Below are 123,370 nucleotides of genomic sequence, written 5' to 3' on the forward strand. Positions count from 1 at the left end.
AACTATCCCTTTAAATCCACGGTTTTCAAACTAGGAAGCGCGCCTCCCCAGGGGTGCACCAGAGCATGTCAGGGGAGGCGTGGAGATTGATGATAATTTTACCAAGTAAAATAAAAAGATACATAAATACAGTAAACATTTATTGTGAAGACAAATGAAAATTATTGGCATAATGGAACATAGTGTTGCTTAATAAACCGTAGCTCTATGGCATTATAATATTGTTAGTGTCGAGAGCACAACATGCATATCATGCAAAAGCGCATCCATGTACCGGTTGTGCCAGCGCGAATCTCTCCACTCACACGCGGGCAACTCTCACTCAAAACTGGACGCGTGCTCTCAAATAAACTACGCCGCTCTATGACATTCGCAAACCTATTATAAAGCCACACAGCTCTGCCTCTGTTCATTCATATTCTGCTTTTGCAGATGTGTTATATCAAGGGAGAAACGATACCGGAGTTTGAGTAATCAGCTCATTTGGCTGGTAACTTTTTATTATTTAGAAAATGCAGCATAATAAGGTTACATTTGTATTGTAAGAATGATATGTTGATGCTCGCTAATGATGTAAGTGACGTGAGCAAATAAAACAGTGAATTAAACATCTGTTGCAACTGACATCTTCTGTCACCTCAGTGGAAAACAGCTGCACAAGTTAATCTAGGGCGCAGAAAATCCAAAAATATGCAGAACAAAATCATGCGTGTCCGTTATTATGAGTTCAACATAATATCGGGTCGATGTGTCTTCATGTGTTTGTGACAAGTGCAGTTTCACACAGAGATGGAGATTGGCTCATGTGCTGCAAGTTTATCACAGATATAGGCTAAAAACAGTTAGGCTAAGTAATCCCATTGTCATGAGGGCAAACACATATTTTTAATAAACATTAATGCATTTCATATTATTAATAGAAACATTTATAGCCGTTAATCAAGCATCAGTGTTTAACGTATTGGCCGAATGAGTCTGTCAGACTGAATTAAAGGTTATTGATCATCATTGTTGAATTGCTCCAACACCTGAAATATGATGCATTTTGTCTGTCCAAGACTTTGAAAACCCCTGCTTTAATCAGAATCAGAATGAGCTTTATTGCCAAGTATGCTTACACATACAAGGAATTTGTCTTGGTGACAGGAGCTTCCAGTACACAACAATACAAAAACAGCAACAAGACTTTTAAAAAATAATTAAAATTGAATAAAAAAATAGATAAATATTGAAAAGAAAAAAGTATAAATAGAATATATATATATATATATATATATATATATATATATATACATACATACACACACATAGATACACTACATATATACATACATACACATACAAGAATTTAATTGTTCAAAATCAAAATCGACTGTTAGAAGTGAAGTGCGTGCCGATACAATCACTATTAATACTAATGCTGGGTGATATGTAAAGTATTTTAGTGATAAAAAAAAATATCGCGATATCCGATTACATCGTCAACTCCCCTGCCGAGGGTCGGTGAATTGTTTAGCATTATTGATTTTGCTTTAAAAATTTTATTCATTTATTGAAACACAAAAAACAAGCTCTTACGGCTTTGTTCACACTTAGCATCAAAACTGAACTTTTCCGGAAATATTACAACTTCTAATTCTGGAAAATTGCTAGAGCTGATTTCCCAGTATTTCCCAGCGTGTCCTGTTCACACATACTACCGTCCTCTGAATGGAATAATTAAGTTATTTTTCCTGGAAAAGGCTGTATGTGTGAAAGTGACAATAGTTACATATTCATTTAAACACCCAAAATTTCTCTCTGTGGACCTCTTTTAATCCTCTTTTAATCCTCTTTCTTACTCTTTCTCTCTTACACCCCCTTCTCTCACTCTGTCTCTCTTTCTCAGGCTCCAAGGCGTATTTTGGAGGAGGAGGTGACCGTCCGTCTTTCCTCCTGCAGTGACACTATAATCCTGCAGACTCCCCCAGTGCCCCCCCGCATCTCCCTCGACCCTCCGTATGAGAGAATCTTCCTGCTGGACCCCCAGTATCAGGATCCCGCTGCGCTCAGGAACAAACTGCCCGAGCTGTCTCAAAGCGCAGAGGACTCTGGTACACTTATACACACACATTACCTGAGCTGGTATATCACAAACACACACACATTCAGATGAACTGAGGTAACACTAGCTTTTTTCCAAACCCTTGTGAGCTCCCTCACTGTCTACTGTCTACATGGGTAACTACCTACTAAAGCTGCATCTTAGCAGTCATGGAGCCTCATTAGCAACTGATTTGAACACACACGCCCCAGTGAGTCACCTTCGGCTTGCTCACTGGGGTTCTAAATACAATTATTATTTACTTATTTATTTTTATCCACAATTTACAATCATATTTAATCAAACTACACAATAGATATAAGAACAATTTCATTTTCTGTTAATGCATGATTTTCTGTAAAGCTGCTTTGAAATGATTTGTGTTGTGAAAAGCACTATACAAATAAAAATGACTTGACACATACAGCACTACGTATGCAAAGCGCACAAGACACTCGACTAACGCATGCAAGGTGAATCTTACAAAACCTTTCAAGAACATATCCAGATCATATTTCACTCCAAGATCAAAAAAGAAATAAGACATTTTTTAAGCCTAGTTTAAGGACCATTTTAAGATTTATTTGCATTGTGACATTATTTTCATGACAATGAAGCACATTTTCCCCCTAAATCCTCATTATCGTAAAACAAAAAAGCGCATTACTGTAATACGGACAAAATAATTATATAAATTATGTAAATTGTAAAGTATTTATACATCATTATAGTATTTGTTGAACTGGGGCTATGAATCGATACAAAATTTTAACTAATATATTGCACAGTTTTCTGTAATTAATTGTGATTAATTATGGCACATGGCACATTAAAATATATTCATAAATATATTTACTTTATACTTTGTCTGAAAGAACTTGCAAGAAATTTGTTAGTCATAATTTATTTTAATTATTTAAATATGTACATGTTAAAATGTTCCATTTCTTTGCGGATTGAGTACATTTTTTAAAGGTATATATCTTTGATACAAGTATACATGCCATAAAAACAGCGGACATGCTGTAATTAAAAGTTGGGCAGAATCTTCTGGGGTTTTCCAGGGGTCTTCTGGACTTTATTACTAATAGGATCAAATGGGCAGATTCAATTCATATCAAGCTTTATTGGCAAGATAAATTTGAGTGTACATTGCCAATGAATTGTTAGACACTTTTCTTAAGAATGCTGAAGTTTAAAATCTCTAAACTATTATTTCCTCTTAATTGAAATGCAAGTCTGCTTTCGTATTTATTATGCCCGGGGCACGTGTCTTACATAATGAGTAAGCGTGCACTGCTCCACACAATCAGTTTCTGTGCTAGGATTTGCAGTTGAGTCGAGCGAGCACCTCCTGAAAATGTATACATGCCAATTTTAGCCACAGGAAGGGCTAAAACTTTACATCAGTGAAGTTTTAGGAAGTGAAAAAAATGGATACCGACTTAAATTGCGTAAAAAAACAAACAAAAAACATTTATGCGTTAAACAGTCAGCTATTAATCGTAAAATTTAATGTGTTAAATTTCCCAGGCCTATTATAAATGACATTACTCTGAGAGTAATGAAAATCTAATGAGAGTCATCGAGAATAATGAGAATTACTAAAAATGAAAACATCCAGACACAATACAGTATATTCTAACTTAAGCTGTGTTCCAAATGACGCATTATACACTACACACTTACAAAATACTCTATGCTTTCAGCTATGTTGTGGATGAATTTTTCATGTGTAGTATCAACCCAAATGGAAAATGCCATGTTTTTTACTACACGGAAGCAGTAGCTGTTTAACAGCTGACGGAAGTGACGTTTCAAATGCATGCGATATGTTGCTGCTAGCTTTAGCACGTTAGCCAACCTCAGTTCAACACTTACCTAAAAAAAACATCATACATACTCACACAGCGTGGGGTGATGGTAAAGCATTCAACAAGAGTAAGTCTCTTAGCTGGCACTTGAGTAATGTTCATTTTTAATAATTATATTTTATATATATTTTCTGTATTTCCAAAACCACACACACTTCTGCTTAACATTAATAAATGCTACTTATTTGGAATATTCATGGTGTGAGACTTAAATGTTCTAACTGGACACCCTGTAGCCATTCAACCATTCTGAACTAAAGTTGGAAAAATAGGCAGTTTCTTCAACTTGCATTTGTAAGGTGATGTCTTCACTCAAGTTTCGCTAGTTGCAACACTCTCCGTTATTTACAATTGTTTTGTCAGGCCAGCAACTCGGCCAGGTAACTCCGCCCCTACCGCTAAGTACGGCAAGCTGCCGTTTAGACGGTTGAAAAAGTGCATCATCTGGGTATTTGTCGTACACTACTTTTTGTTGCATTTTCAGTGTTAACATACTACTCGCACTACTTACACTACAAAATGAGGTAGAATAGTGTAGAAGTATGCTGTTTGTATGTGTGAAGTATACTTGCAATGCTGCTGTAGTTTTTGACGAAAACAAGGTATTAGCATAATTTTGCTGCCTACTGTTTAGAACAACTGTGATGTTGAAAATATTGCCAAGGTGGGCAGCTCAGTAGGTTTTGAACAGAGCTACTATGTCGCCCTTTGGAACCAGTACATTGCAATACTGAATATCTCCTTCCTTCATGACTATTCTGAAACTGACCTCTTTCTTTCTTTTCTCTTTTTCCCTCACTTCTCTCTTTCACCCTTTTAATATGAACTTTGTTGGCTCTCCTTACTTGTTTCCTCAACAGTTTGCATGCTGCCTGCCAATACACGTTTTCCTCTCTTCCTCCTTCAGTTTTGCGTTCTTTTCCCGTTGCTCACGGTAGTGCTGTCTATGAACTCCATCTGACTTTCTTACCAGACTGAAGGACTTTACAAGGGTAAGAGTAAAGTAAAGAGTAAAGCTAAATTTTCATTTGACTTTTGTTGATGTCCTGCACGGTTTCTCACACTCTCTTGTCTCTGGGGCGAATTCACTAAACAGTTGCACCACTTTTGGTGTGGGGTATTTCAGCGTACTGCGTCTTATTCATTAACCATCCCCAATCCAGTGTGATTAGGCTTTATCTGTGCTTGTACAGATGCAACATGAGGAATTGCACCATGCAAATTGCATCCAGCACAATTTCCTAGGCCATGTTTGCACAGTTACCTGGGGCTTTATCTTAAGTAATCTTAAGTTCGTTAGTTTTAAGAAGTTCGAAAAAAGGTATCTAGCAGTAAACAGATGGTTTAAGAAAAAATATAAGAACCTCCTTTAGTATTTTCTGGAATCTAAAATATTTCTTAACTTTTTTTAAGTCAGAGAGTAAGGGCTCTATTTTTGTGGCCGCACTAGGTGCAGTGCTGTGCGCAACAACCGTGCGCTACTTCTTATCCAATTTTCGTGAGAGCGCTAATTCTAAGCACATTTTTTGTGCCAGCGCAAAGGACAAGTGGCCGTGGGTGGAAGTGTTTGCGTTATCTGTGAGTGTATTGTATGTTAATGAAGTGGCACAAAGCGCAGTTTGCTATTTTCCTGAGAAATAGGTCATTGGGCTAGAAGCGCGTCTAATTTCGTCGAAAGTCTAAATTCAGTTCCTGCATTTGCAGTTTGGAAATTCCACCAGAAGTTGGTAATAAATTCATGTCCAAACTCTGAAAACAGTGGAACATCAAATTATGTCCCTGACAATCACTGTTAATACCAGCCAGATTTGTGTCAGTAGATCAATATGATTAATTATACTTACATTCTCTAGAATGTAGTGGTGCCTTCATCCAATAAGTCCTACAAGGAGCGTTTCACTATCATAGAAATATGCCTGACATTCAACAAGGATGCAGTTAATGCGCAAAAGAATGCAAGTCAATATTTCTATAATTCTGATTCATTGCATGCAGCCCATTTACACAACCAACTTCTTATGAATGTTATAAATGCTTGGCAGGGAATGGACTATATAATAGGACACAGACGGTGCAATAACCGGAGAAGAAACTCAGAATTAAATTGCACTCGACCCAGCCCATTAGCGCTTTGCATGCACAATTTCACCAAACCCACTTTGCGCCTATACCTAGCCTATACTTGCACGAAAATATCAAAACTTCATGCCCATGCCCACTGATTTTGGGCGTATGATGTATCGCATAGCGCTGCGCTTCAGACATAGCATTCTTACAATAGGGCCCTAAGAAGAAAATCGCAGTTAACACTTTCAGACCTTAATTATGTTCCAGGGACACACAAAAAAAAATATGACCATACTTTATTTCTACTTTAAATGCAGCCATAAATTATAATCAATAATAAAAAAAAAAAAATTATTGTACATATAATAAAGTTATTTCCAGTGTCGATTTACAATGGGCATTGGTTTTGAATTATGCTTCTTTTTTTCTTTTTCTTTTTTTTTTTTTTTGCCTTGTCACGTGTTGTCATTCTTTATTTTAAAGGAATATGACAGCAGCATCTAATCTAATAATGTTTTGTGATTTTGACACCAAATGGCAAAAACCTTTAAAAAAAAACACAAAACCTTGAAACTGTAAGACGTGCAGTGCAAATAAACAACGCTATCAGTGTGTGCAATTTATTCTTAGTGAATTCCCCTCTGTGTGTTTTGGTTCAAGTAGAATTACTTAAGTTGACCTGTTCGGTTATTCTCCATCTTCTCCTTTTTTCTCTCTCTGTAGCCTGTAGCGGAGGTTACGCTGAGCCAGATGTGACTCTGTGCACCCCACACCAGTGTTTTCAGAGCAGTGTGCCTCACTATGCTGAAACTGATATCATAAGCCTGCAGGGAGTCACTGGCAGCAATATGTACGCCGTTCCTGCTCTCACTGTCGATTCCCTCACGAGGAAGGACATTTCTGTGGCCGAGTTCCCTCGACAGAGACTGCTGTTCAGAGAGAAATTGGGAGAAGGCCAGTTTGGGGAGGTGAGTCTAGATTGGTGGTTCTCAAGTGGTTAAAATTTTACATTGGACATCAACTGGCGACCCATCAGACCCTCCAACATATAATTTCCCTCCACACACAGCACTGTGTTGGCTTTAAAGGAACAGTAACATCAGTCACTACAACAGATGGAACAAGCACTTGGCTAATTGTTGTATTAGTATTAGCAATGTTATCAATCTGATGAATTGGCTCAAAAATACAGTAGAGTTTGATTGGATGCATGGCCGTTGACGTCAACAACAAAAGATATTGGAAGTGTTTTCTCCTTCCTTTGAAACGAATCTTCTGGGTTCAATACAAGTTAAGCTCAGTCGACAGGATTTTTAGCATAATTTTATTTGCAACAAAAAATTATTTTACTAGTACCTTGTTTATTAAAAAAAGAAAAGAAAATGAAACAATTGCGTGTTTGGTAAGGCACTTATAATGGAAGTGAATGGGGCCAGTCCATAAACATTAAAATACTACACACTATTTCAAAAGTATAGCCAGAAGACGTCAACATTATATGTGTTAACATGATTTTAGTGTGATAAAATCGTTACCGTGACTCAATTTGGCCAGTTCGGTGAAAGAGATTCAGCATCAACTGTTGAACACGACCGCAATGCTGACGAAGGTCGTTGCTGACTTGGAGGAGCTTGCTGTAATACGTCGATTGATCACTGCCATGGAGATAAAATTCACTGAGATGGTTACAAGAGTGTCAGATGTTGAGAAACAGATAGATTATCTGGAGCAATTGGAGAGGGAATTAGCTGCTAATCCGCTAGCGACCAAGACAGACTTGGAGTGCATCTGGAAAGTTAAAAGACCTTGAGAATCATAACCGATGAAACAACATCCGAATTGCTGGAATTCCTGAGGACGAAGAAGGCCGAGATATGGTGAAATTCCTAGACGGGCTCTTCCCAAGTCTGCTCGGCATAACAGGCCATAAGCTGGAAATCGAGCGAGCTCACAGGGTTCCGGTTCGGAGATCCACAGAGGGAGACAGGCCCCGATCAATTCTGGCCAAATTTCTGAGATCATCTGATAAAGATCTCTTCTTACTGGAGGCGAGGAGTAAAGGAAGGCTTTCTTGGAAGAACCACAAAATTTTTTTGTTCCCAGACTTTGTGAATTCAACAAGAGAGAAACATGATCGATTCAAGGAATGCAAGAAACTTTTACATCAACGGAAGGTCGCTTTTGCACAGATGTTCCTGGCCAAATTGAGAATAGATACTAAGGATGGCTGCAAAATATTTACATGCCCAGAGCAAGCGATGTCCTTCACAAAGTCAGTGGAATGAGTAAGTCATTGTGTGATACTCTCTATGCAGCAAAGTGGGCCTGACTCACTGAACATTCACTTGATTGTCCGAGGAAACTGGGTGCCTTCTTTGTTTCTTTTTGTGCTGGTTCCGCTTAGTGGCTGGAGTTTGTTTTGTGAAGTAACACTCCTTCGGGACAGTTTGTGGATGAATCTGCACGTTCTTTGTGCTTATGCCTTCTGTTGGTTGGAGTTTGTTCAGTGGAATATTTCTTGCAAAACATTGGAGTGATTAAGGCATTTGTTGCACTTATGTAACAGCCGAGTGGGCCTGACTCACTGAACATTCACTTGACTGTCCGAGGAAACTGGGCGCCTTTTTTGCTTCTTTTTGTGCTGGTTCCACCTAGCAACATTGACGCTTCACAGAATGTGTAAAAATCTTGGTCTTACAGATATTTGGAGACTTTTGAAGCCATCTGGTGGGGACATATATTTTTTTCATCAGTCCATAAGATTTTTTCTAAAATAGATTTTTTTTTAAATCTATATCTAAGTCCCTCATTTCATCTGTTGTTGATTGCTCAGTTGGAAACATCTTAGTCTCAGATCACGCCCTGGTGAGTTTAGAGGTGTTGCCACATACGGAGAAAAAGAAATCATATAGTTGGCGCTTTAATGTATCCCTTTTGCAAAATCCTGAATTCCAACAAATGTTAAAGGCTGAAATCAGTGTTTTTATGGAAACCAATTGGTCCTCAGTATCCTCTGTGGGTGTGGCTTGGGAGGCAGTTCTTAGGGGACAGATCATACAGTATGCCTCATTCACCAAATAATACAAAGCACGAGATCTCGTGGAGTTGGAAGGGAATATTTTGTTATATAATATAAGTTGCCGAGGCAGAGCGCCGAATGTCGTCTAATGGCCTCAGAGAAGTGACCCGATTGAAATACAGATATAATACTATTTTGTCATGGAAGGTGGAGTTTTGGCTATTCAGTGCAAGACAGTCGTACTTTGAGTTGGGATAGTCAATTGGTCTAAATCCGAAGCTTTGGCTCTGACAGCATACTGCCCAGTAATGGCTTTTCAGCCGGGCGCCTTCCAGTGGCCTATACAGGGTGTTAAGGATTTGGCCATTTTATTCCCAGCAAATTTGTGTGATTTAGTTAGAGTTCATTTTGACCCCTTAATAAAAAGGTTTTCGAGCAAGGTGGGCATGTGGACTTCATTACATTTATCTATGATTTGGAAGGTTAATGTTATTAAAATTAATTGTATTCCAAAATTCAACTACCTGCTACAGTCTCTCCCTGTAGATGTCCCCCTCTCTTATTTCAAGCAATTTGTTAGCACAGTGAAGTCCTTCATTTGGAATGGTAAGCGTCCCAGATTACATTTCAATAAGTTACATAGGCCAACTGACAAAGGTGGGCTAGGCCTACCCAAGATTTAGTTTTATTATTATGCATTTGGTCTCAGACATTTGGCTCATTGGTCGCTTCCACCTGAGAGAGCCCCTCCCTTGTTTTGTATTGAAAAGGAAGCTCTTACCCCTATTTTGCCATTTACAAAGCCTTTGTATTAAACTAACTGGAGAAGTTAAGTCACACCCTGTTATCTCGCATTTGCACGCAGTATGGACAAAAGTGTCCAGAGTGTTTAATTCAGACATTTATTTAAATGTTGCCTCGAGCAACATTTTGGGATGAACCCAAAATTATGTATTAGTAAGTCCCCTTTCTGCTGGTCAGAGTGGATTGTGTGGGAGGTTAATATGCTCTGTGACCAATATGAGAGTGGAGTGTTGAGATCTTTTAAAAATATGGTTCAACATTTTAGGATTCCTAGATCTCTGTTCTGTAGGTATTTACAGCTGAACCACCTGCTCTGTACTATTTTTGGGGGTAGCATACACCCCCCTAAAGCGGCAGATACTCTGGAAGTGGTGATTACTGCCTTTGGAAAAGGTCATGAGGCATCAGTGTATTACTCCCTGTTAATTCAGAGTCGGGGGGACGGAGCTTCAACTTCTCTCAATAGATTATGGGAGAAAGATCTAAACTTGGTATTGTAGGAGGGAGTGTGGGCTAGGATTCTAAAAAACGTCAAGTCTACATCTAGAGATGCAAGGGTGTGTCTGATGCAATCGATTCTGTTGGACCCCCTCTAGATTGTATAGACTTGATCTCAAAGACACACCCACCTGCTGGCGATGCCAATCGGAAGATGGGGACACAACCCATGTTTTTGGTGGTGTGTTAAGATCCAAGAATTTTGGTTGAGGGTTCAGAATTTTATGTGTGATGTATTGGGTACTCAAATTTCATTTTGCCCCAGACTCTGTTTTCTAGGCAATGGGATGGTTATTAATATAGGGAATGGGTTCATAAAGAATTGGTCCTGTCTAGTGTCATGATCGGAAGACAGGTCATCCTTACGGGATGGAAGTCAGCTGGAGCGCCCTCGTTTCGGGAGTGGTGCACGGAGTTGGGCAGGGTAGCGGCATTTCAGGGGATGATATATAGAAGGCTGGGCAACATGGGATTATTTAATAAAAAATGGGGCAGTTATTTTGATTTTTTGGAGGAGACAGTGGAGGGAGATAGACAATGTTAAATATGTGTGTGCATTCTTATTGTTTTTTTTTGTTTTGTTTTGTTTCTAAATACTTTTTGTTGATTTATTGTTTATTTATGTGTCATTATTAATTTATTATCAGACCACTGAGGTGCGTGTTTGTGTCGGGGGCGGGGGGGGGGGGGGGTCATATAACATATATTTGCTGTCGTGTTTATTTAATCTGTGACTGGAATCAATAAAAGTTGTTAATAATAATAATCAATGGATATTTTATTTTATTTTTTATTTTTTTTGTTGTTGTGGTGATCAACATTATGCCACAAATGCTGTCAATAACTTGTATGGAACCCAGAACATTCCTTTAAAAGTTGAAAAGCCTGTTGAAAAGCTATCCTGACTATGCACTGTATGGTTATGGTTAGTTCCATTTTTATTATTTTCATTTAGTTTTGTTTTTCCCTGCTGTCTGCAATTCTATCAAAACAGACCTGTGACCCATTTTTGGGTCATGACTCACCATTTGACAAACACTGATAGATGATATGCAGTGGGAGAGAAAATTCTGTGCCACCCACTCACAACCACAGCAGGAGTTGTTGTTTTGTTTGGCTCATTTTTGGATACACTTGGTTTGTCTTTCATTCTAAGTTATTTAGGTTCTGTTTGTACACTGTTTACACTTTGTGTTATACAAATAGTACTGAAATGCCTGATGTTTGATTACTGAAATTAATTACAGTGTTTCCCAGAAATCCATTATTAGTGACTGCACATGACCATTATCAGAATCAGAATCAGCTTTATTGCCAAGTATGCTTACACATACAAGGAATTTGTCTTGGTGACTGGAGCTTCCAGTGTACAACAAAACAAAAACAATACAAAAACAGCAGCAAGACATAGATAACAATAAAAAATAATAAATAGTTATACACATACGTACATACACATACGTAGTGCAATCTAATACAAATCTGTTATCTGTTATATACAGTGCAAATACAAATCTGTTATGTACAGTGCAAATTGTTTTTTTTTTTTTTTTTTCTCTCAGAGGAATGAAATGGCAGAAGAGGTTGGATGTGTTGGATAAATATTAAAAAAGACTAAACTGTGTATTGCACATAATTATTGCTCAATGGGGCAATTTAACTGTTGATGAGATGGATAGCCTGAGGGAAAAAACTGTTCCTGTGCCTGACAGTTCTGGTGCTCAGAGCTCTGAAGCGTCGGCCAGAAGGCAACAGTTCAAAAAGATAGTGGGCAGGGTGAGTGGGGTCCAGAGTGATTTTTCCTGCCTTTTTCCTCACTCTGGAAGTGTATAGTTCTTGAAGGGGGGGCAGGGGGCAACCAATAATCCTCTCAGCAGTCCGAACTGTTCTTTGTAGTCTTTTGATGTCTGATTTTGTAGCTGAACCAAACCAGACAGTTATTGAAGTGCAGAGGACTGACTCAATGACCGCTGAGTAGAACTGTATCAGTAGCGCCTGTGGCAGGTTGAACTTCCTCAGCTGGCAAAGGAAGTACAACCTCTGCTGGGACTTTTTCCCAATGGATTCAATGTGGGTCTCCCACTTCAGGTCCTGTGAGATGGTAGTGCCCAGGAACCTGAATGAATCCACTGCTGCCACAGTGCTGTTTAGAATGGTGAGGGGGGTCAGTGTTGGGGTGTTCCTCCTTAAGTCCACAATCATCTCCACCATTTTGAGCATGTTCAGCTCAAGGTTGTTTTGACTGCACCAGACAGCCAGCTGTTCAACCTCCCTTCTGTATGCAGACTCATCGTCATCTTGGATGAGGCAGATGACAGTGGTGTCATCTGCAAACTTCAATAGCTTGACAGAGGGGTCCATGGTGATGCAATCATTGGTGTAGAGGGAGAAGAGTAGTGGGGAGAGCACACATCCCTGGGGGGCACCAGTGCTGATTGTACAGGTGCTAGAAGTGAGTTTCCCCTGTCTCACAAGCTGCTGCCTGTCCATCAGAAAGCTGGTAATCCACTGACAGATAGACGTGGGAACAGAGAGTTGGTGTAATTTATTCTGGAGTATAGCTGGGATGATGGTATTGAAAGCTGAACTGAAGTCCACAAAAAAGATCCTTGCATATGTCCCTGGTCTGTCCAGATGTTGCAGGATATGATGCAGTCCCATGTTGACTGCATCATCCACAGACCTGTTTGCCCGATAAGCAAATTGAAAGGGATCTAGAAAGTGTCCAGTGATGTTCTTCAGGTGGGCCAACACCAGTCTCTCAAATGATTTCATGACCACAGACGTCAGGGCGACAGGTCTGTAGTCATTAAGTCCTATGATTTTTGGTTTCTTTGGGACAGGAATAATGATTGAACGTTTGAAGCAGCATGGGACTTCACACTGCTCTAGTGATCTATTGAAGATCTGTGTGAAGATGGGGGCCAGCTGGTTAGCACAGGATCGAAGACACGCTGGTGAGACGCCATCTGGGCCTGAAGCTTTCCTCGTCTTTTGTTTCCGAAAGACGCGGCTCACATCATCTTCACAGATCTTAAGTGCAGGTTGAGTAGCAGGAGGGGGGAGGAGGGGGGTTGCAGGAGGTGTTGGTGTTTGTGTGAAGTGAAGGTCAGAGTGGGTGTGGGGTGTGAGATTGAGCCTTTCAAATCTGCAGTAGAACACATTCAGGTCGTCAGCCAGTTGTTGGTCCACCACAGGGTTGGGGGTAGGAGTCCTGTAATTTGTGAGTTGTTTCATGCCACTCCACACTGATGCAGGGTCGTTAGCTGAAAACCTGTTTTTCAGCTTCTCAGAGTATCTTCTTTTAGCCACTCTGATTCCCTTATTCAGTGTGTTCCTGGCCTGATTGTACAAGACTGTATCCCCACTCCTATAAGCATCCTCTTTGGCCTGACGAAGCTGCCTGAGCTCTGCTGTAAACCACGGTTTGTCATTGTTGAACTTTAAATAAGTCCTAGTAGGAATGCACATATCCTCACTGAAACTGATGTATGATGTAACAGTATCTGTGAACTCATCCAGGTCTGTGGCTGCATCCTCAAAAACACTCCAATCTGTGCAATTGAAGCAGGCTTGTAGTTCCTGCTCTGCTTCATTGGTCCATCTCTTTACAGTCCTTACTACTGGCTTGGTTGATTTTAATTTCTGCCTGTAGGTTGGAAGAAGATGAACCAGACAGTGATCAGAGAGTCCCAAAGCTGCTCTAGGGACAGAGCGATATGCATCCTTTATTGTTGCGTAGCAGTGATCCAGTATATTTCTGTCTCTGGTGGGGCATGTGATGTGCTGTTTGTATTTGGGCAGTTCACGTGTGAGATTTGCTTTGTTAAAATCCCCAAGAATAATAATAACTGAGTCCAGATGTTGTTGTTCCGTGTCTGTGATTTGATCAGCCAGCTGTTGCAGTGCTGCATTCAAACACGCGCTTGGTGCAATATACACACTCACCAGAATAAAAAAGGAAAACTCCCGCGGTGAGTAGAAAGGCTTACAGTTAATAAAGAGCGCTTCCAAATGAGGACATCACATCCCCTTTAACATTGCTACATCTGTACACCAACTTTCATTGATGTAAAAGCATGTTCCACCGCCTCTCGTTTTCCCCGTTAACTCTGCGATCCGCTCTGAACAGCCGGAAGCCCAGCAGATGTAACGCGCTGTCCGGAATGGCTTCACTCAGCCAGGTTTCTGTGAAGCACAAGGCAGCAGAGGTTGAAAAGTCCTTGTTTGTGCAGGTGAGGAGATGTAGTTTGTCCGTTTTGTTAGGAAGAGAGCGGAGATTCGCAAGATGAATGCTCGGCAGCATTGTTCGAAAGCCCCGCCGACGGAGTTTGACCAGTGCACCGGCTCATCTTCCTCACCTGTGTCTCCTGAACAACAAAGCCATGCCTCCAACTAAAATGTCTAGCAAAACGTCTGACTATTCAAAAACCGGGAAAAGATTGTCTAGTACAAGCTGTTGAATGTTCAGCAGTTCGTCTCTGGTAAAACTGACTAGAAAAAGATTACTAAACACAGGACAAACAAACAAAAACAACAAAACAATAGGAGTGCTCCACACCGAGGCTGCCATCCGCGGTGCCATCATGATGATCAGTCATGCTTCGCTTTATTAAGAAAAACACTGGAAATCTGAATAAAGAGACCAGGATTTCGTGCAATAGTGTTACTAATACTAGGGATGCACCGATCCGATCCTGGATCGGTATGGGCTCAGATACTGACGTTTTTATACGGATCGGGTATCATTCCGACAAGCCCGATCCAAATCCAATACTGTGTGTTAGTCAGGGTCATTCCTGTCAAGCACCAAATATTGCATAAAAGAACCATTAAAGTATTTCTTTACATAAAAGACTTTTGCATTTTATTCAGAGGCACTTGAAGACACACGATTGCTGTGTGAATTGCAAAATTCTGTGTTTAATAAGTAAATAAATTAATATTTATTTATTTATACAAAAATAAACAAAACCAAACAAAAACTACCCCATGGGGGAAAACACAATCCAGGCTTTGAGCCCTCTGAAGCTGGGCTGGGGCGGACGAGCTGGGTACAGGACCGACTAGAACCGACTAGGAACAGGGACACGAACAACACCGACATGGACACGAAACAAGACGAACCGGCACTGGAGGAGACTAAAATAAGGAAGAAAATCAAACAGGTTAATGAGCAGGGCAGGTGTAACAAATTAACTAATAATGGGCAAACAAGGAGGTGGGGTATGACACGTGGCAATGCAGAAACAAAACAAAGCCACGTGCTCTCACAAGACAGAGACACCCGAATGGCACGAGCGCATATTGCCAAGACAACAGGCAACATACGCTCTTGCCAATCGACAGATAAGACAAGAGAATGCACATCAACGCTAACAAAGCAATGCAATGCATTCTCACACTAGACAAAGCCTGAGCGTACATCACTAGGCAAACACCATGCGATGCCCGCAGCAGGTGATAAAACGAGACAGGACAACTGGGCGAGAGTTTGGCCACACACAAACCCAACACCTCAGACCGACGTGACAGAACCTCAGCACAACGTGAATACAGCTCGCGACCCAGGCGCACAGCGCAACGCGAAGCGATTGACGTTAGTGCATGCCGCCAAGATGACATAAGCGCAATGCACTCACGCCAATAACAGACAGAACATGGAGTATATGTGTCCGGATCAGGGAAGGACAGGGAAGTCAGTATCCAGACACCATGCTCCGAACACGAAACATGAGACCAACCAAGGAGCGCACGGCAGGGAAATCACAACCGAAGCCGTGCACTCACACAAAGACAGAAAACAAAACACAAGACAGACATAGAACGATGATGTCATGGTCCTGCCACACAAAAACCCAAACTGACAGAGTGGCAGGACCGTGACACACCTTTGATGAAGGGAGTAATGAAAGACATACGTCACTTCCACTTTATCTTCGCATGAAACGTTACCATGACGATGCAGCGCAGCTGTTCTAACAACAGGAATCTCTTATTTATTGCTGTTAATTTGTTGCAAATAAATATACTTTTTGTAATAGTTTTTTTTTTTTCAAACATTTCCTTTTGTGTATTATTTAAAATTGCTTACTGTTGCTGTTTTAATAATAATAATAATAGTAATTGTACATAAATATATATAAAATACATTATTTAAAAAGTAATTTGGTGCACGAGAGGTCTTAATAATAAATGAATAATAATAAACCTCAAGGTTTAAACTAGCCTACAGTAAAAAATGGGCCCTGTTTTTGGAGTATCCCTCTGCTTATGGCTGTGTACTATCTTATGTATGAGGACGAATGTAAACTGCGGAGGAGGAGAAGTATCTGTTATTAAAGGGCAATAGTGCTTGCCCGAGCTTTTGAACATGTAATACGTTCTGACAAACAACCTTGCTTTAAAATATATTCCGAGGACACGCCACCCAGGGTCACCTGTTCATAAACGGTAAAATTACTTCCTCAAAGTGACCATTGCATGTACCTTTTGCTAATGGCCTTGTGGAAGGGCTTGAGTTGCTCACTTTCGTTTGGAACACCCCTTCGTGTGGTGTCCTCTTCCCTCAGTACCCTTCAAGGGCGCACAAACGCGTTTTGAATTCACCCACTGAACCGTACACTCAAACAGGACTTCCTGGAGTGTTCCGACCGTCAAAATAAAAGCCAGAGGGTTTTAAAGTTAAAGGTGCATGACTGAAATATATTACTATTGTATTATAAGATTCTAAATGTCAATAATAATAATAACAATAATAATGATAATTTAATATTATTATCATTATTATTTGTTTACAAATTACACAAATATTTAAGTTGAATGGGTTCAAAAAAATTACTGTGTGAATAAAAAGTGGAATGATATCTTACAACCAAAGTGAACAAAAAAAGTCCAGATACAAAGAAAACTGTCTTCTACTGAAGACTTTCACTGGAATTACTGTTAATTTTGCTGCTAGATTATATTACGTTTTTCATAATAGGCTATACATTTAAATTGAAATAATGTTTAGTTAAAAGTTTGTGTTTCTTTGCATATAAAACAATACCCCCAATTAGTATCACACAGTGAAGTATAGATTTTCTAAACTGATTTAAAAAAAAACAACAACACTGGTATTGGATCGGGATCGGTATCGGCCGATACTGAGATTCCAGGTATTGGAATTGAATCGGAAGAGAAAAAGTGGTATCGGCGCATCCCTAACTAATACTGCTTTTAGTTTAGTTGACCTTACAGAAAATTACTGTGGTGGGACCATTGTACAGTACTTAAAACAGAAAGTGATACCATTGCGCTTTGATATGGTAGTGAATGAGTTCTGTATTCATCTACCATATATTTCAAGCCACTACAAAAATACACCATGGTATATATATATATATATATATATATATATATATATATATATATATATATATATATATATATATCCCAAAAATGTGTTTTTGGTACTTTTTTGTTTTTGTTTTTTTGTTAGTGGAACCTAGGTGTTTTCATACCTGTTTGTACACAGATGTGCTATACATATATTTACCTCTCATCCCATGTATTTGCCGTGTTTAGGTACACCTGTGTGAGGCAGAGGGTTTGGCTGAGTTTCTGGGGGAAGGTGCCCCGTTACCTGAGCAAGATGGCAGGTCTGTGCTGGTAGCAGTTAAACAGCTCAGAGCGGATGCCACCAGCAATGCCAGGTTTGAAAGAAAAAAAAAACAGTTTTGAATGGAAATGGAAACATGAACTAAATCACAACCTCGCTGTAAACGTATGCCTTACTGGTAGCTGCGTTGTGTTACAGGGGTGTGTCTTAAAATTAAGTTTACATTTATTAGATGCATTCTTAAGGTCAAGTGCCCAGTTAACTTTTCTTAATCAGTAAATTAATAAAGGCATATTTTCAATTTGCAAATACAATTTTCCAAATGCGTTGATATAAACGCAATTGTCAATGTTAATCAAAATGTACCTTATTTACTCGTAATACACACATAATGTGAACTACTCACCTGTGCACATGGTTGCGCTGGTGCATTCTAATATTGAACACCCACTTTTCACAATCCAATCAATTTGCAATATTTAAAATCAAGTCCGCCCTACAATTTTTCTCATTGAATATCCTAAAAATATTTAGATATTTAATATTGAAAATTTCAGTTAGAAATACACATTTAAGAAGAAACATGGGATGGAAATGCTGTTTCATGTTTACTTTAAAAAGTTATTAATTTATTATTTTGCTTTTATTTATTATAATATTGAAGTAGATACAGTTTTAAATGTCTTTACTTTTCTCCATATAGTTGTGTATAAAACTAAGGTTTCAGAAAATTTAGATATTGAATATTGAATTTTACTATTATTGAAATTGACAAGAGGGAAAACAATTATTTGAATTTTTTTTTATTTTGTTGTTATAATTAGCTATGTTTTGTAAACCTGAATTAAATTACAATTTAAAAAATAAATGGACAATTAAAAATTAAAGACATTTTATTTGCAATTAATAAACCGGTAATTGAATCCTGAAGTGGCACTTCTGGTTTTCCATAAAGTCATGTATAAAAGTGATGATTCAGAAAACACAGTCATCACATGTCATGTTTTAATTTAAAAGTTAGATATTGAATATTTAATGTTTCACTCGGAATTACACTTTACTGAAGAAAAATGGGTTGGAAATGCCATTTCATGTTGAATTAAAATGTTTTATTCAAAATAATGTATTTTACTCTTGTATTTCACTACATTTTTAAACAAAGTAGATCATTTTTACATTTGTAAATCCATTTATTTGTCATCATTTGGCATGTTTGTAACTCTCAGACAGAATTAATTCGTATTCTGATTAATTTTTTTCTTGTTCATTCTCATCCATCAATATTTAGTAATGGATGATGACACTGACCTTTAACCTTTCTGACTTTTGCCTCTTGTTAGGAATGACTTCCTGAAGGAGATTAAGATCATGTCTCGTCTGAATAACCCGAACATCATTCAGCTGCTGTGTGTGTGTGTGAGCGCAGATCCTCTCTGCATGGTGACTGAGTACATGGAGAACGGAGACCTCAACATGTTCCTGTCCCAGAGAGAAATAGAGAGCACGCTCACATATGCCAACAACATTCCATCTGTCAGGTGTGCCTGTCATTATGAATAACATTACTGACTTTAGTCTGCACACAGGGTCAAGATCGTTATTTTACATGTCAGTCAAGTTTAACATCCTTAACCTTTGGATTCTTAACCTTAACCTTCCAGTTTCAGCTCTCCAGATATGAAATGAGATTTATAGCATTTAAATCAAGCCACGTTTTGAAGACCTCAAAGGCTTTAAGTCATATCAAATCTGTTGTTTTTGAAAAACTGTTTTCTTGGAGATGTCTAGCTGAATGTTCATGCAGCTCTTTTCCATAATATGAAAATAAATGGTTGGTGGGGCTTTCAAGCTCCAAAAAGTACAAAAAAAGCACCATAATATATTGCGCAGTTTGCACTCAGCAGAAGAATCATATTGGCCATTTGTCATCTTGAGTCTTTAGTTGAAGTCAAGTCACAAATAATTGTCAAATAAGAGTCTGAATGATGTAATATTTCAATATGTGGATTCAAAAACCAAATCATGAGTTTTTAATTTTAATCTTGGCTTAATCTAGAGCGATTTTGCTGTTTTATCCCCGTGATCCCAGTCTCTGATTGTCCCCATCTCGTTTCTGTCTCTTTTGCAGCATTGCTGATCTGTTGCACATGTCGGTGCAGATCTCTTCTGGGATGAAGTATTTGGCTTCTCTGAACTTTGTCCATCGTGATCTGGCCACTCGTAACTGTCTCCTGGATCGACATCTCACCATAAAGATCTCTGATTTCGGCATGAGCAGAAACTTGTACAGTAGTGATTACTATCGTATACAGGGCCGCGCTGTACTGCCTATACGCTGGATGGCCTGGGAGAGCATCCTACTGGTGAGAAAACGTGAGGCTGTTTATGTGTGCATGCACAAGAGTGCACATATGAATGAAAAAAAAAATCATAGTCTTTCTTTAATGTGACGGGCACAGACTGAGGATACAAGAGTCTGAAATGAATAAAATTCCACATGCAATTTATTGTTCAGTCAAAATCTCAATAATAACCTGAGAAAAATAAGATTTGGTGCATTACTCGGGACTTTTAACTATAGAAAAAGCCCCAAGCACACTAGGGACACTTAACGTGAGGGGTATTCAATTACATTTCCAAGATGTCCGGTCTCGAAATTTCCATCCCACCAAAGGTCCAGACAATAATAACGTATTATTTCATAGCTATTCTGACTAATGACAATGTGTAATAAATCCATATTTTTTGGAATAGTTATTATAAATTTCCAAGTTGGCAGCAATAGTACTATAATAATAGAACTGGGCAAGATTGAGGACATTGTAACCCAAAGACAACCAAAGTAGTGGACTATGGGGCCGGGGGATCTTCTACCGTTTATATATATACATAGGAAAGATACTGTATGGGGGTTCAGGGGTAACCTCTGAAAGTAATGTAGGTAATGTAAAAGTCTTAATGAACCATTTTTATATTTTCCTTAAAATGCAAATCTATATAGTGCAGTTTAAAACTACTGTTTGCTATAGTTAAGTATAAATGGGCTGACTATCAAATAATGGAAATGTTTTTCATCATAAGCAGAGAACGTAATTAAAAAAGTTTTAGTTGTCTTTCTTGCCATCCATGCCAGAGATGATGATATCTCAGATTCATTTTCACAAAATGTAAACAAAAATCTCTGTTTATTATCAATACGCTCGAAACATGTTGATTAAAAAAGCTACTTTTAGATGGAAAAACCACTGCTCTGGAACCACGATAAATTGTCCTGTCACAAACCTTGCTTAGCTGAACTGTCTGAGTCATATCAGACACATGAAGATTGTTTCTGCAGTGTATTTTAGAAAAAGATGCTGGTATCCTTCTATATTGCTACTCACTGTATTTCTCCTCTTCGGTCTACTGTCGGTAAAATAACTGCATCTTGCAGCTCTACTATGCAGCACCTAATGTCGTGGGCCAGTGGAGAGAGGCAACGCATGTGGAGCGAAAAAGGGCATTAATGAAGCATGTTCGTGATAGAGAAAAACATTTAAGGATATAGCACTGAAAGATCAGTGCTATCTATGCCCCAGAGCGCTTGCAGTGTACAGCTCCGCTGTTTTGTCGCGGAAAAGTGTCTACCTAAAGTGTAGAAACGGTGAGATGGGGCAACCGTTGTCATGATGTCTCACGGTCCGGATGGAAGAAATCCGGGGTCTGGATCTGGACCACTAATTGTTAACCGCTGCTTTAGTAAGCTAAGCTTTTTAAAGCCTAAAAATTCAACAGATGAAGGGTTTTGTATAGGGATGTCCTGATACCATTTTTTGAGAACAAGTACAAGCACTAATACTTCCTTTTTGGTATGCGCCAATCCCTTTTTCAACAGTTTATTAAAATGTTATTATCGAAATCGTGTCTAAGTAAATGAATTCATAATAACTTTAATCAAATGAAACTTGAACTATCAATTTACAACATAATATTGTACTATTATCAAATGAAGTTTTTTTTATACAGAACTTTAAAATCCAAAATACAACACTGGAGTTATTTTTGTCAAATACAGTGCTGCATAACGGAGCGTTACAGATGTGAGATATTGCTTAAATGTAATACAATTACTATTGATACATTATTATTAATAGTAGTAGTATTAGTGAATATTACATAACTATACAGTAGTGATATATTTCTGTTGTACTTTTTTCCTTTTAAATGGAGCTTTTATTTTGGAGTGAAGCGCTTTCCTTTTCTGTGTGTTCTTGACAGTAGCTTCTCACTTACGGAAAAGCAGGTCAATGTGATTATTAAACCGCAAAAGGCTGCTGTTTAATTAAATAAATACGTAGTCTGAATGTGCCTCGCACTACAAACTGAATTAGCGCTCTGCTTGCTGTCATCTGCCACAAACAGAACGCGCGATGCTCATGATGGTGTTTTCTGTGTATAAGTAGCTCTAAAAGGTATGGCACAACACAAGCTCCACTCCTTCACAAGCGCTCACATTGGAAGCACGCAGCACATGCAGTATATGTATATATATGTCATTTTCTGCAAATAAATGCTCTAAATGACAATATTTTTATTTGGAATTTGGGAGAAATGTTGTCAGTACTTTATAGAATAAAACAAAAATGTTCATTTTACTCTAAACACATACTTATAAATAGTAAATCCAGAGAAGCTGATAATTTTGCAGTGGTCTCTTAATTTTATCCAGAGCTGTATATATACTAGGAAAAATGTTAATTATTATTCACAAGATATGAAGTGAGAGGCACAAGGTAAGCGCTGACATTGCACTTTACCATAAAGTCGCAGTTTTCTTTGGATGCCCTCACTTCAGTTTAGAACACTTGATTATCTAATCTAAATATAATATGCATTAAAATGGGGATAAAAATATGGCTGAAAATTGTCAATGTTGACAGATTTAGATCCCCACGAGGTGTCAGTGATTGTTTTATTTTATTAGAGGCCGCTGTTATATTGTAGAATCAAGTCGTTCTTACTGTAGAATCCTCCAGTGCCAGCCACAGAGGAACACGGAGGAATAAAAAAGAAATCTACATAATCTGCATAATTGCCTATAACCGATAGTTCCAAAAAGCAACTATCAGCACCAGTTAATCTTTAAAACCGATATATCAGTCTACCTCTTTTCTAAAGCTCCGTTCACACTGCCAGCGAGTTTGTTGGTGGGTGTCACTGGTCTCTGTACTCTCTGTTGCTAGTTGCCGTTGCTAGTGGGAATCGCTCCAACGTTATTGGTTGGATATACTGCAGGTAAAACCAAGATATTATCATCATTACGTTCACACTGACAAAGCAAAAAAGCAACATCATTCATTTTCAATGTGAGTTGACGATTTGAGGCAACATGGGCGACAGCGACCGACTTTGTTACCTCCAGCGATTTAATCGCTTTCAGTGTGAACGTCCATTTAGGAGGATATTTTTTAAATGCTGTTTTGTGCTGCTATGCATATTTCAGTTGTACTGGTTTCAATTAACTACTGGATTGAGACATTTGTCTGCTATGCCTTTCTTTCTATTAATGCATTGTGTGTTAACATGTGAATGCTTTTAGGGGAAGTTCACAACAGCGAGTGATGTGTGGGCATTTGGAGTAACTCTCTGGGAGATCTTCACTTTATGTAAAGAGCAACCCTACAGCTTGCTGTCTGATGAACAGGTCATTGAGAACACCGGAGAGTTCTTCAGAAACCAGGGGAGACAGGTACATACACACACCAAAGTTCAAATGTTTTCGAATTTACTCAACATCATGCCATTACAAAGTAAGGTTGAGTTAATCTGGATAAAAACTGGACTGTATATTGCATTGAATAAAAGTGAAAACAAATGAAGCCACTTGGACAAATAGCAAAAACTAGTCAAACTATTTGATGTCAAGGGCGTAGATTTGGCTTGAATATTGTTGGGGGGTTGCAACGTGAAGCATTTCCCATGTTTCCATTAATCATGGTAGAAATATTGGAGAGGGTTGTACTTGCTTGTTTTGACCTTTGGGGGGATTACCTCCCGCATCCCCCCAGAATCTACGCCCCTCTTTGTTGTATTTACTGGAACAATCTGTACAATGACACTAAAGATCTTGATTTAAAGTCAGTTGAATTAAAGAAGTTAATTTAAAAAAGTCCCATGATTTCTCCTGGCAATCAATGATAAATTGGACAGAATTTCAGGGTTCCCACAGATCCTTAAAATATCTTAAATTCAGTTTTCCTAATTTTAAGGTCATAAAAAGTCTTAAATATCTTAAATGATACAACAAAAGTCTTAATTATCATTTAAAGAGGTCTTAAATTTAGGGGCGGAAAGATGGGAATTGTGATATTACCTAATACGATTATCTAACTTCAAAAGTATACGATTCACTTAAATAAATGCATGCGCTGCGTCTTTCAGAGTGAAAACGTGGCACTGTATTTTCTCCACGCACGTGGGCCGTGTGAGTGTTTCCAGCTGTTGCTGAGCAGTTTGCAATCATTAGGTCATATCGTCAATTTATGACAAGTGATCACTAATGATCCCCTGTTGATGATGAAATATGACAATGTTTACTTTTAATTGTTTATATTGTTATACGTTGTAGATTATTGTAGGAGTGCACATTTTATTTCCCTTATCTGTTTGAGTAAGCAGCTGGATGCAGTGAAACGCAAACATTTCAAAATAAGAGTCCCCGGTGTATTTCAGCTTTTAAACTTAAATGTTCCACACTATGAATCAAATTTTTTTTACTGATAAGCAATGTTAAGGCCATGCTGAGTATGTGCCCCTGCCTGTTTAAGTAAGAGTCTGTGATACATGAATTATTTATTGATACATGATCTATAAGATTGTGTGGGTTTGTTTTGGTATGGGGATACGGTATTAATTGTATTTGTTCAGGTCTTGAAAAAGTCTTAAATTTGATTTTAAAAACTCTGCAGCAACCCTGAATTTTCATTTGCAAGTCTTATTAACTACTTTTACTTCATCATGATCATATTCTCACTCTTTTCTAGATTTTTCTCTCTGCACCACCGCTCTGCCCATCCTCTCTGTTTGAGCTGATGATGCATTGCTGGAGTCGTGACATCACTGATCGGCCCTCTTTTCACAGTTTGTATCAGGCCCTGCGAACTTTTGTACCCCATTCATGACTGACACCTGCTCTACTTAACCTGGAGGAGAATTGTTACCATGATGATACGTCTGGAAGTATTCTGACGGCTCTTCCTGTAGACATTCAGTGAAGTGGAGCCAGAACATTATAGCCACAATGTAGCGTCATCAGAGCGTTAGGAATCCAATGGAGGAGAGATCTAAAGATGATGAGATTTTACCAAAGGCATTTATTCATGAATGAATCTCCATTGGGACTCAAAGACATCTTTCCAATCTATAGACACTTTTTTTCATTTGTCCTTTATGTCTTTATTAAAAATGTATTTTTGTCATTTCGTTGTTATATTCTTTGTCAAGAAGAACAGTGACTCCTGAGCCTACTGTATATTCTAGGCGTAAAGAACCAACTGGAGGAATGTTGTATTTGTCAGAACTGTGTTTGTGTATCGTTAAGCACTGCTGTCTTTGTTATTTTCTGTTTTATTTCGTTCACAGCAAAAAAACAACAAAAAAAATCATATTCTAAATTAGTATTTGTCTTGCTTTGCTGAATATCTAAACATCCTTAAAACAAGATACATTTACTTAAGAAGCAAAATGGCATAAGTTAGAATTCTAACAAAAATTGGGAAGGCTGACACTTAAAATAAGAAAAAACTACTTGCCAATGGGGTATGAAAAATAAACCTGTTTTCCCTTTGAAATGAGTATTTCTCTTAAAACATAATATCATTTTAAATCTGTCTAGTTTTAAGGATGTTTCGAAATTTTTACTAGAAAACAAGACCAAATTACTGATTTAGAAGGTGATTTTTTGCGGTATTTGTCCTATTTTCGTTCCTTATTTACCCCCACACTGGAGATATGTCTTGATTATTCTGAATATGTGGATAGTATGATATTAAGTGTTTTGCTTTCTGAATATGAATGTTATTTTACAGGTTCTTTGGAGATAGCCGGGCTGGAGACTTGCTCTGCCTGGACCTAGCAGAACTACTGTTATAGTTAGATTAAAAACCCTTTCAGAGGCGAGAGGAGAGGGTTATAGAGCCAACAATGGACTGGCGTGCAATTGAATGCACTGTTTCCTTCCCCCAACTTATAACAGGCCACTTTAAAGTCAACATGAAATCAAAATCCAACCCTCTTTACTTTCTTGATACATTTTCTTGGTCTTAATATGCACGATTTATCATTCCAAAGAAAAGGTTTGTCTGAATTTTTCATCGAAACAAAAAGAACTTGCTCTGCTTCTAAAATAACTTTTCTTTTCGGCTGTCTTATTGGTTAATGTTAATGAATCACCAAGTAGATATTTTGGCATTGTTTTAAGCTATTGTTGTAGGCAATACATCTTTTTCTGTGTTTTTTTTTTTTTTTTTTAATCTTGCCAGTAGTTAATGCAGTAATTTAATGTTGTAAATTAATGTGATAAATATTAACATAACATTGCAAATAACAATGGATTTTGAAAAAGAAGCATAACGATTGGGATTAGTCAAAGGTGTTTATTTTTTTTTAAATATGTCGCATTTTGGAAATAAAATGGGTTGCGAATGCATTTCATGCTGACTTCATTATTCAGCAAAAATGGCAATACTTTGACCCAACAGCCAGACAAACTCAACTCAATTGCATAGGAAACTCTACAACCCCTCAATGTTGGCATACAGTTCTACGATTACATTGTTGGTGAATCTCGATGAATTAAGTCTGTCTGAGGATGAAATACTGGCCCAATTAAATTGAAAAAGAGATTCATTTTATCTTGATCTCTGTACAAGGCACATTATGGGGGAGAGAGGGGGATTTATTCAAGGTTACATTTATTTAAAGCACATCTTTTTAATCCACTTTAATGTTTTATAAAACTGTTTAATGTCTTGTAATATTTTTAGCAAACATTTCTGAAAGTATACGAGACTTGCACCAAAAAAAAAAAGAAAAAAGAAAAAAAAACTTAAAATGATGTAGTGGACTATGATTTAACCAAGACCTAATATTTCCCTCTTTTTCCATCAGCTTCTATTAGTTTCTACAGCATTCCTTTTCCATACTTTGTGTTTACTGTATTTCAGAAATTGTCTTAAAATGTACAGAAGTTTTATTGTTTGGCTGCTGAGAGGTTTCGGCTATGCAGGATGTTTGAAAGTCCTCCAGTAGCGCTGGGATTTAGATTGAACGTTGGTGAATGGAAAACCACAAAAAAAAAAACTTATTCTCCCAGAAGCCTTTGCTGAAGTGAGCCTGAGACAGTTTCTGTTGTCACTTATCACAGTTTGCTTTTCAGAACATATACAGTACTATAGAGACCAAGACGTGTGTGTGTGTGTGTGTGTGAATAATACTTTGAGTGTGATTGTATGTGCGTCTTTTTTTACGTGAAATGAACTTTTATCAAATAGCACGCAATAATGGTCTTTCGTTCAATCAACTCTTCATGTGTCCTTCATGTACATTGCATAAACAGAGTAGATACTTTATGTATAGTAATATATTGGGGACCAAGGAAGACTTGTTTTCTTTTATCTTTTTTCTTATTTTCCATATTAAATATCAAATTTGCTGTAACACGAGTCCTTCAGTGTGTGTGTGTGTGTGTGTGTGTGTGTGTATGTTTTAGTTTTAACTTCTGTTTGTCAGCAACTTGATGTGTGATTGAAGATTGTGAGCTTCAATAATAGGAAATTATGTAGATGGGTGCTTCACACTCTTTTCTCTGTATGCACAGTAACATTATTCCTTTCCATTATCCTTACTTGCTCTTTCCATATTAGCAGCAAAAGCTGACATTAAATGTACAAAGCTAACTTTGGTGGCAGACTACAGAGTAGGTTACAACAGTCCAAACTAATAGATGATGTTTTAATGTGTGCATGTAGGGCTTAACGCCATCCGAAATGTGGGATGTCCAGAAAACCTTGAAAAAAATACGTAGGATACACAAATAGTATTTTTTTCACTATTTTATACTTTGCATCAGTTTTACACTTTAAATCAACATTCTTTAATATATTTAAAGGGATTGTTCACACAAAAATGAAATTTCTCTCATCATTTACTCACCCTCATGCCATCCCCAATATGTATGACTTTCTTTCTTCTACAGAACACAAATTATGATTTTTAGAAGAATATTTTAGCTCTGTAGGTCCATACAATACATGGTTGAATGGGTGCCAAAATGTTGACGCTCCAAAAAGCACATAAAGGCATCATAAAAGTAATCCCAATCCATACAACTCCGGTGTTTTAATCCATATCTGCAGAAGTGATATGATAGGAGTGGGTGAGAAACAGATAATATTTAAGTTCTTTTTTTACTTGAAATTCTTCTCCCTGCCCAGTAGGGGGCGATATACATGAAGAACGTGAGTCACTAAAAACACAAGAAGAAGATTGTGAAAGTGATCTGTTTCTCACCCACACCTATTATATCGCTTCTAAAGATATTGATTAAACCACTGGAGTCTTATGGGTTACTTTTATGCTGACTTATGTGATTTTGTGTGCTTCAAAATTTTGGCACCCATTCACTTGCATTGTATAAAACAAAAGAGCTGAGAAATTCTTCTAAAAATCTTCATTTGAGTTCAGTAGATGAGAGAAAGTCATACACATCTGGGATGGCAGAAGGGTGAGTAAATGATGAGAGAATTTTCATTTTTAGGTGAACTGTTTGGGTGAACGTTAAGTGTAGGCCTGATCCTACACTTGTCGGACTGCAAAAACACCCACTAACAAAAAAGTATCATAGTAGACTTTTGGAGTAAAGGCTTGGTATATGAATATAGTTCAATCATGACAACTGTCTGAAAGATTTAATATGGTAATGTGGGTGTAACATATTGATAGGACATTGGTCTTGGCAGACTAGATTTGCTACGCTGCTGCTGCTGCAGAAGTGCAAGTATGAAGTCTTGCTACTGCTAGAAAATACACAGACATACTGAGTTAAGCATGTGAACGTGCTGCTGTACAATTAGAAAAACACAAGACATGCTGGATCGAGCATGTATGACATACTGCTGCACAATTTATCAAATGCAATCCCCATGTAGCAGATCTAGACAAGTGAAGCTGGGGAGGAGGAGGGTTTCAGAGAAAACTTGCAGTGTGCTGCAATGAAATTGACTTGCAAACTAAGCAAAATTAAGTGTTAGGCAAAGGAGAGTACTACTAAGTTGATTGGCTACCCGACACCATGTGAGCAGTTTGGCTTGATATATCGCATGTGAGTGAGCTGATTGGCTAACAGACCACACATTCAAAGAACCTGTTAGCTTGCTCCATTCAGAGTTGCATGCCTGAACTATATTTTGGACATGGCCACAACGGTAATACTATTGTAATCATGGAAGTGCTCTGGTTGTAAATATCATAGTACATGAATATGGTAATCATTCAGTACCATGGTATATGTCAAAATATCATTCTATTTCCATTTGATGCCACAACTGTATCACTAACAGCCTGTCTACACTGGACGCGAGCAGTGCGTCGCGTCAAAAACAATAGAACCCCATTATAATCAATGATGCTGTTTACACTGGAAGCGTCTGTTGCGGCGCATCCCTTTTCAGACAATAAACGGGTGTCGCGTTCCATTTTGCGCTGCATGCACTAGCATGCCTACACAAATTAAACGGTTTAGAATGTTCATGTCGACGCATCCAGTGTAGACAGCCTCAAGCCGTAGCGGCGCATCGCGTCAGTGCACACGCACGATGTAGACAGGGTGTAAGAAGCTTTGTTGAAGACACAGGTGGCTTAGCCTAATTTAAGATTTGTGTAATGTTTAGCTAAATTAAATTAATATAACTAAATGTTGCACTTAGTACATTTTAAGTATGGTTTACACTGACACCTAGTGGCTTGGAAGCTGCATCATTCAAACCCAGTACATTTCAGTTACCAATGCCATTGTAGAAATTCACTATGCACAGTAAACCAGGATTAATTTAACCCATGAATGAAAGTGTCCAGTCACATGGCAGTTAATGAGATTAAGCGGGTAGTTTTCAACTGGTCATGTGATGCACTCTGAACTCTTTACCTCACATGAGTGGTCATGATTTTAAACATATGTTTAAAAATGACAGTTAATTTCTTTAGAAGTAAAACTTTTTAAATTAGAAAAAAATTGAATAATTACTGACTGCAGCTTTAAAATATGCATTTTTATGTATTTATTTATTTTTGTTAAATATTACTCAATTTAATTGGCATAAAATTAAAATGCGCAAATTTTAATATAATATAATAATCATTTAATTATGCACAGTTTCCCTTAACATGTGTGAGAGAGGTGGGGAAAGGTTATAATCTTTATAATACACTTATTTATGATTATATTGAAAAGCTCGCGAACATCTGCTGTTACCAGAGAGATTCCAGCAGCGTCACGTGATCAGTCGGGAAAGGAAGAATGAAGAGAGAAAAACTGTCTGCTGGCGTCCGTCAACACACTTAAAGGCAGGTTAAACATCGACATATGATCGAAACGACGCTGTACATCTCTCAAACCTTTGTGTTTACGAGTTACTCTGGCGTTGTAACGCGGCTTTAATAGTTTTACGCTAGTTAAAGCGCTGAATTTGATGGCTGTAATGGTAAGCAAACTGCTCGAGCTCCGAGGATAACAAAGACTACTATAAATCGCATTTACTTGATTTATGTAATTATTGTGCTTGTAGTTCAAGTTTTCCTTAGTTTACGAAAACAAACGAGTTTGGCAATGTTAGATCAGCTTTTTAAAAGCTCATTAGTCGTTGTTAAGCCATGCATGTGTGCTACAGATTTGATCTGGCTCATATTTCTACAGCATTCTCATGTTTGCTGGACATTCAGTTAAATATTTTACTTTCACTTTTTTATTTTTGAACCCATACTGATTAAAAGTAGTTGCTGGATCACTGAAACTTTAGTTGTGAGCTGTTGAGTCGCTAACAATGTGTGTACCGTGATACAGTGGTGGTATCATATAGGAATACCATAGTTCTTTGATATGTATCGTGATATTCATGCATCATGGTATTTACATGGTTGTTCCAGCGTACTTCAAAAGATACCAGGGTATTGCTATCATGATGGTGTTCAGAAACCATAGTAATAGCATGCCACTTTGTGTTGGGCTTTGTGAGTTGGATAGATAACAAAAAAGATCAAAAGAGATATATATGCAGGGTTGGGAGGGTTACTTTTGAAATGTATTCCACTACAGATTACAGAATACATGCTGAAAAATGTAATTTGTAACATATTCCGTTAGATTACTCAAGATCAGTAACGTATTCTAAATACTTTGGATTACTTCTTCAGCACTGGTAGATTTTTTCACTTGTTTTGACTATAAAAACTCTGCCAGTACAGTAAGACAAAATACACATGTTAAAAATACATTCTCTGAAAAACCGAAATATTTTATGCAGTGTTGTTTCTAAAACAAGATTAATCAAATTGATCTTGTTTTAAGGATTTTTAGATATTTTTACAGGAAAACAATACAAAAATTATTATCAAGAATACAGTTTTTGCCCTGATATCAAAGGTCTTATAGAAAAATAGAAATGATGATCTAACGTGAATTTTCTTGATAAAAAAATATGATTGTGCCTAGTAACATGTGCATGTAAAATGGCTAGAAATAGCATTTTATCTTAGTGTAAAGCTGACAATTTACACAAGGTTTATTTCTATTTCTTCTGCTCCAAACTTACTTCAAACGTACTTCTCTGTCTGCTCGCATGAATGTAACACATCATAAGAAAGTGTTTCACCGCTGTTCAAACGCTCTTTGGATCACATCATTTATATGTATAAATGTTTTCCATCTGAAAGGACTAAATATTAAATGAAACAAATGACAATAAAATGCAAAGTAATCTCTTCAGTAATCAAAATACTTTTTGAATGTAACTGTATTCTAATTACCAATGATTTAAACTGTAACTGTAGTGGAATACAGTTACTTATATTTTGTATTATAAATACGTAATCCCGTTACATGTATTCCGTTACTCCCGACCCTGTATATAAAGCTACCATATTCACTCTTTTCAAGCAAAAAACAGGCATGTTAGGAACAATAGATCAAATGTTCAGTTAGTATTTAGACACTTTCTGGTTGTCAGACATGAATGGCACATTAGTGGTGCATAATGTGACCAGTTGGTTAAAAGTCATTGTTTTGAGAAAAGGTCTGGAATAATTTGTAATGACATCACTTAGTTTGATACTGTGTTATCTAACGCAAAAACATTTTTAAGTCTGGCTTAAAGGGATAGTTCACCCTAAAAAGGAAAAGTCTCTTATCACCTTCATGCCATCCCAGATGTGTATGACTTTCTTTCTTCTGCTGAACACAGGGGCGGACTGGGAAGAAAATTCAGCCTGGGATTTTACATAGAAACTGGCACAAAAGCTGTAGGGTTGCTGTCCTTTTCTGCATATCGTGGCGCCATTTTGTGGCCGGCCCACTGGGAAAAGTCCCGGTTCTCCCAATGGCGAGTCCGCCACTGGCTGAACACAAATATTTTTAGAATTAATTCAAGCACAGCCAAGCATTTTTCTGATGCCTACATTTTTTTTCTCCACTTGCATGTACTGTAGTCTCCCCCTTCATGTTTTGGTTGCGATGAGCTGGTGTGCCTGTTTAATTCAGTCTGTGGTCATATCCTATAGCTCATATTAAAGCTAAAAAACTTGAAAACAAGAGCAAAGCCCTGGCTCAGGAAAGACACTCGTGTTCTTAGATAGGAGTGGCAGAAGGGAGAGAAGATAAACTCCAAGTATAATATGAAATCTTGAGGGACAGCATACTTAACTACCAGCACACTGTTAAAGCTGCCAGAGCAAATTATTTCTCTGATTTAATCTCCAAAAGTGCTGATAGTCCAAAAAATCCTATTCGGTACTATGAACACAGTACTTAATCCTGTTGTCACCTCATTTCCTGATCCAACCCCTGCTGCCTGTGAATTCTTTTTTGGAGGTTTTTCATCAACAAAACTGATGTCATAAGATCTGGCATCTCTCCCTCTCCACTAGACTTTACTGAGGTAACTTCAATTTCATTTACTCAAATTTCACACTGTGCAACTCTCTCAACTGGTAGATACCATGTGACACATGAAGCCTGCTTCCTGTTCTATTGATGTTGTTCCTCCACATCTTCTTGTGGAAGCACTAGACACTATTGGTCCCAGCATATTGTCTATAGCCACGGTTTTCAAACTGGGAGGCGCGCATCCCCAGGGGGGTGCCAGAGCATGTCAGGGAGGCATAGAGACTGATGATAAATTCACCAAGTGAAATCAAAACATACATAAATACTGTAAAAATGAAGTGTGAAGATAAATGAAAATGATTAGCTTAATAGACCATAGCTCTATGGCACTATAACATTGTTAATGTCGTGAACGCATGCATATCATGCAAGAGTGCATCAATTTACCGGTTTCCTTGGCTCTCGCTCAAAACTGGATGCTAGCTCTCAGATATGAAATCGCTGCTCTATGAAATCTCCCTGCTCTCGCTCAGTGTGTGTGCGACAGTGCGCGCTCAAAACGTTTCATATGCATTCGCAAATCTGTTTTAGGATGTGTTCACACTTGTAGTTCGGTTCTCTTGGTCAGGTCCAAAAAAGAAAATGATAGATTTAGTCCTGGTTCGCTAAGCGTTCACACTGGCATTTTAACACCGAAGCTTAAGATACAAGGATAAGGTCACAACCTGATTGGACAGCTTTTATGACGTATATTGTACGACGGAACTTGCCGAACAACCAAAACAATGCTGGCTGCTGGGCTAAATGTGCTCGTTGGACCCAATTTCCCTTAACCTATCACCTGAACATTTTGAACACTTGAGCATTTTTGTGCGTTTTTTCCAGTATATTGGAAATATGCTCATTGGACCAAATGTTAATAAGGAACTTTACCTCCTCATTGCTCCATGTTTGCCCTCTACTCATTTTGTTTTGCGTACACCACTCTTACCGCTCTTTCTACATTATCGAATCACGTGATTTTTAGGGTCGCATCTTGTGACATCACATCCTGTTGTTGGTCCGTTTAGACGTTTTTGGTTCATGCTGCATTCATATATCAGACAAACCGCACCAGAGTTCATTTGGAAGCGGACCGAGGCCCATTATTCAGGGGGTCTCGGTCCGCTTGATTGGTGCACACCAAGTTTCGGATGGCAGTGTTCACACTTGTTCAAATGAACCGCACTAACAGAGCAACCGCACCAGAGTTCGTTTGGAAGCGGACCGAGGCCCATTATTCAGGGGGTCTCGGTCCACTTCTTTGGTGGACACCAAGTTTCGGATGGCAGTGTTCACACTTGTTCAAATGAACCGCACTAACAGAGCAATCACACCAGAGTTCGTTTTAATTGAACCAAACCTGCCAAGTGTGAACACACCCTTAAAGCCACACAGCTCTAAGTTTGTTCATTCATATAAATATTCTGCCTCTGCAGATGTGTTATATCAAGGGAGAAAAGATACCGGAGTTTGAGTAATCAACTCAACATTTGTGCCAGTATTTATTTTTTTTATTTTGTTTTGTGAGAAATGCAGCATAGGCCTAATACATGGTTAAATTCGTATTGTAAGAACGATAGGCTATTCTGATGCTCGCTGATGATGTAAGTGGACGATGTAAGTGTATAGGATGCAGAAACAAAATCACGATGTGTCCATTATAACGAGTTCATCTGGATATCGGGTCGATGTGTCTTCATGTGTTTGAGACAAGTGCAGTTTCATATTTGGACGCAGATTGGCTCATGTGATGCAAGTTTTTCACAGATAAACTTCATAGGCTAAAACAGTTAAGTACTTCCATTGTCATGAGGACAAACTGTATTTTTTATGAAAATAATGCAAAATATGGTTTCATATTATTAAAAAAAATATATATATTTTTTTAGCCGTTTATCATGCATCTGTGTATAACGCATTGCCAAATGAGTCTGTCAGATTGAATTAAAGGTTATTGATCATGATTGGTGAATTGCTCCAACACCTGAAATAAAATACATTTTGATATTACACTAGAGGACAATACCTGAAATAACCTCAAATAAGTGGCCAGAATGTACCTGCTGTTTTATATTTATATATATATTTTTTTACATTTAGCATAGGCTATGTTATTTATTATTTACTTTGCTATTGTAAAGGCCTATATGACATTTTCTCAGAGGGGGATTTACTGTCCAAGACTTTGAAAACCCCTGGGTAGGGTTGCTCCAGCTGTGCAGAACGTCTCACTTAAGTTGAGATGTAAAGTTCACACTAAGGGCTTAGTAACTACTAGTTAGTTTGTAACTAATTCAGTGCTTAATTTGGTTGCACAACCTGTTCTTAAGGCAGGACTTAACTAGTAGGTCGTAAGCTCTCCATAAAGTAATGTTTAATTGCATAATATGACGTTTACCTGTATTTATGCAATAAGCACCCATCAAATTTGTACTCAGACGTGTTAAAAAGCTGTGAATTTCAGTTTGATCTTATGGTTGATGTTCAAACCTTGTTTGCTCACGTAACTGTTAGCTGTAATAAATTATATCCCCATTAAAATATGATATGTAATAAAACAAGATTTCATTAATGATATAGGCTATTTAGCTTATGTAAATAACAATATTCAGTAACTATCTAAATTGAATTAGGGATAATAAATAAATACTAATACAACAGGCTGGAAAAATAGACATTTATTCATTTTAATACCTATCTTTAAAATACAGTGACCTGAAAAAGGGCCATTTCTTTTTTTGCTGAGTTTATATGCTTCTTTTAGGTGCTATTCTTCACAGACACAACATCTCACATCAGGGACTAAAAACGAAATGTTTTTCATTTCGGTTCGTTCAGAGCAAAAACTGTATTTTTCGTTCCGGTTCAGAAGTTCTGTAGCCTTCTTTCTAAAAGGTTACTAATGTTCTTTTTAAAATGATAGTACTTTGCGCTAATTGGTGGGTGAAATATCAATTGCAGTGTTGCCAGATCTTGCAAGAGAAACAAGCAACATGGTCTGGAAAAACAAGCCCAAAATAAGCATTTTTTTTTCAAGTGTGGTGAATTGATCGCATAGAAATCATAAGCAGTTAATTAACAGTTAAGTATAATTTTACTGTATTTACAGATCTACTTCTCAGTCAAAACCTGGCAGCATCAAATCTGTATTAATGCATCATATCTAACATTAATTCAGTGTAGACTTGGAAACAACTGAGAAATGTACTTTTTACCTCTAATAATGTTTTCCTTGTATCTGAATTAGCCGTGCATGTATATTGTATGTAGTTTTTATACATAGTTGTTAAAAAGGTCTTCATTCAGAGAATGCGACATCCATAACGGGCAATTAGGCAAAGAAATGTGTGATGCAGCAGTTTCCTTCAGGATCAAAGCAAATTTGTCATTTTTTTTTTTTAGCAACATGAAGTGGTGTAGTTCCAAAAATATTCTTTGATAAACGCTTTGGCCTTTGGTTTCATGAAAAAATTATCGGAACATAATTAACAGGTTATAACTGGTTACCAGCATTTTAAAATAAAGTTTTCACTCCAGAACAATTGAAAATCACTTTGTTACGGTTTTCAGTTATATTTTGCTAAAACTTCTGTTTGTTTTCATTTCTGTTCCATGAACCGTTTTTAGTCCCTGTCTCATATCATTGCTATGCAGATGACACTCAGCTCTATCTTCCGATAGAATCAAATGATGTCTCTGCCTTACAATCTTTGTTTGATTGTCTTGAGGACATTAAAAGCTGGATGGAAGCCAACTTTTTTACAGTTAAACAAATCTAAGACAGAAGTCCTAGTTTTTGGCCCTTCTAATTCCATTACAATGGTAACCAGAAATTTGAGACCTTTATCTTCAAATGGGTGTTTCTCAATCCTCTCTGTCACGCCTTCAGCTGGTTCAAAATGCTGCTGCTAGGCTTCTGACTGGGACCAGAAAAAGAGATAGTATCTCTCCAGTGCTGGCTTCTCTCCACTGGCTTCCTATCCAATACAGGATCCAGTTCAAAGTTTTAATGTTTGTTTACATGGGCTTGCATGGTCTGGCACCTGAGTACATTTCTGGGTTAATTTCTCTGCATCAGTTCTCTAGACCAGTGGTTTCCAACCCTGTTCCTGGAGGCCCCCCAACACTACACATTTTGGATATCTTCCTAATCAAACACACCTGATTCAACTCATCAGCTCGTTAGTGGAGACTCCAAGACCTGAATTGGGTGTGTCAGAAAAGGGAGATATACAAAATGTGTAGCGTTGGGGAACCTCCAGGAACGGGGTTGCATGGGAACCATTGCTCTAGACCTTTACGGACATTAAATAGTTTACGGTTAACTGTTCCCAGATCAAGATTAAAATTGAAGGGTGACCAAGCCTTTTCAGTTGCAGCACCAAGGCTTTGGAATAAGTTACCTTTACATATTAAGTCTGCTCCAAATCTTGATGATTTTAAATCACTTCTTAAAACGCACTTGTTTGTTTTAGCATTTGATACGTTGCAATTGTAACATTATTAGTCTTACTGTTTTGTGTATTGTTTTATCTCCTTTTGTGAATGTTTTGTTCTGGTATTATTGTAATGCAAACCTTACTTTTTAACTAGTTTAATTGTACAGCACTTTGGCCAATAGTTGTTGTTTATAAATGTGCTATATAAATAAATGTGACTGACTGACAGAAGAATATTTATGCTCTGTTGGTCCATTCAGTGCAAGTGAATGGTGATCAGACCTTGAAATCTCCAATAATCACATAAAGGCTGCATAAAAGTAATCCATATGACTCCAGTGATTAAATCCATGTCTTCAGAAGTGATCTGATAGGCTTGGGTGAGAAACAGATCAATATTTAAGTCCTTTCTTACAATAAATCTCCACCTTTGTCCAGCCAGTCGGTACCAGTAGGTGGCGAAATGCACAAAGAATGTGAATCATCAAAAAACAAAAGAAGCATGAGGAAGTGAAAGTGGACTTTTATTGTAACCCATACCTATCATATCGCTTCTGAAGACACGAATTTAACCACTGGATTTGTATGGATTATTTTATGCTGCCTTGATTTGCTTTTTGGAGCTTCAAAATTCTGGCCACCATTCTCTTGCATTGTATGGACCTTCAGAGCTGAGATATTCTTAAAAATCTTTGTTTGTATTCAGCAGAAGAAAGAAAGTCATACACATCTGGGATGGCATGAGGGTTAGTAAATGATGAGAGAATTTTCATTTTTGGGTTGACTATCCCTTTAATTGTCCAAGTACTTTTTAGGGCCACTGTACATGGGGATTAGTATAATATAATTGGGATTATGATGCCAGTATACAATATTCTGCTTTACCTATGCCAGTCAGTGCCCATGAAGCATGGCATCACTGAAGAAGTCTCGATGGAAAACCAAAGACTCTTTGTCACGTGGTTTTGGCTCTACATCTGATTCATGGACAGTTTAGTCATAAGCCACAGAACTTTATGATACTTTTTAAGAAAGAGGAATTTGCTTCATTTAAATCAGGTCTAATGTGTAAAGTGGGATGTACCAGTGTGAATTACACCTCAGTCATTGACTGTATGTGGTGGCTGTTGTGTTGATTTTCAGTGGAAGAATGGAATGGAGATACTTCACTTGTGCTGGTGTTTTGATTGAAGGCAGGAAGCTTTCCTCTTGTGAAGGGTTGACAGATCAGTTTTGAACGGTGAGCACAAACATATAAAGCTTCCCACAGCATCTAAATATCTTATGATTGATTCAAGGGCTGAGCAGTATAGCTAACACATCTCAATATTTATGTATTTGCTCTGAAAGGCCTTTAAATGGTGACTTTTTTTTAATAAGACAGACCAAAAAGTCATTGTTGGGTAGTAGATCCTAACTGTTCAATTCAAGAAGTAGAGTAAAAATCAAGTCTGGTTAAATCAATAATCAAGGTTTTCCTCAATTTTTTACTAACTGTACTCTGTGTAATGTTTCATTTTACACTGTTTTGCTGATGTTTGAATCCATTGAAATAGACATTTTGAACTGACTAAAATTACCAACTCTAACACCATTTGCTAAAGTTTGAATCAAATCATTTAAATGGCCAGTTTTAACTGATTCAAATGACCAACTCTAATGCCATTTTGCTGAAGTTTGAATCAGTTCATCGAAATGGCCAGTTTGAGTTATTCAGATAACTAACTCTAACACCATTTTGGTTTGAATCAGTTCAGTGAATTGAGCAGTTTGAACTGATTCAGATGACCAACTCTAACACTGTTTTGATGAAGTTTGAATCAGTTCAGTGAATTGGACACTTCGATCTGATTCAGATGACCGACACTAGCACCATTTTGCTAAAGTTTAAACCAGTCATTGAAATGACCAATTTGAACTGATTCATAATGACCAATTCAGCACCATTTTGCTTAAGTTTGAATCAAATCATTGAAATGCCCAGTTTGAACTGATTCAGTTGACCAACTCTAATGCTGTTTTGCTTAAGTTTGAATCAACTCATTTAAATTGCCAGTTTGAACTGATTCAAATGGCCAATTCTAATGCAATTTCTAGCTGATGTTTACTTTAGTTCATTGAAATGACCAGTTTGAACTGATTCAAATTACCAACTCTAACACCATTTCTGCAGAAGTTTAAATCAGAACTGCTTTTAAACTACCTGAACACTGCCTTAACGTTCTTATGAGACTAATTTCGAGAATAATCGCAAAATTATTCTAATAACACAATCTTTAGGAAACCTAATGGGCAAATAAAAAGAGAATTAAAATCATCATAGTAGTCACAATGTTGCCTAATTTTATATTGCCAGCAAAATCATCAAAAAATGCTAAATATTCAATTTATCACTCACCCCTATTGAATACCGTAAAAGTGTGTGTACTGTAAACTCATTTTCTATCGATTTCTATTTCAGAGACAGGTCTCCTCGCCATCATGAAGTTGAACGAGAGAAGTGTGGCACATTACGCCACGTGCAACTCTCCTCCAGACAAGACGGGCTTCCTCTTTAAGAAAGGGGAACGGAACACATCATACCACCGTCGCTGGTTCATTCTTAAGGGCAACATGCTCTTCTATTTCGAGGAGAAGGAAAGTCGAGAGCCGATCGGGGTAATCGTCCTCGAGGGGTGTACGGTGGAGCTCTGCGAGTCTGAATCTGAAGAGTTCGCCTTTGCCATTAAATTTGACTGCTTCAAAGCAAGAGTGTATAAGATGGCTGCAGAGAGCCAGGCTGCTATGGAGTCATGGGTCAAAGCACTATCACGGGCGAGTTTCGACTACATGCGGCTGGTCGTGAAGGAGTTGGAGAGGCAACTGGAGGAGGTACAAGGAGCAAGATCTTCACAGGGGAAAAACAAGGCAAAGAAACACCCGCCACAAGTGCAGGGAAGAAGAGCAACAGGTTTCCGAACTGCCACCCCATCAAGTCAGAACGTTGCCATAACGGGGCCTTCACAGCTTCATGGACAAACAGAAGAGGAGTTGTCCACTTTAGGGAGTTCTTGTAGGGAAAATGAGGCATCTTGGAGCAAGCCCGCCAGTGTGGCTAACGGTGTCAGCGAGGGTTGCGTCTGGGTTGGGGACTGCAGTGGGAGGGGCGATGGAGTCAGACCACCTCCAGTTCCTCCTCGGAGGAAGGCCAGCGGCGGGTCACAGGAGAGCCCCGTTTCACCCGGCACAGGGTGTTTCTCCAAACTACACGACTGGTATGGGAAAGAGGTGGCTGAACTTCGAATAGAGTGGCTTCAGAGTCAGTAAAGCCGCCAAGCCTTGAATGTGCCAGAGGGGAAGGTGGATGGGAGCATCTGCTAGAGACTCGACCCAAAATATTCATCCCCACACATAATGTTGGGTTACAGTGTTTGGTGCAATCTCAGTTGAGAGCTTTCTCTGACTTTCAAATTAGATTGGTACTCTTTTGTTAGTAGGAGAGCAGAGATAGTAGGCCAAATAAATCTATAAACTGAGAGAGATTGATGCATCAGAATGTTAAACACTTGTTGGACAGCTTGTTTTTAGACAATTGAAACAAGACCAAGACATTTCTTTAAAGGAGTAGTTCACACAAAAATGAAAATTATGTCATTTACTCATCCTCATGTCATTCCAAACCCAAATGACTTTCTCTCTTTTGTGGAACACAAGGAGATATTTTGCAGAATGTTTTTCCCTCCATACAATAAAAGTGAATGAAAAGCACCATAATATTAGATAGGGGTGTAATGGTACATAGAAGTCACGGTTGGGTACGTACCTTGGTTTTGGGGTCACGGTTCGATACGAGTTCGGTACAACAGGAAAAAGCAACAAATCCCAAATGCTAGGTTTCTTTTCATTTATTTTGAACAGACAGTAGTGCAAATTACAGTTTGTTCCACTTAACGGCATTTAGTCCCCCCTGAGGTAGTTGGTACAGTACAGCCTCCTTTAGTGTATTAAGCACTAAGCAGTAAACAGAATGCACTCTTGCATAGGCCATATTTTTTTGTAGGGTTGATAAAAAAACAAAAGGTATTTGGTCACAATCAGCTACAAAACTGAAAAGCATCTCTTGTGTTATAAAAGTACAAAATAAATAGAATAATGAAAAATAAAACTTGTGCATTAGGAGAAGCCATTCTTGTTTTGGGTTGGTGCATGGATGGTCTCTTCTACTTTTTTTTTTTTTTTTTTTTTTTTCCCTGTTGTGGCCTTTAGCAAACAGTGTTGCATTACTGCGCGCGCCCCCTTCTGGATTGGAGTGGATCGCCTGTGACTGACTCGGATGTATTCTTCGTGTTCCACAAAAGAAGGAAAGTCACATGGGTTCGAAACAACATGAAGGTGAGTAAATGATGACAGAATTATTCTTTTAAGCCTTGCACTTAACTTCATCTTGAGACTTTCCTAGAACCTCATGTTGAAGTGTCATTATTTTACTTGCCATTTCTGTTTCATTTTATTTGATGTTTTAAATGAAGGTCTTCCATTACAATATTGGAAATTTCCTTTTTGGTCTTGGTAAAAAGAAAAGCGGTACAACATCCATGTTTTCGTTATCAAAAATACCATGAATGTTATGTTAAAGGTACATTACGGATTCAATACAAGTTAAGCTCAATGGACAATATTTGTGGCATTAATATCGATTACCACAAAAAGTAATTTCTACTTATTCCTTTTCTTTAAAAAAAGCAGAAATCTGTGTTCCAGTGAGGCATTTACATTGGAAGTGCATGGGGCCAATCCGTAAATGTTAAAATACTCACTGTGTCAAAAGTATAGCCACAAAACAAATAATATGCATGTTAACATGATTTTAGTGTTATAAAATCGCCAACTAACCTTTTCAACTTCATTGCCTGGAACAGTAGTCTGCTGCAAGAACGACAATTTAAACAACTTTACATCTCAAATAATACACAAGTTTTAACAGAAGAATTAATCTAAGTGCTTTTATAAAATAATAAGCTTAATATTTATGCCTTTAAACCCTCTCAAATTTGGCCCCATTCACTTCCATTGCAAGTGTCTCACTGGAACCTAGATTTTTATTTTAAAGGCAAAATTCATTTTTGTGGTAATAAGCATCATGCATCAAATGCTGAGCTTCACTTTATTGAACCCGGAATATTCCTTTAAGATGCCAGAGCTGGTCTGTGGCAAATGTAATAATTTTAACATTATTAAAAAACAATATTTTGAATAACAGCACAAAATGTTAAACCTATTACAAGAATAATACAATTATGTTATGCAAATGTCTTTTGTCAAAAGTTAGTGCTCTGTGAGGAGATTTTAAATGAAACCTGCCAATTCATAAATGCCATGATTATTTTCAGGGATGCAAACTACTCGCCTTTTCTAAGATAATTTGCCTGTATTTTAGGTAAAATTTTCTACATTTTACTTTTAAAAACAACTTGAGAGGGGTACTTTAGGATTAAACAACAAACAAATAAACTGTAATATACCGGTGAAACAACTGCTATGACTTTATCTCTTTTTCTTTTTTTTTTGTTTATCTCTCATGAGTTTGTAATATTGTCTTAGACAATGGACCAAACTAGCCAGTTCATAATTTATCTTTGGGGGATCATGCCAAGACATATGGAAGCTGTGATTGAAAATCAGGGTTATTCCAGCAAATATTGATTTCTGAACTCTTCCTAAGTTAAAACATTAGTATCGTGTTGTTTAAAAACGAACATGAACTTGTTTTCTTTGCATTATTCACGGTCTGAAATCTTTTTTGTTATTTTGACCAGTTGTCATTTTCTGCAAATATATGCTCTAAATGACAATAATTTTATTTGGAATTTGGGAGAAATGTTGTCAGTACTTTATAGAAAAAACTAAACATTTTCATTTTACTCGAACACATACCTATAAATAGTAAATCCAGAGAAACTGATCTCTTAATTGTTTCCAGAGCTATATATATATATATATATATATATATATATATATATATATATATATATATATATATAATTTTTGTGTATATATTTTTGAGCACCTGCAATATACAGTAATTAATTTTTAGGCTAAGCTTTGCTGTGCTTAAACTTATATTATTGTTCTTGCCAATAAGTCAGTGCTTTGCCTTGCTTTAAACTGACCAAGTTTAGCCATCATCCTGTGACCAACTTTTAATACATTATAGAAAATACACAGACAGCTTTCAGAATAACGGCTTTTTGTAAATATGCTTTTATGCCCTTTTTAATGGTCAGGATTCATTTATACAGAGAGATGAACTGGTATGTTTTAAAGTTGGACATTGTGTGCAATCCTACAATCATATTTTGGGAGATTATAGACACTAAGTAGCATCCTATACAGGCCTACTGTTAAATACCACAATAAAAACAGAATCCTACTGCAATTAAGATAAAATAATTTTGGTTTTAATATTAACAGTTTTTGTATTAAAGTATTAATTGTTACATTACAGAACAGCTGCAATAAATGTTACTATACTGTGTACTTAATCTCATTACTGCTTGTATTCTATCAGCCTGCTCTGAATATTCGGTCAATACAGGCATTGAAATGAAATATGCTAAAACATTTGACTGTATTTGAAGGAAACAAGAATGTAACTACCACAATGTTTTCTGACCAGTCAAATAAAAAAGAACATCATAATAAAATGTGTTGTTTTTTTTTTTTTTTTTTAATCAAAGTGTGAACTTTCCCTATTCTGCCACAAGATGTCTCAAAAGGATTGTGTTGTGAAGTAGTTTTTTCTTTTTCTTTTTTTTCTTATCATAAAGACAGATTTATTACAAAGTTAATTCAAAGAAACCATGTCATTTTAAAATTACTCTATACTTAATGTACACAGTTTCATTTATGGTTAAAAATTTCACTGCATGGCGTTGCATTAACTTTTTTGTTTGGTTTCATAAGTAGTTTTCAGTGCTGGCACATGGATAATTAAAAAAATGTCCACATCGTTTTAAAAGATTGTGATATGATACGCATAGAAATGAGAAAAGTTGAAAAGATGACTATTTAAAATACAAAAGTGGAGGAGATTATTTTCTACACTGAGCGTACATTAAGATTCTTAATGTTTACTATCATAAATTGACTATTTCATATGATCTCACAGCTGCTTTAAATGGACATCACATTTGACTGAAGAAACTCCACTTAAAGGGATAGTTCACCCAAAAATGACAATTCTCTCATCATTTACTCACCTTCATGCCACCCTAGATGTATGACTTTCTTTCATCTGCTGAACACAAATTAAGATTTTTAGAAGAATATCTCAGCTCTGTTGGTCCATACAATGCAAGTGAATGGTGGCCAGAACTTTTAATCTCTGAAAAGCAAATAAAGGCAGCATAAAAGTAATCCATACGACACCAGTGGTTTAATCCATATCTTCAGAGATGTAATGATAGGTGTGGGTGAGAAACAAATCAATATTTAAGTCCTTTTTTACTATAAATTCTCCTCCTTGCCCAGGAGTTGGCAATATGCACAAGTCTTTGTTTGTGTTCTGCAGAAGCAGAAAGTCAAAGGCTGAGTTCGGAATGGCATCATACTTCCTCCACAAGTCTGGTTCATCCTTGGGAGCAATTTCCAAATGCCTGAAGGTAACCCGTTCATTTGTACAAACAATAGTACGCAAGTATAAACACCATGGGACCACGCAGCCATCATACCGCTCAGGAAGGAGACGCATTCTGTCTCCTAGAGATGAACGTATTTTGGTGTAAAAAGTGCAAATCATTCCCAGAACAACAGCAAAGGACCTTGTAAAGATGCTGGAGGAAACAGGTAAACAAGTATCTATATCCACAGTAAAACAAGTCCTATAGTGACATAACCTGAAAGGCTGCTCAGCGAGGAAGAAGCCACTGCTCCAAAACTGCCATAAAAATGCTAGACTACAGTTTGCAAGTGCACATGGGGACAAAGATCTTACTTTTTGGAGAAATGTCCTCTGGTCTATTGAAACAAAAATTAAACTGTTTGGCCATAATGACCATTGTTATATTTGGAGGAAAAAGGGTGAGGATTTCAAGGCGAAGATCACCATCCCAACCGTGAAGCATTGGGGGTAGCAGCATCATGTTGTGGGGGTGCTTTGCTGCAGGAGGGACTGGTGCACTTCACAAAATAGATGGCATCATGAGGAAGGAAAATTATGTGGATATATTGAAGCAACATCTCAAGACATCAGCCAGGAAGTTAAAGCTCGGTCACAAATGGGTCTTCCAAATGGCCATTGACACCAAGCATACCTCTGAAGTTGTGGCAAAATGGCTTAAGGACAAAGTCAAGGTACTGGAGAGGCCATCACAAAGCCCTGACCTCAATCCGGGCAGAACTGAAAGAGCATGTGCGAGCAAGGAGGCCTACAAACCAGACTCAGTTACACCAGTTTTGTCTGGAGGAATGGGCCAAAATTCCAGCAACTTATTGGGAGAAGCTTGTGGAAGGCTACTCAAAACATTTGACCCAAGTTAAACAATTTAAAGGCAATGCTACCAAATACTAACAAAGTGTATGTAAACTTCTGACCCACTGGGAATGTGATGAAAGAAATAAAAACTGAAATAAATCAATCTCTCTACTATTATTCTGACATTTCACATTCTTAAAATAAATTAGTGATCCTAACTGACCTAAAATAGGGAATGTTTTCTACGATTAAATGTAAGGAATTGTGAAAAACTGAGTTTAAATGTTTTTGGCTAAGGTGTATGTAAACGTCCGACTTCAACTGTATCAATATAAGCAAAACACATATGAAATATATGTTCATATATGGTTTTCACTGATATAAAAGTCACATACTTGTACACACACACACACACACATATATGCTACAAAAATTTTCTTTTTTAATATATTATTATATTATATATAATTATTAAATTAGTATATTTTAATTTATGTTTCATAAATGTATTTGTATATTTCCCAAATAGTAGTGGAAATTAACACATATACTCCAACGTATATGAACTCAAGTCATTTTTATTTGTATAGCGTATATATAATATGAATCATATCATGGATTTGAAATTAAGAAATTATACAAAATCACCTGTTGTTTCCAAAATCTTGATGTTGAAAAAAAAAAAAAAAAGTTCATGTACATGTTATTTGTCAAGTTCCCTTTATTGCAGTCGTACGATCAGTTTCTCTGAAGATAAATTAGTCCACGCATAAATAATCATTACGACCTGGTTGTAATGGTGAATAAGTAAAAATGAACGTTCTTCCAAATTCAGTCACAAAAGACTACACTGATGACGCCAAGGGACTTTTATTTTTCCGGAAGCCCGGTGTGTCTCGCCACATCAAGGGTTTTTGTCGCTTGTTGTCGCTGTGTCCATGGAAAGTTTTTTTTTTTTTTTTTTTTTTTTTTTTTTTTTCGCGCTCGCGGCTCCTTCCTGAAAGTTTACGCAGGGCTGTAGTTGCACGCATCCATCATGACAGAGAAAGTAACGGACATTTGGGCTGGTAGGCAAGTCAACTTATATATTTATCTAAACTCTCTCTTGCTGCATGTAAATATGTTTAATAGGGTTCAGCACAGAATGAACTGTACGCGAAATATAATCCCTATTCTTTTGGGCCAGAAGTGTCTTGGTGTGTGTGCAGATAACGGAGAACGTGGGTGCTTGAGTCGTCTTGAGAAGAGGGGTCTCCAAATTTTGACACCGCAAAAACTTATAATGAAAATTTTGTTCACGCATTCTCACTTTCATTTAACTCATGTCTTGAATAGTGAAGTCATGCGCTGCTATTTTCTCTCCAAAAATCTGCTATGAAGTTATAATCAATGAACTTGACACTTGCACGCGAGACGCAGAATAAAGTTTAAAGGGATCGCGCAGTTTCAGGTCAGCGCGTGCCTGGCTCGGTCCGACAAATACGTGAATTACGTACGTTTTCTCAGAATTTGCGTCATTTTCGAACGTGCAATTAGCGAGAGAACTAAAGGATAATAATATCAACAGTAATAGAAAAAGCTCTTTTAAAAATTAAACCGCACGTGCTCATGCATTCATGCACGCGTTTCTTAATGGGATCGAATTTAGGGTCATGATTATGTAAAATGTTTTGTTGCATAACAAAAAGTATCATTAATTTTTTTATGAAATGATAATAATTGTTGTTATTATTATAATGTAAAAATAGTTTTAATCTTACTCATTTTAATAAATGGATCGCGTCTTGTGAGCATAGGTATGCAAATGAGCTCACGCCAGATGTGCTTGCATCATCCGGGCATCTGGATCTAGCGACCGGAAACGCTCTTTTAATTTCAGTTTATTATTTTAATTGTCAGTGGCAGATGTTAAAGGCTGCAATACAGGTCATAATCTATTCGTCAGCTATCCTTAGTTAATGTTGTTTTACTGGAATATAATGTGTGTAATACAATTTTGATTTAGTTTTTTGCAAAAAGACACTTAAAGGAATATTCTGGGTTCAGTTCAAGTTAAACTCAATCGACAACATTTGTGGCATAATGTTGATTTCCACAAATTTTTTACCCTTAAAAAAAAAAAAAAAAAGAAGAAGAAATCGAGGTTATAGTGATGCACTTACAATGGAAGTGAATGGGGCCGATTTTTGGAGGGTTTAAAGGCATAAATGTGAAGCTTATCATTTAATAAAAGCACTTACATTAATTCTTCTGTTAAAACATGTAGTATTTGAGCTTTAAAGATGTTTAAATAATAGTTTGTATTTTTTGGCCGATTTAGGGATGTTGGCCGATGTATGGTTTACATTGTTGCATCGTCATGGCAACAAAATTGTAAAATTGGCTATAACTGTACACAGAAAATTTTATCACACTAAAGTCATGTTGACATGCATATTGTTTACGTCTTGTGGCTACACTTTTAAAACAGTGAGTATTTTGAATATTTACAGATTGGCCCAATTCACTTCTACTGTAAGTGCCTCACTGTAACCCAGATTTATTTATTTATTTATTTTTTTTTTAAAGAAAATGAGTCAAAATGTATGCCACAAATGCAGCTGATTGAGCTTAACTTGTATTGAACCCGGAATATTCCTTTAATAGTCATGAATGTTGTTCATGCATTGGTGAACTGCAATGAAAGAGAGTTTCACTAATTATTAGTGGTCGACCGGTGTGGTTTTTTTAATGGCAGATGCCGATATGGCCTAATTCTGATGTGTAATACAATTTAATGATAGCAAATAAGGTGTACTCTAAATTGCATGAATTACTGAATTTAAATGAACACTTACTATATACAAAACTCACAAAACACTCCTGAAAAATTAGAAAACACAAAAACACTTACTATCCATTGTCAAAGCTGCAGATTTTCTGTAGACTTTGGAACTGACACTATAGTGGATTGACCACTTCTGTTAATCAGCCAATCGAGCGCAGTTACTTGCAGATGCCGATAATCTGAAAATGGCCAAATATTTCCCGATTCATCGGCCTGACCAATATATTCAGTGTACCACTAGTAACAATAGTGTCTAGATAATACCATTTGTTTGACCAAGTAATGGTTTGCTGTAAAGGACTGTATTTAGGGTCCAAAATTAGCTTTTAGTCTGTAAAGGCACGGTCACACATACCTTTGCATGGCGAAATTCCATGGGCAAAATACAGTCATCTCAATGGGAATCTGCACAATCGTGATGGACTTCCTGTGGCGAAGAATTTCCTTGCGCTGATATCGCCTCGAGTCCAAGTTTGGTGAACTTTGACAGAGATATATATATATATATATATATATATATATATATATATATATATATATATATATATATATGTAAAAAAATAAAATAAATAATACATACTGTGTGTATATATATATATATAGTTCGTATTTTTTCCCCGTCACATATTTGTGTCAATCAGCAGATACTTAAATAAACAAACCATGCAGCAGTTTCCTTATCTGTTCTATAATTTATTTTACTCACATTTGGCACTTGGCAAGAATTCATTTTGGACCCTGGGTGTAATATTTTTAATATGCATAAGTATGGTTTTAGTTTTTTGTGTGTATACCATACGGATCCGTATATCACACGCATATCTCACAGCATCTCCTCAAATCTTTTGAAACAAGGTAGAGTACTGAGAAATGTTGCCACCAACTTTTGCACTTTCAGCTTTAGTTACTGTGTAAGAACTGTTCTGAGAACAGGGGATTCCATTGCATCGTACATTTGTCTCAAGACAAAATAATACCCCCGTTCCCACACTCACTGGCCCCTGAACTTCCATCCCCATGGGGGGAACACTGTCATGATGTGACTGTCCTCAGAGTAAAGTGCGGTGTGTGAATATGCGTGTGTGTACATGCACTTCCTTTTGGTCAAGCTCCACAGGCCTCGCAGCTATATAAAATGGTGCAAAGCTCCAGTTTATACCTAGTGTGTTTTCTGCCCTGCATCAGAGCTCCTGTTGTGTTTTTATGTGTGCTAGTGTCAGGGGGAGACAGAAGGGGTATTGAATGGGCTTGTGCCAACAGGACAGGAAAATTACAAGGTAGCATTGTATCATACTTTCGGTTGGGTCAAGAAGGCTGCTATTGTGCGTTTGGAGACACAGAAAGTTTGTCTAGCAGATGCACAGACACCACTGAGTGCCATCGACGTGTTGTAATGTGTTTTTGCTCATTTAAAAAGCACACTTGTAGGAATGTTTTCTGCAATGAATGCTTAATAGGTTTAGAATTGGATTAGGGGATAAACGGAAAATCGTAATAACATTATTCGTTGGTTTCGTTTACTCTGTGGGAGTAGCCTAAAAGTTTTGTACACCCAACTTGTACGATCTTGCCATCTTGTACTAATTATTACGACTTGGTGATTCAGGAAGTAGTCTTTGATTCTGTAATTTCTGCTATTCTCTCTCTGTAAGTGTGCATTATATTGTGTGTGTTTGTGTGAGAATGCATGCCGATAAAGTGGTGGGTATATAAACAATGTCTGGACATTATGGCCAGCTAGTTCACAGGAAGCGTGACGTAAACGCACACATACGCAATGGAGGCAAGGGGCGAACAATCCCAAGAGCCCCTTCGTTTTCATATCCTGCTGCTCATCCTGTTTGAAAACCATTGCTCCCAATTTCAATGCTCTGATTTGAATGTAACGACATGGGCAACGTCTTTTGCTTTTGCGATTTTTGTCCGACAACAATGTCCTGTCCTTAAAGTAGTTTGGAGCCAATTGACAATGTTTTACACATTAATGAATGAATTGTGTTTTTCTGAAGTTTGATCCGAATGGTCACATGAGATGAAGACTGTACTCATAATAGTTTTGTATAAAAAGTGTTTTATTCTACATGGTGCGGGTCACCCCCTTCAGTGTGTTTCGCCATGTTGAAATCACATGACCCGCGGTGTTTCACTAAATGTCGAGGAAGAGAATCCTTGTGCTAACTGGCTGCCGCCTGTGTAGATAGATACGCTTGGCTATGCTTAGAACAGTGTTGTTTGGTGACGCGAAGAGCGCAAATAATCAGAATGAGCTTTATTGCCAAGTATGCTTACACACACAAGGAATTTGCCATGGTGACAGAACACAATGGAACATACTTATTTATCGTGCTTTAGCAGTGGAGACAATTGGGGATCCAGTAGCTGTGCTGCCGAAGAAGCAAAAAAAAGTCTGAAGCATCTTGCTTCAAGCAAGAATACAGAAAGACCGGCAAAGCAAAAAAAACTAGAGTAAACGTCAGTAACGGTAAGGCATCTACATCTTCATTCGTTTAGTGCAAAGTAGCTTGGTACAGCGATTGTTGTGGATTTTGTGTAAACCTAGGTTGACTTTGGTTGCTTGGAAATAAAATGAGTTCAAATACAGTATTCATGGACATGCTAAATTTGATCATCAAAAACAATTCTAATCTTTCCTTTACTATAACATTCTGTATCGCTAGATAATTGAGGTTTATTTTACGCTAAGCAGTTCTTTAATAAAGGTAATTACTGTCTTTAGAAATAACGTGAAACGTAGACAGTCTCCAAAGATTATTGATATGAGGGACAATAATAATCTGTCCTCAACAGTAGAAGCATGTTCACTTGATTTATGACGTTTGTTTTTAGGCAAAGCAATTATATTATAGGAGTAATAAATAACTATAGAAATTACCTGAAACTCTGACATTTTCCAGATGCAAATGATATTCCAAAGAGACGATCATTCTGATTCATGTCGAAAGATGGCAGTATAGCGTCTTACACCACTGTAACATCGGAACTTAAAGTACACGAAGAAGAGCAATGCTAACGCTAGCTAGAGAACTACTGAATGCCCCTTTAAAGGAATGTTCCTGGTTCAATACAATATAAACTCAGTCGACAGCATTTGTGGCATTGTTGATCACCAAAAAAAATATTTCGTCTCTCCCCTCATCTATTTAAAAAATAATTTAAAGGAGCAATATGTAACATTAACATCAAGCGTTTAAAATGGGTACTGCAGTCCAAATTCAAAATATTGGAGATAGTTGTCTCACCCGCCCCCTCCTCCCCAGACTCGAAGCTCATGCGGGTTGCCAGGTTGAGGACACGCAACAGGAACGAGCAAACTGACAGTGGCAAGCGACGAGCCTTACACTGTAAGTTGATCAGCTAATGTATACGTTTGCAATGTTTTTATTGTTTGCAAATTATAAACCAGCTCATGTGGATTTTTTTATAAATCTGTCAATGTTAGCTAGATGTAATGCTGGCTTCCATGTCTGCAGAGCACTGTGTTTGCCCGCTAACTTGTTTCAAATCTGGCAACCCGGGGTGTCGAATTACTATTGGAAAATGGACAGTGGGCGGGATCACACAGGCCAAAACACAAACAGAAATTCCGACCCAGAACGGACATTTCAAAGTAGAATATACTGGCTGTAGTTTTGTTTTCGGAGAAGCCAGTATTTCAACTTAGCATGTTTCTTAAATCTCTGATAACGTATTATGATAATTTTATGTTTTAGTACAGTAAATATATTATATATTGCACCTTTAAAATAGTAAAATTCAGGAAAAATTGATTGGGTCAGTTCTTACACATTAAAATACTGACTGTTTCAGATTGTTTCAAGATGTAAACATACATGTAAACTTGATTTTAGTGTGATAAAAATCGCTTGCTAACCTTATCTTTGTACAGTTATATCCAGTATTGTAACTTAATTGTCATGACATTGAAATCCTTTAATCCCGGTTATTGGATAGAACATTACACAGACAAGGTTAGTTAGAGATTTTATCACACTAAAATCAAGTTAACATGTATAATGTTTACCTCTTGTAGCTATATTTTGAAACTATGTGTATTTTAGTTTTAGCATTTAGCATTTTAGCGTTGTATGTGCCTTACTGTAATTGCAACTTTTGCCTTATAAAAAAAATCAAAAAATATGTAGGCCTGCTTAAGAACGTAAAACAAAGAAAACTAAAGAAAGAATAAAGGTATAGTTCCCCCCGAATTCGATCATTTCTATTATAATGTACTCACCCTCATGTCGCTCCAAACTAGAGTTGGAAACATATCAACTTACATAAAAGACCTTATGAAAACTTGAAATACATTGCTGAAATAATGTCATTTAATGAGTATAATAAAGTATTAGATCTTTAGTAGCCAGGGACTAAAAGCGGTTCAAGGAACGAAACCGAAAACGAACAACATTTTTAGCAGAATGTAACCGAAAACCGGAACAAAGTGATTTTCAATTGTTCCAGAGTGAAAACGTTATTTTTAAAGGCTGTTATAACCGGTTATAACCTGTTAATTTTGTTCTGATAATTTTTTCATTAAACTAAAGGCCAAAGGGTTTATCATAGTACATTTTTGGAACTACACCACTTCATGTTGCCCATAAAAATGATACATGTGCTTTGATCCTGAAGGAAACTGCTGCATCACACATTTCTTTGCCTAACTGCCCGTTGTGGATGTTGCATTTTGTAGAACTATGTATAAATACTACATATACATGCACGGTTAATCCAGATACAAGGAAAACATTATTAAAAATTACATTTCTCAGTTGTTTCCAAGTCTTCACTGAATTATTGTTACATATGATGCATTAATACAGATTTGATACTGCTGGGTTTTGACTTGGAAGTAGATCTGTAATTAAAATGATACTTAACTGTTAATGAACTGCTTGTTATGATTTCTATGCCGATAAATCCACCACACCACAAAAAAAAAAAAAAAAAATGTAATGCTTATTTTCGTTTATTTTGGTGAGGCAAGTGGCTTATTTTGGGCTTGTTTTTCCAGACCATGTTGCTTGTTTCTCTTGTGAGATCTGGCAACACTGTAATTGGTATTTCACCCACCCATTAGCGCAGAGTGCTGTCATTTTTAAAAGAACGTTATTAACCGTTCATTTATTTTGTTCTAACGGTAACCTTTTGGAAAGAAGGCTGCAGAACTTCAGAACCGGAATGAAAAAATACAGTTTTTGCTCAGAACGAACCGAAATGAATTATTTTTTTGGTTTTTAATCCATGTTAGTAACTGTGTTGTGGATTATTTATCATAGGGATGTTTTTAGAGACTTCTTGATTTTGAGCGCCTTCCGTTTTCCGGGACTAGGTGTGTCAACTACACGTCCATTTCTCCCGGACTGAAGTTACGATTCCTAAATTCCTTCACAAACGAACACACAGGAGAGTTTATTCATGATATCATGTCAACAAACAACATTAAAAGATAGGGCTCACACCCATTTATGTGCTCTATATAGAACTCAAGCTCCGTTGTGAATTCATTCGCTGCCTTCATTGATTCATTGATTTCAGTTATAATATTATAATAATGTTGGTGATATAGCTGATTAAGAATATATAAAGGCTATATACTGTATATATAACACACGTTTGAAAATAGTTTATTAAAAAGCTCTTCCGTTTACCGTGGCTCACACATGGCCAATCCTCACAATACTCTCTCTACAAGTTCAGCCGTTCAAGCTCCATTGTGCATTCGCTTCATTGCAGATGTAAGTATAATATATTTATTCTATTGGTGGCTTGTTTATCTCGTATACATTATATACTGTATAGGCCATATAATGCATTTGAAAATATGTCAGTCTAATAGCGCCTCAGCGGGGATCGGCTCTTTTATCTCTCGACACGCATTTTAGATGAAAAAAAATCCTCACAATACTAAGATTGGATCATTTGATTAAACAAGGATTTATTCAACTAGATATTTTTTTCTTCTAAAACAATATCAGAGCATTGGTAATCTTGCAGTTTTGTTTATTTCTCATCATATTTTGGTTAACAGTGTTTGAATTAAAAATGTTAAAATTACCCTCATAATCCCGTCTTTGTAAACAGAATCAAATAACAACTCTTTTTGTGTGTAATTGTATTGACAAGGTTAACACCGCATTCTGGACAGTGCGGCTGGAAACATCATAACTCGCAAAAAAATTAAAAGCACCTAAAATTTTACGCTTTCAGCAAAGGTAGGACTGAACTATTTAATTATTGTCCAGCTGTTTAGTGATATTTAGTCATGTTCAATAGGAGTTTAACAATATTAACAGAATCTGACATCTGGAATATTTTTAGCCCTTGACGTACTGTACATGTTACTGGTGTATAAGATCGGCTGTATAGAACAATAACAGACAGAAATGTAAAACCAATGCAAAAAATATTTTGTATTTATTTTATTTATTTGGGGGATTGTGATATTTTACAAAGAGCTTAATTTTTTATAATGACACTTTTGAAAGATTGATGCACAATAAATGCGTAGTTTGTGCACACTCCCTCCCCCGCCCTTAACCACCGCGGTGGTAAAAAATTGCCACGTAGCAGCCCTACTCCAAACTGTATTTACCGTCTTCATAGAAGACAAAATCAATGTTAGGCAGAATGTCAGGAACTAGGGATGGGCATTTTGGAGTCGTTTTGTAGTCGAGTACTCTAACCCACAAAAAACGAGTAATCGATTACTCGTAAATTAAAATGTAAGTTAGAAATAACAAGGATGACACGTACTTGAAATTACCCAAACAGTTTCAAATAAAGATAACTTCAACAAACTATTCTTTTCTTTTGGGGAGAAAATGAAATGAACAATATGCATTAATAAAAATGAATGAATAAATAAATAAATAATAAGAAATGAATATTGATGGCTAAAAGGATAATGCGTGTATATAAACTCTGAGTCTACATAAAGGCTATCAGAGTTTTATAATTTCACAACATGTTATTTAGAAAAACGAGTGATGAAAGTTGGCTTTTTATAAAATGCGCTCTGTCAGTGTTCAGAGATTTAATGCACATGCATACTGGTCTGATCAACTTCTGAGTTTCTCGTGCCGCTTTGCATTTCTTTCCACCATAAAAGCATGATTACAACAAGCCCCAAATACCAGTAGAGTAGGATTTAATAAGAATGAAAATATTACTAGTATTGCCACACTCTGCTTTGCTTGAAAGCACAGCTGCAACACCTCTAAATTGTAACTGCGAGATTTGGTGAGAGATTCAGAGGGAAATTACAGTGTCATTTAGAGCTGATCACAGCAGGCAAATGCACAAAGGAAAATCAATTTGCAATATTCGAGTAGTGTTTTTAAAAGTCGACTAGCTGGTGCAGAACTCGATTAGTCGATTACTCGTGCACATCCCTGTTAGGTATGGATTGCCTTAGTCATTATTCACTTTCATTTGACTGAAAATGAAACTCAACATTCTTTCGAAATGTCTCCTCTTGCGTTATGAGGAAGAAAATTATACAGGTTTGTAAAAACATGAGGGTGAGTAAATGATGGCAGAATTAACATTTTTGGGTGAACTATCCCTTTAACACACACACACACACACACACACACACACACACACACACACACACACACACACAATTAAAATGATACCCTTGACAGTTAGGCTTTGCCAATCAAATACCCGAGAAACAAAAGCCTTCAAGAAACCAGCTACCAGACCAGTCACTGCTAAAACCCAAGTCAAAGTTCATACCTGTGTGTGAACAGTGTATATGTGTGTGTCTGCATGCGTGATTGATGAACAGTTATGTGTGTGTGTGTGTGTGAGAGAGAGTTTGTATGTAACTGGCCACTAAGGCTGGGCAGGATTTCCTGTCTCTGTGAATAATAAGGCCACTAGCTGCCTGCTTCCCACACTCTCTCTGTTTGCATCTCGTGAAGATCTCATGCTTGTGCGAAGTTTTCATTATGTGTTGTTTGCACGCTTGTGACTCACAAGGAGGAAGCAGGCGCGAGGTTTGCGTTTTTCTCTGATTCAGCAAAATTACGTGTATGAAATCAGTTTCTGAGACTCGGTATCATCAGAGCACCGCTTTTATTATCACGACCCCACAGTACAGGAAACTCGCCCTGTGCGTTGAGCTTCCAAAGACCCCAGCCGGGGAATTAGAGGTCATAAATGTAATGGACTTAAAGTTGAGTTGGAATACAAAGCACGGAAATTACACCAGTGCACCCGAGTCGAAAAAGTGTTTGGTTTTGAATGATGCTTAGGAGCTAAGTTTGTGTGAATTTGAGTCTGCCCGTCTTGATAGAGTAGTTGGTTTGTAGAGATTGGTTGCTTCAGTCCGTGTCCATGATATCTGTTTAACTGACATTTCACAGCTCAAATCCCTGTATTTAGAGTAACATTTTAATGTTGGGGATTTTAAGTATCTTTTATACATTTTTGGTCTTTGCTAAGGCAAGTATCAATATGACTTAGGAATCCACTAATATGTAACCTGGATAGGTATTGCTCAGATACAGACATTTTTAAACAGATGAGTCAGATAAAACCAAACCAAATCTGATACTTTGCTAGTTATGGTCATTATTGTCAAACTCCAAAAATGACTTGAACCACAGTCCATATGACTTGTGCATTACGTTCCAAGTCTTCTGAAGATTTACGAGGGTTTTTGGATGCATTTAATAAATAAATATACAGTCTTCATGCGCTGTGTGCTTCAGAGTGAACGAGCGAGCGGCGCTGCTGAAAACAATCTGTTAATTAATGCACAGGCTTACCTGGGCTAAAGCCCAGGGTCCCAGACTTCAGGGGGGCCCCGTTCATGGACAGTGGGGAAACGTTCAAGCCCCAGGGCTCCACAGTACCTTAATTCTGCCCTGGTTAAGAAGCATGTGTGTTTTGTTTTGTTTCTTACACAAAAAGAGTACTCACAATCAGTTCCACACAGTGAGGTTTAGATCATTTAAAATTAAACTGAATTTAAACCGATCAAGGAAAAAACAACAGTGGTACCGGATCGGGGTGTGCTGATACCCTTCAGGTATGGAATTCGGTATCAAGAGTGAAAAGAGGTATCGGCAGGGCTTAACATTAAGTTTTTTTTGAGGTTCAGTTGTTCATATTTTTACTTGCCCTGCCAACATTCTCACTGTGCCCAAAAAAAATTAACCATTTAATTAATGGTATATTTTATTTTTAGCAATATATTTTAATAAGTGCCAGAAAATTATATTTAGATTTTTCTTTAAATGTTTTCTTCACAAAATAAATTAATTAATAAATAAAATAAAAAAATCAGTTAAAACAATGCAGTAAAAAAAAAATAAAAAATACAGATTTTACCTATATAAAGGTTTTTAGTTTGCAATAATGGAAATTATACAGCTATAATAAAACTTTAGGACAGCTACTGGATATTAATAAGCACACTTTTGCTTGAAAACTTTTGCTACATAACTGATATTTGGACTACTGAAAATTAATTAGTCAACAACAGGACCATTTAAGATGACCTAGTGAAGACAAATGGTGATTAAGTATAGGAAAAATGGTGAAAAGCTTATGGACCATATAGAAGAAATGATGACAAATTACAGTATATCTACTACACTGTAAAAAACAGCTTCAGGACAGTACGTTTTCTCAACTCATGGGCAAATTAGTTGTATCAACTTAACAATTTAAGATTGTCTGTGCTTTCAGTTAACTAAATAAATTAAGTCAAACACACAGAGATTTTAACAGGTTCACCCAAGTTCAACAAGCTTACATTTTTAAGTTTGGAGCAAGAAATTATTTGTTAAGCGGCTTTTCAGGTGCACTAAATTTAATGTGTAATTTTAAAGAGTTTTCCTGACAAAATGGAAGTTGGATTTGTTTTATAGTGTATATGCACTTTATTTTAATCTAAAAAGTTCATGAGCATGCTTTTTCTACAGTTTTAGTATGTGTTTTGATGCTCATGATTGGGTTTTGAATGTGTACATGTGTGATTGAGAGAGTTTGCAAAGATATGCAACCCTGATATATAAACACGAGCACCCTGTATGGGGCACCACCACTGTTAATAATACCGTAGATGACTTACTAATGAGGACGAGTGTGTCAATGTTTGTTTGACTAGAGAGATACAGTCTGATGGTGTTGCGCTGCCAGGGTCCTGGTGAAACATTATTGGCATTCGAGGGGTAGTTCACTCTAAATATGAACATTCTGTGATCATGTATTCTTCCTCGTATTGTTCCAAACCCATATGACTTTCTTCCTTCCTTGGAACACAAACACATGTTAGGCAGGGTGTTAAGGACTTATATTGTTTAACTTACATTGTATGGGAAAAAAAATAGCATCAGCATTTTTGAAAATTTCGCCTTTTGTGATCCACGGAAGAAAGTAAGTCATTCAGGTTTGAAGCAACATGAGGGTGAGTAAATAATGATAGAATCTTCATTTTTGGTTGAACTATCCCTTTAAGAAAACTGAATTAATTGGCATTAAGACAGACGGCAGTTGCTTTTTTCAATGTCGATTTTTACTTGCCTTAACATTTTAAATGATATATTAATTTATATGTGTAGGAAAAATATATATTTTTATTTTTCATTTAACATTGCTTTCTTTACACAAAATGGTTTACAACAAGTACTATGTTTGTAATTTGTAATTTTTCCAACCCATTCTAATGAATGCTTCCAAAATATTACAGTCATTCTCACAATTTTGACAAAACCTCTTCTATGTGAGCCAGCTAAGTCACGTTACCTTGGTGACATTTAAATCAGCACAGTTCAACAGAATTCACAAAACAACAATGATTGGGCTTGAAAAGAAAGATTTGGCTAGAAAAAAAGCTTCCAGGTGGACTGAAAAGAAAAGTAAAGGAAGGAGAGGGGAAGAGAAAAGTGAGAGAAGTGATTAAGATAACAGTGGAGAATGAAAGATAAAAAACCGTTAAAGGCCTACATAGAGACCGGGTAGAAAAAGGATGGGAATTTAGCGTACGTGCACACGGATGAATAAAGAGAGCGTGCCAGAAGGGAAGTGATGTTAGTGTGTCTGGTGGTTGCTGAGTCATTACTTAGCTGGATGATCACTGATAGAACGAACACACTGGGGGCCAGTGCAGGGGGTGGGACCACGTCACACAACATGTGCCCTGAACAACAGCACGAGCGCACGAGGAAGGTTCATGCGCTTTGCAGGACGGGCCATGCTGTAAACACGGCTTGAATGCGCCTCTTGTTTGAAGTATTTTCCTTAATTATGATGAAAAGACCAGCTTAGACCAGGATATATTTCCACACTGGTTTATGCTGGTTAGTGCAGGTCTGAGCTGCGTTTCCCAAAAGCATCGTAAGCCTAAGTAGATCATAGAAACCACTGGCACATTAGTCTCTATGATCAACTTAAGCATGCAATGCTTTTGGGAAACACAGCCCTGGTTCTGGTTTGCAGGTGAATATGCCTTTCACCATCAAAAAATTAGCTGCTAAAGTTAGTCACTGGTTTTATTAGTTTTATTCTCACTGGTTTATATTCTTACAAGGAATAGATGAAAGTTCTGTTGTCCATTGCTCCAAACCCGTTTGAACTTCTCTCTTCCTTGGAACACATAAGATACATTTTTGAAGATTATCTTGGCCACTGCTTTCCATATAATGAACGTGAATGGGGATTGGGTCTGTCAAGCTCCAAAATGACAATGTACATCACCCCATTCACTTCCATTCAAATGGATCCGTAAATGGAAGAGGGAAAACGCAAGCCGATGCTAAGAAATGTAGCATTCCACTGCGTTCCAAAGCTCAAGCTTGCCAAATTTGGACGACTAGTACAAATTCCATGTATTCCATCAATAAATATGATGTCTTGTATATTGCATATAAATTGCATAAATTGTAGCAAAAAATCTGTTACATTGAGGCACTTACAATGGAAGTGAATGCAGGGCCAATCCGTAAACTTTAAAATACTCACCATTTCAAAAGTATAGCCACAAGATGTAAACATAATGCCTGTTAACATGATTTTAGTGTGATAAAATCGCTTAGCAACCTTTTTAATGCAAAGTTATATTCAATTTAACAACTTTGTTGCCATGACGATGTAATACCATTAACCCCGTAGTCCTGGTAAATGACGATTTAAACAACTTTCCAGCTAAAAAAATATGCAAGTTTTAACAGAAGAATTAAGTGCTTTTATAAAATTACATTTTTATAAAAAAAGCTTCACATTTCTGCCTTTAAACCCTCCAAAAATTGGCCCATTCACTTCCATTGTAAGTGCCTCACTGTAACCTCCATTTTAGCTTTTCTTAAAGAAAAGGAGGGACGAGTCAAGATAATTTTTTGTGGTAATCAACATTATGCCACAAATGCTGTTGATTAAGCTTAACTTAAATTGAACACAGAGTATTCCTTTACGTCTTCTGAAGCCATGCATAGCTTTGTGTGAGGAACAAAAGTTGTTATTGACAGAAAATCTTCCCCTTTGCTAAAGCTCTGACATGGATTACAAAAATGTTGTAGTGATGCCATTGACAGCTAATTTAATTGGTTGTAGAGGCTGGCGATAGTGGATAACCAAGGTGGTGGAAAAGGCCGATAACTGATTAATCAGCAATAGTTTTTAAAATCTATTTATAGAATATTAAAAGAATTGTTATTCTTTCATAACCATGACAGGCACAGACATAGAGGCTACAAGAATCCAAATTGAATAAAGTCCCAGATGCAGTTTATTGTTTTAACCAAAATCCCAATGATAACAGTAATAAATTGAAGATTTGGTGCATAACACGGGACTTTTAACTATAAACAAGCCCAAAACGCACCGGGACTCTTATTTTGAAATGATGGTGGCTTGGCCCTGTTACAGGGCTCTGTCTTAAGTATTAACCAAATGAAACTTTTCATAGCCTTAATATTTTAATATATATGATATTTTATATTCACCAGATGAGGTTTAATGAGGAATATTAAACTTATATAATATTAAATATTAATCTGCTGTTATACTGTAGAACTAAGCCGTTCCACCTGTAGATTCCAGTGCTGGCCACAGAGGAATGCGAAGGGTAGTTTTTTGCCGATAACCGATAGTTCCAAAAAGCAACTATCGGCACCGATTAATCGGTAAAACCGATATATTGGTCTACCTCTAATTGGCTATCGTGTTTCTCGTGAGCAAACGTCAATGGTGCCATATTTGATTTGAGAGCAAAAGCAGAGGGGAAGATTTTCAGTCAATAACAAATATAATTTCAGTCTGTTCATCTCACAAATCTATTGTACGGCTTGAGAAGATTTGGAAGATAGTGTTCTAGATGGACGGACTACTTATGATACTTTTATGGTGCTTTTTGTCATTTTGGAGTTTGACAGAACCTTTCATTTTCATTTTATGTGAAAGAAAGGCCATAATATTCTTTAAAAGTACACCTTTTAAGTATTCCACAGATGAAAGGTCACACAGGTTTGTAAAAAATTATGTCAGAATTGGTAAACCAGCACATCAGCATCCCGGGAACCAGCATCCAAAACACAGCATATGCTGGTGACCAGTTTTGTGAGTCTTGTTTTTAGCAGTTTTTAGAAGAAAACAGCTGTACATACACAAGAGTGTGATGGGTGTTTCTCTTCTTGTGTAGGTTACTGCTTCCTCTCACCCAATAAGTGAGCAAAGAGTGTGGTACTGTCTATAGAATGCCCCCCTCCTCTTTGTTTCTTTTGAGTGTTGTGGTTTTTTAGATGTGTTGCTTTTTTCAATGTACTAAACCTTCATTTTGCCATGCTTCAGGGCTTCTATCGGCACTTTAAGAGAGGCCCTATAAAAGAACAGTCTCTTGCAGTGAATTAAATATTCACAGGTGTCCAAGAAGGCCACACACTTGTAAATGAGGATGTGGGGAAGCGAGGCTGGGCAGATTGGTTCCAGTTGTGTCGCAACACTTCTGGTGTAGCCGCGCGGCACCCATGTGCGGATTTTTTTAGCCTCAAATGAAAATTTTCCCCCGGCTGCAAATGGTGACAGCAATCTGATTCCGAGTTTGCAGCTTGAGGTGGTTTGTACCACGTGCAGGAGGGACTGCGCAAATGCACGACCGGATTCCGCATCAAGAACCGCGGCCGTTGGTGACTGGTATCAGATACCTCTGACACTTTCAACTTTCTCAGTCTATCAAAACCCCTGTGCTTCGATATTCACATCAAAAGATGGCCTCTCAGATATTTCTTCCTCTGACCTGTGGGACTTGTCGTATGTAGTGAAGTGCCATGAGCGATATTAGTCACGCTCTTCCTGTATTGAAGAGCTGAATGAGTGAATGAGTAAAAGTGAAGAATCTGTCGCGTTCTCAGCTGAGCTCAGAAGAAACCGTCAACCCTGTGGTGATGAGCTAAACTGATACAGTTGTTAGCATTCATAGAAAGTTGGACTGGTTGAGTAGTTTTGGTACAGAGATTCCAATGTCTGAAGGTGAGAAATGTAAACAAAGAGACACATTTTTACGCGGTTGGTGTGCCAATTCACACACACTCTAGAATCTCGGAAACTTTAGTTAATTTAGAACGTCATATTAAACCATTTGTCATTATCTGTCATATTCTCACATCTGTGGTGTATAGCCATGTCCATGCTAAAGCCGCTGTCACACGACATTTTGCACTTCATTCACTTCCATTCAAATGCATCCAAATGCGGTAAAACAGAAATGCTAGCCAACAGAAGATCAAAAACATCACACACCGATCCTTGGCGCAATAAAAATAATACTTATTTCAAAGCCGCATTCCTCAACCGAAAATGGAGACTTTTAAAACTTTCTCTAATACCGCATAATTCGGAAAACAATGATGTTAGGAAATGGAAAACAGAGTTTTCAACCGAAAATGTATTCGTGAAGACGTGACCTTAGAAAATATATCTAGAACATATCAGAGGTTGACCGATAGTGAATTTTGCCGATATTGAAAACTAAGGTGGTAGGAAAGGCTATAACCGGTTAATCGGCCGATAGTTTTTTTAAAAGTTTTTTTATAGAATTAAAAAAATATATTTATTATTCTTTCCTTACTATGACGGGCACAGACAAAGAGTCCTAAATTAATAAAATCCCTGATGCAGTTTATTGTTCAATCAAAATCCAAAAAATAACCAGAATAAATGAAGATTTGGTGCATATTGCGGGTCTTTAATAAAGTTAAAATACAAACCATGCAGCTTTGTTGTTTTTAGTGACATTTAGATTGAACGTACCTGCTCTCCCATGTCCATGTTTGAATGAAAGTGAAAGGAACACAGTCTGATGTGTTGAAAAGACTTGCAGTTAAAATTCTGTGATGTTTATGTTATTTTTTGTCTCTTATTTGCAGTGATTTTCTGCTGTACTGGTTACTGCAATGAATGGTAACACTGTCCAGCAGACCACGAGCACTGCACCATCCGTAGCACCTCCTTGTGGATGGAGGGAGTTCTGCGAGTTGCATGCCAGCACCACAGCCCGAGAACTTGCCCAGCACTACCGGCGCTTTGTCCGAGAGCGGCCGGTGCAGGATGTGGTCCCTCCGGAAAATTTCTCCAAGCAGTTCAGCACCCTGTTCCAGCAACACTTCAGCTGCGAGGTGGCTAAAGATGCAGAACCCACCCCACAGCCACTGCCTCCACCCACATTACCGGCCATGACTGGCCGCTTACGCATTACTTCCTTTTCAGGTGTGCTGGATTACCGGGAGTCCATACGGCCAGGAGTCGCACCTCTAGTTGCCGTCTTGGCACCCAAACCAGATACTGGGGGCATCGCTAGGGAACAGGAGCAGTTGTTGCGGTGCTCTCCTGCAGACACTAAACACCGAACTCGGCATCACAGCCAGGAAGACGAACCCCCTGAACGCCGGACTGGGTCCGAACGGTATACGCCCCCAGCATTGCCTTTCCCTTCCCATAGCGAAGTAACTCATTTTTCTGTCAGTCGCATTCGAGAAAGTGTGTGCCGACTCTTCAAGAAATTTCCACAACTTAACGAGCCCTCAAGGGACAACTCAGTCCAAGGGGGTGGACCCTTGGCGACTGTTGAGTTCACCTCCCAGTCGCCACCTCAGACTGCACAGGTACCTGCCCACCGTACCTCACAGCGAGGTGCATTGTGGAACCACTGGAGTCGGTTACGGACTGTGAGACGCAGGCAGGAAACAGGAAGTGTTTGTAAGGAGGGCCAGCTGCGATACCTGAAGGTGGATGACACTATCTCAGACAGGCCCCCGTATTGGTTGCGTTGCCGCCTGCTGGTCAGGAGGGCCAGCGAGCGGTACCAGCTAGAGCTCTATGATCCACCTAAGGTAAGGGGACCTTTCGAGGATCCTGTTGGATTTTTCAAGAGTGCCGATTGTCATGTTTTATTGTTATTTCCATACGCTAGTTAAAAAAAATTGTAATGCTGCAGTGTGCAAATTGTGGACCGTTAGTGACATCAAACAAACTTGCAAGTCAGTTTCCCAAACATCTATTGTTTGACCGAAAGCGCTTTTCCACCATCAGTCGAACGGTTTAGAGAGTAATGTTTCCAGTAGCATTTGCACTTGAGCACGATTTGGTACGGCATGATTACTTACTGTGCTGGTGGAACGCTTGTAGTGACTCACAATTGGTCGTTTGTTCAAACAGTCAATTCTAATCCTGATTTCGCAGCACCTCAGTGACCCCCCCTCTCTCCTCCCTAAGACCTTATCCGTATCAAACGGCACAGTTCCACAGGAACCATTCGGCCTGACGGTGGAAAAGCACCTACAGTTCCGCCCCAAAGGCCATTGGTTGTGCCAAAACTGAGAAAATAGCACACAACAGTTTTTATTGTATCTGTCAGAGCTTACAGTTGCTGCCAGGCTTGACATGATTAAGTATGTTGTGGTACTGTCAGTGCTGTCAGACTAGTATAATTTTGCTATGTCTCTCGTCCACAACTGAACACTTCTTTCCTCCACTGAAAACAGAGCATTTCGAAAACACTCCCCATTATTGCATACTTTGGAAAACGATGATGTTAGAAAACTGAAAACAGAGTTTTCAAACAAAAATGGAGTAGGGTCGATGTGGCCAGAGTTCGCCAAACTTTCTCAGCAGAATGCAAATTATTATTTTATTTTTATTTTTACAGAATTTGCATTTCTGTTCTCTCACGTTCAAGTGCGTTTGAATGGAAGTGAATGGAGCATGACGTGTAGTGTGACGCATCTTTAGCTAGTTCATCAGCAGAGTAGTCAGGTGGTAAACCATTTGAGAATTTAGGAAAATGTTTAAATAAAAACGAACATCTGGCCTGACTTATTTAAGTGGCATGTTCACACTAACACTTCTTTAGCCTAATTAATGCACTCCCATAAAAGACAAAGGCTTTATTATACTATTAGAGACAGAATTACCCTTTTGTCTTCCTTTCATTTCTTTGTCTCACTCCATTTCTGTCGGTCACACAGAATGATGTAGGCTAACTGCTAGTTTTGCTAGTTCATTCAGGCAGCTAATGACGTCAGCTTACTTGAAGGGTCAGGGCACGGCTGTATCAAGGCTCTGATTGGCTTCTGAGGAATCTTGGCAAAGAAATGAGGACTTTCTCTGAATGTCTATATATGGGAAAGGCAACATAGGGCAAGAGAGTTCAAACACTTCAAGTGTATACACTGCAGTAAAATTCAGAAACATGCACACATGCATTTTACACTGCTAATTAACACTGCATCCTTTACTTCTTTTTTGGAGAACATTTTATCAGTTTTATCCTTTTAAAGAGAGAAATATAAATACTTTTTTGTACACGTCATTATTTCATTACATACATCTTACTGTATGTATGGATGTGTGCGCTTGTGTGCATTGGTGTGCTTGTAAAGAAGCTGCATTGTAGAGCTTATACCAGTCCATGCCTTGATTCTGTAATTGTGTTCACTCTATGTTTGGTGTGTTAACTAGAATAGCAGCAGCGAGGGCAACTTTGCTAAGAGAGGAAGCTGCAGACTGGTTGATAATTTCTTTGCGTGAGAAACTTTGCTTCAGGGAAGTACTAACTTTAAACCCAGCCTGCTCATAGCAGATAAATTAGTTTGATTATCTTCTGTCAGATTTCACAGAAGTGTTGTATTATTATCATGTTAAAAATGACTTTAAAAAGATAGCTAGGCCTTCACTACAAAGTGGTAATATACAGTATTTGTTTGTGCATCCTAAATTTGTGACTGTTGACCCAAATTCGACGTAACCAACATTTACATATTTTTTAAGAGATTATTTATTATTTCATTGCACTTTTATATAAACAGTTAAAACTCCTAAATATTGTTTAGAGAATTAAAACCACAACCCACAAAAATAGCAAAGTCATAACTGCCAAATCATAGTTTACACACTTATTTCATCTTTCATTACCAGAATTGCATTTCATTTTAGATGGAACAGATTACTAGGTACGAGTGCATGCTATATAAAGCTATGGACTGAGGCTATGGTATCATTCTGCGTAACTTCTCCTTTTGTGTTCCACAATGGAAAGAAAGTCATATCATTTCGGAAAAATACGAGGGTGAGATTTTGCATTGTAAAATAATTTTTTTTAGAGTGCCCTTTATCCATGACTCTATTCACCGTATAGCACAGCTGAAAAAAAGAATGAAACTTAATATTAACTTGTCTATAATGCTGAACAAAATCAGTGGCGATGTTAAGCAAGACTTGAAAGTTCCTGTTTAGCTGATTTGTATTTGATGATGTTTGGAAGGCTTGAAAAACACACCTGTTGTTTGCCTCCTGGTTCACCATCATGCTCAAATGACATGCTCAACACAAGAGACCACAGACCTTAAATTACTGCTGTAGCCTGAAAAATTTGTTCGAGACGTTTTTAGAGACCCTGGAACAAAAGGCAGATGCTTACAGAAATCTACAGTATATAGGACACCAGAAGGGCCAGAGTATTTGTATTTGTGTGCATTTACACTGCAAGGCCTAAAGGCCTAGTCTATACTGTGTTTTTCCGCATAACGTTCCTTCTTCCGCATGATTGTGTGCTCAGCCTTTCAAAGTATACTCTTTTGACCGTGAGCCCATACTGATGCGTTTGCAGCATGTGCTCTACGACTGCTTTGTGGTACTCCTTTAGCACAGACAATGGCAGGCTCATGTGCTGACGATGCACAAAGACACGGACTGTCTGGAAAAACTAGGCTGCATGCGGATTATACAATTTGCATCGCGGACACTGTGCAAGATGTACCAGCATGCGGAAAACCAAAGTATACTCAGGCCTTACTGCACAGAATCGATATTTTGACACAATGATCATGAAAGTAAATAGATTTGCTTGGCCCTACCTGACAAAGAACAAAATAAAACAGGCTGCGTGACGGAGAGACAGGGTTACTGTAATTTGTAAGGTTTCGTCCACATTATTCCAGATAAATTTGAAGACGAACAACGCTCTCCGTCCAACCGGCCATTTTTAAACGTTTTCCAGAAGTTGCTCGTCCACACTGAAACGCTTTAAAACGGCTTTACTGCACATGCGAAAACTCGCCGTTCCATGTACGGTCTAAAACTCAATTATCCTGGAGTTCCACTTGCGGAAACCAATTCCGAGTAAACATGCATTCAATAACATAACCTCAGCTGATCTGTCAATTTAGGATTAAGATATGTATCGGATTTAGAAACACATATTTAAGTGTCCCGAATCAATCCGATCTTGTAAGTATTTTTAATAATTGGCAGACAGTGTAGGCTGAATTCGATTTTTCTCTTGTATGTTGTTATGTTCTGATGTTGGTTGGTGTCCAAGCAATTGAGAAAGCAAAACTGGGATTATCAAAGTTAGAAATTATATATAATTTCTAACATATATACATAATATATAGATGCTTCTGTTTTTGAAAGTTTATATTTTGTAGCTATTTTTGAAGGCCCCTTCCTATTTGAACTGTGGTAGAGGTCGAACCGTGTCTTGTTTTTCAAATTTATTTGCTGTATAACAATTGCAGCCAGTGCTATGGGAAATATTTCCAATTCTAGAAAACCACATCCTCCCATCTGGAGCATGTTAGAGCTTGACCTTATACACACATGCATATGTTAGCACAACTACATAAAGAGTGATTTGGACAACCCACTAACAACATAACAACACAACATTCAGTGCAACAGAACACCCTCCGCATGTTTTGTTTGAACATACATTTACGAGAGATGAATCGCACGGTTTCTTATCACATCCGTGCTTTGTGTGATTAGAATTAAAGTTTTTTTTATTTTATTTTTTACTTTTTGATCAACAACTTACTGTAAAGAACAGAAAGGGTATTAAAAGAGACATTGTTCAATGAAAATCAATCTCATCTTTGCACACAGAACGAGTAAAAAAAAAAAACGTTACTATTTTTTGACAGCTATTTGTTTGTCGCAACTGCACAGAATTTGGTCGCATATGCGATTTACTCACTTTGTAGAGGGCTGCTCTGTCTGTGCAGATTTGTACAAAACATAAGGAAAACTATACGTGAAGCATTGTGAATGACGTAATGAGTTAAAAAATGGTGGTAAATTAAACAATTATTGACTAAAGGTCATTGATAATATGTATAAATGGAACAAAATATTTAGTTTATAGCTAATTTTCAGATATAGTAATTTTAAGTAATTTGTAATTAAAATTTTTAGTAATAAGAAGGCCTTTTTTGAGTGTAGGGAGACTCAATTACGACATTTATGGTGCTTCATGAGAGTTGGCAGTTGCAGTTTTTGTTTACATTATAACAACGACTTCTCTGATTGGTAGATCTTCACCTAGAATTTGGCCTTAAAGACATTTGAAATTTTAGCAAAAAATAAAATAAATAAATAAATAAAAAGTAATTTATCTGTGGAGAAAATGAATGGCATTTTGACAGTCGCACACAGATACCTGCAGACCATGCACTATTTCACATGATGATGATCGTTTTCGCATTTCGACTGGTTTAGAACAAAAGCACAAGTAATTTCCTATTTGTGAAACTTTTATCATTTACATTGTTAAATTAATTTGAGATTAATTGTATGCATTGTTTTAAGACCAGTACTCAAATCACATTTGGCATTTGCAAATTTTTTGTTTAAAAATGTCGTTTAATTTAGGCTACCATATGGCCTAAACAGTTATCATATATATAAATAATTACTAATAAAATCAGTGTAATTAAATCATAACAGCTTCCAATGATTCCTAAATACAGTACAGTATAAATAGAATAGAAAAGAAACAAAAAAGCATAATATCTATATATTTTTAATTAATTTTAAATGTTACATTTTTTGTTCTTTTTGTTTTTTGTGGATATCTAAGCCCATTGTTTTGTGTATTAATAATTGAATGTTTTATTTTTCCACATCATGGTTTCCATTTACTAACTGGTGTGTTTTGATAAGTTTGTTCTGCGTGTGACCTGTTGCTTTATTTATGTGTGAAGGCCATTCAATCATCAATAGTAAAACATATCTATTAACATTACAGGTTTCACACAGGTGTAGACAACACAATGCTGTATAAAGCTCACAAATAAAATCAGTCGCTCCACGTAAGCAACATTTGGACTGAGATGAGATTCAATGTTGCATGACAGGTTTGCGTCATTTTTTGTGTTTTTTTTGTAAAAAGCATTCACCCAATACCTTTGACAGCTGTATGCTCAAATGAAAAACAAAGTGGTGGGTGTGAAACACTGCCTGTTGAAAATATTGACTGTGTGTAACATTGCAGTGTCGCCTGTAATTACACAGCACAACCCTGTGACGCCTGTGTTGTGCATCATTTGTATATACTATATATTTATTTATATACAGTGCATAAAGTATTCAGACCCTTTAATTTTTTTTTTTTACATTTTGTTATGTTGCAGCCTTATGCTAAAATGCTTTAAATAATTTTTGTTCAAGTCAAGTCATTTTTATTTGCATAGCACCTTTCACAACTCACATCATTTCAATGCAGCTTTACAGAAAATCATGCATTAACAAAAAAATGAAACTGTAATATCTATAATGTCTTAGAGTCATCATTGTGTAGTTTGATAAAATACGATTGTGTATTCTGTTTAAAAATAAGAAATTAAATAATAATTGTATTTATAACCCCAGTGAGCAAGCTGAAGGTGACTGTGGCAAGGAACACAAAACTCAATAAGGTGTTGGTTAATGGAGAAAAATAACCTTGGGAGAAACCAGACTCACTGTGGGGGCCAGTTCCCCTCTGGCTAACATCATGAATATAATGCCAATATTACTTAATTATGTATAGTGCAAGTCATGGTTTAAAATTATTAAACTAAGTAAGAGTTAAGGGTCAGTGTTTATACAAAGATTTTGTAAGAACTGTAAGATTAATGACTAATGTCTTTGAAGTTCATCCTGGATTAACTGCAGAAGTTCACATAGATGCAATTGTCCTTGTTAGTTGGCTGATGAAGGCTTTTGTTGACAATTAATTGATGGTCTATGTATTCCATTTCAAGAGTGTAGTCCATCATTAGACTGAGGTGATGTAGGCAGAGATCAGTGAGGTGCATTGCAGTTCAACCGGCCGGTAATTTCGGTGAGGTCTATCCTAAATCCAAGGTTCAGGCAATGGCATATGAAGTATCCCATGTCTTATGGTTGGAGTTGGCATCAGTTCATCCTCTGAATCCATCGTAATAGACTGAAGTGATGTTTGGCTGGCACCGGCTGCATGACACATAGCAGTGGAGTCCAACAAGAAGCAGGAATGGAGCTGGATCCAGCCAGTTCTGGTGACCTCAGGATAGGAGTCACGAGGTGGAGACAGGGATACAAATAGTATAATATTAGCATAGATGCCATTCAGTTTATTGCAGAGTTATAGATCATGATCAATGTTTCTGGTTTCTGGTTCCGGCAGACCTAACTAAAGCAGCCTAATTGTGAGTTGAAGGATAAATTAGGTGTATGCCTAATAGGGTTCAAAACAGTGTTACTATGAATGCAAACTTTAATACAGTGAAAAAGACACTCTATTAGCATAACATAAATATATATAAATAAATAAAAATGTCCAACATTTTTTGAATGTCCATGTACTAAAATAAAATATTTGATGCCATGAGTGTACCTTCATTAACTATTAGTATTATTTAGAATGGCCATGTAAAATGAAGCAATGTGATAACAATTTTACCTGGTCGCAAAAAGTAGTCCGTTAATTTACCTGATGACCTTTCACCTTTTGCTGACCCTTTATGCTTCGCAGAGCTAATGTGTGCTTCTAAATCACTTGCACCTTTATTAGCAACTGACACATAAGTGCCAGCTTTACATGTCATACATTCTGCTTCCCACGGATCTCGACCTGGATGAAAGCATGGGAATTTTGCGCAAATCTTCTGTAAATTTGCACTTTCGTTTGGGCATTGTTTCCACTCAGCTGTCATTTGCTGCTACTGTCAAGCAACTGTTTGATGCCGAACCCAACAGTGCTTCGCACTTTCGCAGAGAGATTGACAGGCAGGAATTTGGCCAATAGTTGCTGCAAGCCTCTTATAATTGACCAATTGGTGTGCGAGAAGGCGGGACTTACAAAGAGGGGTTAAAGCAATGCAAATATGTGGGCACACACAATGAAGTATTAGACCAGATGCACATCATAATGCAACTAAAGCCGAATCCCGGACATTTTCGCAAATTTAGAAATCCCGGCCGGACGCTTTTTTAAGGTCCGAAAAAGAGGACATATCCGGGACAAAGAGGACGTATGGTCACCATACGTTAGCAGCGGTGCAGAAATTACTTTTAACATGGGGGCGATGAGGAAACATTTAGAAAATCAATTTTAAGTGACTACTTCTAACAGAAACACGTGTTGTAATACTAATATGTCATGCTTGGGTGGGGACAAAAAGTAAACAGGACTTACGGTGCTTTGTGATCAGTACCAGTTTCCTTCCGAAACAGCAAAATCTGTACATTATTCCAAACTTTTGGCCGCCAATGTAATGTATATGTGTGTGTATATATATATATATATATATATATATATATACACACACACACACACACATACAACATATATGAATCAATATTGAGTCAGTCGATCTCTGACCCTAAGAGAGGCTTGATGTCACTAGTACCCAACAGTTGATTCTTGCTTCTTTTGTTTTCAGTTTTGGTCTCTCAGCATGGTTTTTAAGTGTTTTGATGTGGAAAGCATGCCACAGCTCTCAAATTTGCGTATCAAAGGTGTTTGCTGGTATGTTTGCCTGTGTCTGTTTTTCTGTTTCTAGTCCCCGTCTCACTTTGAGTCTACACTGTAAGCGTTGACACAACACGACTAGCTAGAATTCTTTCATGCATGCTCGTATTACAATCAACTAGAATGTCTACACTGCAAGCGCAGAATGTGTAGATGGCCTCGTTGATTATTGGCTTATACAAACATGCCAATTTTGTTGTGTTGCGCTTGCACTTATGACAGCTTCGTTGATTGTATTGCAAGTGTTCTAGTTTTGTCGGGTTACGTTGAGCTTCGTTGATTACAATGGGAGCGTTTAACTTTGTCGTGTTGCATATGTATGTATGCAGTGTTGCATAAATATTAAAATTTTATGATTGTATTGATATTTTTTGTAGATTCACATTTGCAATGTAGAGAATTTTGTTGACTGGTTGTAGGGGTGGCAGCATACCTGTTGCAACAATAAATCAGTAGAGATAATCGAGTATCGTTTCTGTTGAATTCCTTCAAATATTGAGTTCTCAGATTGTCTTAAAAGAGGTATGTTCTGCGTCATGTGTGGAATTGACCCGCCCCTAGGTCACTGGCCTAAGCCCCGCCCTTAAGTCACTGTTGCTATGTCTGTTGTGCTGTACTAATAGCGCTTGTTCTGCCAATGTCAAATTGTTTGCCCCTTTCACACCTGCAACATGGTAAATTGCAGTAAAATTGTTCATTTGCCTTTACTGGTAAATGTACCACATCTGCTATTCATACATGCAATGATTTCCTCTTTTTTTTCTTCTTCTTTTTTTTTTTTTTTTTTTAAAGTTTTGCAACCATTCAAACATCAGCACCAAAATACCATTAAACTCTGAGATGTAGTTATTTTATTAGTCGACAAATTTCTTCATCAGCTCAGATGATGAGTAGCGCTTTTGGGCTGGATTGTACTACTTCTACAATCTAAAAATACTAGGTATTACACACTTACTGACTATATAAATGGCAAAAAAAATTTATAGCTAGCAGTGTAGATGTGGCGACATTGGATTATAAACATTCGATATTGTGAGCGTGTTTGGGCATTGTTGCAGCTCTCTTTACTTTAAGACCTGCAACCGCTGAGCTAGTATACCTGACCTCACTGAGCTACCCATGGAAAGCACCACTCGCTCCCCCTTCATTTCTCTCTCTCTCTCGCTCATCTCTCTCTCTCTCTCTCTCTCTCTCTCTCTCTCTCTCTCTCTCTCTCTCTCTCTCTCTCTCTCTTTGTGTGCATGTAGGTGCTGTGGTTCACCTTCTCTAGTCCGTAAACAGGATGCTTGCTCGACCTGTGTGAATATGAAGTTGAATATGAGTAGCTGTTTGTGTGTATTCTCTGGGTTTTATAAAGTTATACTATTGTGTATTGTGAAAGTTATAGTACTGCTCACACTTTCCACCAAGTCAAACTGCTTTTGTATTTGCAGTGATTATGTTAATAAAACTCTTTCTGATGTTAACATTGTATCATGAGGGCAAGTTTCTCTGAAAAGGTGTTTTTGACCATGAAGCCACAGACAAACCACTTAAGCAGTTTTCTTTTGCAGAATGAGAGAATTAATTAAAATGAGAGCAAAAATATTAATGGATGTTCCAGGTTTTTTTTTTTTTTTTTTTTTTTTTTTATGCAGTGCAGTGCTTTAAAAGTAACAGATACATGCTTGAAACATCTTGACAGAGCACAGCAAAGCTAGCAATAGAAGACAAGCATTAATGCACTTTTCGTTTTTTTGTTGTTGTTGTTGCTGCAGTGCATTAAATGTGACATTTTTGTCATTGCAACACTAATGGTAGATGACAAGCATTAATGTACTTTTCAGTTTTTCGCTGCAGTGCATTAAATGTAACTTCTTTAAATATTGCAACTCTAAAGGTAGACGACAAGTATTAAGCCATTTTTAGTTTTTTACAGTGCATTAAATGCAACAAAGACATACACAGCACAGCAACCCTAACGATAGATGACAAGTTGTTTTCAAGCTTTTACACCAAACATGAATTAAAAAGAGAAAAAACATTGATGTACTTTTCGTTTCTTTTTTTTATTTGCTGCAGTGCATTGAATGTGACAAATGAATACATGCTTTGAAACATTTTAACAGAGCACAGCAAAGCTAGCATAGATGAGCATTAATGCACTTTTAATTTATTAGCTGCAGTGCATTGTATGCAACAAAGACATGCTAGTAACAGAGCATAACACAGAGCACAGCAATTCTGTCGGTAGATGACAAGCATTAATTAACTTTTCTGTTTTTCTGCAGTGCATTAAAAGCAACGAACAGAGTACAGCAAAGCCAACCCAATCTCGTGAAAAGTCGTACATAATTTAGGAGTTGGTTATTTCTTATGGTGTCACACGATGTTGTTCGCGTAAATTTGTACGACTTCATCATGTGCAAATTCCCGGATGTCTAATGCGGAAGTAAGCGTGAGTTCCGTGCGCGAGGCGTTAAGGACATACTTATTAATATTATGCCCTAACCCATACCCCTTGTCTAAACTTAACCAATCAGTAGAGTGTGTAAACATGATAGGAAGCTGTTGTGTGTGACAGAAGCAGTTGTTCTGTATTAGATGGAAACGATGTTCAGCGACGTCATTGGCTGTAGTGAAAGTCGTAGGAATTCAAACGAATGCAGTTGCACGATATCATACGAATTAGTCAATCCTGAGGATTTCGCCATGAGAGTGTGTTGGCAAAGCTATGGGTAAATGGCAAGCAGTAATGCACTTTTCAGGATTTTTTGCTGCAGTGCATTAAATGTGACATATAACCTGCAAGCTTGAAATACAGTATCTTGTAGAGCACAGCAATGCAATATATGACAATCATTAATGCACTCTTTAGTTTTTTGCTGCAGTGCATTAAATGCAAGGAAGACATGCTTGCAACATCATAACAGAGCACAGCTAAGCTAGCTTTAGACGACAAGCACAGCACAGCAACACTAGCGTCGGTAGATGACAAGCATTAACGCCCTTTTTTGTTGCAGTGCATTAAATGTGATAAAGACGTACAGAGAACAGCAACGCTAGCAGTGGATGACAAGTGGTTTTCAAGCTGCTGCAATTAGAAAACTGACTTTTTACATAAAAAATAAAATATTTGTCCATCATCGTGAGGTTTTAACTGATGCAGGAAACTAGCTTTTTTTCTTTCCTCTGCGCCTCTCCCTCTCTCCCTCTATCTGTGTCTTTCTTTCATGTGTATCTTCTCAGTACTGTGTAAAGCTGCGGTGGGGCTTTTGAGAGCAGCAGTAAAGGTCAGAGTGATTGACACTCTATTTTAGCAGCAGGCAGCAGTCAGGGAGGGAGAGGGAGTTAAATATACAGGAGTTTAAAAATAAAGCCAGTGAAAACCAAACAGATGTGAAAACCATGTTGACCTAGGAAGGGGTCAGCATTTAGTACAGCATGCACTTGTGTACATATGCTTGTGTGTGTTTTAAAAGGTAATATAAGCAAATACAGACCTCGTCGAGGTGGCTTTAGTTGTAAAGAAACATTACATTTTCAAAAAACTTGCGAAAAGGTTAATTAGGATATTAAAGATGGAGCGTGTCATTTCTGCTCCACTAGCAACACTATAAGGAACAGAGCGCAACAAATGGGTTCCGGAAATAATAATCCCATTCATTTTCTCTATAGGCGAATTTATTTTTTTATTATTAACAATTTTTATAGATTCCATTCACAATTAAATAAACATAACAGAAAATAGGGAATCAAATTATATAAATTAAATCCCTCCCCCTGAACATCCCCCCCACCCGTCACAAACACGCACCCTAGTGGTCATAATTATTTAGAACATAAAAAAAAAGAAAAAAGTACACTTTCAAAAAAACAATAAGAATGCACACACATATTTAAAACTACAAATGCCTCTCCACTGCCCCTCCCTGAGAACCCTCCAAAAAGGCCAAATATCTACCCCACTTCCTATTAAACAAATTCAATTTTCCCAGCCTTCTATATGTCACCTCCTCGAATGCCGCCACCCCACCCATCTCTGTGCACCACTCCTGAAATGAGGGTGCTCCAGCCTACTTTCATCCCCTAAGAATGATCCGTCTACTGATCATAACTCCAGCTAGGACCCAACTTTTTAAATATCTATCCCCTGTATTATTGATCGCCCCATCGCCTAAAATACAGAGTCTGGGGCAAAACTGAGTGTCCAATATGTCACATATAAAACTCTGAACCCTCAACCAAAATTCGTCAAATTCATTTTTAATGATAACTTATAAAGCATTAAAGACAAATCTACCATGAGTTCAGAGGTTGTTAATCAATTGTATATGCTTCTGTTGAAACCATCAGTTGGCATTATTTCAACTTCATTGTTAAAAAAATCATGTTTAACAGTGGAATTCTAGTGAAGAACTACACTACCCATAATTCAGCAGAAAAAGATCCACTAATCACAATCAGAGAATCACGGCCTCATAACTACTACGATATCTGAATATATCTGAGAATTTGCAATTAAAGTTAATATATATTTTTTCTATACTCAAAATCAGCAACTTTAAATATATTTTTTAGATTTCTATATCATTTTTTATTTGATTATGTCATTCGCACTGTTTCTTGGGATTGTAGTTCATGCCTACTTGAAAAACGATAAGTAAACAGGTTTATGCCTTTGTCTTTTGCAGATTTTCAAATACATTTTTCAACAAATCAAAGTTTTAAATGGTGTGATTTACCTTGGAGCTGGTTGGTTTGGTTCATGCCTTAAAACTCTTTTGTGATGGATTTCATGAAATCCCTATTAAAGAAATGAATGAGAAAAATACTTTCAGAACCAGGATGGCAGACAAAGTGGGCGGTCACTGTTGCGCCCTATAGCAAAAAAAGAGAAGTATAGGTCTCTGCGAAACAATAATGGATGTTTCCCAATCTGTGGGCATTTTCAAACTGGGATGGGCATTTTTCAACTATCCAATGAAAGTAAGGGAATCTCAATGTAGTAGTCAATGGGTGTTTCCAAACCAGGATGGGCGTTACTGAACTATCCAGTAAAAGTAAGGAATCTCAATTTAGTAGGCAAATTGTGTAAAGCAGTTGAAAAATGCCCATCCCGGTTTGAAAACTCCTACTGATTGGAAAAAGCCCATTTTTGTTCTGCAGAGACACAAGTCTCAAAAAATAAATATATCCCGCCCCAAACTCAAACTATTGGTTGAGCCAGTGCTGCTGTGTCAGGTCAGAATGCTTAAACAAACAGAGCAATGTTTTGATAGCTGACAACGCATTAACCACATTTGGAAATACGTTTTATAGATAAATATAATTTATATATATATATATATATATATATATATATATATATATATATATATATATATATATATATATATATATATATATATATATATACACAGGTTTGGGGAGTAACGGAATTCATGTAACGGGATTATGTATTTAAAATGTAAAATATAAGTAACCATATTCCACTACAGTTACAGTTTAAATCATTGGTAATTAGAATACAGTTACATTCAAAAAGTATTTTGATTACTGAAGAGATTACTTTTTATTTTATTGTCATTTGTTTCATTTAATATTTAGTCCTTTCAGATGTTAAACATTTATACATATAAATGATGTGATCCAAAGTGCATTTGAACAGCGGTGAAACACTTTCTTATGATGTGTTACATTCATACGAGCAGACAGAGAAATAAGTTTAAAGCAGAAGAAATAGAAATAAACCTTGTGTAAATTGTCAGCTTTACACTAAGCTAAAATGCTATTTCTAGCCATTTTACATGCACATGTTACCAGACATGATCATATTTTTTTATCAAGAAAATAATAATAATAATTAATAATTATAATAATTAATAATTTCTTTTTTCTAGTAAGACCTTTGATATCAGGGCAAAAATTATATTCTTGATAATAATTTTTGTATTGTTTTCCTGTAAAAATATCTAAAAATCCTTAAAACAAGATCAGTTAGATTTATCTTGTTTTAGAAACAACACTGTATAAGATATTTAGGTTTTTCAGAGAATGTATTTTTAACATGTGTATTTTGTCTTACTGTACCAGTAAGTTTTTATAGTCAAAACAAGTGAAAAAAAATCTACCAGTGCTGAAGAAGTAATCCAAAGTATTTGGAATCCGTTACTTACCTTGAGTAATCTAACGGAATATGTTACAAATTACATTTTACAGCATGTATTCTGTAATCTGTAGTGGAATACATTTCAAAAGTAACCCTCCCAACCCTATATATATATATATATATATATATATATATATATATATATATATATATATATATATATATATATATTATTATTTTTTTTTTTTTTTTTTTTTTTATGCCTATAGCTACATTTTATATATTCCATTGAGCCCTTGTTTAAGAATTTTTTTTCCTAAATGATAACAGGACATAATCAGATCTATATTTTTAATTTTGAGTTACTAACCCTTTATCAAGCAGATCTTAATTAATTTTTCTTAAAGTAAATTCAGGAAACATCACAGATGCAGCTGTCATTTCGTGTCGTTAGCGGCTTGTCATTTCTAGATTTCTTTCCTTTTGTTTTTGGTAATTTCATTTTGTGACTCATTTTGAAAGGTAGTTATGAGAATGTGGGTAAAAGCAAAAGTAGCAATTAGGAAGTGGAGTTATTCAGCTGTATGGCACTGCTGTTTCTTGTGGTGTATTAAATCGCACACACAAACACATGTGCACACTTTGATAAATTAAACCATGCTTTATGCGGTAACACCAAAGAACATCTGTGACATGAAATTAAACAATTTTGACATGATGATGAGGCACAAAATCCTGACACAATATTAAACAGGACATCAAAGAATAACAAATAGAGTACACTGTGATGTGTGCAACTCTTGCATGTCCACATGGACTGACTGCTGTTAATATGCATTCAAACAGAAGTTGGCCGGACTTGGCAGGAAATGCACTTCAGAGTCGTGTCAGAAAAAAGATAAACAACATACTACACAGCCTAGGAAAATGTTCGCATTATGTAGAGCGAGGGTAAATATTCCGGTCTTTGACAAACAGAGCCAAATATGGCCAGAGAAGTCGAGCCGCATACAGAGCAAATGTGTATTTTTCCAATTTCGCTCTTTGGTTTAAGGCTCTTAAGTTCTGTCACTCGTAATGAATCAGTTGTAAAGGCAAGAATTCAGTACTTTTTGCAATTCTTCTCTGGACACGAATGTAGCAACGCAAAAACAAAAAACAAAAAAAACAACAACAAAAATTGATCACTCCCATAGAATTAAGGGTAGACAACACATACAATTTTTGGCAAATGAAAAAAAGGTTGTACTTTTCACCCTGTTCCTCACACAGTGCTCTTATGACAGCAAAACCCTTTTACTCTAGCGCATGACTTGTAAGCTAATACATTTCAATGTTTGGATTACATAACCAACACATTTACAAGCTTGTTCGAGTGCGTTCAAATTGTGCGGTAGCTCAAATGATAAAGCGTTGCACTTGCGATGCAAAAGAACCGGGGTACGAGTCCTGAAGAGCACGCAAGTCGACATTGAGTCGAAAGTGTCGTAGAAGCACCACAAAATAACGTGAATTCTTCAGCAACTTTATTTATCATCTCACATTTGGATTTATGACACTATCAGATAGGTTTAGGTGTATGACTTAGGGTAGGGATGTTGGTTATGTTTGAAGTTAGGGGTTGGTAAAAATATCAATTTTCTCATGCATCATGATCTTCATTTGAACAATATCGATATTGTTACCCTAACCCTAACCCTTAAGTCCAAAGATCGATCATTTACTTTATGCGCAGGCCTCTACATTTGCAACCAAACTAAAAATGTATATTTTTGGCAACTGGCTGATAAATGTTTAGATTTTACTCACCAGTAATTGTGTAGTATAGTGGTGGAGTATTCAGCAGCGAAATCCTTTCACTGTGTGTCTAGAGTAAAAGTTGTTCCATGTAATGTGTGTCCAAAGACGAGATCCACGTGACCCATTTGTCATTGAATAATGTCTCCTTTAATGCCCTTTCTGTTCTCTACAGTCAGTTGCTGACCAAAACAATAGAAAAGAAACATTTAATTGTAATCACGCATAGCACGAATAAGGTAAAGCCGTTTGAGTCCTCTTGTTAACATGCGCTAATTTTCAGACGCTCTTTACAGAAATGCTTTTTTCTTTTGTGGTGAAGTTGTGTGAGGTTGGTTTATTACATCTGTTTAAACGAGATATGTGCATATTTGCAGACGGTATATTATATTAGTTTTATTGATATTTGCCTTTTTATCATTAGACAAGACAGTTAAAAGTTACAGGGAACTAATGAGGAGAGAAAGGGAGAATGAAACAGATGAGCACTTTAACATTATGAGCTCAAACGCATCTGTCGCGGCTCTTATATTCGGACAGTTTAAATGAGACTGTATTGCACACCGGTCTATTGCTGTAGTAACACGATGGCACATAACAACTAAACGAACCATGACTGGTCGTTTACATGTCTCAGTCGCTTCACATGCAAATCGGCCAAACGGGAAAATTTATCGGCCGATGCCGATAATGAAAAAAGTCGGAATATCAGCCGATTTATCGGCCTCTGCGATATATCGGTCGACCAATAGTACCAAGTTAAAAAGTTCCCCAGTATAATTAGTAGCATATAAATATACCCATATGAATCGCTATTGAAACTTGAATTGAATTGAATTGAATCGATTCGAATGCTTGTGAATCAGAAACAAATCAATACCTAGCCCTGTTTGAAGGTTAATGCTTAATAGAACCTCATCTGTTTAGGAGAACATTAAGCTTTTGGCACCACTCAGTGAACATTTCAATTTGGAACTGCAGTGATACTTGTAATGAGCCTCATAATATAATTTTGCAAAAATGTCATCAAAGCCATGTCATTTTCATGATATCAGGCAGAAAATACATCTTGCTCAGTGTAATAGCTAGACCCTGGCTGATAGGGCTGAAGCCCTGGATCTTATGTTAATAGCCCCGAAGGTTTTTTTTTTGTGATGAAAAAAAAAGAAAAGAATATAAAAGAAGTAAGGCTCAATGTTCATTATATCAGGGTACAAAAGCAACAAGGCAGGCTTCAATTCTGGCTTCAAATGTAAATTAAATCTGATCAGTGAGCCCAACTTGCATTAACTGACAGTTCACACTTTGACTTTTACCTGCTGTTTGTGTTCAAGTTCACCAGACATGTTACGAACATCTCGAGTGGGAGCTTTCTGTTCTCTCTCACAGGGGTGCAGCTTTTCTGTATCAGAAGCACTGAGGTTTATATCTAAATATATAATCTGTAAACCTCATTTATAATCTTCATTTGTTTTTAACAATCCACACACCAAGTAGATTTAAATGCATGCACCAGTCAACTTGTTTGGTTATTCGGGTTTAGTCTGTAGTCGGGATGCGGGAATATTTTTTTTTTTATTGCAATGGAATTTCCTCAAACGCAACTCAAAATAGCAGCACAGTGAACTATAAGCCTAAATAGCACAATACATAGGTCTTAAAATTATAAATCTCACAAAAGTCAAACAAAAATGATCAAACTGTCACTGCCTGTGTATGCGCTCTGCCTCTGCTGGTTCACATTTCCATATCATGTGTGTGGAGTTAAACAGCTACGTTTAAATTGCCTCTTTGGGGTTCCTTGATTTTTAAATGGTTTAAAATCAAATGACATTGAACTTATCAAATTATTTTACTTAAGTCTGCACACAAGAGCAAAGCGAAAATAAAAAACACTCTCTTTCTCTCGTTTATCAAACGTTGAAATTTTGCTTTGTTCAAAACTACCTGGAATCATGTTTAAGAGCAGTCATGAAGCCCAACGCAGGTGTTTTGAGATGCGTTTATAAAATGAAAGTTATTTTTAACTTTACTCGGTGATCCCACGATGCCGTTTTATTGCCACGTTAAATAAAAAGCTAAAAATTTCGATTTCGATAATAAAGTCATAATATTTTGCAAATAAAGTAAAAATTACGAGAATAAAGTTGAGATTAAAGTCGTAATAGTTTGAGAATAAAGTCGTAGCATTATGATATTAAATTTCGTATGAGAATAAAGTCAAAATTATTAGAATAAAGTCGTAGCATTTTGAGATTATAGTCATAATATTTTGAGAATAAAGTAAAAGTTATTAGAATAAAGTCTTAGCATTGTGAGAATAAAGTAGTATATTGTGCGAATAAAGTAGAAATATTAGAGAAAAAAATCTCAATATTAGGCTAAACAGAACGTCATTATCACAATGATAGAACGGACGCCAAGCCAGCAGCTTCATTAATGCAAGAGATGGATGTTTAAGGACGTAGTTAAATCATACTTTAGGATAGGATTTACCAATAAAGAAGTCCTTTGGAACGCAAGACTGGTGTGGCACACAGGTGGAACTCATTCACCACTTATCTTCCCGGCCTCACTCTGCCCAGACACCACTTGGCTCCGCCCTGCTCGCCACAGTTACCACATACAATATCTTGATATGAATAATTCACAGTTCCAATTTTCGCTGTACTAATGCACACCTCATTCATGAACAGAGAGCTCGCAAAAACTTCCCACAAATTCAGGTCGGCTGCATAGCCAAGTTATCTACCTGGTTAGTGATGTTGTATGTAAAGACCCAGATGCTCCACTTTGCGTTGTCTTTCCTTTCGATTTATTCTCAAAATATTACGACTTTCATCTCATAATGCTTCGACTTTCTTCTCGTAATTTTTACTTTATTCTCAAAATATTATGATAAATGACAATTGCAAATTTGAATTGTTAAATTACTTAGATTTTACTGTTATTGTTATTGTAAGTTGTATTTCTCGCTTTGATCCTCACGCAATTTAAATTAAAATGTGTTTGATTCGTTTATTGTACGCCTGACGTTTGCATATATAAAGTTCTGAACAGTGTTGCGCTTAAAAAATTACCACCCTACCTGTCAAATAATAATTACATTAAGTCATGGAAGGAAGGATTCTTCTTATTTTTATATTATAATATGGACCGTGGCCTAAGCCCCGGAAGACACTGAAGTCAAGCAATGCCCCTGGTCTTGTTATAAAAATTGAAGAGGACAAAAAAGGGCAGAAAACATAGGTGGTGATGCCGTTGAAGTGACACTTGAGGGTGCAGTTTGTCTTTAATTTCAGTGTTTCCACCAGACTATTTGAGTGTAAATAGACGCACTGTGTGGCAGGTGTGCACCTAGTGCAAATAGTCACTCCAATGTGGTATGTACAGTACTGTGAAAAACTTTCAAAGTGAGGAAAAAATTATGACATTAATCAGTTAACGTCATACAAAGTCCAGTAAACAGAAAAAAAAGCTAAATCAGTATTTGGTGTGAACCTTTTTCACTTTTGCCTTCAACAGCACCAACTCTCCTAGGTACACCTGTTGATGTTGGCAGATAGGATGTTCCAAGCTTCTTGGAGAATTCTCCACAGTTCTTTTATTTATTTCGGCTGTCTCAATTACTTCTTTCTCTTCGTGTAATCCCAGACTGACACAATGTTCAGTGGGGGGCTCTGTGAGGGCCATGCCATCTGTTGCAGGGCTCCCTGTTCTTCTATTCTATTCTATTTGCAAAAGTAATGTTTCGGAGTATAAAATGTTCAATTGACACACAAAAGTAGCAGATATAAACATCTTAAGACAAATGCTTTTGTGAAACTTATGTGCCTATGACTTCTGCACAGTACTGTATGTTTATTTTAATTTTATTTAATTATAATAAAAAAAAGTTAAGGTAACAATTTATATTAAAGTGTCCATGTTACAAATATTATATGTTACTATTATTTATTACTATAGTAGTAACAATAACAATAAGTACCAGCAGCTCTACAAAATAATTACACGTTAAATACATATGTAATTCATTAGTATTACTCAGTAATTACAGTATCTATGTAAATACACAGTAACATGAAAACTGTAAAATAAAGTGTGACCAATAATAATTAAATAGATCAAATATGGCTATACACTGTCTATGGTCTGTTCAAATTTGTATGTGTGTATATATATATATATATTTCAATGTATTCTGACACTTACACCAAAGCTAGTTCACGATACTTATGGTCTCTGGCCTAGTAATTTAAATTATCTTTTGTTTTTAGCTGATATGCATATGCAGTTTTAATAATATGTTTCGATATTCGAAAATAGCCCATAAAAAGTCAGCCTTTCTACCAATGAATTTAAGTAAAAAAAAAAAAAACGTTTTTATCATATATTTGTTTTATTATTTAATTTTACTGTAAGCTTACAGCTTATTGGCCTGTGGTTTATACATTTTCTTTAACACTTCCAAAGTAGACAGAACTAGAATTTGTTTTTTGGGAATTTGCAGTTCAAATTAAATTCTCAATTTATTGTGGTCTGTTTCTCCAACACAAACTTAATCTGCCTTTGTATTGAATATCAGCAGCTTATTCGGTTTGGGGAAATCTGTCTTAGAAGTTTAATAGCAGCGAGCGTGCAGTCGCCTAAAAGGGAAATGGAGAAGAGAAACAAATGATCTGTTTACCGTATGTGTGTGGTGTAAAGTGCTTGTTTCTAATCAGTAGTGTGGAAGTGTGGATGTATTTGTGGATGTGAATGAGTCAGTGGTGTGTGTTTTATCCTTTCCTCTACGTGAGAGTTGAGTGCAATTTAAAGAGGAATGATCGTAACATTACAGCACCGTTGCTCAGCAAACTTTGGCACGGCGCTGCTGTTTTTGTGTGTGTGTGTAAGTGTGTGAAGCTATTTTAAGCCATGATTCATCCTGACTCACTGAAAATTAGAGATTTATTTGTACGCTGTGCTGTAAGAGTGAGAAATGGCATAAGTGAGCTTCTTAATTCATAAATCTTTGATGTATCAGATCTGACTGGATACACCTTGGAAATTCCTGGAGCTCACATCATCCAAATTAATTTTTAGCTCTCACAGCTTTCTGGAATATTTTGTGTCTTCGTGCATATGTGAGTGTGTAGGCGTAGGTCGAAGGTTTTTGAGTAAGGTTCGTGGCTCTATTCTCTTTTAATTTCCAGATGAACATTGTTAGCTAATCCCAGTAGAAAACAAAAATCATCCCCCTCTCTGCTCAAACTACACTGGACAGCATACATTGATTGTGTCATCCACTAGAAACTTCTGTTCTATCATCGAGAGTACTCATTATTTGTTTGGAGTTATTCTTCAGGTTGCATATTGCGTGATGCACTTTATTTTATTGACTTTTAAAAAACATGTTGGACTTCAGGTTGCAAAATGTAGTGGGAAGCTGCACAGTGTCTGTTCTCCATTGTAATGTACGTATCCGTTCTTAGTTAAAGCTGAAGTGTGTAATTTCTGCGGCACAGTAGGGCTGGGCTAGAAAAATTATATTTTTATTAGGGCTGCACAATTAATAATAAAAAAAATAATCAAGATTACAATAACTGCTGCTGCAATTAACTAATTGTGAAAAGTGTCAATTACAGAATTCCAGTTAGATCTACTCTCGTTGAATTGAAAAGTTGTATTTAACTTTTTTTCAGTGGTTGAGTATTGTAACCAATGGCAGACATGTTCGTTGAGTACATAAGACTATCAGAAATGGTGCAACAAAACTTGAACGCTCCCATTATAATATAACGATAAAACAGTGTATGTAACAAAGTTCTAAGCTTGTTTTTGGAGGTGTAGCTTACATAAAAAATATGGATTGTAATTTGCCCCACAAAAAAAGGAATTGAATGTAAATTCAATTAATCGAAATGAATAATCGCGATTCAGCAATTATTTTTGTCATAATCATGCAGCCCTAATCTCTATATTTTTCATCTTATTGAAGATATTCGATAAACAATATGTCTCGATAATTATGTATTTGCTCTGAAATGGATAAAAAGTGTTTATTTAAATCAGAGGAATCATAATTTCATCCAAACAGCCATTGTTGCCAAGTAGATTCAGTATTTTAAAGGGATGAATAAAAATCTCTTTTAAAATTATAAAGGCATGTTTCCCCACAGTTTTTCACTAAATAAACACAAGGGAGAATGACATTGTAAGGGGGTTCAGTGGAAAGGAGGAGGCGAGAACCGGCTTAATAATATAAATAATAATTTAATAAACAACTTAAACAAACACACAACCAAAAACACACAGTACAGCTGCCTGCAATTCTCTCTCTCTCGAACTGTCGTCCCCGGCCGCCTTTATCCCTCGCGCGCCCCATCAGGCTGACTGGGGACTGGGTGTGTCTCATTCCAGCCCGGCCCTGCCCTCCTCGGCTCTACAGACATTTAATCATTTTTATTGATATGCACTTTTGTTTTTATATTTATATTTTATATACAATTATACATAGTAGCTTAATAAAAAGCAATTATTTAACTTTTATATATTTTTACTAAAACATTTTTTGTGAATTAACATGGTGTGCAAATACCACTCCACTTGTTTTTTTGGAACCCAGTTGAATTTTGCATATTATAATACTAAATTATTACTCTGGGAGCCAGTCAAGTTTATTAGTATAGTCATGAATTATCATTATTATTTTGAGGATTAGATTTGTTTTATATACAGTACAAGTAGCCTATTATATTTCTGTCCCTTTTAATTCACCGACACCTGGAGCTTTTATTTTGATACTGAAATTGCAGTTTGTATTTTACAATGTTCCGCAACTGGTGAAATGCTGCCATCTCCTTTTCTTGTTATACTGTGCTGCCTTTGTAGATTTGTGTAATAACTTGTAGCGGTTACTGATGTTTGGATTTGTGCGAATGCTTGAATCTGCAGTACTTTCACAGTGCATGTAAACTGCTCCAAAAGTGCTAAAAAAAGCAATCTACAAATGGCTTACTTCCAGTTGTTTCTGCATATTAAGCTTGGGTATGTGAAAGTATTTAACATTGAGAAAATGACCAATTTCATCTTTTTATTTATATATGTTTATGCCATATGTGGTCTGTATGTATACAAAATTCAGCTACCTCCAACATGAGTAAAATAAAGAAACATGTTTGGTTTAGGTTCAGTACCAGCCAATAATGTTACATTTATAGCTCAGTTTTAAATATAGCAATGTCAAATGCAAACTATAAAGGAGAGTTTTCTGAAATTTATAGCTGGAAAAAAAAAAAAAAAAATTATCACATTTATATGGTTATATTAAAAGGTTCTGTCTCTTTGTGTTTGTGTGTTTTTTTTTTTTAGGAATACAAAACTCCAAAGCTTACCGTACACTGTTCAGACATCCAGGAGATTCGACGATGTAATCGACTAGAGATGCCAGACAACATGAACACGTTTGTCTTAAAGGTGAACAGTCACACACAGATGTTTAGTCATGTACGCCTGCTTAAACACCAGATCACCCTAGTGATAGACTGATATTTATCCGATATATGGCCATTTTGAGACTGGCCATTATATATACAGAATTGACAGTGTGTGTGTGTGTGTGTATGTGTGTGTAATATTTTAGTAAATATATATAAATAAAAAATAATGAATAAATTAAAAAAAAAAATTATATATGTTGTCCTGAATGAAAGAATATCTATAGCACTCAATTTATCCCTTTTCAGATCTTTTTAGATTCATTTGATCCTCATTCCTTTAGTAGTATTGGTTTAGAATGGAAAAGAGAGCTAACTCTTTGATTTTTATCTTTTACTTTCTGCCGAAATTGTTTTTTCAATGAATGATGTCACTATCTAGAGAGCAGGGTGGCTGATGGCCGATTGCTATGAAAAAATTAAATTGAATGATGCTAAAGGAGATGAGCACAAAGTTGCTGAAATTAAATGAACACTTATTTTATACAATATTTCCCAAAAATTCACTCTGGAATATTTAAAAACATATTAGTGCATTATTCATTGACAAATCTGATACTGACACAAAAGAGGTTACACTTCTGTTAAACAGCCGAACAGACACGGTTATCAAAAGATGCTGTTTATAAACAAAAGGGCTGATATAGTATGTTTAAATACATTTTTGTATAATGTTGATTAATTAAATACATTTTGACTTATAAGGAGTCCCTCCTTAAAATAAAGTTGGAAAAATCTGGGTTGTACCCTGAGGCACTTACAATGAAAATGAATGGGGCCAATCTGTAAAACATTAAAATACTCATTGTTTCAAAAGTATAGCCACAAGACGTTAACATATACATGTTAAAAGGACTTTAGTGTGATAAAATCACGTACTAACCTTTTCTGTGTAAAGTTATAGCCAATTTTACAACTTTGTTGCCATGATGACGTAACACTGTAAACCCTAAAATGACTGTTTAAACAACAATTTAAACTTTTCAGCTCAAATAATACATGAGTTTTAATAGAATTAATGTAAGTGTTTTAAAAAAATATAAGCCGCACATTTCCGCATTTAAACCTCTAATCACTTCCACTGTTTTGCTTATTTTTTAAAGAAAAGGAGGGACGAGTCAAAATACATTTTTGAGGTTATAATCATTATGCCACAATTGCTGTTGATTGAGCTTAAGTTGGATTGAACTTGAAATGTTCCTTTAATTACATTTGGTATTCAAATCCTGAATATATTGCTGCAATTTTGCATTTTCGTCTCTGGATCTGTCCCAAATATATCAAATAAATCTGAATTCATCTTAATACTCTCTCTCTCTCTCTCTCTCTCTCTCTCTCTCTCTCTCTCTCTCTCTCTCTCAGGTTACTGGTCATTCAGGTAGTTTTATATTCGAGGCAGACAATGAGCAGCAGGTGAGCTCCTGGACCACAGAGCTCAGAGAGTGCATTAATAGCAGGTAAAAACACAACTTTCTCTGGCATGTGTGATGAACTCATTTCTGAGTATCTCAGACATCTGTGCAAGTTCCTGATATTCCCCTTCTGAGGAAACCCACTCACTTCCTTTTACACACACACGTTGGTTCGGCTATCCTTATGACGACTCTTCATAGACATAATGATTTTTATACTATACGAACTATAGATTCTATACCCTAACCCTACCCCTAAACCTAACCCTCACAAAACAAATCTGCATTTTTACATTTTCAAAAACATCATTTTGTATGAATTATGGGGACACTAGAAATGTCCTCATAAACCACATTTATAGCATAATACCCTTGTAATTACCAGTTTGTAACCTAAAAAATGTCCTCGTGAGCCACCCACACCCGCCCACACACACACACACACACACACGCCCCTTAAAGTGAACTTGCATTTCTAGGATAAAAAAAATTAAAATAAAATGTGTTTTACGTATTAATTTTTATTAATCGATGGCATATGCCTATGTTGAAGCCATCAGTCTACATTATTTCAACTTCACTTTTAAAAAATCGCGTTTAATAGCTGGATTTCTGGTCAACAACTACTATGCACTACCCATGATCCTGAAGCCACGATTTGCCTGTTTTCAATTTCTGGTCTCCAGTGTTTTCACCTGTATCAGCGTATATTCTTAGCAGTTAATGTGGTGTTTAAAGTAGTACATTCGTAAAAATTGTCAAAAAAAAATGTGGCTGTATAGTGCCGATACTACATAGTATCGAGATGACTGTTTTTTATTGACAGTTCCTCAACTCATTGTGTAGATGTCATGAAGCGATGGTACGAGGTTAGTTACATTGATATCATTAACTACTTTGAGTTGTTATGACAGCCAGCAACTACACAAGTTGAACCTGGAATACAGATTTACTCCAAATAACACTTAAATGGTTATTTTGCTCCATCTGGATTGCTCGTTTCGGTTAGTTTTTAACTAGAGTTGCACCGATACTAGTTCAGCTGGTTCCAATGTAACAGGGGGGTTAAAATGGGAAAGGAGGAGGCGGGAACCGGCTGAACAGTCAAAGTAATATTTAATGTAAAAGTAAAACATAAAGACAGAAACATTAACAGACACGGCAGCTGCGTGTGGCTCTCTCTCTCTCAAACTGCAGCATCCGGCTGCCTTTATCCCCCTCCTCGGCTGATTAGCCCATTTGGGTGCCGGGCGTGCGTAGTCACGGCCTGGCCCCGCCCTCCTCCTTGTCACAACAGGCAATTAGAATCATCATGGCGCCACCCAGTGGTTGCTCAGTAAAACTGTGGATATATCCCTCATTTAGAGAATTTCGGCAAACAATGTGCGGCAAACGCAATCAAGTCCATCTCCCTATGCTCTCAAACTACTTACATATTAGTACATTTCTAAATACTTTGCAAGAAACTTAAAATATATTAGGTCTGTTCCAAAGCCTAGTGAGCTGCCTCAAGAGGCAGCACTTTAAGACATCGGGCCCTATTTTAAGAGTGCTGCCATAAGTCATAAGCGCAAAGTCAATGGGCTTGTCCATGAAGTTTTGGTATTTCCGTGCAAGCAGGCTCTTAAGTCTAGGCACAAGTAGGTTTGGCGAAATCGCACACACAACGTGGAAATGGGCTGGTTCAAGTTCAATTTAATTCTGTAAATTTTCTCCGGTTATTATTCCACCGTCTGTGTCCTATTATATAGTTAATTCCCTCAAGCACCAGCAATATAAACCAAGACAGCACATTCAAAAGATGTTAGTGTAAATGGACTGTATGCAAAGAATTAGAAGAATTGAAAATTAAGTTCTTTTAAATCATAAATCATAGCCTACCAATTCCAAACATTTTACTATCTCCAGCTTCTTCCACCGGCCCGTTTTGCAGTGATTTAGTAATCACTCTATGACAACAGGTGGAAAAATACTAATACAAATTAGATCATAAATACAATTGTAAATGTAAACATAATAATAATAGTTGAAAAATAAAGCATGACCTATAGTTTAACACAAATCTAATACATTTTGTTTCATAAAAAACACTAAGACATGGTTTTCCAACATCTTAGCGCAACTACCTATTTCTCAGGAAAATATCAAATTAATTAACATACAAAACATCCACAGTTTGCACGCATACACCCACAATAGCGCAAACAATCCCAACCACGGCCACTTGTGCTTTGCCCTGGCACGAAAATTACACTTAGAATTAGCTCTCTCACGAAAATTGGATAAGACGTTGCACATGGTCGTTACGCGCAGCGCTGCGTTTCACGCACTCACGAAAATAGAGCCCATCGTAGTCATACTCCCGACGCGAAGGCTGTTCCAAAAGGTAGGTATCTTAATTATGCTGCCTCCTAAGATACCTCGTTTTGGCCAAATTCTAAGGTATCATATGTATTCTTCAATGGGTAGGCAATCCCAGAATGCACGTGATGAGCTCGGCAGAAAAATTAATCAAAGATGGCGGCCTAAGCGAGTGAAATTTCCATGATAAATATACTTCTAATCCATGCAATACTGAAACTTATTGATAAAAAATAGTTTAATATGATAGAAAACTGACTATTTTACCCAAAGTGTGTGTGTGTGCTATGCGTATTTATGCTAATTAGAGTGGTGTTCCTCTCGCATAACCTGTATTGAAATCAGTTGCGAGTCGAGTGTCCCATGCGTTACACGTGAGGAGCACTATTTGAATGACGCGAGCAGTTGTCGCCTATGTAGAGCGTTTCAAATCGGTCCTTTAAGAGGTTTTCAGTGAGGATGCTGCCATAGAAGACAACTGCCTAAGTAGGCAGGAGACAGCAAAGCAGCTCACTAAGTTTTGGAACTTAAAATCTATAGTTTTATATTTTCCATAATATGTCATTCGATTACGTCATTCGCATTGCTTCATGGGATTGTAGTTCATTCAAGATTTTATGAAATCCCTATGGAAAAAATGGATGGGAAACATACTTTTGGAACCAACATGGGTGAAAAAGTGGGCAGTCACTCTTGAGCTCTATAGGTGAAATTACCGTGACGTCACATTGCAGGCAACCGCACTTTCGTGTTCTTTTTAGCAGCAGATCTCAATGGTGGATATGGGCAGCCTTGCAGTTTAATAGTCTTTTAAGCATTGTATAATGTAATAATGTTTCTTTATGTTAATAAAAGTTATTATAAATGGATATCATGTTTACAGTGAATACTGTATATAGGTTCTTTCTGAACTATCGACACAAGTTTGAACTTTATTCAATTGGCCTGTTGTATGATTATGTCAGATATGTAACAGGTTGATGAATACACACCCTCACACATTTAACAAACACACTCCTAAAGCCTTAGAAATGTGTCATAAAAATGTAAACTACCTTGAGACATGCAATATGCATCTTTTTGCCATTCCTTCGTGAAAAGTTGAAATCTCCCAAAAGCAGACGCGACAGACACGTAACAATGTAGGTGAAATATCATCAAATCCTGAGATAGTTCTGATCCACTGATCCTGACAGAAATATAAAGAAGCCCAAATCTCCAATAATCTTTCACAAACAGGGTGTATCAACCCCACAAATAGCACTTTTTTGGCATTTTTAGCTCAGCAGTTCAGCAGTTCATTTCTTCCATGCCAAAAGAACCTGGAAGTGCTGGATCCATCTTAACTTCATCTAAAGTGGTACCAATTAATGATAAAGAAAATAATATCTGTTTTCAAACATTTTCCAAACCTTCTCAACATTTGCCATTGGTCGACGAATGTTTTGAAAGCGCCAAAGTGGTAAAATGTTTGGCTTACTTCAAGTTGTCTCTGGATACAAAGCTGGGATAGGAGAAATTATTTCAACCAAAAATTCCACACATAAACTTTAAATTAGTTCTTTTTTTTAACTTGTGTGCGTGCGAGCAGACGTGTCCGCACATACCATCTGTTTGTTGTGCATATGGTATGTCTGTTTGTGTTTATGCATGTGTTTCATTTCCTTTTATTGGTGTGAGGGTACTGAGAACTCAACCCTCTGTGAATGTATCAATGTGAGTTTTAGGAAGAGAGAGAGAGAGAGACAGAGAGAGAGAGGTCTTCCTGTTCTGATTACTAAGAATCTCAAGAACTCGACTCAGCACATCTCATCTGGCCTCCTTTCTCTCCGTACCCTCCGTATATCTCTTTCTTTCTATCCTTTTTCACTTTTTCTGCACTCTGTTTTTCGCTGTCTGCTCGTATCGTTACAATCAGTGGGTTTTGGGCCACCCTGTGCTTGCTTTATATATTAAATGAAGCGTGCTTTATGAAATGAAGCATATCGTGTACAATTAGTGCTGGGTGATATATCGAAAATTCACAAAATATTTGCAAAGATTTTTCCTGAGATATATTCAGCAACATTGCAAACATCGCAATTTTTATTTCTCCGGTGAAGCTGAAGTGTCACTAGCACCACCAAAGAGTATTTAGCAGAGATGGGCCACTTCTATTAAAATGATTGGGAGAAATTGGAATGCCCAATGGTCACCAACAGTCAACCGATGTAGAAAGGAAGTCCCGCCTTCAGGTAAAAGAGCCAATCACCTTTTAGATACAGACATCGCCTGTCAATCAACTTGAGAACGCGCATGCGGATTAGCTATACAAGACGGGAAAATTGCGTTTTTTAGCATAATCCGAGGTAAAGAAGCACAATTTATGATACCAGCGTTGTCAGATTTTACTGCTGATTTGAAAAATGTTCTTTGATCGTAATCTTGACCAACCGTTTTGGAGATTTCGGTCTTTCCCCATTCAAGTAGATAGGAGCTGCACTGGCATGCCACGTTTACATAGAAAAATAGCTCCCCGGGAGCGTTCCAAAGATGGCTGCTGAGTGAACTGACTTGCTAAAAAGACTTTGGCACCACTGAAAGGCATTTCAAAAATAAACATTGTTTTCAAACAGTATTTAAAAAATGCCCCTGTCTGCTGTTGATCAAACAGATAGTCAAAATTCTTATTTAATGATTCGTTTGTCATCACTCAAAAAATTTTCATGTCCTTGTGTGGCATTTTTCTATGTATAAATATTTTTGGTATATATATATATATATATAGTTATTATTATTTTTTATTGCTGTTTATTACTTTGTATTGTAATACTGGTGCTTATGAAAGAAATTAATTCTTCGTTGTGTTCATTTAGTGTGTTCAAATAATAGTGTGGAAAGTATATGACTTTTATGTTATTTTTAACTAGATATTTACTTAATACAAAACCCTCTTTTAAGTCTTTTCAGAGCAAACACTTAAATATTGAGATATATATAGACAAAAGTATCGTCAAATGGTTTATAAATGTTTTCTTAGGTATATCGCCCAGCCCTATCTACAATAGCGTTTTATATTTTCCAAGAATTGCAAGACACACTTCCTGTCTCAAACCAAAAGCTTTTGTGCTGCTTTGTCCCGCAACTTCCCCAAATGCCCCTCCCCACCTCCTCTTTCTTTTGCTCTCTTCCTCCATGCTTTACCCCTTCATTTCATCCCTATTGGCTTCAAAGCAATATCTGTATCTGAGTCCAATTCTTTTCCTATAGGATCTGATATCTTCTTGACCTTCTCTGTTTCTCGAATTAATAGAATCACCGTTCATTCTCTCTTGCCATTCACCTCTCTCAGTCTGGTTTTTTCAGTAGAACTGATGACACAAAAGTCTGCACGTTGTTTGATTATGTTGAAAATTGTTACTAAATGAATTCTATGATGCATCAGTGTTCCCACGGTGATGGAAAACCTGGAAATATCAGGGAATTGAAGTGGGAACCCCTTTTTTGTGACTTTCTTTGTGACTTAATTCCTGATGGATAAAATGTAAAATCAAATCTCGCTTTAAATGTTTTTCTTGTAGAATATCTTGTTTATTTCTGAAGTAAATTGAGATATAAATTATCCTGTTTCATGTTCACTTCAAGCCATACTTCAAAATGTATAAATGTCAGTGCATTTGCTAGAGCTTTTCTCAGAATTAACTTCACTTGCAAGTACTTGTAACCAACTGGCCCTGAAGTCATTTTTAGTGCATTATGTCAGTTCCCCTCGAGTTCACACGGGTGTCCTAGCAGAGAAACCACAGGTGGAGTTCAGCACATTACATGTTTCACTAACGTGTAACAACTGTGTCCAAATATGTTTTGTCTTCATTAATCTACTCTAGGGATGCACCGATACAACTTTTATTTTTTCTTCTTTTTTTCTTTTTCTTTTGGCAATACCGATTTTAAGAAAAAACTATAGGCCGATACTGATATTTAACCACTTACCTTATTTTGTCATCAGATCACAGTTTTACTCAGGAATTATGCTTTAAAAATGTACAAAGTGGCACAAAAGCTTTTTTTACTGTTCTAACAAAAAATTATTTCCATTGAACATGGATTGGATCTGTTGAACACATAAGAGGGCAACATTTTAAAGAGAGTCAACAATGAAAGATAAATAGAAGATAAACCTATTAAAAAAGATACAAAAAATAACTAAATATGATAACATGTTTAATAAGAAAAAAAGGTTATTTAGTACTTCTGAAACATTTTTGCACTTCAGTTCATATACAACTCACATTTTACACATATGTGCTGTATATGATAAAACATTACAAATTCATACTATCCATATGTTGGGCAATTCCACGGAAACCCCCTTTTAAATTATTGTATTGGTTTAATGGATGATGCTGTCCATGCTGCTAGAGAGTGCCGCTTGCTCACACAGCGCTGACTGGAGCGTAGAATGCAGACTTTTATTTTGAAACAAAGCCTTTTAAGGTTTAGTAATTGCGCAAGGCCATATTGTGATTTCAGTCTTAATTCAATCAATCATGCTACATTATTGGATATTATACCAATTTCTCAGAAGTCAAAGTCTGCTGGTTTCAAAGCGTTTTGGATGGTTTCCCTCATCATATATAGGTAAGTGCCGCTTTCACAACTGCCACGTCCGTTTATGCCGGTTTTTCCACATTAACATGAGAACAAGAACGAATAAAAATAAAATATTACTTGTTCTTAGGAGTGCCAACTCATCTACATATTGTGGCTATTTTTATTTCTGGATTGTGCATTTAAATTCACAGAGCTTTAACAAAGTGTGTTACTAATTAATTATAATTAACCATAATTTTTTCATATCTGCATTTTTATGCTTATAACTGAAAGGCCGATGCTTTTAATTGGCCAATAATTGGCAGATAAATATTAGCAACCGATACATCGCTGCATCCCTTTTCTGTTATTTTAGGATTTCAAATCTAACAAATCTTTCTTTAAAATAAATGATACTTGATGTGATATTTTGTTATCTACTACAATGACATTTATACATTTTAAGTGTGTCTTAAGTGTCCAAATACCTTATGAGTCCACTGTATACAGTATAAACAAACCTTTATGATTGTTATTGAAAGCTTTGCTTTGTCGTCATACTGTCAATTCTATACTCTCAGTGGATGTTATATGGTGATGTTTTTGACATTGCGACTTCATGTTACCTCTATATTATGCAAATAAATTAGTTGAAAGATGTTAATGAGGGGTTGTATGTAATATGTTTGTGTTCCAGGTCAGATTGTGTGGATGGAGAAGTGTTTCCGGTGAGTGATTCTCTCAGTGCCGCTCGCAGAGGGAGCACAGAGCCGGGCAGCCAGGGTGAATCTCTCTAACACACACACACACTCTACACATCTACACTTTTCATGGCATGAGTTTGCCTATATTTTTACAAGCTAACGAGTCAAATCACCATATTCATGACCTCCGCAGGTTCTCCAGGATTTGCCCTTGCTGAGCACGGCTACAATAAAACAGATCACTTCCTGTTCTCTTACCCATGGTTCCATGGGCCCATATCGCGCGTGCGGGCTGCCTACCTTGTACAGCATGCTGGGGTCAGTGGTCATGGGAACTTCCTGGTGAGACAGAGCGAGACACGGAGGGGAGACTACGTCCTCACGTTTAACTACCAGGGCAGAGCAAAGGTAATGACCATCATCATCATCTTCGTCTTCCTCATTAACATGTACAACAAAAACAACATTGTATTATTTTGATTAGCGGTGCGCGATGTGTCAGCCACCATATTGATATCAGTCAAGACTGGCTTTTAAAAACTATAAGCGTTATGGGTAGGCTGCTGTTGAAAGTAGAAATTTTTATTTTTCCTATGCCAGGTTTCAGAAATTCTAAACAGATGTCTGTCTGCCTGTCTGTCTGTGGAATTCTGCGTAATGGATTTAAACGTGGTCAAATGTGATAAATTGAATTGGGAGTTCTGCAATCTTAATGGCTGCTAAAAGCATTATATTTAATAAACAAATTTATTCTGCATGTGCAGATTCCATGAGGGCCAGCTAATATCACAAAGCGTGTAAAATTGTACATTGGAGCTTTAGTGTTAATGCAGTTACATTTTAAAAAAAGCAGAACCGAGTAGAATTATAATATCAGCCATCATATCTGTTATCGGTCATAACATGAAATATGAAACCCCAATTTCCGAAAAAGTTGACAATATGGAAAATGCAAAAAAATCCAAACATTTTTTAGGGGATACACTCTCAGGGGATACCCCTGAACCCCCATACAGTATAATTCCTCAGTCACTAGGGCTTCTATTCCCCATATTTGGGTATCTGAATGTAAAGAAATATAAAAATATATCATTTGAATTTTAAAATATTCAAACAAATACTGGACTGCTGGACATTCATATCCAACTGAAGATCCCTCAGAACCCTCTGCTTCGGCTGACTCTGGGCCCTCAGTGCAGTTTATTTTGACTGTTTAGGATTACATTTATTTCTTCTTTTCTTCTGCCAACTTGGAAATGTAAAAAAATGTGCAGTGTGCAAATGTGAATGTATATCATGATAAATGTCGATATCGAACGATATGAAAAAAAATATTGTGATAATATTTTTGGCCATATCGCCCAGCCCTAATTGCAACATGCACCAGAAATGTTGAGACAGTCGAGTTTTTACCACTGCGTGACATCACCATTTCTTCTGTTAACAACTCAAATCTCTAAACCACATACTGCCCAGATTACAAGTACATGGCTGCATAAACAGAGATTGCGGGTGCTAGATTGGCCCGCCTGCAGTCCTGACCTGTCTCCAATTGAGAATGTGTGGTGCATTATGAAGCACACAATATGGCAATGAAGGTCCTGTACAATTGTGTAGCTGAGAACCTGTATAATGGATGAATGGGAGGAAAATATGCTTGCTAAACTTCACAAACTTGTCTCTTCAGTGCCCAAACGCTTAATAATTGTTATTAGAAGAAATGGTGATGTTACACAGTGGTAAACACTCGACTGTCCCAATATTTTTCTGGAGCATGTTGCAATCATCTGATTTGAAATGAGTGTATATAAATAAATTAATATATTCACAAGGTAAAACATCAAATAATGTGTTGGTGTAGTGCTTTCAATATACCACAGGGTGAACAGAATTTACAAATCACTCCTTTTTGTTTTTAATTGCATTTTTCATTCTGTGCCAACTTTTTCAGAATTTGGCTTGTAATTATTGGCTAAAATGATCTTAAATCATACAAAGGTGTCTCTATTTTTGCATCCCTAGTTAGTTGCTTTCTAAAGCTTTATCTCTATTGCTCATGCTCATGGTCAGGGTGTTTGAAGAAGTATTATTAATTGTCAGAATTTAGGTGCATGCATGCTTTAAACACATGCATCTTCAGAAGTCATTTATTCATATTTGTCTTGGAATCATATAATAAAATAGGGATATATGATTTCCTTTATATATTTTAAAAAAATATATTGCGCAGGCATAGAATGACATGAACAATCATATTTTAAATGTTAAAATATTTCCAAATAATTTAATCAACTTTAGATATGTCAACTTTACATTTACACTGTTGTTTTTAGAACCCAGCCAACCCATTATATTATATTATATTATATTATATTATATTATATGAATCAGTTAATCACATTAATTAAATGGTGTGCCAATTTACTAATTTACTAATCAAATTAATCACAATTAATTGCAGATCAGTATTTACTGAGAAAGGCTCCCAGATAATTTAAGATAATTTAATGTATAGCAATTTAAATCATTTTAAATGTAATTATATGTAGTAAATATTATAATGCAAATAAATCAAATACAGTACATCATATACATACTGTATATTGTGACAGCAGACAAGTATTTAGACAATACAAAAAGTAGCTATAAAAGTCAAAATATTGTTTGTTTTATTCCCATATTATTAACCATAACCCTATTATTGACTTAATTTGGTCTGCACCATTTTTAATTGTTGATCTGTGTACTCATGCATCAGATGGATGCTTTTGGAGCATCTCACTTTGGTTGAGTCGCAAACCAAAATCGTCTCTTTTCAGCATCTCTATTCATGAGCTCCATGTTTTAGTACACGGTGTCAAGTTAAAACAGTTAGTTTGAAACTTTGAAAAACAAGAACCCTGCATTCTTTTGTGCTCGGTCTAGAGATCAAGAGCACGTCATTTGTGGAAAGCTGTTTTTTTTTTTTTTTTTGCATACTTCATAAACAAAACAAAAAAATAGTCAGCTCAGAGAGAGAGAGAGAGAGAGAGAGAGAGAGAGAGACAAAGAAAAAATATTGCTATAATTAATGTTTTATAAAAATTAAAATGAAAGTAAATAGAAACTCACTCAGTATTATGAAACAAGGTCATAATGCTTAAGAACTTTTTTATTTTTGTTCTTATTAATGAGTTTAAGAGATTTTATAAGATCGGATATTTCAGCTAGAATTTTTTATTTATTTATTTATTTATTTATTATCAATTAGACAATTTGTTGGATAGATATTATGCAATATATTAATATGTACTTCTCTTATCTTTCTAGCAATGCAATATTTTTCAGGTACCAACCAGGCTGTTTTTGCAGTGAACATTTTTCAAAAAAGTCCAATACATTTTGCATTTAGTGGATTTATAGAGCATGTTATGCAGTAACTGCCTTACATGTTTATTATGACTTTATATATATATATAATTCTTCTTCTCTCACCAAAACTAAGGTGTGTTTTAATAAGTGCACACAGCTTGGCGACAGTGCCTTAAACAACAAAAATAAAAGTTCTAAAAGGAAAATGATACAATGTCAGAAAGCTATTTGTTTCATTAAATGAAGCTTAACATTGTCTTTGTGTTTGTTTTTGAGTTGCCACAGTATGCAATAGACTGACATGCCTTAAAGGAATAGTTCACCCAAAAATGAAAATTTGCTGATAATTTACTCACCTTCAGGCCATCCAAGATGTGTCTGAGTTTCTTTCTTCATCAAAACAGAATTTAAGATTTTTAGGATTTCATTTCAGGCCTCCTCTAAACAATGCAAGTGAATGTACTCCATTTTTTGACAGTCCAAATTGCATATTTAGGGTGCATCAAAATAATCCTCACGACTCCAGTCGATAAATAAAGTTCTTCTGAACCCAAATGATTGATTATTTTTAGAATCAAAACAATACTTATATACTTTTTAACTACAAATGTTCGCTTCCGTATATCTCTGTGACGTGCGCTCATGAGAGGGATGACGTAAGCTCGTCGGTAAGGTCACGCATCACGTGGAGTCAGGTAGCGCGTCATTGTTTACATTGTTTTTTTTATTATTATTATTATTTGGAAATTATTTTTTATTTTATTTTATATTGTTTTGAAATAGTTTTGGACTGTTTTGGTTTGGGAACGGCGCTTGGTCTGTGGTCTGTGCAAGTTTCTCTTGTAAACAATGACGCACTTCCTGACTCCTCCTCCACGTGATGCGTGACCTTACCAACGAGCTTACGTCATCCCTCTCATGAGCGCACATCACAGAGATGTACGGAAGCGAACATTTGTAGGTAAAAAAAATATAAGTATTGTTTTGTTTCTAAAAATAATCAATCATTTGGGTTCAGAAGAAATTTATTTATTGACTGGAGTCGTGTGGATTATTTCGATGCACCCTAAATATGCATTTTGGACTGTCAAAAAATGGAGGACATTCACTTGCATTGTTTAGAGGAGGAGGCCTGAAATGAAATCCTAAAAATCTTAAATTCTGTTTTGATGAAGAAAGAAACTCAGATACATCTTGGAAAATTACCAGCAAATGTTCATTTTTGATTGAACTATTCCTTTAAGGATCATTTTTAAATGGATCCAAAACAAAAACAATACCTTTATTAAACCATTTATCCATAAACCAATATTTGTTCTGGATTAAATTATTCCACAGTATCTCTTTGTGGGGAGAACAGTTGTGCACAAAGAATTTTGGTGAAATTTAGCAATGTGGAGGTTATGAAACTGCATTTTTTTTAAAGAAAATCCAAGCCTCCCTTTTTATTAAAAAAGGAGTTACGAATAAAGTACCAAATTGAGTCACGGTTACACAGGCATTTATTTTCAACCTGCTAATTCTAATAGAGTTGATTAATTCAATTAAATCCAGAACTTCCAGCCCACCATCGGATCGTCAAAACAGATTTTCAAATGTGTGAGATTTGTTTTTCCAAATAGAGTTCAGTAATATTTTGTTTATATCAGCACAGATTTGTCACTAACAAATGAAGACAACGAGGGATAGACACAACCAGACAGGACTTCAGCTTTACACAGAAGAACTCTGCCATAAACCGATAGGTCTCTTTGTAACCAGTTGTTAAAAAATCATTCTTGTTTTCATTTGTGGAAGGCTGTGCTGGCTGTTTCTCTCATTGGTTTGATGGGGTGCGTTGCCTGTACAGCGGGAGTGCTGCCCCCTGACTGCCCCCTACTGCCACAAATTTGCAAAAACATCATGGTGGTACATCAAGCTTGAATTGCTCCGATGGTAGGAACATTCCTAATTACTGAATTTTCGCACAGGTCAAGGGCATGATTACTTGCGTTCATTTTTTCTTGTAATTAATCGCACTAAATGAACTCGTTAAATCGACATAATATTACATTTGCCATTACAAGTTAAAGTGAAAGCGGAGCACTTATGGTGTTCACTTTCAAAATCCTCCTGTATATTTTCGCTGGAGTTTTGCGCGAACCACCGCAGACGTCGCGACACGTCAGGGCGGGTCAGAAGCAGTTAATCTTTATGCGCTTTTCAGGAGCTGCTCTGATAGCCTACAATAACGCCTGAAAATGAGACACAAAAACCCGCCGTTAATGGCATTTCTATTTTTGCTTAAATGTACCTTTTCGGACAGTAAAATGTGATTGGAATTTAAAGTGCACAAAAATTACAGTTGTCTCATATAATCGCGGTTAAATCAAATAGTCGCAACAGGCCTAAACTTCGGCAATGCTTGTGCTGCAGACAATAATACTTTGCTTGGTGGGTGATTAACAGGTCATATCTAGGGACCAGAATATTATAGCAGCCCCCAGAACACCCTAGCAACCACCTAGCAACCTCCCACTGCACCCCAGCATTGTAGCAGTGACTTTTGCACAGGCAAGCACCACTCACATTTTCTTCAGAAAATGAAAACAGTTAGTATTTATCCATACTGCTGTGACTGGTGTATGTGCTTCACTGTTTTAGTGGAAAGCTACTGTTAAAGGAATATTCTGGGTTCAGGATAAGGTAAGCTCAATCGACAGCATTTGTGGCATAATGTTGATTACCACAAAAGTTAATTAAGACTCGTCCCTCCTTTTCTTTAAAAAAAAAAGTAAAAATCGATGTTACAGTGAGGCACTTACAGTGGAAGTGAATGGGGGCCAACTTTTGGAGGGTTTAAATGCAGAAATGTGAAACTTATAATTTAATAAAAGAACTTACATTCATTCTTCTGTTTAATTTCTCCAATTAATTTTAATAGAAGTGTCCCGTCTCTGCTAAGTAGTCTCTGATATATCTTTACACTGAAAAGGTTAGTAAGTGATTTTATCACACTAAAATCATGTTTACACCCATATTGTTTATGTTTTGTGGCTATACTTATGATAAAGTAAGTGTTTTAACGTTCAAAAATTGGCCCCCATTCACTTCCATTGCACGTGCCTCACTGTAACCCAGATTTTTTTTTTTAAAGGAAGAAATTTAAAAAAAGGAGTCAAAATAAATTGTGGTTATCAACATTATGCCACAAATGCTGTCGATTGAGCCTAACTTGTATTGAACCCACAATATTCCTTTAAGTCTCTCTCTCTCTGTGTATGTCTGTATTTATAATGCATATTCCATTGTCTCTCTTCGGCAGCATTTGCGCCTGTCTCTAACCGAGCGGGGTCAGTGTCGCGTGCAGCACCTGCGTTTTCCATCTGTCACGGACATGCTAAGTCATTTCCGCAACTGTCCGATCCCACTGGAATGCGGAGCAGCATGTGATGTTATGCTGGCCAATTACGTGCGGGTAAACCCCACACACACAGGTGAGACAATATATACTTTCTTTTGAAAGAGTCTTTTAAACATCTAGAAAAGCCATTCAGTATTGTTATTTTTTAAGAAAAGAATGTTCAATCTAACATTATTTATATATATATATATACAGTGCATCCAGAAAGTATTCACAGCGCTTCACTTTTTCCACATTTTGTTATGTTACAGCCTTATTCCAAAATGGATTAAATTCATTATTTTCCTCAAAATTCTACAAACAATACCCCATAATGACAATGTGAAAGAAGTTTGTTTGAAATCTTTGCAAATTTATTACAAATAAAAACGAGAAAAAAAAAAATTTACATAAGTATTCACAGCCTTTGCTCAATACTTTGTTGAAGCACCTTTGGCACCAATTACAGCCTCAAGTCTTTTTGAGTATGATGCTACAAGCTTGGCACACCTATTTTTGGGCAGTTTCTCCCATTCTTCTTTGCAGCACCTCTCAAGCTCCATCAGGTTGGATGGGAGCGTCGGTGCACAGCCATTTTCAGATCTCTCCAGAGATGTTCAAATCAGGTTCAAGTCTGGGCTCTGGCTGGGCCACTCAAGGACATTCACAGAGTTGTCCCGGAGCCACTCCTTTGTTATCTTGGCTGTGTGCTTAGGGTCGTTGTCCTGTTGGAAGATGAACCTTCGCCCCAGTCTGAGGTCCAGAGTGCTCTGGAGCAGGTTTTCATCAAGGATGTCTCTGTACATTGCTGCATTCATCTTTCCCTCGATCCTGACTAGTCTCCCAGGTCCTGCGGAAAAACATCTCCACAGCATGATGCTGCCACCACCATGCTTCACTGTAGGGATGGTATTGGCCAGGTGATGAGGGGTGCCTGGTTTCCTCCAGACATGACGCTTGCCATTCAGGCCAAAGAGTTCAATCTTTGTTTCTCATGGTCTGAGTGTCCTTCAGGTGCCTTTTGGCAAACTCCAGGCGGGCTGTCATTTGCCTTTTACTGAGGAGTGGCTTCCGTCTGGCCACTCTACCATACAGGCCTGATTGGTGGAGTGCTGCAGAGATGGTTGTTCTTCTGGAAGGTTCACCTCTCTCCATAAAGAAACGCTGGAGTTCTGTCAGAGTGACCATCGGGTTCTTGGTCACCTCCCTGACTAAGGCCCTTCTCTCCCGATCGCTCAGTTTGGCCAGGCGGCCAGCTCTAGGAAGTGTCCTGGTGGTTCCAAACTTCTTCCATTTACGGATGATGGAGGCCACTGTGCTCATTGGGACCTTCAATGCTGCAGAAATTTTTCTGTACCCTTCCCCAGGTCTGTGCCTCGATACAATCCTGTCTCGGAGGTCTACAGACAATTCCTTGGACTTCATGGCTTGGTTTGTGCTCTGACATGCACTGTTAACTGTGGGACCTTATATAGACAGGTGTGTGCCTTTCCAAATCATGTCCAATCAACTGAATTTACCACAGGTGGACTCCAATCAAGTTGTAAAAACATCTCAAGGATGATCAGTGGAAACAGGATGCACCTGAGCTCAATTTTGAGTGTCATGGCAAAGGCTGTGAATACTTATGTACATGTGATTTTTATTAGTTTTTTATTTTTAATAAATTTGCAAAGATTTCAAACAAACTTCTTTCACATTGTCATTATGGGGTATTGTTTGTCGAATTTTGAGGAAAATAATGAATTTAATCCATTTTGGAATAAGGCTGTAACATAACAAAATGTGGAAAAAGTGAAGCGCTGTGAATACTTTCTGGATGCACTGTGTATATATATATATATATATATAAACTAGTTTAAATGATCAGACATTGAAAGTAGTTGGACACTTAAGACACACTTAAAAATGTATGAATGAATTAAGCACATAGTCTTACACAGAATCTGGCTTTTTCTAAAAGTCCATTTTCCTGCAGTCACACTCCCTCACAAACTGTTAATGTGATCACTTATAAGCAAAAATACAGAGACATGTTTTATCACAAACATATACACAATTACTATCATGTTATATTATGTGCACATACTATACATACATACATGCACATTCTTACTTACATAGAGAATGTAGAGAATGTAGTTTGTTAGTGTGAACATGAAGCCCCCTATGGGATATATGGAGGAATTGTATTTTACACAGGGTTCTTGTCAGAACAAGGCAGAGAGCAACAAATGCAGTTGAAAATATAAACCAAGAACTTAATACACTTAACGTGATGTACACAAGTAGGATGTTTTGTCGATCAAACATTAGCATTCCAATCAGAGGAACCATCAATTCGACCAAACACCCATTGTTGCCAACTATGCCAAGTAGATTCATGCAAGTAAAATACAGTAAGAATCTAGCTAGAAATAATCAATAAAGCGTGATTCACTGTTTTTCTATAAATGAATACAAGGAAGAATATTTAATGATTTTATATTTATTGTATATTTTAGATTAGATTAGATTAACATGCATCAATAAAGAGTACATTATAGTAAACAGCAATATTTACCTTTTACAAAGCATGTAAAAAGCCACGTAGGGAATATTTTTGAGTGTTGCTGCAAACGAGTCAAAATTTGGGAACAATTAATTGAAACATCTGATTTGCGGAAATGAATCGAGCTTCCCAACTCTATTGGCTTTTTTTTACTGAGGTATATATCTGAGATGCAAAATATATACATTCTCATGAGTGGGCTCTAAACTGCTGACACTGTCTGTATAGGAATCTTAATGGACAAATAAAAAGCGCATTGAAGTTCTTAGTGCAGTCGGGCAATATTGAATACACTGTAAATACTCATTATTTCACCAAGTCCAATTCCTTGATCAACGTACTTTGCTGGTCCTGAAACACCAAATCATTGCCGTCTTATTGTGAGGTTAGGGGTTGGGTTACTAATTACTAATAAATGGACTAATTGACAAATTAATGCAGTTTTTTTTTGTTTTTGTTTTTTGAAATTATTATTAAAGGTATAACAAATAACATACAGCATCTCCTCCATGTACTTTTTAGAGTTTAATCAACTTTGATTGAAATGTTCTCTCGGGTGTCTAAACCCATGACTAGATAGGCCAAGAATAGAATATTATGAAATATATAAAATGTTAAATAACATAAAAACAAACAAACAGAGGAATTCACTACAGGGGCATTTTTTGCCCCCTTTAAATATCTGAGGCATTTATGACTTTCTTCAACTTTGGGCATTTTTAGCACTGCGAACTTCTAGAAAGTAAAGTCTTGTTAAAACACTTTCCACTCCCTCACAAGTTTATTTTGTCTAATAACAATGTTCAGCTGTGAATGTACATGCATCACATGAGATTTATGTCATATTTGTCATTTCCCGCACATTTCTCAAATTCTGTATTGTGTTTAATAGAATTCTGTGGTGGAAATGACACTGATGGAAATGTAATGGATGAATCCTTTGTCTTGCTAATTCTAATTTCATAGCTAAAATTTTATGGATCCTAAATGCACACAAATAATGAATATTTTCAAGCCTTTATGTAATTTGGCAAAAGTTTGATTTGAAATGACGCCCAATGAAAATATCTTATCTTTGCATTTTATAGGCATTTAATGAGCGTTAGCATCAAGCACAGCCATAAGTCGTAAGTGCAAAGTCAATGGGCATGGCCATGACATTTTTGTATTTTCATGCAAGCATGCACTAAGTCTAGGCACAAGTGGGTTTGGTGAAATTGGGCTGGGCTGGATCAAGTGCAGTTTAATTGTGAGGTTTTCTCCAGTTATTGCACCGTCTGCGTCCTGTTATATATTTATTCCCTCAAGCACCAGCGATATAAACAGAAACAGCACATTCAAAAGAAGTTAGTGTAAATGGACTGTAGGCAATGAATTAGAAGAATTGAAAATTAAGCTATTTTGCACATTAACTGCGCCATTGATGAATGTCAGGCATATTTCTATGACAGTGACGTTCCTTTTATACACATAGCAAATGTCAATCTCATCAGGTTTTGGATGTACGCTCTGTTAAATTATAGAGAATGTAAGTATTCTTAATCATTTTAATCTACTGACACACACAAAAAAAATTATTAATATTTTTATTGATTCTTATATATATATATATATATATATATATATATATATATATATATATATACAAAATACATTTTTAACCACCATTATATCCCCTTCCCCCTCCCAAATCCCAACCCCACACCATCCCCCAACAAATAACCTTGTGGTCAAAGCCTGAGGTACACACATATAAACAAAGAAAAAAGATACATATTTGAGGAAATCAAACTATAAAAATCAACAAATAAAGAGGAGAAAATACAAATTCCACAAAGGATACAATTCACAAATTCAACCACAATCATGTTTCTCTCCACATAATCCTCACCGAGAGCCCTCCAGAAAGGTTGTGAATTTGTCCCATTTCTTACCATATGCATCTAATCTGCCAAGCTGTTTGTATGACATCTTTTCAAATGCCACCACCCTGCCCAATTAGGTGAACCATTCTTGAAATGAGGGAGCGGCTTTTGACTTCCATCCTCTAAGAATTATTTGTCTGCCGATCATTACACTGGTTTGGACCCAGCTTTTTGTATATTTGTCACCTAATTTAATAACTGCCGTATCACCCAATATACATAGTCTGGGGCAGAATAAAATTTGAGGATCTAAAACCTCACAGATAAATTAATCTCAACCAGAATTCTTGAATCTTAGCGCAGAATCACAGATCATGGGTTATGTTTCCATCCTCCAACTGACATCGCCAGCAGGTAGGCGTGACTTTTAAACCAAGCCTAAACAATCAAGATGGAGTCCAGTAGAAACGATGCAAAATCTTAAACTGAATAAGGCATACCCTTGCATCCCTAAACATAGGTTTAACATTTTTTTTAAATACTTTCCCTCTCCCCATCCTCCAATACCATGTTCAGATCTCTTTCCCATAACCTCTTAAGAGCTGTTAAGGCCCCGTCACTAAGACTGAATCAACAAGGAGTAATATACTGGCACTTCATGTACCTTTCCAAAGGCTGTGAGCACCATACAGAGAGTGTCTGCAGCTTTAGGGGGCTGAGTACTGCCACCAAAAATAGTACAAAGTAGATGGCAAACTGTAAATACCTGAAAAATTCAGACCTAGAAATCCCAAATTGCTGTGTTATATTTTCAAATGATCTCAAAGCTCTGTTTTCATAAAGGTCACTAAGTGTAGCAACACCCCTCTCCAACCATTCTTTCCAGCAAAAGGGGGACTTGTTAATACATAATTTGGGGTTCAGCTATATGCTTGAGGAAGCATTTAGGTAAATATCAAAATTGAACATACGGGAAAACTTTGTCCATACTGAATGTAAGTGTGAAATAATGGGATGCATTTTTACTTCTCTAGGCAATTTGATAGAAAGACTTTGCAATGGTGAGATTGGAGCAAGGACTGCTTGATCAATGTAGTACCAGGGAGGTACTCTCTCAGGTGGAAGAGACCAATGGGCCAGGTGTCTAAGATTAAAAGCACAGTAATAAAACCAACATTTTGGGGAAGCCTAAACATCCTTTGTCGATTGGTCTATGTAACTATGTAACTGAAATGCAACTGAGGTCATTTACCATTCCAAATAAAAGACTTAGATATTCTATCAAATTGTTTAAAATAAGAAAGTGGAACTTCTAGAGGGAGAGACTGTAGTAGATAATTGAATTTGGGGGTACATTTTTATAACATTGACTTTCCCTGCCATAGACAAATGTAGTGAAGCCCACCTATCAACATCATATGAGAACTTTTTCATTAATGGGTCAAAATTAACTCTAACTAAATCTCTCAAATTTGATGGAAATAAAATGCCTAAATACCTAATGCCTTGCTTGGGCCATTGAAAGGTGCCAGATTGGAAAGCTGTGGTAGGGCATTATGCTGTCAGAGCAAGAGATTCCTATTTAGACCAATTCACCCTGTATCCTGAAAATTTGGAGAAAGTATTAATAATTCTGTGGAGGCTAGGCATAGATCTACTAGGGTCGTAGACAAATAATAATATATCATCTGCGTAGAGTAAAATTTTATGCACCACACCTCCTGTTACAATACCAGGAAAATCATCCTCTTTTCTTAGTGCAGCTGCTAATGTTTCCAGGGCAAGACAGAACAGCAAAGTGGAGAGAGGACAGCCTTGCCGGGTTCCCCTACTAAGACAAAAATAATCTGAAATTAATCCATTAGTTTTCACTGCCGCTGACGGATGTATATAAAGTAACTTAATCCAATCCCAAACCCGTACATTTTCAAAATGTTAAAAAAATAGTCCCATTCCACCCTATCAAACGTCTTTTCAGTGTCAAGTGAGATGGCAGCAATCGGGGTCTGATCATTCGCAACTGACCACGTCTAATATTATCAGAAGAACTATGACCATGAATAAACCCCACTTGATCTATATATATAAGAAATGTAATTACTCTGATTAATTGATTAGCCAGAATTTTAGACAATATTTTTACATCTAACTGGATCAGGGAAATTGGACGATAACTTTTGCATGCAATTGCGCCTTTATCTTTTTTAAGGATGAGACTGATCAGGGCTTGCGTCATGGTTGGCGGTAGTTCACCTTTCTTTATTGACTCTGTATAAACTTCTAACATAAATGGAGCCAGTTCTGTGACAAAAAATCTATAAAATTCTGGGGCAAAACCATCTGGCCCAAGTCCCTTACCTGTGCTTTGATCTTTTTAATGAATGAGGCATATTGTATGATCCACCCCCTAAAAACTGCATTTAGCGCCTCCCATGCCATGCCCACAGAGGACACTGAGGACCAGTTGGTTTCTACCTAAACACTGACTTCTGTCTTTACCATTTGATGGAATGCTGGGTCCTGTAGAAGGGATGTATTAAAATGCCATCTATATGATTTTCTTTTCTCTGTATGCTGCAACATCTCTAAACACACCAAAACATGATCTGAAACTAAAATGTTCCCAATTGAGCAGTCAGTGGCAGATGGAATAAGTGACTTGGATATCAAAAAGAAACCTATTCTAGAGTAAATCTTATGAACTGATGAAAAAAAGTGTAGCCTATCCCAGATGGATTCAGGAGTCTCCAAATGTCTGTAAGACCAAGGTTTTACACATCCTCTGTAGTGTCAATGTTGCTCTAAAGGGTCTACACACCTTTGCATCACTATGATCAAGGACTGGATCCATTAAAAGATTGAAGTCTCCACCCAAAACCATATCATGAAGGATACCAGCTGCTTGTAGCTTCCCCTCAAGATCTATAAAAAAAGTTCTGATCATCAGTGTTGGGTGCATAAATATTAGCCAAAATAAGATTTTGCCCCTGTATTCAGCCAAAACAATAATGACTCTTCCTAAGTTAGCTGTTATCTGTTTGAGACATTTAAATTGTAAATGCTTATTTATCAATGTGATGACTCCCCTGCTCTTACTCGAACCAGCACTACAAAACACATGCGCACCCCATGCCCTGCCAAGTTTTTCAGATTCCAGTGGAGAAATGTAAGTTTCTTGAAGGAATACTATATCAATTTTTTTATGCTTACGAAAAGATACAACCCTTCTTCTTTTTATAGGGTGCCCAAGCCCACTAACATTCCACGTGGAGAGAAACATTTGACCTATATTAAAGTGTGGCATGTTGACATGCAAAAACAATTGGGTACCCAAGGCTAAATTATATAGACCACTATCCAACATTGATGTTACCATAAAATCCTTAACCCACAGAACAGAAAAAAAAAGTGCTTCAACCTCGCGCATAACAGTCCCAACTGGTGTCCATCACTCGGAAATCCGACGGTCCATGCACGCTCACAGGATTTTTTGTGACACTATTGCTACCAGATTGCTCATGTCCAGTGAAGTTTACACACACACATACAGTATATATATATATATATATATATATATATATATATATATATATATATATACACACACTACCGGTCAAAAGTTTTGAAACACTTGACTGAAATGATTCTAATGATTCTATTTTGATCTGAAGGCGTATGCTTAAATGTTTGAAATTAGTTTTGTAGACAAAAATATAATTCCACCAAATATAGTGCCACCAAATTAATTTATTTCATTATAAAACTAAAATGTAATAAAAAAAATAAAATAAAAGTTTTTAAAATTGATGACTTGGACCAAATAATAAAGAAAAGCAGCCAATAAGTGCCCAACATAGATGGGAACTCCTTCAATACTGTTTAAAAAGCATCCCAGGGTGATACCTCAAGAAGCTGGTTGAGAAAATGTCAAGAGTACATTTCTGCAAATTCTAGGCAAAGGGTGACTACTTTGAAGATGCTAAAATATAACACAGTTTTGATTTATTTTGGATTTTGTGTAGTCACAACATAATTCCCATAGTTCCATTTATGTTCTTCCATAGTTTAGATGACTTTACTATTATTCTAAAATGTGAAAAAAATTATAATAAAGAATGAGTAAGTGTTTCAAAGCTTTTGACTGGTAGTGTATATACACATACATATTTTTTTTTCCTAAACATAAACCGTACCATTAAATTGTGCATAAATGTGTTCAATAAAACAAAAAATAAAATAGGCCCCAGTAAACAATAACATCAAACCCACAAAGTGAACGAATGAGCTCAACAGCAAGTCAAAAAAGAGAAAAAAAAAAAGGAGTCAGGCAGGAGCCAGTGGGCAGACAACAGAATAACAAACCCTCTCAGGCTGCATCAGTGAAATGCACGATGTGTAGTCTGTATTGTTTATCGAGCGCAGGAAAAATTACCCACTCACACCATTGATGTAATGAAGGCCATAGTTTGTTGTGGGCATGTAAAATTCTTGTTTCCATCCTTACCGTCAATTCTCAGCTAGCCGGATAAAGAATTGTGAAGCTTATCTACTGTTGGTGCAGTAAGTTTTTACACTCTTTGAACCCATCCCGCTTCACTTGTGTCGCTCTAGCAAAGTCGAGAAAAACCATCATGTTGTGGTCCTCCCAGCACAACTTGCCTTTATTCCTTGCCGCTCGTGAAAGAAAGTCTCTGTCAGCTGACCGCAAGAATCTTGCCAGGATAGATCGGTGTCTGTCACCCACCCTGGGAAGTTGACTGAGAGCTCTGAGCGTGCGCACTATCTCGAGCCGGCAGCCTGCAGTGTTGATAAAATTTGGAATAAGCCCCTCCAAAAACCTCACCATATCTTGACCTTCCTTTTCCTCTGGGATTTCAACGAAACGAACATTATTACGTCTGCTCCGATTTTCCATATCCTCTAGTTCTTCCCACACATGTTCCACATCAGCCTTGGTAGCAGGCGGGTTAGCCTGCAGTTCTCTTTCGGCCGACTCCAGAAACTCAACTCGTTTTTCAACACTGTCCATTCTTGTGATCAGGGTGGAAAGTTTCGTCTCCATAGATGTGATCGCTCGACGTATTTCTGCGAGGCCCTCCGTGCCGGTCGAGATTTTCGTTAGTGCTGCATAAATGTTCAAGATATCCCGACCTACGTCATGAAGCTCGCTGCCTCTATCGACTGGACCGCTTCCATCTTGATCCTGCGAGGTTCCGAAGTGTGAGAACGTAAGTGCTTTTTAATGTCTCTATAGCCCGAAGATTTCAAATTTTTCGACATCCTACCCTCTCAGCACTGTTTAACAAACAAAGCTATTACAGTACTTACTGGTTAATATTGCTTAAAAGGATAATTGTAACAAAGTTTAAACGGAGTGCTCTTCTAAGTGACCAACCCTCGCATAGCGTCACGTGACTCCCAGCTAGTATTAACAGTGATTGTATTGGCTTCACTTCTACCGGTCGTTTTTGATTTTGAAAATTTTTATTAATTTATTGAAACACGAAAAAATTAAACCAAAAATATTTCTAAATTCAAATTGCATTTCAAATGAAATGTGAAATATTATCAAAGTAATAAAGTGGTCAGAAAAATTATACCAAATCCAAACATTTTACCCTCTCTAACTTCTTGCACCGACCCCTTTTGCATTGACTTAAAAATCATTCTACGACAACAGGTGGAAAAATACCATTGTATATAATATCATAAATACAATTCTAAATATATACATAATAATAATAACTGAAAAATAAACCATGACCTATAGATAGTTTAAAACAAATCTCATACATTTTTGTTTTATAAAATGGCTATGACAGTGATTGTCAGGGACATAATTTGATGTTCAGAGTTTGGACATGAACTTTATTACAACTTGCTTCTGGAATCTCTAAACTGCAAATGTAGGAATTGAATTTAAACTTTGCACTGAGATAAGGTGTGGTTTTGAAACATCAGGAAAATAGAAAATTGTACTTTGCGCTACTTCATTTACATACAATACACCCACAGTTTGCGCTCATACACCCACAGATTGCACAAACACTTCCACCCACTTGCGCTTTGCGCTGGCACAAAAATTTTGCTTCGAATTAGCGCTCACGAAAATTGGTCTTTGTGTACTCAATGTTTGTCTTGATGAAACATATTTAATCTCAAGCATGCAGTTCACCTGACACTTTAATTAACAAGTACACTATCTACACAAAAAAAAGGGGGGGGGGGGGGGTGTTACATAGTAGGAGCAGAATTGTTTGGTGTGGTGGAAATGATGCCACAACTGGAACAGTTGTAATTTTTGAAAAATTATTAGAAATAATTTTCACACAATAAATATTGAATTGGTTTATGTTTATTTCACTCTTTGTTTAGATTATCATAGTTTTTAACATGTTATAATTTGTATTTTTATAATGGATTTCCATAGTTTAAAATTAAAGTCTGGGTCTGGGACAAGGCTAAAACCGTTTTAATAAAAATCAACCCCTGGGACATGAAATTGCCCAAAGTTGAAGAAACACTCGCATACACCCACATAATGCTTTTTCTCCATCACTATAACATACTAGCATTTTCTCTGTTCTGCCTCCATAGGTCAGAGTTCAGCTCTTGGCTCTCCAGTACTGGTGCCCTTCTCTCGGTGGAGTTCTGAGCCGAGTCTTGCTCACTGGAGCCTGGATTCATATCCTCACTCCGGCCCCTCCGTGGCCCAGTCCTGTTCACCCCAATCAGCGTTAGCCCCAGCCTTACACCACATACCCCCCTCACTTTTTGACCGGCCTGTTCCCGTACCCCTGCGCCGGAGCGAGTCGGTGGGTCGCAGAAACCTGCTCCGCCACCCCAACCCCCTCCCGCCCCTACTGCCCAACCGGGACTCTGACTACGAACTAGAGCCGCCCGACAGGGGGCGCAAAAGAGCAATCGACAACCAGTATATGTTCTTCTGAAAGAGACTGAGAACAGGAACAAAAAAGACCACAGATGAAAAACGATCCCGGACTTTTGCCTGGATGGAGAGCGTATGTTAGCCAAACAGCGATCTCAAAGAGAAAAGAGCACGAATTGTGCAAGAGCAAGGTGAGACTTGCAGTAGAGGCAGGTGTCTGTTAGTGAATGACGCTGCCAGGCATTTAACCCTGCCTTTCTTAGAGGCCTACCAGCTGTCTTCCCCATGAATGTATTATACAGACGTTTCACTATGCCTGGAATGAGTGTTTATTATAGAATGACTAAAGTAGAGATGAGAATTAGACAGCTGCTCATGGCGATACAGAAGATGTGTTTGAGAAAGCTTATAGAAAGTTTCATGATGGCTGGTCAAGAAGTCATTCACAGACTTGGGAAAACACACCACCTACCCAACCTTGGCAAGGGTCTATTCAAAGACTTAAAGTGTTAGTTTGCCCAAAAAATGAAAATGTTGTCATGATTTACTTACCCTCATTTCTTTACAGACTTTCTTGTCTCGTCTTCTCGTGTGAACAAGCTTCTCTCATGCACTCATGAATGCACAATCAAGATTTTCACTGAAAAATAACTTTACATTTCAGATTGTTTCTCACAAAATGTATCCTATGCCTTTAGAAGACTTGGAATATGTTGCAGGAGTTGCATTGACTACTTTTATGATACTTACGGGTCCTTTTTTTAAGTTTTAAAGTGAGTCACTATCAGCTGGCATCATACTGAAAAGTCGGGCCGGAGCAGGACGCAACAGTCGGGTTTCGGAAGTAATAATCTCATTCATTTTCTCCATGAGCTAATTAACTTTTAACGATAACTTACAAACCTTTAAAGGCAGATCTACCATGAGCTCCGAGGTTGTTAATCAATGGTACATATTTCTGTTGAAACCACCAGTCTGTGTTATTTCAACTTGTTTAAAAAAAAAATCATGTTTAATAGTGCAGTTTCGAGTGAAAAACTACACTACCCATGATCCTGCCAATCAGAGAATCCGTACACTCTCAAACTACTTATGTATTTGTATATATTTGAATATTTTGCAGTACATTTAAAATATATTGTTTCTATACTTATAACCAACAACTTGAAATCAATAGTTTTATATTTTTAATTTGATGGTCATTCGCAATGCTCCATGTGATTGTAGTTCATTCCTTATTAAAGATGTTAAGTACATAGCTTTTGTGTTTTTGCCCATTTTTCAAATACTTTTTTGCTTCAAATCAAAGTTTATATTGTTGTGATTCACCTTGGAGCTGGTTGGTGTGGGTCATGGCTTAGAACTCTTTTAAGAAGAATTTTTATGAAATCCCTACTGAAGAAATGAATGGGAAAAAATACTTCCGGAACCAAGACGGCTGAAAAAGTGGGCAGGCATTGTTGCGTGCTATATTCATTAAATTTGTTCCTCTTGTGTTACTCATAAGAGTGTAATTACAAGAGTGGGTCACCCTACAACATGAGAGTGAGTAAATTATGACAGCGTTTTCATTTTTGGATGAACTATTCCTTTAAAGCTGCAGTGTGTAATTTCTACAGAGGTACTCTGTATGCATTTATTAGCGATTAACCTATGGATTGCTTACTTATAGTTGTCTTACCTATTAAGATGTGATAGATAGATTTTTAACTTAGAAAAAATTGTACACTGCAGCTTTAAAAGAATGTTTCTGGTTCAAAACAACTTGGGTCTATTGTCAGCATCTGTGACCCGGTGACAGTTACCACAGAAAATAGTTTGAATAGTCCCTCAGTTTGAAAAAAACAAAAATCATGTTTACAGTAATGCACTTGCAGTGCAAGTCTATGGGGCAAGACATTCCGGAGGGTTGAAAAACAGAAATGTGAAACGCGCATTTTTTTTAAAGGACTTATATTAAGACTTCTGTTGAAAAGGTGCGTTTTTTGAGCTCTAAAGGTGTCATTCTTGAGACTACGTTTCTAGGTGGAGAAACTTCTGGTTATGCATTTCGGATGTAATTGTTGTGGATTGAATTTGCACCATGTAATCAGTACTTTGTGGATCGATACGTCACATCCCTTTCTGGCATTTTGTGCATACTCTGCAAAAGTTACTGAGTTTAGATTGACACAACAAGAGTTGAATATGCTGCAAGGTAGAGTTCGAAAATATAATATGTTTAACTCTTGGGGCAATAGAGTTTATATTTTAATGTTTATCCCAATGAAATTACTGTATATACAATCTTTGCTTGATTTTACGAAACCATTTTCTGTGGTTATCGACAGTGATGGATGCATTTGATAGAGCTTGAGTTGTATTGAACCTTGAGCATTGCTTTAAACAATTAATAGAACAAAATAGTTTTTAGTATTTGTCAATATTTTTTTTGCGTATTAGGAGACCAAATAATATAGACTATAGAAAATATGGACCATATTTTGATCAAATAAATTTTGATTGTAATACATCAACGCAGTTCACCATGTCATTCGATTTTAGAGGTCCTATGCTAGGTTTACAAGTTAACTGACCAAAGAGTAAAAATAGCCAAACCAAACCAGCAATACCTAACAGGCAATAACTGTCCTAATGTCTAAATTCACATCAAATATCACAAAAGAACTGGTTTTATTATGAACCTGTAAGGTAGTTCTTTCTAAAATCTTTTTTATTTTTACTCACCCTCGTGTTTTTCATTGCTCTAAGCTGTGGAAATTATAGTACTTTTAAAATAACAGCTTTCAAACCTGACACCGTAAATAGTTGATTTAAGCTATCTTTCATTCATCTTTCAGTACATGCATTACAGAAGCATTGCTTGGTCATTTTCTGACCCTATTCTGCATTTCCTCTGTTTTTGAAAAGTCGTGAATGTTTTACTTTGTGGCTTAACACTACCACAATATTCAGATCCGTATCAAGCAAATTAATTCCCAAATTACTTTGCAATATGTTGTGCTCATACATAATTGGGTGAATGTCAAAAACACATCTAGGTTACATTTTATCCCAAAATCCAAAGAAAAAAAGCATGGGAAAAAAAATATTTTGCATGGGAAAAAAAAAATTTGTTTTAGGACTTTTTAGATCTAGATGATTACATTTTTGCATTGTGATATTATTTAACAATTAAGCACATTTAGTTTTTTGTAATACTAAAGTCATTTTTGAATATCAACTCTCACTTATTAGCATTATAACTGTATAGTAATGTTTTACTTTTTAATGTAAGACCTTTTCTACCCTTTTATTAAAATCATATCATAATAACTACTAAATACTAATTTAAATAATATATGTTTTATATATATATATATATATATATATATATATATATATATATATATATATATATATATATATATATATATATATATATTACAGTAATGAGAATGAGGATGTTTGCATTACGGTAGTGAAAATGAGTTGTCATAAAAATAATGTAATGCACAAATATTAATGGTTCAAAAAATAGGCTTCTTTCAGCAAAATATTACTGCATATTTTTGTTCTGTTGATTTTGGTGTGCAGATATGACTCTCGACAGGTTTCGTGAGATTCACCCAATTAAGCTTTGATCTGAAGTCACAAATCTGATCAATGTCCGTCAATTAATCAAAAATAACCAACTTCTTTGCTCTCTCCTTCTTGTCTGCTTTGCTGAAGAATTCGACCCCTGCAACGTTCTGTTCCAGTAAATTCCTTCTCATCCAATCTTTATTGGTCTTCCTTTATTTGTATTTTTGTAAAAAGCCTTGATACCACAATGAACTGTTTCACACTCCTCTCTGTGGGATAACAATAGTTCTAGACTCTATATAAATATATATTTTTTTAACATGATATGAAAGCGTGAACTGTACCTGTGTATCACTACCTCGCATTGCATTGTGGACTATGTGTTCCAGGTGGACTGATTTTGGATCTGACGGAGGTGAGGCAGCATTGAAAGATGGAGTTAGACAATCAGTTACTAAATTACATGTGTCGTTGGCATGCATGTCTACTAATAAGTGATGTGCTAAATTCAATCAGCAGAGTATTGTTTAAATGACTATGCTGCTTCCGCAAATGACACAGAATGTCCTTTTGTAATTGTAAAACACTTGTTTTTATGCCAATACGTTGTTTATAACATGGTTTTTATTATGTACAGAAATTACATTTTGTATACCTGACTATCAGATATAAAAAAAGCTGCATTGTCTGGTAGTAAATCGCTTATTCCAAACGTGGTGCTCTACGGGCCCTATTGACAAAGTAAATCTTAAAGATATTTGTGCATGTTTTGGTTTGGTACTGTGCTGTATATGGACTGAAATGGCCGGAGGGAGGAAAAACTGATCCTCGAACAGTGCTTTGGACTTTTAGATGCTTTGTGCATATAGGCCCTTATCTGCAGCACAGCCTGAAAGCACATCTCATGAAAGTAATGCTTTAGATTGGCAAATGTACACTGTCTAAGGTCCCTTGATGTTCAGCTGATGAATGTATTTCTTCTCTCTCTAGACTGTTGTTACTATGACAGATGAGAGCACTGTAAACCCCTGGGCTTTACCCTCAGCTAGTTTAACCACTCCACCACGGCTTTCTGATCAAACGCATGTTACTTTCCATGTAGCATTATGCATATTAAATTATATCAACTGTATATTTGATCTTTTTTAGGGAAAAAAATAAATAAAGTTAATGTTTCAAGAATCTTTTGCCTTTGTATGACTGGTACATTTTAAATGAATCAAGCAACATATAAGAAATATCTAACTGACAAGTAATCAGAGACAATATTTAAAACTAAGGGGTTTCTATATGTCTATTTTATCTTACCCTTTTCATAATGCTTTAGGATAACTGTTGCATTCAGTTAATGTCTTGCTTAGTGTGACACACTCTAAATAAATTAGGCCATTAGGCTAAAATGCTTTATTCAAATGAAAATGAATATTTCGCATAAGGTTCATAAGGAGGGCTCTGATTGTATAAACAGTTTATAGCTGATTATTGGTGTTTAAATTGTATGTACCATGAATTAGAGATGGTAATACTATGGTCCTTAATTATGGTATTGTATTGTCTAATAATCAATGCTTTAATCGTCGGCCATAATAATGTGATGTATTTGAAGAATCTGAATTATTATGTTTATTATATTTGTAATAATTTAAATTATAATTTCTATTAAAATATCTTTATTTGGGGTCCTTACTCAGCAAATATTGATATATGCAATTAATTGTGAATCATTTGACTGATCACCACATTATTTAAGTAATTTGATTACTTTATATATATATATATATTTACACACTGGCGGCCAAATGTTTGGAATAATGTACAGATTTTACTGTTTCGGAAGAAAATTTGTAATTTAATTTACCAAAGTGGCATTCAACTGATCACAAAATATAGTCAGGACATTACTGATGTAAAAAAACAGTCCCATCACTATTTGAAAAGTAATTTTTGATCAAATCTAGACAGGCTCCATTTTCAGCAGCTATCACTACAACACCTTATCCTTGAGTAATCATGATAAATTGCTAATGTGGTTCTAGAAAATCACTTGCCATTATATCAAACACAGCTGAAAGCTATTTGGTTCTTTAAATGAAGCTTAACATTGTCTTTGTGTTTGTTTTTGAGTTGCTACAGTATGTAATAGACTGGCATGTCTTAAGGTCAATATTAGGTCAAAAATGGCAAAAAAGAAACAGCTTTCTCTAGAAACTCATCAGTCAATCATTGTTTTGAGGAATGAAGGCTATACAATGCTTGAAATTGCCAAAAAACTGAAGATTTCATACAAAGGTGTCCACTACAGTCTTCAAAGACAAAGGTCAACTGGCTCTATCAAGGACAGAAAGAGATGTGGAAGACCAGATGTACAACTAAACAAGAGGATAAGTACATCAGAGTCTCTAGTTTGAGAAATAGACGCCTCACATGTCCTCAGCTGACAGCTTCATTGAATTCTACCCGCTAAACACCAGTTTCATGTACAACAGTAAAGAGAAGACTCAGGAGTGCAGGCCTTATGGGAAGAATCGCAAAGAAAAAGCCACTTTTGAAACAGAAAAACAAAAAGAAAAGGTTAGAGTGGGCAAAGAAACACAGACATTGGACAACAGATCATTGGAAAAGAGTGTTATGGATCTTAACCCCATTGAGCTTTTGTGGGATCAGCTAAACTGTAAGATGCGTGAGAAGTGCCCGACAAGACAGTCACATCTATGGCAAGTGCTACAGGAAGCGTGGCGTGAAATGTCACCTGAGTATCTGGACAAACTGACAGCTGGAATGCCAAAGATCTGCAAAGCTGTCATTGCTGCAGGTGGGGGATTTAAAAAAAAAAAAAAAATCTTTTTAGTTTAAGAAGTTCTGAACATTTTTTCAAATTGTAATAGTAATTTTTCACATTATTAATGTCTTGACTATACATTGTGATCAGATGAATGCCACGTTGGTGAATAAAAGTACCAATTTTTTTCCATAAGAGCAAAATCTGTACATTATTCCAAACTTTTGACTGCCTGTGTGTGTGTGTATATATATATATATATATATATACACACACACACACACACACACACAGGGTCGGGGAGTAATGGAATACATGTAACGGGATTACGTATTTTAAATACAAAATATAAGTAACTGTATTCCACTACAGTTACAATTTAAATAATTGGTAATTAGAATACAGTTACATTCAAAAAGTATTTTGATTACTTTAGAGATTACTTTGCATTTTATTGTCATTTGTTTCATTTAATATTTAGTCCTTTCAGATGGAAAACATTTATACATATAAATGATGCGATCCAAAGTGAATTTGAACAGCGGTGAAACACTTTCTTATGATGTGTTACATTCATACGAGCAGACAGAGAAGTAAGTTTGAAGTAAGTTTGGAGCAGAAGAAATAGAAATAAACCTTGTGTAAATTGTCAGCTTTACGCTAAGATAAAATGCTATTTCTAGCCATTTTACATGCAAATGTTACCAGGCACGATCATATTTTTTTATCAAGAAAATTCACGTTAGATCATCATTTCTATTTTTCTAATAAGACCTTTGATATTAGGGCAAAAATCATATTCTTGATCATAATTTTTGTATTGTTTTCCTGTAAAAATATCTAAAAATCCTTAAAACAAGATCAGTTTGATTGATCTTGTTTTAGAAACAACACTGCATAAGATATTTAGGTTTTTCAGAGAATGTATCTTTAAAAAGTGAAAAAATCTACCAGTGCTGAAGAAGTAATCCAAAGTATTTAGAATGTTTTACTGACCTTCAGTAATCTAACAGAATACGTTACAAAATTAATTTTACAGCATATATTCTGTAATCTGTAGTGGAATACATTTCAAAAGTAACCCTCCCAACCCTGTATATATATATATATATATTCTAGTTCTTTAAATTTGTTAAGGGAAGATGTGCATTTTCTGATCATTTTTTACATTTAGATATGTGTTTAGCATGGATGGATGATGTACATTCAGTATGTTTAAACAGCAAATAAATGGAAATATTTGCTAATTTAGTTGTGAAATCTTGAAAGTTATATTATGAATTCAGATTAATTGCACTCATTTCTAGGTTATAATGAATAATGATGTTTGAAATGTACAATAATTCTTAAAAAATGTGCATAGAACCATGTTTGACAATACCTGAGTACTTTCTGTCAGGGTCGAGACATTATAGCATAGATAAATACAGGATGC

The 123,370-nt window shown here is 36.7% G+C and overlaps 3 protein-coding genes across 10 annotated transcripts in view; all 3 read left to right on the forward strand.

Moving 5' to 3' along the window:
* The window catches only part of LOC127437662 (discoidin domain-containing receptor 2-like), a 54,437-nt gene extending 26,788 nt beyond the window's left edge, over positions 1–27,649 (forward strand). For both annotated transcript variants that reach the window (XM_051692731.1, XM_051692724.1), the window contains exons 11-17: positions 1,889–2,093; positions 6,748–6,992; positions 17,915–18,042; positions 19,289–19,486; positions 20,077–20,311; positions 23,527–23,676; positions 24,971–27,649. In XM_051692731.1, the coding sequence (XP_051548691.1) occupies positions 1,889–2,093; positions 6,748–6,992; positions 17,915–18,042; positions 19,289–19,486; positions 20,077–20,311; positions 23,527–23,676; positions 24,971–25,108 (1,299 nt within the window). In that variant the 3' untranslated portion in view covers positions 25,109–27,649. The remainder of the gene's footprint in view (positions 1–1,888; positions 2,094–6,747; positions 6,993–17,914; positions 18,043–19,288; positions 19,487–20,076; positions 20,312–23,526; positions 23,677–24,970) is intronic.
* A 2,832-nt stretch (positions 27,650–30,481) lies between these two features.
* LOC127437935 (sesquipedalian-1-like) lies at positions 30,482–44,264 on the forward strand. Of its 5 annotated transcripts, none has more exons than XM_051693108.1 (3): positions 30,497–30,548; positions 38,706–38,802; positions 40,024–44,264. In XM_051693108.1, exon 3 carries the CDS (start codon positions 40,044–40,046, stop codon positions 40,866–40,868), a length of 825 nt encoding a protein of 274 aa, XP_051549068.1. In that variant the 5' UTR covers positions 30,497–30,548; positions 38,706–38,802; positions 40,024–40,043; the 3' UTR covers positions 40,869–44,264. The 5 variants fall into 5 exon arrangements, with proteins under 5 accessions (XP_051549092.1, XP_051549068.1, XP_051549085.1 ...); XM_051693125.1 differs by lacking the exon at positions 30,497–30,548 and adding an exon at positions 30,601–30,685; XM_051693115.1 differs by lacking the exon at positions 30,497–30,548 and adding an exon at positions 38,282–38,308.
* A 2,737-nt stretch (positions 44,265–47,001) lies between these two features.
* LOC127437688 (SH2B adapter protein 3-like) lies at positions 47,002–120,338 on the forward strand. Of its 3 annotated transcripts, XR_007896592.1 has the most exons (9): positions 47,002–47,081; positions 64,237–65,199; positions 88,381–88,485; positions 89,868–89,962; positions 97,548–97,633; positions 97,748–97,962; positions 104,210–104,381; positions 115,301–115,783; positions 119,546–120,338. XR_007896592.1 is itself a non-coding variant. In XM_051692764.1 (8 exons), exons 2-8 carry the CDS (start codon positions 64,264–64,266, stop codon positions 115,651–115,653), a joined length of 1,962 nt encoding a protein of 653 aa, XP_051548724.1. In that variant the 5' UTR covers positions 47,002–47,081; positions 64,237–64,263; the 3' UTR covers positions 115,654–120,338. The 3 variants fall into 3 exon arrangements, 2 of the variants coding, with proteins under 2 accessions (XP_051548724.1, XP_051548733.1); XM_051692764.1 differs by having other exon boundaries at positions 115,301–120,338; XM_051692773.1 differs by having other exon boundaries at positions 47,025–47,085; positions 115,301–120,338.
* The last annotated feature ends 3,032 nt before the right edge of the window (positions 120,339–123,370 follow it).

The sequence above is a fragment of the Myxocyprinus asiaticus genome, chromosome 4, assembly GCF_019703515.2.
Source record: "Myxocyprinus asiaticus isolate MX2 ecotype Aquarium Trade chromosome 4, UBuf_Myxa_2, whole genome shotgun sequence".
Taxonomy (NCBI): Eukaryota; Metazoa; Chordata; class Actinopteri; order Cypriniformes; family Catostomidae; genus Myxocyprinus; species Myxocyprinus asiaticus.

Bases quoted from the DNA above. Each gene is read 5' to 3' on its own strand.
- LOC127437935 (XM_051693132.1), top strand. From the start codon at position 40,044: ATGAAGTTGAACGAGAGAAGTGTGGCACATTACGCCACGTGCAACTCT.
- LOC127437688 (XM_051692764.1), top strand. From the start codon at position 64,264: ATGAATGGTAACACTGTCCAGCAGACCACGAGCACTGCACCATCCGTA. The intron at 65,200-88,380 runs GTAAGGGGACCT...TTTTTTTTTTAG, and splicing joins AGCTCTATGATCCACCTAAG to GAATACAAAACTCCAAAGCT. The intron at 104,382-115,300 runs GTGAGACAATAT...CTGCCTCCATAG, and splicing joins GGTAAACCCCACACACACAG to GTCAGAGTTCAGCTCTTGGC.